The following is a 113,256-nucleotide window of genomic DNA, read 5'->3' as shown; positions in this document are numbered from 1 at the left end:
AAACTTTGGGGAAGCGACTTGAAATCTGCAGCATGATGTTGTTCTTTGAAGGAGAACTATTCTGAAAGTGATTCACAGATGGTCTCTTAACTCCGAGTGGGCTTGCTAAAATTTACAAGACAGAATCAGATACGTGCTGGAAGTGTAAAGTGGAGGGAATGTCCTTTCATACGGGATGGACATGTAAAAAAGTAAAGGAGTATTGGGAAATGATTTATAATGAATTGAAAAAAATGTTTAAAAGTACTTTCCACCCCCCAACGCTGGCGGAGGAAGAGGAGTGCGGGGGGAGCGCACCGGTAGTGCGATCCCGGCAGGGTGCCATCGTGGCTGCCCCCCCCCACGCATGCTGGGCCCCACCCCCAGGACACGCGCCAGCCCCACTCCCGCCTGCTCTCGTCCAGTGCCGGAGCATGAAGCTCCTCCACTGCCCCCCCAAAAACAGAGTCCTTTCTGTTAGGGACAACTGAATTCAGTATTCCTTCCTCAGAGATTATTGGCATCAGCAGAAAGGTGAGAGTTAAATTTCCAGACTGAAATTCCCAGGTGTCAGGAAAGGTTATTTATGTGTGCAACAACTGCAACCTGTCAGGTATCTGAAGAAGTGTGCATGCACACGAAAGCTCATACCAAGAACAAACCCAGTTGGTCTCTAAGGTGCTACTGGAAAGAATTTTCTATTTTGTTGCAACCTGTTTTGTTAGCCCCAAAATGGAAAATGAGCGAGGTCCCAACTAAAGAAAATAGGCAACTTAAGTTGACAGAATATGCACAACTTGCAAACTTAACATAGAGAATAAGAGAACAAGAAGAACATATGTTTAAAGAAGATTGGAAAATGTTAATTGAACATATGGAAAATAACTGTACAGCTGAAAACGCTGGCAGCATTAAGATAAATTCAACAGTGTAAATAATTCCAGTTACAGGTCGGTAGCCGTGCTGGTCTGCCATAGTCGAAACAAAATAGAAAATTCTTTCCAGTAGCACCGTAGAGACCAACTGAGTTTGTTCTTGGTATGAGCTTTCGTGTGCATGCACACTGTGTATCTGAAGAAGTGTGCATGCACACGAAAGCTCATACCAAGAACAAACTCAGTTGGTCTCTAAGGTGCGAGTGTAAATAATATTTGACGGATGTAATAATGGAAAACTGGTATAGTTTTTTGTAAAATACACAGGGATATAAGATATGCAAAATGAATCATGGAAAGAAGGGAAGTCACTGATACTTTTAAGTATGAAAAATGTTTATTTGAAATTGTAAAACAGAATATTTGAATACACACATACATATACATACATACACAGAAGTAAATTGCATTATAAGGTTTGTATAAGGTTTATATCCTGCCTTATTAGGGCAATGTCATAAGGCAGCATGTAAAAGTCATGCAGAAGCAATTTAAGGCAAGATTTAGCCCCCTTTAAAATAGGGAAGGGGCAGTGAAGGCACAGGGGATAAAAATGGATGAAATGTGGGTCTAATTAAAACTGATTTGGGAGTCTAAAAATTTTATTAGGGTAATGGAAGAGCGTCTCTGGCCCTCAATATCACCATGGGTCCTCCCATTTGACTTATTGACTAAATAAACCATGCCTACCTGCCCTACACTGGTATGGCTACAAAGGGGGAAAATATTTAAATCGGATACCAAAAGTGATCGTCACTGGCAAGAAGCCCCACTACTGAGGGGAGCCAGTGTACAGCTTCTGGATCATGTGGCCAGCATGACAAAGCCACTTCTGGCAAACCAGAGCAGCGCACGGAAACGCCGTTTACCTTCCCGTCGGAGCGGTACCTATTTATCTACTTGCACTTTGACGTGCTTTCGAACTGCTAGGTTGGAAGGAGCTGGGACCGAGCAACGGGAGCTCACACCGTCACGGGGATTCAAACTGCCAACCTTCTGATCAGCAAGCCCTAGGCTCTGTGGTTTAACCCACAGCGCCACCCGCGTAACTTACTATGGATCAAATCCAATCACTATTGTAACTCCTCATATTTCTGTCCAAACTACTCAAAGATCAGCATCTGCAAACTTTGGTATGTTGGAGCTTCAATCTAAAAATCCATTTTTTAAAAATTGTAATTACCTGTAAGTTTTCAATAGATGATATATGCTATTAATGTTTAATTTTTTAAAAAATGATTTTTGTCCATTTTTTTAGTTGTTCCTATTTTATCTATAAGCTGCCTTGTGTCTCTGTCGGGGGGAAAGGTGGGATATAAATAAATATAAAATAATAATAATAATTTATGCTCCATATGCCTTCGTGCAAAATATCCTTCATGCCTCACACTGGAAATACAAATTAGAAACATGTTTAGATATGCCCCAAATCCTATCACATATTAATTATTGTTATTTTAGCACTGCTGAATTCAACAAACACCATCAAGCATCCATAATGGTCCAATGCTGGCTTTGATTTTAAAAAACCCCAAACCTGTTAACATATTTGCAAAGCTAAGCAGCATCTACTATGGTTTCAAATTGGATGGGGGACCCGTATGTTGAGATTCCAGAATTTGGACCACATGACCCCCAGTGTCCTTTCTGTGATTCTATGACTGTAACAGATGACAACAGAAATATCCAGCTTGTATCTTTTTGCTGAGATGGAATAATAGCCTTGGCATTTGGAAGGCTGAAAATAAAGGGTATTTCAAACACCACCGTAGTGAGAAAAAATCACAACACACTTGGTTTTATTTTGAGAATATACTGATTATGCAATGGATTTACATGATTGGTGTGAGGACAGATAAAATGTTCTTTGTCCCATGAGAAATTCTGGGCATGTACTCAAAGGTGGGGAAGTCCCACTCATGGGCTCTATTCCAAACAGATAGGAAGGTCTGGTCCTATTTCTGACCTGTAAAGGGTTGTTCTCTCTGCATTCAAGTCTTTGTCTCCTTTCTCTTGCTTTCAACACTGGTGAGACTGAACCCCTGATGAAGAAGAAGAATGTGGATTTGATATCCCGCTTTTCACTACCCAAAGGAGTCTCAAAGCGGCTAACATTTCCTTTCCCTTCCTCCCCCACAACAAACACTCTGTGAGGTGAGTGGGGCTGAGAGACTTCAGAGAAGTGTGACTAGCCCAAGGTCACCCAGCAGCTGCATGTGGAGGAGTGGAGACACGAACCCCGTTCACCAGATAACGAGTCTACCGCTCTTAACCACTACACCAAACTGGTTCAGGTGTTATGCCTGAACAGGAAATGTTTACTCACATAAGGGCCACAGGACCTCACTCCCCACATCCCCATACCTATTTCCCAACATGCTCTGTTCTTGACCTGCCTTTGTTGTGCAGGGAGTGTCTTAAAGCAGTTATCTGACTGCATTCACATGAATATAAGTCTTTGCAGGATGGGAACCTCTGAGGAAATGTAGGGAAATCAAGCTAAAGCACAAGTTCTTCAAGATATATCCATCTGCATTATCGGAGCATGTCCGACTTAACTGTTCTGATCCCTGCTATTCTTTTAATCATATTGCACATACGGTACCTATTACATTGTACTGCCTTGTTTTTATCAGGCGTATAAAACAGCACAGTGAGTGCCTATATTTAACAAAGTATTAGCCAGTAGGCATTTGAACACGCCCCTCCATTGCTGAATTCCTTGGTTTATGATGCAGTGACGTTCTGCATACTGTAAATGCATTTTTATAGTTCACACCTAGATGGTGTTTCTACCCAAATACTGTATGCCATGAAATGCCTGAGTGACTTTTCATGCTGTTTCGCAATGTCACACAAGTGTTTCCAGTACAGATTGGTCCCAGTACTCCCCAAAGGAAGTACTGGTCCTAGCAGAGCCACCATCTGGATAGATAGATGATAGATAGATAGATAGATAGATGATAGATAGATGATAGATAGATAGATAGATAGATAGATAGATAGATAGATAGATAGATAGATAGACAGACAGAAACTTTATTTGCATTAGCCACTAACCATAGCAATAAGATGAAATATACTGGGGATAGAGCTAAATAGCTAGCTATACTAAATACATTCCAGAGGGATTACACATCAATGCAAATGATGGAAGTGATTCATGATCATTTAGCCACAGATAAAATATGTGAACCAATAGGCTTTCTGTTGGGCTTCTGTGGTTTTTTTTTTAAGCTGAGGAATGTTAGAAAGTTGTTCAAATAATAGATCTTATCCTAATTGAAGAAGAAGAAGAAGAGTTTGGATTTGATATCCCGCTTTTCACTACCCGAAGGAGTCTCAAAGCGGCTAACATTCTCCTTTCCCTTCCTCCCCCACAACAAACACTCTGTGAGGTGAGTGGGGCTGAGAGACTTCAGAGAAGTGTGACTAGCCCAAGGTCACCCAGCAGCTGCATGTGGAGGAGTGCAGACACGAACCCGGTTCCCCAGATTACAAGACTACCGCTCTTAACCACTACACCACACTGCCCCTGCTAATTGCCTCTGCAAATGTTTTGCAGCAGAAGCAAAAAGAGAAACCTTGTCGATACCCTTCAAAAGACAAGCCAGCACCTTCTCAGCTTCTCACCATTGTATCAAACCCTTTCAGGAAAGGTTTATCATCTAGAGGAAACGCCGTATCCTTGATTTCACTTGGCCCATAGGAAATCACTGTAAATTCAAATGCAGGATGTGTTACTTCTAGCCACAGTGCAGGATCAGAAGTGCTGTTGATAAGTGCAGTATTTTGGGGTTCCTTCTCTTTTCCTCTTTCAGTAGACCTCTTGTTGGCTCAATCCGCAGAGCATGAGACTCTTAATTTCAGGGCCATGGGTTCGAGCCCCACATTGGGCAACAAGTTTCCTGCATCTCAGGGGTTTGGGCTAGAATGACCCTCATGGTGCTTTCCTACTCTGTGATTCTACATTAATGGAAACTGGATCGTCAAGAAATGAAGAATGCTGAAGGAATCCTACTACTACTTGCCGAATAATCCAGGCACTCTCCCCATCCTTCTGCCACCAGCTCCCTACTGGGATCACTAGGCCTGTGCTATATTGGTTTATTCGAATAAAGAGTTATCTTCACGGACACATTATATACTTGGGATATAATGTTCACATGGACCAGTGGGAAAGATTATGGGGAATGGATACCAGGTTTACGGCATGTTATAATGTAAGAGAAAACACAATGAAGATGATGTACAGGTGGCATCATACACCTTTAAAACTTGCCAAAATGTATAAAGGAATATCACAAATATGCTGGAGATGTAAAAAAGATACAGGGTCTTATTTTCATATGTGGTGGAAATGTGAAGTGATATGTTAATTTTGGAACAACATTTACGGTGAACTTGAAAAGATATTTAAAATTACATTCAAAGAAAGACCTGAAATTTTCCTATTGGGTATATTACCAACAGAATTATATATATATATATATATATATATATATATATATATATATATATATATATATATATATATATATATAATCACCACTGTTCATGTATACAATAGCAGCTGCTAGAATATTAGTAGCCAGAAACTGGAAGAATGAAACTTTACCGCCGGTAACAGAATGGCAGATTCTTATGATAAGAGTACTGTATTTACAATTAGCCAAATTGGCTGGGAAAATCAGAGAAGTGTCAGACCAAGAGGTTTATGGAGAATGGAAAATATTTAAAACACACCTGAACTTATACTGTACAAACAAAACAATACTTGCAGAATTATATTGATACTTGTAAGCAAAAAACGAATCAGAAAATTCACAAGAGTACATAATATAATAGATCTATATTACATAATATAATAGATAATATAATATAGATTTATATAATTTATAAATCTGTGTAAAAATATTAGGATAGCATCACAGTACGTGAGAACAATTGGAAGTCATTAATTTTAAACTGTTAGAAAAATGTAGTGTATTATTAGTATTTGTCTTTTTTTTCTTTGTTATTTGTACTTATTTCTTTTATTGTAATGCTTTTGGTCTTGTATGATTTGTTAGTTCTGTTATTTATGTTATTAATGTTTGTGAGTAATAATTCCAGCTGAAACGGCCTTGTAATATCATTGTCATCATTTTATCTGTAAAATTGAGAAGACTGGGTGTACTAGTCCTTCAATTGCTGTGTCGATGTTCATAATGTGTTTGCTTTGTAATCTGAATGTATTTTATTTTATTTTATTTTATTTTACATATTTTATTCCTGATGCGGGCTTATAGCCGAATAAAGATATCTATCTATCTATCTAATGTTTGTGTGTAATATTAATAAAGATTAATTTTAAAAAAAATCCTGACCTACACCAGTCTCCAGCTACTTACACCATATAAGAAAAAATGAAGCACCTTTGTATGATTCTGCTTGATCCCAGGGCAAGGAAGAGCTGCAGGTGAGAAGGTGTCGTAATTCGCACATGTGCCCCTTGGCTTTGCACGTGCCCAAATGATGTTGTTTGGGGAACAGAGGGGAGAATCGCACTGCGACATAACAGCAGATGCGGTTATCTGGCTTGGAGTGGGAGAGAACCAAACAGGATGAGTCAGTATTGTTGCAACGTGGCTTACTTTATTGGGGGAAAGATTGTCCTTCTACGCTGCAGTATTGTTGCTGTGGGGGAAGGAACAGCCGGAACGGAACCAAAAATGACCATAGCTACTGTTCATGAGATGAAAGGCAAACGTGAACAGCAACAAGCTGTTCCTAAAAACCTATGGAGAAGAAAATTAGAAGCAGCAACGCCCCTTAACTTTTGAAGCACCTACATTCAGATATAAAATGCAGGTTAGGAGTTAGAATCTGAAACTAGGACTGAGTGCATCAATCAGCTAAAAGTTTTATATGATTAACCACAGAAGGTTTTAAATCACTGCAAACAAATTGCAGCTGTGCTGGCTAAAATGTAAGGATCAGTAATTATTTTTAAAATTATTTTTCTAATTATTGGGTTTTTTTTTTTAAATTCCCTTGCCTTCTAACAAAAGGTTGTTCTACACTACCTTCTGTGTCAGTTGGGATATTGCTGGGGGCAGGGGGGGTAAGACACCATTGTCTCTAAGGCCCAGAACAGTGCTACAGCCACCTTGAACCGCCAGCTACTTCCTGAGTGGCCTGAAAACACCATTTCGCGAAATGCCGTTTTATATCCCCCGTATGGCTTGGAGTGTCCTCAGAGTCTGTGGCCATAACTCAGTGGCGGAACACCTGCTTGGCATACAGAACGTCCCAGGTTTATTCCCTGTCATCTCCAGGTAGGGCTAGGAGATCCTGGAAAGCTGCTGTCAGTCAGTGTAGGCAGTACTGAGGCAGAGGGGTCTGTGGTCTGACTCCGCAGAATGTATTATCCATATCCGACGTTCTTATATCTGCAGCAGAGCAGAGCCCTGCCTCATTACGGTTAATATTCTGTAAAACTGAATGGTTAATGTGTACCAATCTGTTGGCAAAACTGGATGGGGGAAGGGCATTCTAAAGCCAGCTCACCTGCCCTCTGCTCTGTGCAAATCAAAGGGTCCCACGTGGAAGCTGCTTGGCAGGGCTGGCCCTGAAAGGATGCAGATAGGCTTCTTGCCAAGCACCGCAGAGGAATCCACTGTGGCCGCGTGACATCACAGAAACAGAAACTTGCAGGTTTCCGCACTTTGAATAAAGCAGCTGCTAAAGGAAACGAAACCTAGCTTTATTTGCGTTGATAGGTCTAATCCTTAAACGAAACGAAGGTATCTTAAGTATTCGTAGTATTTTCTCCTCCCACTGAAAGCGAAGGGGGGGAGAGGCCAACCCTTCAAGCTCTTGTTTACATTTGTACTCTACGTAATTTATTGTAATGCCTGGACTTGTTGCCTTTATAGAATCATAGAATGGTAAATTGGAAGGGCCCCCAAGGGTCATCTAGGACAGCCCCCCTGCAATGTCACAATCCTGCCCACAGCCTTCATTTATAAACACATTGCTCCTTCCTTCCTTCCTTCCTTCCTTCCTTCCTTTTCTTTCTTTCTTTCTTTCTTTCTTTCTTTCTTTCTTTCTTTCTTTCTTTCTTTCTTTCTTTCTTTCTTTTCTGATGATATACATATCCTCCCACCCAAGCTACCTATTTAACACAAAACAAAAAAGAGGTTAGGCTTAAAGGTCTTATTCAGAGAAGCTTCTCTGGGTTCCCCCACCAAACAAAAGAAAGAGTGCCTTTTTGGTGGTGGCACCCTCTCCTTGTAAATAATGCCCTCCTCACAGAAGCAAGCCTGACACTTGCCTGTCACTATAACATCCATACAGAGAGGGTTTCTTAAGGAGTGGTTTTACCACTGCCTCCTTCAAGCAAGCAGGGACCATCCCCTCTCATAAAGAGGTATGAACCATCTCCCTGGCCCAGCCAGCTGTCCCCTCCCTACTGGTTTTTATCAGTCAAGAGGGGCAAGGGTCTAGGGCGCAAGTGGTTGCCCTGACCGAGCTGAGCACCTTGTCCACATCCTCAAGCCTTACCAACTGAAACTCATCCAACGCAGCAGGACTAGACTGTGCTCTGGACACCCCATGAGATTCATCTGGTATCACAGGGGATTCAAGATCTTGGCGGACGCAAGCGATTTTATCCTCAAAATGCTTCGCAAACAAGTCACAGCGAGCTACCACCGATTCCACCGCCTCCTTTGGGCTAGACTGTAAAAGGCCCCGCACTCCCCGGAAGAGCTCTGCTGGACAGCATGAGGATGCAATGGAGGCAGCAAAGTATGCCTTCTTTGCTGCCGCTAGCTAGGCTCAATAATGACCCCTCACCAGCGTTCGGTTGCATTCAGTCGGATCTTTCCTCCACTTACGTTTGAGCCACCTCTCAGCTTGTTCTTGCTGTAAGCTATGGAGTATACCAGGGGGCCAAATAGGCTTCACGAAGTGGGAGAGGGTGCTCAGGGCCAGATGGGTGGGGCATTTATTATTATTATTATTATTATTATTATTATTATTATTATTATTATTATTCAAGGGCTTCAACAGGAGTGCCAATTAATTTATTCCCCAAGAACAGAGGGATTTAAAGGCTGGATGTTTTGCTGTTTGCGTAATCTACCTATTAATACAGTGGTACCTCGGGTTACAGACGCTTCAGGTTACAGACTCCGCTAACCCAGAAATAGTACCTCAGGTTAAGAACTTTGCTTTAGGATGAGAACAGAAATTGTGTGGTGGCAGCGTGGCAGCAGCAGAAGGCCCCATTAGCTAAAATGGTACCTCAGGTTAAGAACAGTTTCAGGTTAAGAACGGACCTCCAGAACGAGTTAAGTTCTTAACCCGAGGTACCACTGTATAGACAAATAGATAACAGTAAAATTCTTATACGCTATTATTTGTGGACCTTACTTTCTTTAGTTGATCTTCCTGACCAGAACAAGAAGCAAAAGTATAGAAAGAAGAGGCAATGCCTCAAAAAGGATGCTAGATGTGAATGTACATATTAGAAAATATTGTGCACCTGACCAAATACAGTTCGGCATGTCCACTTTCTTCCAGGGCAAAGAGATTATTGCAGTTGTTTATTCAAAGCCGGCTGGTCTCCCTTTGACAATGAAATTCTGCCTATGTCTTACTCAGAAGTGAGTCCCGTGAAGTTCCACGTGGCTTATTTGCCAGGCAAGTGGGTACAGTCTTGCAGCCTGAGCATCATTTTGAGGCTTTTGCTTTTGTTACACACACAGCAGCCTCACTGCGGTGAGAGGTCCCAAGGGTCCCAGGAAGGCCATCTACTGTCAGAGGAAGTGTGCCTCTAAATACCAGTTGCTGGGAATTTGCACTTAAGTCCTGCTTGAGGGCTTCCCATGGGCATCTGATCCAGCGGGGTTCTTCTTCTTTAAGCTCCATTGAACTCCATGGAATGTACTTAATCCTACTCTGTTACATGTATTTGAAAATTTATTTATTTCCATGACCCCAGAGCATTCTCAGCCTCCTCTTACACCAGTGGACAGGACTGAGAGTAGTTCATATTAGACCTAAGAGCTCCAGGTTATCATAGGGTCAGACTGAGGACAACCTCTTCCAGCTCCTTTCCTACAAAAACAGTAGGTGTGCTCACAGCCTTCCTCAGAGATGTGTTTGTGTTTCAGCTTCTCACGTGGCTCTGTCCTCCACCAGCATTTCTTCCTCTTTCACTGTGGCTTCCGTTCTTCCAGCTCCACCCTTCTGAAGTGCAACAGATCTTCATTCCAAACAGCTGGTGCAGTTGGCAGCCAAGCAATTCTACTAGCCTCACCCAAAGAACGAAACAAAACACAAAAAACAAAGGCAACAAAACTAGTCAACTGTGGGGGAAATAAACCAGTCAAATGTGTCTGGGGCTTTCATTTTCATTTGAGGAAAAATGAAACATTGATATGCTTCAAAACTGAAAGCCGAGCAGCTACTGCACGTATTACAAGATGTGTTGTGGTTGCAATTTCACAAGAAAATGGGTGATTTGTTTTTCTGACCATTTACAGGTCTTTTTAGGGTGGGGATGTTTTCACTGGTTTTACAAGTGATTGCACAACAGTTCTGATTCACATTTACAGCAAAAAGAACAGAAACACTAAACAGGGAAACAATCCTATTTTTACTGGCTCTAAAAGTAAAGGTAAAGGGACCCCTGACCATTAGGTCCAGTCATGTCCGACTCTGGGGTTGCAGCGCTCATCTCGCTTCACTGTTCAAGGGAGCCGGCGTACAGCTCCTAGGTCATCCTAACTTTGGAACCTAACACTCCACAAAGATCCATGGTCACCTTCAGTAGTTTATCTCTTTTACACAACATACAAACCAAATTCCTTCAGACTTAGCCTTCCTCACACTGTTACTCAGTTTTTCAAGGAACTTCATATTCCGGACCGAGGTTGTAGTCAAAGTCCTGCTCTGACTTCCTGTTTCTCACAACTGCTAATCTTGCTGCCGCAGAAGGAAAATTGACAAGTCTTCCTTTGGTATTGAAATATAGGAAATTTCTTATAGAAAGGAGCTTGATGTTAAAAAAAAAAAAAAAAAAAAAAAAAGCTCCTTAGGCTGTCCTAAACTTCACTCCAGGACTTTTCCGTACATGTGATTGGTGTCTAGCAATTTAAACTTGTTACAGGAAGACAGTCCCAAAACCATTTTAACTTCCAAACTGACCATAAGTTTCTCTGAAAGGAGGGAGGAAATGAAAAAAAAACCTTCCCATTGTCTGAGGAATTAAGTAATTACCATCTAAAAGGATGGCCAGACTACCAGAAAAGGCAATCAGATAAGGCATTATCAGATAACCAGGCAGACAGGAAAAACAGCAACATTCAAATTTCTGTTGTAGACCACCTTTTCTGTGATGTAGGTATGATGTTTGTTGGGGGTCGTCTTGGGCTACACCCCTTCTGTGATGTATGTATGATGTATGGAGGGGTGGTCTTGAGCTCCAGGGCAGGGAATTTCAAAATGGATATATAAGGCCTTGCGCGCCAGTGTTCAAGCTCCTCCTCCTCTCTCCTGCGTGTGGGAGGAACATCCTGTTGCAACAGTTTAATAAAGATCAGGCTTACCAGCTGCTTTGCTTCTCAATATTCTCTGGTTGGCCTCTGTTATTTTCTCCTACCAATGGAGAACCTACAAAGGACTCTATAAGGGCTCTTGTGTACCCCATAAGGGAATAAGGGCAGATTTTGTTTACAACAAAGGGCATGAGCAGAGAAGTGGAACAGTTCTGGAGATGAGTCCCTGGAGCAGATGACAAATCCAGTGTGTGCTCAGCCACCCAGGAGGTGGGGGGGGGAAAACAACACAAACACACACACACACACACACACTAATATACAAAAACTGTTGGAAAATCATAAGACACACCCACAGATTCCAGGAAAATGCGGACAGTGTCCACTACTCAAAGATTGTGTCAGTGGCGATGCCCACCAACAGTCCACACTGATGGAGTCAATGGGGGGGGGGGACATGCTGTCAGAACACACCCAAAAAACACCCAAAAGAACCAAGGTCACGACTGACGTAATGCCAAACACACAAAGTTCGTAACCGGCTGATGAATAATCACAATTCTCATCAAATGCACAAATAAACAAATGTAATATAAATCTCAAACATAATTACATTTGTTTATTTGTGCATTTGATGAGAATTGTGATTATTCATCAGCCGGTTACGACCTCTGTGTGTTTGTCAGAACACACCCTGCATCACAAACAATGCTAGTGCCCACTTGGCACAATACCTGAGCTTCCCTACAGGCAGGGATTCAGATGCCCTTTTGCTGCTCACAACTTTTTCAACCACAACACACACACACAAGGGGAGGAAGAAGAGCCCACACAACAAAGCCTGGAATTTGTTAGTGGAATATCTCTCCTGTTTTATTTTGTTTTGTTTAATTAATTTTCAATAGTTCACATACTTTACCATCAACAATACTTTTAATTTATCCATTGACTTCCCATCCCCTCTCCATGATGTTCTATGTTTATGCTTTAATGCTGCATATTTTAACTTATAACACTTCCTATATACAGTATTATATCCTAGATTATTAGCCCCAATGTCTTTCTACTGTTGCTCATATTTCAACTCCGACTTGTGTTTTCATGCAATTATAATAGTTCTTTAGATATTCTACAAAGGGTTTCCAAGCCTCAAAGAACGTTCCAATGTTTTGATCTCTAATATTTGCTGTTAGCTTTGCCAGATCGGCATACTCCATCATTTTAATAAGCAGTTCTTCCTTCATTAGAACATCATCCTCTGAATTAATCTCTCCTGTTGTCCCTGACATTTGGTCCTGCTCGCTGGGGATCATGTGAGTTGTCCTCCAACAGCATCCGGAAGGCTTGCTCATGCTCTCAAACAAACAAAAGCTATGAATGGAAACAAAACCAAGAGCAAACTGAAAAATGTGTGAAGCTTCCCTTTAACGCAAAAAATCCTGCTTTTCTTGGCATGCAGAAGGTGCAGTGAGGGCATTTTACTGCTCAAATTTCTGTCTCCCACATGCCTTGGGCAGGGGTGGGGAGCCTGTTGCAGGAATTTATGTATAGGTGGGGGGGTTGCCCCTCCAGCATATACCATGTACATGATATCCATGAGAGCCAGTGTGGTGTAGTGGTTAAGAGCGGTAGACTTGTAATCTGGTGAACCGGGTTCGCGTCTCCGCTCCTCCACAAGCAGCTGCTGGGTGACCTTGGGCTAGTCACACTTCTTTGAAGTCTCTCAGCCCCACTCACCTCACAGAGTGTTTGTTGTGGGGGAGGAAGGGAAAGGAGAATGTTAGCCGCTTTGAGACTCCTTTGGGTAGTGATAAAGAGGGATATCAAATCCAAAATCCAATCAAATCCAAACATTTACCCCACTACCAAAATCAGCACAATCACTTTTGTGACTTTTGTGATTTGTCCCCACAAAACACTTCATCACAGTTTCTTCCTATCTATTCAAAGGGCCTCTGCTGCACAATACCAAATGTAACAATTCACTGATAAATGTATCTATGTACTGGCTCACTTGGGACGCGGGTGGTGCTTGCCGATCAGAAGGTCAGTGGTTCGAATCCCCGCGATGGGGTGAGCTCCCGCTGCTCAGTCCCTGCTCCTGCCAACCTAGCAGTTCAAAAGCACATCAAAGTGCAAGTAGATAAATAGGTACCGCTCCGGCAGGAAGGTAAACAGCGTTTCCGTGTGCTGCTCTGGTTCGCCAGAAGCGACTTAGTCATGCTGGCCACATGACCCGGAAGCTGTACGCCGGCTCCCTCGGCCAATAAAGCAAAATGAGCACCGCAACCCCAGAGTCGTTCGCAACTGGACCTAATGGTCAGGGATCCCTTTACCTTTACCTTTATTGGCTCACTGGGAAAACTTCACAAGTTCATATAGACATGTGAGCTCAGCTACTCAGCAGCCCCTCTGCCTGAGTGATAATCCCTGGCATCCTGATACCTGAGTGCCAGACAGGTAGCCATTCCAGAAATAACAAACCCAGATGAAGACAAAAGGGTGTGATTAACTTGGCTGGGAAACAGGGAAATGTAAATATCTTTCTTGTTTCACTTAATGGGTGTTTGGTGGAGGGCAAGAGGAGGCATGGGGCAGGGTCCAGGATGCTCAGATTACTGCCACCAGACCTCCCCTTTCATGATGTAACCATGATGTAACCATGATGTAGTTTGGGGTAGTGTAACATGGGGATTAGCAGCTAATAAAATTTGGGTTCTCTTTTGTACGGGCTTCCATCTTGTTTCACCTTGTGGCAGGTGGGAGTCCTGTCGCAACAGTCTTCAATAAAGACCAATCCTACTGGCTGCTGTTTTGCTCTGGTATTCCTGGCTGGTGTCCTTGTTTTTTTGTACAAGGGAGCCCTCAGATTTTTTCCGTTAACAGCCTCAGACCTGGGGACCTTCTGTGGCCCCTCATGCCGCCCTATTTGGCCCTCAGGTCTCTCTCCAGATGTCAGGGTCAGGTTGGATGGAGAGGAATGGTGGGAGGAACCAGCTGGGGAACCCCAAAGGGAAGAAGGCTCAGACCCCGGGGATTGGTGGTGGGTCCACAATGAATGGTCAGAGGGAAAAGAGGGAGAAGTATGGGGAGGGGAGGTGTCAGAAGCTGAAGAGATAACAGGGCTTAGTGAGCAGGGAGACTCTGTGGCAGAGATAAGTCCAGAATCAGGGGCAGAAGATGAAGGTGGCGAGTCAGAGGACAGAGGTCAAGAGGCACAGAGTCACTACCAGCTACAGTGAAATGTTAGCTGAGGTTCAGAGTATGGCTGGTGGGGAAGCCACGTATCAACGCTTTAAGGCGTGCCTCCCTAGAAATGCAAAGATTCGTCTCAGTCCTGTAGAGTTTGTTTAACTAACAAAGCTGAGCTCCTTCATGACAGACAAGCAAAATGGTACTCGAGATAAAGGCAAGCTGTAGCTGATTACAGAGAACCCTAAATGAGCTTATGCAAACTTCCTTATCACTTTCAGCAGGGATATATATTAAGAGTCATACAAAGGTAAGCCACCTTTCACCAAGCACAGCACTGCAAGGAACCTTGTACTGAAGCCAGCTTGCTTAAAAATAAAATAACGCAAACTTTACTGGAATTTTTAAAAAAACGATTACCAAGCACAAAGTGTCTTTTTCCAGGGCAAATCCATGTACAGATGTTACGGTACGTCTCGTATGCAGTCAGCCATGGGGCATCAAAACATACTTGGAAAAATATGTTACATTACAGGTTAAGCTCAATATCCACGGACTACTTCAATCTAAAGCAGGGGTAAAGATAAAGGTGAAGGTACCCCTGACCATTAGATCCAGTCATGTCTGACTCTGGGGTTGCGGCACTCATATTGCGTTACTGGCCAAGGGAGCTGGCGTACAGCTTCTGGGTCATGTGACCAGCATGACTAAGCTGCTTCTGGGGAACCAAAGCAGCACATGGAAACGCTGTTTACCTTCCCACTGGGGCGGTACCTATTTATCTACTTGCACTTTGACGTGCTTTCGAACTTCTAGGTGGGCAGGAGCAGGGACAGAGCAACGGGAGCTCACCCCGTCACGAGGATTCGAACTGCTGACCTTCTGATCAGCAAGCCCTAGGCTCTGTGGTTTAACGCACAGCACCACCCGTGTCCCTAAAACAGCTGGGGTAGTCAACCTTTTTATACCTAATGCCCACTAATGCATCTTTCTTGATGGTAAAATTTCCTTACCGCCCACCAGTGCCGTAGAACCCCCTATCGCCCACCTAGAATCCTGAAACACCCACTAGTGGGCAGTAGGGACCAAGTTGACAACCCCTGATCTAAAGTGTTAAGATAATTCCTGCATAGTCTGCTGCTGCAGCTGAGATGGAAGGGAATATTATTGCACTGTGTTTTGCTGAAAGAGGAGGAGGAAGGGAGCAAGCTGGGGGTGGCGTCAGACTACATTTCCCAGCATGCCTTCTGCTGTGCAATCTACAGGGAATTATAGTATTCTTCGTCACTCCCTTCCTTGCCCGTAGACATATTAGAAGACAGACATATTTTAGAAGATACATAGCTTCCAACTTCCGGGAATTATTTTTAAAAGCTGTTCTTGTTTTTATCTGTAAGCCGCCTTGAGTCTCTGTTAGGGAGAAAGCTGGGATGATGATGATTATAATTAATAATAATAATAATAATAATAATAAATATAAAGCTTTACTCAGCAGACCAGTGTGCCAATGGTGATTGAGGCACCTGTATGCAATTGAGCTTCGGGTTTGAGTTGAAAGGAAGCAATTTGAGTAAATTGACCGAGGGGTGCTTTATAAAGGGAGAAGCAGGGCTGCTGCTGTTTTGTTCGAAAGAAGTGCATCTTCGGTTAATCCCCACCAAGGTATGGGGGAGGGCCCCCCACGTTTAATGTTTTGTTATGCTTTTATGTATGTTGGAAGTTGCCCAGAGTGGCTGGGGGTAGTTCAGAGTGGCTGGGGGTAACCCAGTCAGATGAGCGGGGTATAGATACTATATTAAAATTATAAACATGATGAAATAGGACGTTCCTTTTTTCATCGGAGAACATTTGGGAGGCTATGCTCCCTGCCAAAAAAAAAGGCGACAAAAGCACGCAGGAAATACATTGGTATCTGAAGAAGTGTGCATGCACACGAAAGCTCATACCAAGAACAAACTCAGTTGGTCTCTAAGGTGCTACTGGAAAGAATTTCCTATTTTGTTTCGACTATGGCAGACCAACACGGCTACCCACCTGTAACAGGAAATATATAGTTTCGTTTTGTTCTTAGTATTATTATTTCATTTTATATCGCATCTAAAACACAGAGAACAAATTATAGCAAAAACCAACATCACAAAACACTACAAAACTGGCAGGCAGAATGACAAAAGCTGCAGCCTGCAGGTGGGTTAAAATAACGACGTTCCAAGCAAAGACTTATTAGCGCCAAAGCGAGTCCCGTGGTTACACAGCGCGTGGGCCACTCTTCATTTTTTTCTCCTTTCCTTAAAAAAACAACAACAAAACTCTATATCCTTTCCCTTTCGACGGAAACGCGTCCCTATAGGCGGAAACAACTCTTCACCCCGGCAACCGGCCAACCTCGATTGACATGCTCGCGGACCAATCGGCTGCGCGCTGGAATCTTCCCGCGAGGCCGTTGAAGCGCGAGGTTGGCGGTTGAGGCGTCCGTTGCTCTGAGGGAGCGCTCGCCTCAGCACGGCTTTCCCCGGAGCTTCTTGGCAAGGGCGACCCTTCCTTTCTCCCGCCGGGCCAGCCCCGTCCCACAACCCCGGGGCAGCCGCCCTCTCTCCCGCCGTATCCCTTTCTCCGTCGTTACCCCGGCGGCCCCCGAGACCCTCCGCCGCCGCCGCCGCCGGCTGCCCACTCATGGCCTTGATGGCGGGTGTGATCCGCCGCCTGGACGAGGCTGTGGTGAACCGCATCGCGGCTGGAGAAGTCATCCAGAGACCCGCCAACGCCATCAAGGAGATGGTGGAGAACTGGTTGGTTAGATAGATAGATAGTTTTCATATTTCTATATTACCTTTACCTTACAAGGTGGTTGGTAATTAATTTATTTCATTTTTCATATTTCTATGCCACCTTTATATTCCAAGGGGCTTGGTAATTTATTTATTTCATTTTTCATATTTCTATGCCGCCTTTAATCTTCCAAGGTGGTGCACATGGTTCTCCTCCCCCCTCCTCGTTTTATCCTCACAACAACCCTGTGAGGTAGGTCAGGTTTAAGAGATGGTGACGGACCCAACGTCACCCAGGGTGCTTCGTGGCTGGCAATGCTATAAAAGCCCCAGGATATATGTATGTGTGTGTGTGTCCCATCTGCTTCGTGGCAGGACGCATCTCCCACGCTGAGTCTCTCAGGTGTCCAGGGCGGAGCTGCTAGTTGGATTCCTGCGCCTGTCATTATAGGGCTTTGCCCGATTCTGAATTGTGGCAAGAAAGTGATTAGAGTGGGTTTCCCCTTATTACAATGATATCCTACTTGGGAGTGACTCCAGACAAAGAGGAAGTGTTTATAATCTTGTAAACTGCTTAGGGGTGTTTTACAATCAAGTATTTAAATCTTGCTAGGTAAATAAAGGTATTCTCTGCTGTTCAACACATATTGTTGACTTAGCACTGCCCCCTCTCATTCTTAACTTTAAGACATGTATGAGGAACCTGCCATCCCTGACCATTGGTCATGCTGGCTTGGGCTGATGGGAGTCATAGTCCAACATTGGGAGGTCCACAAGTTACCCAACTCTGCTTTATGGTATTCCTAATAGTGCGGGTGTCAGAAGGTTGGTGGTTCGAATCCCCGCAACGGGGTGAGCTCCTGTTGCTCAGTCCCAACTCCTGCCAACCTAGCAGTTTGAAAGCATGCCAAAAAGTGCAAGTAGATAAATAGGTACCACTCTGGCGGGAAGGTAAAGGGCGTTTCTGTGCGCTGCTGTGGTTTCGGTGCTCCATTGCGGAGAAGCAGCTTAGTCATGCTGGCCACATGACCTGGAAAAACTGTCTGTGGACAAATGGCAGCTCCCTCAGCCTATAAAGCGAGATGAGCGCCGCAACCCCAGAGTTGTCTGCAACTGGACTTAACTGTCAGGGGTCCGTTACCTTTACCTTTTAATAGCGCAGACAAGAGGTGCTAGCAGCTAGTGCAATCTTAGGGAGGTTTGCTCTGGAGTTCAATGGGGCTTTCATTCAAATAAGTGTGTTTAGGGTTGTAGCCTTGTAACAGCAAACATTTGCACACACTGAGCAACAACTTCCATTATTATTATTTAAGATAAGTTTGTATTTCTCATGAAATGTTTAGTGTATTAATGGTAGGAGATTGAGAATGGGAGCCTAGAACTACACTTTGTGCACCCTAAAATTGTAGAGGAAGAATGCCTCTAAAGTCATCATAATGATCTCTAGAGTCTGATTGCTGAGAAATTTTACTTCTTTGGGGTGAAATAAAATTGCTTATGTACAGTTGTCCGCTTTGCAGAAAGCTAAGTAGGCATAAAAAGCAGGCACATAATGTGTTGCTGTCAAGGGAGTAGCTAAAACCACCCCTTAGCCTTATTCAGTAAGAAATGCAATCAAGGATTGCAGCAGCAGGACAATACCCTTTATTAACTTTACTGCAGTAAAGGACAGTTCCATAAGTGATGGGTGCTGTACTGATTGCAGATTTAAAACAGACTTCTATTTTACATACAGCTTACACATGCTAAGTACATAACTAGTTCCACATTGTCTATTCCATGTCAGCCCTGACATGACATCTTCATGTTATGGTCAGTACCTCCTTACAAGTCATCACTAGTACAACAAACAGACCTTAGATCAGAACAGATCAGAACAGCAACAGCAAACAATAAACAGATGACACACAAAGATTAATCTTTAAACTAAAACATACAGCTTCTTTATCCTTGGTTCTAGTCTGCATAGTCGTAATATTGGTGAAAGCCTCTCTCTTTACACACACACACACACACACACACGGTTGCCATATATATGGTTGCCATATTTCAAACAGTAAAATCTGGACAGAAAACTGGCAAAGTTGTTGAGCTTTTTTGGCAATATTGAATATGACTAAAGCAACAAATATTCTCAGACATTGTCCAAAGCAAGGTCAGTCAATACTTTCATTACTTCCATTTCTTGTGTTTACTATTCTAGCGACTTTATGGTAACTTGGGAAGCAATAGAAGGGGTACAAGCCATTTCCCCCTTCACATTGCTTTCCTACAGAGATAATGTTTCTGTTGGACTGATTTGGAATAGAAATAGAATTGAAATAGACTGTGTTGTCTCTGTTACTGAGATTTATTTCTTGTATCTATAGTTTGGATGCCAAAGCTACCAGCGTCCAGGTAACAGTGAAGGATGGTGGTTTGAAACTAATTCAAATCCAAGATAATGGTTGTGGAATTAGGGTAAGTAAACCTATTTGTCTTTCTAGAATATAGACCTTATTTTAAAAAAATGCAAACAATATTTGAGATAATTCTGGCTCACATCTGTCTTCCTTCTGCAGAGAGAAGACTTGGATATTGTGTGTGAGAGATTCACCACAAGTAAACTACAGACTTTTGAGGACCTAGCTAGTATTTCTACATACGGGTTTAGAGGCGAGGTATGTTTTTGACTAAGTTTTAGAATGTTTATCATGGTGCATAAGTTTTTTGCCATTTCCCCCCTTTGCTCTCCTATTCCATCCAGGTTTATCAGTTCTGTAGAACACAGCTTGTCACTATTCAATAATTATATATTTAAGTAACTTCAGGTGCGCTGAAAGTTGGTTCAAATGTAATCAATGTGACTGTAATGCAGAACCATCCAGAAGGTGGCTGCAAGGCAAGGTTTCAGTTGAGAACTGCCATTTGGACTGTATTGCACCAAGCCTCTATCATAGGGATGGAAAGCTTGGTTTTAGGTAGGCAGTAAAGACAAATTATATTTAAATTGATTTGGGATTCTTCTTTTTTGGATCCTCATGTTATGCTGTCCTCTGCAGCCCTAAATTGTTGTTTATATTGTTATAGCAACCTTGTACCAGGCATTGCTCAGGAATTCTAAGGGAAAAAAAAGTTTTAAAATCATTCCAGTTGGAAAAGGTTCAGTTTGTCATTTTGAGTCAAAATGATGTCTGATTGTGTCCAAATATAAGGATCTGTTCCTTGATCTCAGGAATCATCATGCAAAATCTCATTACATCTTATGAGGTATGCAAATGCATAGCAAACAAACAACTTTCAAAAATATATAGTAGATGAATTGGCTTTATGTTGTGGGTTTTAGCCTGTTTTCATTGTGTTGTTTTTTTGTATTTTACTTTGTTAAAGTAGGCTGAATAAATAAAACATTTTGTACACAAATTTGTATCCAGCTGCATGTAGATCATTATAGTGAGGATTACAAATACAGTACAGATAATTAGTTGGGATGTAATTAGTATGCTATTACTGTGATTACTGAATGCTTATTTGGTACCAGTAAAGAACTACCAGTATGTATCACCTTGAACTGTATGTTACTGTATGTTACTCAGTTTCTAAAACTTAATTTTTTTTCTCTTCCAGGCACTGGCAAGTATAAGCCATGTTGCCCATGTTACTATAACAACTAAGACAGCTGATGGAAAGTGTGCCTACAGGTAGGTTTATTCAAATATTTGTTTACTATATTCAGTCTACAAATATAATAAACTTTTAGAAGATAAACAATGTCTCTAAAAACATTAAAAGCTACTCTTGGGAGAGTACTTTGAGGACAAGGCACAAAGTAAACCCTATACTCACTGAAGTGTTTTGTAGAACAGAGGCAGACAGAAGACTTCTCATTGTTTAAGAACAGAAACAACAAAATCCAAGAGAGAAATCAGCATTGTGCAATACATCACTTAGCCACAGGAGGTCACTCAAACAAAACCCTTTTTTTAATGAGCATCAAGTATGAGAAGAATTTTTCTGTTGCTGTTTGTAGAAATCATTTTAAAGATTTGTTATACGCTGTGTTCTACATCCAGTGTAGATTATATGCAATTGTAGGTTATAGCCATTTGTTCTATTCCCTCTCAATAGAATGTACAGTCATACCTCGTGTTATGTTTGCGTCACGTTGTGGCTTTTCAGGTTAAGAACGCGGCAAGCCCAGAAGTGTTTACTTCTGGGTTTGCCACATGCGCAGAAGCGATCTTTGCGCATGCACAGAAGTGCTCTATCACGCACGTGCAGAAGCGGCACTCTACTTACGGACTGTTTGTAAGTAGAGGTACCACTGTACAAATGTAGCAAAATCCCTAGAAAAGTTAAAGGTACTATAAGTAACAGGAATCTGCCTTGCCTTATATTGAGACAAGATGGATGAAGCAATAATATGTTGTGCAATCTGATCCTATGTGTGTTAATTCCCACACTAGTCAACAGTACTTATTCTCAAGTAAGCTCTAAACACAGAGACTGTGTGTGTATAAATTCATCTCATTTAGAAAGGAAGTCTAATGACATTTTTTGGGGTGGCTCAAGAGCATAAATAATAAAATTTGAATACAGTATCACCACTCAGAGCTACAGAACAGTGGTAGAGGATCTGCTTTGCTTGTAGAAGGTCCCAGGTTCAAACCCTGGCATCTCTAGGTGAGGCTGGAAAGACATCCTGTCTAAAACGTTGGAGAGCCACCATCGCTCAGTGTAGACAATACTGAAATAGATGTACCAGTGACAGATTCTGTGTTCACTTCACTTTTAATGCCATAGAAATTGATGAAAACATTGCAAGTGGTGGTGATAGTTTAATGTCTCCTTCTAAAGCACTGCTGGCTTGAAATAATCCTTTGTGGACCAATCTAACAACTGATTGAAATAGTTGACCATTGGTTTTGCTTTGCTTTTAGGGCAAACTATTCTGATGGAAAATTGAAGGCTGCCCCCAAACCTTGTGCTGGAAACCAGGGAACTCAAATCACAGTGGGTTACTTGCTTTTTGAAATTTTTGCAGCACTTGAGCAGATGCATTCCTAGCTGATCCTAAACCCTGAAGCAGGAGATCTGTGTATTCTTTTGCAGAACTTTGTGGCACTAACATTATCTTGCTCAGTTGGTTAGAGTGTAGTGCTGATAATGCCAAGGTTTCAGGTTCAGTCCCCACACGGGACAGCTGCATATTCCTGCATTGCAGGGTGTTGGACTAAATGATCCTCAGGATCCCTTCCAACACTACAATTCTATGATTCTTGGAATAGCCTTATTCATAATGCATGCATATTTGATTACATTAAAAACTGGAATGTAACTTTGTATCTATCCTAGTTACACATACCTCTTGCATAAAACACTAATTTACTGCTTTTAAAGCAGAACAGTTGCTTTGTAGCATCTTGCTAGATACCACAGTGCAACCATATGCAGTTATAATAATAGTGATACTGAGGGTTCACTAATGGTACAAGTTTGAAGTGCATTTAATATAGACAACTTCAATTTGCGCATGTTTGTTGCCCATGTTGATGCTTTTTTGGGCTTCAACAATCACCTTTTAACTTTACTGATATATATTGCAGGAACTCTTCGCAAGTGGTGTTTAGAAATGTATTTGTATTTCCAGAGAATGGTACTTTTTATTGAGGGGGGGCAGGCAAGAGAGAAAGTTGTGTTTTAATTAATTAATCGATTGATTAAAATTCTTCTTTTTAAAAAATTTATTTAATCAAATTTTTGATACAAACATCAACCGCAAAAGACACATACAACAATAACAGTAATAACACAATTTGGCAATTCAGATTTGGATATACTGATATACCTATGACTACACCTTTTTAAACAATATTTCCCCACATCTCTCTCCTCCCTCTACCTCTTACCACTATCTGCCTTACCACTTAAATATTTGTTCCAGATTTCTTCATATTTATCCATTCTTATTTTGTGTTGACATGCAATTTGTTTGTATGTAGCTAATTTGTCCATATTATCAATCCATGTGCTCATGGATGAAAACATTGCAAGTGGTGGTGATAGTTTTGCGGCTCTTCCAATTCATCGAAACAAGTTTTTTTGCTTGGTATATCCATTTTTTGACCCCTTGAAATCTCCCACGTTTGCAGAATATAATTTAGAATTAAATTCAGTTCCCCTAAATAACAATTTCTTTTTATTACTCTTGCTATAAATATCCTCACCTTGCACCAAAATTATCTTATCATAGGGCAGTTAATCAACATATGTATTAAGTTCGCATTTTTACTCCCACATCTCCAGCAATTGTCTCCACTTGTTATTTTCTTCTGGTATAGTTTTGCTATACCAGTGGACTGAAAATTATTTTCTGTTAAATAAGTCTTAGTCTTAGATCCATAGAAGCTATTTCTGTTGATTTTATACTTGACTCCCATATACCATTTGTTATCTGTACCCCTAACTCTTCACTCCATTTTTGTCTATCATATTCTAAATTGTATTTCTTCCTGTTGAGTAGGGTTTTATATAGTGCAGGTGTAGAGTTTTTTGGTTTTGTTGCAGAGATTAAATCTTGTAGCAGCATGGGTGTTTCCGATGCTGCTATAGCATCAGGGTCAAACTGCCTTTCCAACATATGTTTCAATTGGATGTACTGTAATGCCATTGTGTTTCGCTGGTTAATCCGTACTTTACTTGAAAAGTCTTATATTCATCAAATTTGTAATTTTCATCAATTAATTGATTCAATGTCAAAATATCTTTTTTATCCAACTTGATTAAAATTCTCCTTTTCCTCCAAGGAGCTTAAGGTGGCTTGTGTGGTTCTCCCTCTCCCCATTTTAGCCCCATAACCTGTGAGGTAGATTAGGCTGGGAGGCACTAATTTGCTCAAAGTCACTTAGAAAGCTTCATGGCAGAGTAGGGACTTGGACCCTGATCTCACTGGTCCTAGTCCAGCACTCTTAACTAGTACACATTATGACTCCCATAATTTTGTAGTATTATAATTAAGATGGATTTGAATTTATCGTGCTTGTAAGTTGCATGGGAGAGCAATATTGACCAGAGCATTGGAATTAAAAATAGGGCTTTCCTGTTTGTTAATATTCAGGTGTTCTCCTCATTCATGATAATGTCCTGCATTGAGAAAAATTCCTACATTTAGAACTGGGCAGCTGCAGAGAACAGACTAAGGAGCAGGGAATGCAGCTTGTGAGAGCTCCTTCTCCCATCTGTCACACAGTCAAGACTGTGAGCTGACAATGGAAAACATATGTGAAGTGGTGCAAGCAAACCATGTGCACGCCCCATGTACTTGGATGCAATTTTCTTTCCTTCTGCCAGCACAAAAGGGCATTGCAGAGTGATCCATGTTTCTGTTTTGAGTTTGCTTTAAACCGCCTGTTTGCTTCTCTCTGCAGGTTGAGGATCTATTTTACAATGTAACCACTAGGAGAAAAGCTTTAAACAAGCCTAGTGAAGAATATGCAAAAATTCTGGAAGTTGTTAGCAGGTAAATCCATTTTTAAAAGGAGCAGAAGCTCCACCTCCACCTGCAAACCTTGTTTTATGTTAGATTTGGGCATTTTTCTCCTAGCCAGTAATGACATCTTTGATAAATTAGGAACTCAGAATAGCAAGAGGGATGCCCTTTTCCTGATGTCAGTATACTTACACAAATACAACTTGACAATCTTTTAGACTTGAGAAGAATCTACTGAAGTGAGTTTCACATTCACATAACATTGTGCTCTCTAACATTCACATGACAGTTACAAAAGGCCTCCAGATTTGTTTATGTGCAGATGTCTGAAAGAGACCAAAAGAAAGTGCAAATTCCATTGTACTTAGCAGCATGATGAGGTTCTTCTGCTCCCAGGGTTGTAAATCCAACAAAAGAAGAAAGCCAAGAGGGCCTTTGCCAAGATGGAAATGTGTGGCTTGGTCTTTTTGTTATGAGTCATGTAGCTGACAGCAAATGATTTAGTATTCCCAAGACAGATCTTGGTTAATTTTAGATGTTACCAGAGCTTTGCGGCTGCCTCCCAATTCCTCCTCTCCCCCCCCCCCCAGTAATGTGTGATAAAATCAAATGTTTGCTGTGACATAATCACACTCAGAGTTTCTTCACGTCATTTTCAGCTGGTTCTAGAGGCATGGAAACTGATGTCATGGTAGCCTATTTGTTTTACCACACCTTCACCAGGGGAGGGAAGAGGAGATGGTTACACAGAAAATATGGAAGCCACATGACTGCCACTGACTAACTAAAAAGGCATGTTCAGGGGTGAGAAAGCATAGTGATCAAATTTGAGTAAAAGCCCTCTCCCCCAGAGGGGTATATAGCAGACAGGGTGATGTTGCATGTGCACCCCTGCTTCTTGTCCATGGATCCAGTGTTTGTGTGTTTAGGCAGATGCTTGAACAACCTTTATGAAATCAAATGCTGGTTTCTCTTGACTTGAAATGCTAAGAAGTTCAGTTAGTTTCCATACACTTCACTATCAGTTCATAAAGTGTATGCTAAAAAATCTTTGTCATTCACAGGACAGGGTCTTGTCAGTAGCCATAGTTCTAAAACTCTGGTCAGCTCTATTCAACACCTTTCAACAGGACTTAAAGACCTGTATTTTCACTGCTCTTAATGGCTAAGGCTGTGGCTGGCCTTGTGCATGCATTTGCTCATATTAGTTCATGCTGGATTTAATTCTATTTTGTACTGTTTTGAAATGTCGTTTTAACTTGGCTTGCGAGTTGAATTGTGGTTTACAGTATTTGGGAAGATTGTAGAGTGAATTCAGCAGCTTTGCTGGAAAAGAAGTCTATAATTTTAAATAAATAAATAAAGGTGTGTGTATTTTATCTTCCCAGGTATGCTATTCACAACTCTGGCATCAGTTTTTCAGTTAAAAAGGTGAGTAAACTTTTGCTTCTTTAGTATTGCTAAATAGTGGTTATGGTAATATTACAGTTTCCAAACAATATTCCTTTCTATATTCATTTTTCATGGTCAGTTAAAGAAATAAAGAAATAAAGCTCAACCTAGTTATAGTTTTAAACATAAAGGGTGGTATTAAATGCTAAATTTACTCAGAGTAGACCTGTTGATGTTAATGGATATCACTAATTTAGGTTCATTGATTTCTATGGGTCTGCTCTGTGTAGGACTTTGTTGAATGCAACCCAAAATCTAGAAATTCAGGTACGGGCAATGACCAATTAATGCACGTCCAAAAGACACATGATCACACGTGTGCACAGCACCAGACCTGGAAGTGACCAAAAACTTCACAAAACAAGTCATTAAAAGGGCAGAATGGGGGTGTGGCAGGACATTACATGGCAGGTTGCACTTATATGTACTCCACCAACATACGCAGGGGCTGGGAACAGAACCCCCATGTGAAATGGTCATTAACTGTATTCTGTGGTGATCACAAAGTTACCCAAGGCTTTTTTTAAGCTATGAAATTCCTTATTTCAAACATATCTGTTAGAATTCTTAAGGCTACACAATTTTGCACACTTACCTGGGATTAAGCTCTGCTCAATACAGTGAGTGAGTCTGCTAAATTAATTGGCAATCAATATACAGTGGTACCTTGGTTTACAAACTTAATCCGTTCTGGAAGTCTGTTCTTAAACCAAAGTGTTCTTAAACCAAGGCGTGCTTTCCCATAGCAGCTGGGGACTCAATTTACAAATGGAACACACTCAACAGGAAGCAGAACATGTTCTGCTTCCAAGGCAAAGTTCACAAACCAAAACACCTACTTCCGTGTTTGCAGCATTCTTAATCCAAGTTGTTCATAAACTAAGCTGTTCTTAAACCAAGGTACCACTGTATATATTTTATAAACCAACAAAACAAAAATAGTAAAACACCCTAACTTTGGATTGTTTAGTTTTAAGTAGCAATGGAGATGAGATCAGAGCCTTTTCAAAGGTTGAGTTTTTTTTTTTTTTACAAAGTATAACAAATGACAATTTTATAACTGTGAAGGCTGTTTTGGAGACAAGAGGGAACAGAGTGGGGAGTGATGCTGCAGCCCCAGCTTGCTGGAGGAAATGTTTGGGCGGGGGGGGGGAGAGAATTGCAGTAAAAAATGAAAAGCTGACAAGATGGATAGTTATACCTTTCTTTCCTTTTATGAGCTATCCAAACATGAGAGGGTGCAGGAATCCTTGAGGAAAGTCCAAAATTAAGGCATGAAGAAAATTCTTTCCTTTGCTGTGACAGATTTTACAAATCAGTCCACATGGGAGTACAGAAAAAGGGCATTCAAAGCTGGAGTTTCAGACAAAATCAGGCAACATTTATCTAAGCAAGCCAGAGTGTCTGGCCGCAAAACTAACAAAGGACACACTCAGAAGACTGTGGGGAGACTTGTTGAGCTCAGTGGTTCAGAGGTAGTTATAACCTTGAATTACAAGACAAAAAGAATGCATAGTCCTGGATGGCACAAAAGAAAGTCAGTTGTCTTGTTCCTGCTTAGTAAAAGAAGTCTAGTTTTTAGGTAGTGTTGAAAGTATTACTTTTGAAGGACACTCTAAATCGTAGGCTCTCCAGAGGCTCCTTTCTCTCACTGAGGCTTCTTTCATTAGGCTGGACCGAAGGGGTGCCTGTGTCAATGCTTTTCCTTGTCCATTTCATTTGCAGTTTGGCTGGGAACTTCAAGTGTGCTATCTCTTGGTTTGTTAGATCCTTAATATCTCCCCCCCCCAAAAAAAAAACACCCCTTACCAGTTCTCCTTCCTAGACAGAATGGCCTTTTGAACCCAGGTGCTCATGAGGAGATGCACAACAAGATGGCAAAATATTGTTCACTGGAAGAACAATGCAACTGTTTTGATAAATGTAGTTTGTTTTGATAAATGTAAATTTCCACTCAACATGCCTTTTAGGTTGCCTAAATATATTCATATAATACATCAGAAACATTAGTAAATACAAATCTAAATATTCTCTTTTTAGCAAGGTGATACAGTAGCAGATGTTAGAACACTGTTGAATGCTACAACCGTTGACAATATCCGCTCCGTCTTTGGAAATGCAGTTAGCAGGTACACTGATCTCAAAATTCAATTTAACTCAAACACTTTATAATAGCAGCAGACAAAACCCCTCTGATTATGACAATTATCTTGACATTAAATGCTGTGGGATACATTTGAGAGTACATTTTAACAGGCCCAGGAAAATTTCATATGGAAACAGTTCTAGCGTACATCGATTTATCAGTATACTTCCTAAAGAAGATTGAGGAAAGCATAATCAAGAATTTGACACAGGGCAGCAGGAGGAAAGGGAAATGAAGACAGAGTAAATGGTGAAGAATATGTTGTTATTTCAGATTGGCCTACCTACTTAGAATCATAGAATCTTAGAACTGTAGAGTTGGAAGTGACTCTTGAGGGGCATCTAGTCCAACCCTCTGCTGTGCTGGAATCTCAGAGTATACATGACAAATTGCCATTCAACCTCATCTTAAAAACCTCCAAGGAAGGAGAGTCCACTACCTATCATGGGAGGTCTGTTCCACTGTTGAACAGCTCTTACTATTGCAAAGTTCTTCCTGATATATAGTCGGAATCTGCTTTCTTGTTACTTAAATCTATTGGCTCAGGTCCTAGCCTCCAGAGAGAAAAAGTTTGCTCCATGTGACAGCCCTTTAGATATTTGAAGCTGGCTATCATATATCTTCTCCTCAGTCACTTCTTTACCAGACTAAACATACCCAACCGTTTCTCATAAGGCTTGGTTTCCAGACCCTTTAGCATCCCCCCCAATTCCTTCATCCAAGTCATTAATAAAGATACTGAACAACAACGGGCCTAGGACAGAACCCTGCAGCACCCCATTTGTCACTTTTTTCCAGAACGATGAGGAACCGTTAGTGAGCATTCTTTGGGTTCAGCCAGTCAACCAGCTACAAATTCTCTTGACCGCTATCTGGTCCAGTACACATTTTATCAACTTCTCTGCAAGAATATTATAGGGGACTTTTGTCAAAAGCCTTATTGAATTCAAGGTACACTATGTTCACAGCATTCCCCTGATCCATCAAACTTGTAATTCTATCCAAAGAGAGAGAGATATTCGTGTGGCATGAGTTGTTTTTGGAGAAACCCATGCTTGTTCTTAGTAATCACAGCATCTTTAACAGTCTAGTCTCCTTAACAGTATATGTAACAGCCTAGTATTGAGGCCAGGGGGCTGTGTCAAAGACTTCATAGAAAAGACAGCCTTTTAAAGGCTTTTGAACCAAGTTGGAGAGAGTGATTTGAATAATTAAATATCTCTTAAACCACTGCTTAAACTGGCCTCTCAATGCATTTTCAGTTGTATTTGTAGAAAGAGCCTCTCTCCCATCATTACTCAGACAACACAGAGCAAATCAGCAGAACTGTTTGCTGGCTGTTCTTTAGGATTCCTGCCAACACTGGCATAAAGGTCAGTGTGAGACTTTCTAAATTTAGAAATGACAGTTACAGTAGTAGGGCTGAACAATCAATACTTCACCATGCTGGCAAAAGCAGTACTGAACATAAGCCATTGCTTTTCTAATGAAAACTATACAGAATAGCTTGTTCATTGCTGAGTTCTGTTTACACAGCTGTAAATCATACTCCCTTTTCTGTACAAAACATCTTGATATGACCTTTGGTTTCTTAAAGAATGTGGGTGAAGGCACCTGTAGTAAAAGTTAATGTTAAATCATTTCTAGGTTATGTTGGATAAAGTTGTCTTAGAAGGGAGAGAAAATCACTTGTTCAATATATTAGTGAAGCTGCACTTGAACTATTGTTCCTTCTTTGTAAACATTGTGTTTAGATGTTTAATTACAATAATAGGCCTGGTTCAGATGATAATCTATAACACCATTCCCCAACCTAGTGCTTTCCAAATGTTTGTAGGACTGCCACTTCCAAGTGCTGGCTGGTGCTGATGGGGATTAAGAGTCCAACATCTGGGGGGTACCAAATTGGCAAAGGCTGATCTACAGCACGATTTGTTTAACTGGTTTGTTAACCATGGTTAAAATAAATCACAGTTCCCTTGCTTTGTATTTAACAGTCCCCTCCCCAGTGGATATTATATGTATTTGCAAAGTAAGGGGGGGGGTAGAGCAGAGAGCTTGCTAAGCCTTATGCTTGGTTTAGACCATCATCTGAACCAGGCCATAGAATGTGTCCCTATGAAAAGGTAGGGGTGAATCTGGCCACTCTCCATAAATGGCATTACATTGCAGCAAAATGAGAAAAGTAATTCTGATGAAATGCTACTGAGGTGGGACAAATGGCCACCATTAAAGAGGCAATAAATATTTATTTTGTGTACAGTGAAATTTTACTCATTCCTGTGTTTGGGCCATTGTAATGACACAGTCTCTAATTAAGAGTAATTTGACACACTATATGATGAATTTACTTAAATACAGATATTTATCTGTGTGGAATTCTGAAATTTGAATTTGGAAAAGAGCAGGGCTTTGTACCCATAGCTGGGAGTAAATTCCAGTGAACAAAGTGGAGCTGGCTTTTGAGTCAACATGTATAGGATTGCCCTATGAAAGACATAAAATAGCTTTAAGTATATTCTATTGCTCCTTAATTTTTGGTCAGATTAGATATATGAAGTTTATGAAGATTTGATTGTGTCCTAGAGAAATGGTTTCTAAGAATACAGAAGGGGGAATTAATTACTTTTTAATTTTATCCAGAGAGTTGATTGAAGTGGGCTGTGAAGATGCAACATTGGCTTTTAAAATGAAGGGTTACGTAACCAATGCAAACTATTCAGTAAAGAAATGCATCTTTTTGCTTTTCATAAACCGTAAGTACCAAAGTACACATTTCTCTGTGTTCTAGGGCATTACAGGGGGTTGGATTAGATGATTCTTGGGGTACCTTACAGTTTTATGATTTATGAAGTTTTCTGTAGTCTTAACAAGGTAACACTTCCTCTATTAAACAGTGGTGGTGAGCGGTGCTTAACGTTGCTGATAGTGAAGTGCTGTCTAGAGAAAGAAGGGGTTGCTTTTGTCTCCTGGCTTTATTGCTTGATTTTATTATGTGTTTTAAAGGGTCAGGGATTATGCCCTAAACTCTCAGATTTTGCTGTTTTAATGCATTGTGCATATTAGTCACATTTGCTCTGCTTTGATAGTAAGGGTCATTTCAGACAGAGGAGTTTGTAAGGGTCAGCCAAGCAGAATCGGCATGCCAGGCATTTCCAAGCCACATGGAAGCTGTGCTTTTGCAGCAAGAACTGCTGCTGTTGTCCCAGTGCATCAGGTTCAGCTCAGATGGAAACAGTGAGACTGACCATTGATGCTGCCAAACTCCTGTACTAAACAATACTGTTTCTTGAGGTGGTGGTAATTCTGTTTCCCCTCTGGTGCCCAACAGCTGGGGCAAACTGCCATCTGGAAACCCACTCGCTTTCTTTGTCAGAATTTACAGTGTTTGTCCACTGTATTTGTAAGAAACTGGGACCGGCATAGCTGAGAAACAGTGGCCTGTTTCAGACAGGATGTTATAGTGGGGTAGGAAACTGGGGTGGGGGGATCACATCTGGAACAAATGCTGTCTTTTGGTTTCATATAGTTCATTAATAAGCCTAGGCTCCAAGGAAGCTTAGTTTGGTCAGAATCAAGTATATACTTCAGAGTTAATGCTAATAACTTCTGGTAAATGAGTCACCATAGTTGCTAGAGGGCCATGAAAATATGTGTCCTGGGCTTTTTAGACACATTTACCCAAGGGGTGCATTGGTTGTCAGATGTGAAATATATTGGCCTTATTTACAGTTCTCCTACCCCTGATATAATTTAATATACCATATTTGAGTCTGAGTTCACACATAACTGCAAACTGACTTGCCAAAAACAGAATTACATTCAAACAGTGCCACTGTAAGGAAGAAACAGTGAATTAAGTTGAGTATAGGACTGCTGTACTCAAGGTATTTGAAAGAAATATAAGCCCCTGTTTGACTTTCTTAACTTTCTACTTGATACAAACAAGTAGACCTAAAATACTGCACCTCTCAGTGCTCCAGCTTTGTCTTCCAATGTAGGTTAGGGCAGGGCGGTTAATCCATTCTTTACACTTTCATTAGATAATCCATTGCAGTACAGACATTAGCTGTTAATCCAGAGAAAGTGAAGTGCATTGAAGTGTCATTGAAATAATCGGTTCCAAGGCAATGTGTTTATTTGTAAAGTAAACATATGCACAGGAAGGTTATATTGGATCAGGGTGTGGCATTGCATCTGGTGGTCATGAACATGCAAAATTGCAGATATATTCTGAGGACTGTTGATGATCACATTTGCTTTTTAAATTGTTACCATATATTTCCAGTTGGTTATATAAATAAAAAAAGTGAAGGTCTAGACTGATCAGAGATGGGTGTAAAAGTTGTATTATACAGAAAGTAATGTATACTGCTTACCTGTCTCCCCTGATTTTTATGTTTTTCCTGCCTAGATCGACTGGTTGAGTCAAATGCTTTGCGAAAAGCAATAGAAACTGTATATGCGGCTTATTTACCTAAAAATACACATCCATTTTTATACATAAGGTAAAATGTTTTTTTTTTTCTTTGTAGGGTCATGTGACCAGGAAAAAGATAAAAATGCATCTAGGCTGCAATCATATGCAAACAGGGAGTAAGCCCCACTAAACACAGTGGGCCTCACTTTTGAGTAAAAATGGGTAAGATTTTGTTTAACCTCAGTTAAACAAAATTAGCCTTGCTAAGCAGTGATTGCTATCATTTGTTTTTAATTAAATAAAAACCAAGTACAAATCTAGAGTTAAGAGCAATGAAAACAGTGAAAGCAGTTTATCATTACCCTAACATGCATGTACATCAAAAATATTCCTAATGTCATTGCACTATGAGTACTAAGTCATATTTTAGTTTTTTTTAATTTCCAGGTGATACAAAAGCTAAATAATCATCAGCTCAATAATAAATAAGAGGCTTGAAATGTTATTTCTCTGCAGTTTTAAAAACTCAAAAACACTACAAACAAGCATCCAATCTCTGAGAAACACAGAGCACCCTAAACTCTGTGGCTGTGGCATCCACTCTAACAAATCTGCTGAATTGCCGTTCTTTTGGACTTCCGGCGGCTGGCGCCATTATGGACGGTCCTGGGTTGCTTCGGCTGCGAAGCACCCAGTTCATTCCGGGGGTTAGGAGCCCTGCAGCCGCATAGCGGGGCTTCGGTGGGGGCACGGGAAGAGCGTCCCGTGCCCTGGGCTCCCCGGCTGTGCCCGTTGCGCTCCGAACCCTTCCCCCGCTCCCCCTGTAAAGGGGGAGTGGGGGTGAAGGGACCACGGAGCCGGGCCTTAGGGGAAATGCCCCAACCGGGATGTTTACATGCGGCGGCAAAGTCCGTGATGAGCGTCTCTGTTCTACCTGTCATTAAGGAGTTGCTAAGAAACCAGAAGCTGTGAGTAATTAACTGACTCTTTGTATTCCGGGAAAGCTCTGGGATTAAGAAGAAGAAAGGCAGCCCGCCTCTCTCCCTTCGGGTGGTGAAAGAAATTAACTCTTTAAGTGACTGCTGTTACAACAATCAATAGAAAGTATTTGGAATTTGAGAACTGAGCCTGTTGAGATCTCCTTTTGGGGGTTAACTGAGGAAAAAATATCTCCATTTGAAGTTTTGGTCTTTATATTCCGGGATCGGAAGAAATGGCGGCGATTTGGACTTGCGTAGGAAAAAATTGAGACAAAGGAAGGAAAAGACAGGAAACGTAACTTGATACCCACCTCCCCCCCCCCCGAAGATGTTGGGCTTCGCGCTTACGTTGGCATTGAAGGATTGGGAGGAGGAGGAAAAACTCACTGTCTTTCAACTGGAACTGCTTGATCGAAAACTAAGAGCCTTGAGTGCGATTATAAATGGAAAGAATATGTTTTCCACAGAGGAGGCTTTTCGAAAGTTTTATTCAATGGAAACAGACTTCTGCAAAGAGTTGGAAGATGTGTTGGAACGATGGTTGGAGATGGCTGAGCAAATCCGAATGGAACAGGGACCGATTTCAGGGGGTGACAGTAACCCTGGAACGGAAAGATTTTTAATATCCAGACTCCGAGGTGGCAGCTCGGGGTCGAGAGACATAGAATTAAGATTTCTACAAGAAGAAGAAGCATGGCACAAAGGCACGGAGAAACTCAGAATGGAGAGGTCGAACATCTTGGAGCTCGATGCAGGGTTTGTGGTGGTTGCAACCTGGATCTGTGGATATTTAGAAGAATATAATTGGAGATCTGGTTCTGGTGAAGGACAGGAGAAGATAATGGACAGAAGGGGAGTGGGTTGAATTAATTAATGTATAATACAGATGGTCTGCCATGGTATCCGAAATCGGAGTGTGAAGTTTGTTAATTATAAGTCTATGTTAAATAAGTAAGGAGATATTGAGCTTAAGTTAAAAGCAGCATGATAAATGATAGAAGAAATAAGTTTAGCTGGAAGAATATTTGGTTAAGTTTTAGGTTATAATGTAAAGAATTAGACAAAGGTGTTTTTTCTTTTTTAAGTAAAGGTAAACTTTTATAGAGAAAAGTTGTTAAGGAAATAGTGTATTGTTTTAAAACCGAAGGTGTACAGGCGGGGGAAGTCAAGCGTCAAGATTTGGAACTAGGATTTTTTTTTTAATAAGGTATACAGATAAGAAGAAGAATCCTGACATTATGTGTATTTGTATTTGTTTTGATATTTGTAGGTGTGGGTTGGGTTTGTGTTATTTTGTGAAAATGTCAATAAATTCTGATAAAAAAAAAAATGAATTGCCGTTCTTTTGATTAACTTCGCATGGTGTTCTCAAAATGTCTTGCAGCCTAGAAATAAACCCTCAGAACGTAGATGTGAATGTGCATCCCACAAAGCATGAAGTTCATTTCCTTCATGAAGACAGCATCTTGGAGAGTGTACAGCAGCACATAGAGAGCAAATTGTTGGGCTCTAACTCATCAAGGGTATATTTTACACAGGTGAGTGAATTTCTGAGCATGCCACCAAAAAGGTAAAAGCTAACCAATCTGCTTTGTTGGTGGTTGCGAGAGTGAGTGCTCTGCATTCAGGATTTGCATTTCTTTTGTCCAATGAAATGTTTTGGATAAACTGGACTTAACAATACAAAATGTCATTTTTAAGTGTGTTATTTAATATAGATGGTTTACACAAAAAAGGGCCCAAGGACAGACCAGTGCTTCACACAAACAGATAGAGTGGCCTAGAAATCAGTTGAATCGACAGAGGTTTCATGCCAGGCAAATATGGAATATACTCATGGTGGGACATTTGAAAACCACTGATAAAGGGCATTAACATGATTCTATCTGACAGAAAGGGGATAATGGACAGGATCAATGTTAAGTAGCCAGTTGTGATTCACTTTATATGTGCAAATGGGATAAAGATTTCTGCATGCATTTGGTCTTCAGCTCGAAGGCAGTACTCATAGAATCATACAATTGTAGATTTGGAAGGGACCCCAAAGGTCATCTAGGCCAATCCCCTGCAATGCTTTTGTTAGAGCCTGATCACTTGTAAAGAGCAGGCTGTTACGTTTGGCATAATCTGTAATGTCCACTCCACACAGGTAGATTATGCTATAGTTGCAGCTATGCGATGCCCATGAATTGTGCTTTTCTGGCTCTCCAACTAGCTTAGAAGGAGACTTGTACAGTTCCAGGGATACTGAATTGCTTCTCTTTCATCTCTTCAAGACATTGCTGCCAGGTGTTACTGCCTCTTCCACCGATGTTGTTAAATCAGCAAGTTCTTCAACTAATCAAGGGGGAGATAAGGTCGGTGCCCGTCAGATGGTCCGCACTGATTCCCGGGAACAGAAACTGGATGCTTTTCTTCAGCCAGCAAATAAACCCAGGCCATCTGAACTTTCTGCAGTGACTTCCCAGGATAACAACAACAGGCAAAGTTGCAAGGGAACTGGACTACAAGATGCTGAGATGGAAGACTGCAGTGACTTGAATTCAAGAGATCTAAGAGTAGAAGCTGTGGAGATTGCAGAAGGGTCAACAGAAAGCCAACCAGCACCTCTTGAAGCTCTACCTGCTAGGTATGAGCAATCTCTGTGGAATAGCATTTCTAAGTTAACTACCGTTGATGAGAACTTGGCACCTTCTTCTCCCTCCTCTTTGCTAGGTGATGCTCCTGAATCCGAGCACTTTTCTGTCTTTTATATTCTTTTTGAAAAAAAGGGCTGCCCCTAGGCTGAATTAAGAAATGTTGTCTTTTTATTTCTCTTTAACATTTATCACCTCTTTTTTGGAAATGATAGCACTAAATAAATACCACACAAACTATTCTCTGTAAAACACTTGGAAATGTTAAATCCAATAGCAGAGTGAAACAATAAATACACCTAGTTAATAAAAAGGATCAGCATAATAGTTCACCTTGGCATCCCAGATTAAGACTGGGTCTAGAAGCACTCACTAGCATTTACCGTATTTTTCGCTCCATAAGATGCACCTGAACATAAGACGCCCTTAGTTTTTAGAGGAAGGGGGAAAGCCCTGCTTTTTTTTAGGATCAGCTGAAAGTGGTGCAGCTTCTTTTTCAAAGAGGAAAAGCCCTGTTTTTATGGGGTTCAACTCACAGTTATGCGGCTTCTAGTCCTACAGCCATTTCTACAGTTTCCAGACAGATACTCTAATCAGCCAGTCACATGTCGCCTGGGCAAGGGGGCAGGGCTGAAAAGGGAGCCTTATCTCTCTCCCGATCACTTGCTGAACAGCTCTTCAGCGGCTTCCTTTCAACATCCCCTTCTCTCTTTGTAAAAAAAAGAGCACCATCTGCTTTTGGCACCTAGGCAATTCGGCTCCAGGGACCATGCACTCGCTCCATAAGATGCACAGACATTTCCCCTTACTTTTTAGGAGGAAAAAAGTGCGTCTTATGGAGCGAAAAATACGGTATTTCTGCCTGTGGCCAAATTTTGCTGGCATAGTTTGGCTCCATAAGACTTGGGCAGATTTTCTGGTAAATGTAGCCTTTGAGTGTGAGATGTATTTTCGAATCTACTTAACCAAATAGCTGTTTAATTACTCCAGAGTTTACCACAGTACTCTGCTTTGACTTGTATACACGTCAAATAGAACAAAATGCATTTCCTTTTCATATTCCAGAAAGAGGCAGCGAACAAAAAGTGATGTGGAAATGGAAGAACAGCAAAAACAGGAAATGACTGCTGCCTGCGTTCCAAGAAGGAGAATTGTAAACCTAACTAGCATAGCAACCCTTCAAGAGGAAATTAGTAATCGGGCACATGCAAGTATGCATGTTCTGCTATTGCCATTGTGTTTCATGTGCAAATTTAGACCCACTAACATAGCATATCTTGCATTACAGGATTTATAAAAAAAAACTATCTCCTATGATAGGAATGCTCTTTTTTATTTTTACTATACTATGAAGTATTAAATTGCACTTAAGGCTAATACTCTGCTAAAAATCAGCCTGGAAAATCAAAGCTTTATATCAGGGGTCCCCAAACTAAGGCCCGGGGGCCGGATGCAGCCCAATCACTTTCTAAATGCGGCCTGCGGACAGTCCAGGAATCTGGGTTATTTGTGGGGCCTGCCTGGTGTTTTTACTTGAGTAGAATGTGTGCTTTTATTGAATATGCATCTCTGGGTTATTTGTGGGGCATAGGAATTCATACTTTTTTTCAAAATATAGTCCGGCTCCCCAAAAGGTCTGAGGGACAGTGGACCGGCCCCCTGCTGAAAAAGTTTGCTGACCCCTGCTTTATATACTTCAGCTAGAGATGTAGGGATGGGGAGAGATTCTGAACAGCAGAGAAAGGGTCAGAGTTGGACATGGAGAATAGGCTGTTAAAATTCGTTGAAGTAGTCACTCATAAAGTAGGCATTGATTGAGAACACTGTTGGCAGCTGCTCATGACCCATTACGTAAGCAGTTCAGAAGAATGGAGCCGAATTCTGCTCTCAGGTCCAGTAAATATTTATTTTGAAGGAAACAAAATAGCTTGCAAATTCTTTATGTGGGTGGCTTCCTTTCAGCTGCTGCTTGTATTGTTCAGAGCAAAATTCTTCTGTAATAGGAGCAGCTGAAGTTTAACTGGCCTTAAATTAATTAATAGTTGTATTATGAAGGGGAAGTACTATGGATCCAGTATTCTTTCCTTCATTTTAGTACCTGGATACAGGTAGTTAACACCACTAGGCTACCTATAGTCTGGCAGCAAGGTCTGGCTAAATATGAACTGGCACCAAGTGTTCTAATTTTCCAGCTTAGCTGGTTGGAGACTACTGAGTTTTAAAGAAAGCTTAAATGGATTAATACATTGGTTAAAATGAAGTTTTTGAATTTAAACAATCTTACAAGCTGCTTCAAAGTCAATTCCTGGTTTATGGAATGGGCTTCTTGAGATTTTTGGCAGAGTAGCAAGTTCATTACTCTCAGTAACTGTTAACTATTTGAAGTACTTTGGACCATATTGGCTTGAATTCCAAAAGAGGTCTGATATAACTGCTTTGTAAATTGCCAAAATATTTATTGGAGGAGACTACTAACTTCTAGCACTTGAAAATTAGTGCACACGGGAGCATGTAAGTTTGCTGGAGGAAGCATATTCCAAGGAATTTCACAGAAGGAAAATACATGCAACTTTAAGAACAGCATGGGCAGCGAATAAACCTCTTTCCAAAATGCATTTTTTTCTAAGTAAAAAGGATTAGGCTCCAATTGGATTATATGAAATTGAAGAAGAGTTAATATTTGAAGTCAATAATACTTTACATATTTTAGTAAATTGAATAGTTGAGTTCTTAAAGGGAGGGATATTCTTCTGTTGTACTAAACACAAGTGATTTGGGTTATTTCAGATCTTCAAGAGATGCTACGTGATCATTCCTTTGTTGGATGTGTTAACCCTCAGTGGGCATTGGTGCAGTATCAGACAAAACTGTATCTGCTCAGTACCACAAAACTAAGGTAACAAAACAAACTTAAATATATTTGTGTGTGTGTGTGTATGTGTGTGTGTGTGTGTGTGTGTGTGTATATATATATATATATATATATATAAACAAATAGTATTCAGTAGCTTGAGATAGGTAGAAAATAATCATCAGTGAGTGCATTATTCCAAATGGAGTGTTGTGGGCTGTGCTGTAGTTTTTAACTTTTTAGTACCTGGGTCAGTGCCCAAAAATAACAGAAACACATGAACAGCTGCAGCTGTGGAGGAACAGTGAGTGAAATCATAGGTCATTAGGACCCTGAAGATATTGTCTGGATTCTAGTCATCAGAGGAAAAAGAGTTGATGAACCTCCCAGAAAGGCTGGAGAGAGATAAACACACACACACACACACTCTCACTCACTCTCTATATATATACACACAAAATAAAAAATAATAAAAATCCTTCCAGTAGCACCTTTCAGTAGCACTTGCACACACACACACACACACACACACACACACATGCATACATATAATATATATATATATATATATATGTGTGTGTGTGTGTGTGTGTGTGTGAAGTAGAAAACAGAGAGGGTAATATGAGTAGAATCTGTTCCAAGAAGACCAAAGAGTGGTTGATGTCAGAGGGAGCTGTGGGTGCAGCTGGGTTAAGTTTGCCTCACCCTTTAGTTTGAGGTCATTGCATCTGCTGGCCTAAGAGACAGTAAGATAACTTTATAATATATATTGTGAACTGCTTTGAGTTTTATAAATGGAAATGGGTATAGAAGTTATTAAAGTGATAAACTTTCTAACCTTATTTGTAACATAATTGTGTTTGCCTTTTATGATTACTTAGAGGTATCTTGCTTCTTATACCAGCTCCCCTTTATTAATACCCGTGATGTTCTTAAGTTTCACAAGGCTTGTAGTCAGTGATGTATTCTTGCCCTTTAATTAATATTGGAATACATAGGAAACTGCCTTCTACTGAGTCATTGGTACATTGAGTTCAGTATTGCTTGCATTGAGTGGCAGCAGCACACCAGTCTTTCAGTCTTTCCCAGCTCCTGCCTGGAGATGCCAGGGATTTAACCTGAGATCTTCTGTATAAAAAGCAGCTGCTCTGCCACTGAGCTACAGCCCTTCCCCCTGCATCTCATCCACTACTGGGAAGCTTATCTGTTTTATTTGTTTTTAATGTTGGATATTTTCTCATAACTGCTGTGCTCTAGAAAAATATATATTTCCCACTCGTAGCCAAAACCCATATATTTTGGTTGCCATTGGAATTCCATATTAAGGCTTCCTATTCATTGACAGTATTACAGAGTGGACCATGAGCAAATAGCAAACTCTTTGTTTTTTCTTTCTCAAAGTCAAGAAATGTTCTATCAGATCCTTATCTATGACTTCGGAAACTTTGGAGTTTTAAGATTGTCAGTAAGTATACACTTAAGCTTAAGTTATCTATCTTATATATAACTTACTAAGATATAGAGCAGATATTGGGTAGAGTAATCCTACCCAATATCTGGTGGTGGTGCAGGGAGGTTTGTGGTGCAGCCGCCACTTCTGCATCCAGAGCCCTAATACAGTCCTTATTTTATACCAAAACATTTTAGCTGTCATTGATTTCAAAGATTATCATGGGGCAACAAAATTATTTTGATTAGCCAATGGGAAAAAAATCCTAAGTTGAATGGCTTGGCTGTTGACACGATTGCCCCTGAGCGCCCTCTCCCACTTGGTACAGCCCGCTTGGCTCCTTGGTATACTTCAGAGCTTAGGGCAAGGAAGCAAGTTGGGAGATGGTTTGAATGCAAGTGAAAGAAAACTCCAATGGAATGCAACTGAACACTGGTGAGGGCTCATCATTGCACCTACTTAGTGGCAGTGAAGGCAGCAATACTTTGCTGCTTCCATTGCATTCTCAATATGCTGTCCAGCAGAACCTTTCCAGGTAGTGCGGAGTCTTTTACAGTCTGGTCCGAAGGAGGTGACAGAACCTAAAATAGCTTGCTGTGACTTTGTTTACAAAGCATTTTGAGGATAAAATCGCTTTCATCTGCCAAGACCTTGACTTCACTGTTAAGCAGATGAATCTCAAAAGGTGTCCAGAGCACTATATAGTCCTGTTGCATTGGATGAGTTTCAGTTAGTAAGGCTTGAGGACATGGACAAGGTGCATGGATTGGTCACTTGTCCTCTGGACTCTTGCCTGCTCTTAGCTGCTAAAAGCTAGCAGGGAGGAGACAGCTGGCTGAGCCAGGGAGCTGATCATTGCTTCCATTCAAGAGGGGGTGGTTCCTGCCTGATTGAAGGAGGCAGTGGTTAAACCACTCCTTGTATTTGGAAAATTAATTACTGGCCAGTTGGCAATCTCCTCTACTTGGGCAAGGTTCTTGAGCACATGGTCACGGACCAGATCCAAGTGCTTTGTCTGAGTTACGGGTTGTTGGCTCTGCTTTGCTGTGGTTCCAGTCCTACTTGGGTAGACGTGTCCAGAGGGTGATGCTTGAGGAGCCCCGTGGAACCTTCACAGTAGAGTTCCCCATGGTTTGATTTTATCCCCTTTGCTATTTAACAATGAAACCACTGAGTGGGGTCAGTGGGCTGAATATGTTGTCAGCGATAATGCTGATGACACACGACTCTACTTCTCCTTTACATCTGCAGGCAGTGGATGTGCTGGACTGTTGTCTTGCCTCAGTAATGGACTAGATGAGAACCAACAAACTGAAGCTCAGTCCAAATAAACTAAAACACCATTAGTAGGTGGTTCCCTAGACCGGATGGATGGGAGGTGGCATCCTCTTGATAGGGTTACAGTCCTTTTAAAGAAGCAGATACTGCTCCATCCTCCAAGCTGTATGTAATTGTGAAAAAGTCAGTTGGGTGCATGAATGACAGGTAATGATTTGTGCTATTTTTTTTGGTAAATGTAGGAACCAGCTCCACTCTATGATCTAGCTATGCTAGCCTTGGAGAATGATGAAAGTGGTTGGACAGAAGATGATGGTCCAAAGGAAGGCCTTGCTGAATACATTGTTGACTTTCTAACAAAGAAGAGTGCCATGCTGAAAGACTATTTCTCTCTTGAAATTGATGAAGTAACTCTCTTTTTATCCTGGGGTGGTTTAGTCGTTAGCTGCTGTACTGTGCATTTTACAATATCCATTGAGTACAGAGCAAGATTGAATTATCAGATGATCTTAAGAAGATATGAACAAGCACTCTAATGCACCTACAAGCAACAGCTTCACTCCTCATTTCATGCAAACCAAGAAGTATTCCATTAAATATAGCTTCCTATTAATGTCTGAACCAGGAAACTATGCCTTAATGCTAGGATAACAGTGGTTTAGAGTTGGATGAATATCTTTGTTTTATTGGAAGCCCTTAACCACTGTTTCTCAGTATGGAGGTAACACAGAGCTATTGTTCTGTAAATTCTTTCAGATGTGTTCACTTGTAGCAGATTGGCTGCACATGAGAAAATAAGACTTGATCATATCTTTGATTATTCATCTGAGTAATGATCACCTGAATCCTGTCAATAAATAGGGAAGCTATATAGTAGCAGTTTTGGGCCACTGGGGAGGAGTGGGGATACAAAAGCTACAGGAAAGCAATAAATTTATTATTACCAAACAGAAAGGCAGAAAGTAATAGTATGTCACACGAGCTGAGTCGAAGTCTTTTTTCTTGTATTATGTATGAATTTATACAGATAAATAAAACGGGATACTATGCTAGTTCCAAAGAACAGAAAATACAAAAAAATGTCACAAGCGGACAACAGGTAATTTTGCCAGGTTTGTAGTTCTTGGCATAGGAACAAAATATTTATGTGTACATAGGAGAATAAGCATCAAAATAATGGGGAAACATTCTATTTACAGATGGGAAATCTTACAGGACTACCACTTCTGATAGATAATTACGTCCCTCCACTGGAAGGGCTGCCTATGTTTGTCCTTCGTTTGGCCACAGAGGTATGTCAATATTCAGCATGAATTAGTGAAGCCATATTCACATAGAATTATTTCATTTTGACTAATGCAGTTGGGTCAGTCTTAGGTACTTGCTTAGTCACATTCCTTTTTCTCACAGTTACAGGTGGGTAGCCGTGTTGGTCTGCCATAGTTGAAACAAAATAGAAAATTCTTTCCAGTAGCACCTTAGAGACCAACTGAGTTTGTTCTTGGTATGAGCTTTCGTGTGCATGCAAACTTCTTCAGATACTTCTTCAGGTATGAGCTTTTGTATGCATGCACACTTCTTCAGATACACTGAAACAGAACACTCTGTATCTGAAGAAGTGTGCATGCACACGAAAGCTCATACCAAGAACAAACTCAGTTGGTCTCTAAGGTGCTACTGGAAAGAATTTTCTTTTTCTCACAGAAACTCATTTTTTGTTCAGTCTAAAATGAAACTTAAGTGCTTATGCTAGATGCAAAAAAATTTGAGTAACAGTTCTGCATTAAGGAGATTTTCCGTCCTGATCAATTGAGCCAATACTAGTTGCCTACAGAGTGCTGCTGAAAACTTCCTCCTATGTGACTGATCTTTGCCTGCCCTGTAACATTTAGAATTAGATGTATAATATATGACCATCATATTGTGAGTCTACCCATCCATCTGCAACAGATGCCAGGAAGGTGGTACAAGAACACCACCACAAATCCTTTAAAATATTATGTGCCATGCGAGAATCCGATACCATGGTGTTCCTTTATTAGTGGTGGCTTGTCAGCTTAGGTCAGTGTTCTCTTAAAAAAAAAAAACCATCAAGAATGCTGTACTTTATAAGGTGCTAGAGATTTACAATATATTTGTATTGTGTATGATCCCTCTTCAATGTAAATATCTTAATTTTACTCTACAGAATTCATTGCAAATTCTATATATCTTTGTAAATCTTAAGACTACAGTTTGGATATTTGAGCACTTAACTTTCCCCCAGAAAGGAGAGCAACTCAGTATTTTAGCACACATAAGACACTACTTGGTTCCTGCCAGAATACAATTTTTGTTCCTTAACAAACTACTGTTAAAACTAAAAGCTGTTAAAAACATAGGATGAAATCCAATTACAGAAGCAAAACCTGTTTCTGTGTGTGTAAGTGAACACCCCCCTCCAACTCCACATTAGATTTTCATATGTAGAAATAGCTGCAATTGGATATGTAACTGCTGTAGGATTACTGTTTTTATTGAAGTTACATTTTCTTTTCCAGGTAAACTGGGATGAAGAAAAAGAATGTTTTGATACTTTGAGTAAAGAATGTGCCATGTTCTATTCCATTAGAAAACAGTATATAATGGAAGAATCTGATCTTACTACTCAACAGGTACAGTCTTCATTTGTTATTTTTCACCGTATCAAAACTACATTTAGAAATCTTGCATTTAGGGCTGGGAATGGAAAGAGTGAGTTGAAGAATACTATCTCCCTCATGAAACCAAAGCACCTTAGGCCAACTGAGTGGCACAAGTACAGCCTTAGTGGCAGCCACCTTTCCCCGTCAATGGGGGGATTATAGAAAATGTGGGTGATAGATAAATTAGTGCATCTTTTTAAATATGCTGGATCTCTCACTGCCAGTGCTGGGGTCACTTTGTATGGAGGGATATAAATGCTGCCACTGCAGCTACCAAACCTTGTTAACATTTAGGTTGGATCAGGTTAATAAAAGTAGCATCTCTAATAGGCTTTTTGGGTAGTGGCCAGCATTGACTAAACTGCTTCTGGTGCAACAGGACACCGTGACAAGTGCCAGAGCACACGGAAACACCATTTACCTTCCCACTGCAGTGGTACCTATTTATCTACTCGGGCTGCTATGCTTTCAAACTGCTAGGTTAGCAGGAGCTGGGACAGAGCAACGGGGGCTCACCCTGTCATGCAGACTTGAACTGCCGACCTTCCGATTGGCAAGCCCAAGAAGCTCAGTGGTTTGCGCCACCCGCTCTGTTTTAGAAAGTACAACAAGTACTGTGAATGCCACAGATTTCAGTCTATATTCATCCTCAGTTATAAGCCAAGTGCTACCTGAGGGGATGGAGTTCCTTCACTGAGGCAGTCATTGCTGTTAGAATGATCAAGCAAGGATTCCAAACAGAAAAGTATGGATGTCATCAGGAAGAGTGACGCTCAGAAGTGGCTTATGGAACATCCGTCTCTTGCCAGAATGGTGGCACATAAGAATGAATAATCCTTTCAGAACAATTAGGCCTCATGTTTACAGTGCATGATTCTGATCATTACTTCTTTTGGTAGAAATTTCACAAGCTCAATGAGCAGTAGATAGGGAAACAAATAAATACATAGAACTCTAAAAGGAGGTGATGCATTAGCCACAGAATTATTGAACACAACATTAGTATTTACTAAAACCTAAGTCAAACTGCTTTATTTAAACTTCTTTGCAGGCTGGAGACTCTGGAGCTGGTATGAGATCATGGAAATGGACAGTGGAACATGTGCTTTATAAAGTTCTTCGGACATACCTTTTGCCTCCTAAAAACTTCACAGAAGATGGCAGCGTTTTGCAGCTTGCTAATTTACCAGACTTGTACAAAGTGTTTGAAAGATGCTGAACACAGATATATGTAGATCAGTACCTATTTCACAGCTTTCCCTGCAGTGGTGCTGTTACCACTGAAAATTGTCGAAGTGACTGAATTGCACACCAGGAAGTGTTCAGCTTTACAAGATGCCAGAACACGCAACCTTTGTACAGGATGACTAGCAAATACCAAAAGCTTCCACCTGTGGCTGAAAAGTGGACAAGGTAGAGTTCTGTAGACAATGGTACGGAGCCCTCTTCACTTTATCTTATGAACTAATAATGAATTAGGTAGGTCCATTTGGGAATGGATTGGATAAATATAAAAATCTGACAGCAGCATCCTTAAAAGCTAGTCATCCAGGACTAGAAGAGGTTACCATATTAAAATTGAGGAACTACCATCTTCGCTTCTGAATGCAAGAAACAAGGTGAGGGGGCAGGAAATACTCAAAGCACCTAGGGGCTAGATAAGAGCAGACTAATGTTTCTGTGACTCCAGGGTCCTGGGCAAACAAACTGGTCAATTAATCTATGTGAGCCCAAGAACAGTGTAACAAACCTTAGACATTTGGCAAATCTGCAACTGTTGATTGAACACACTTAGCCTCTTATAAAAAGGTTAGCCACATCCACGGTCAATTGCAAAGTAAGGTAGCTAGCCTGTGTTACAATTTCATAATGTAGTGAAGCTGTTTAAGTTAACATAGCAACTTTTCATTGTGTTAAGTATTTGCAAACTAAAGTAAAAACATACCAGAAACATTCAATGTTCATTTTGTTAAGCAAATTGTCCATTTAATGTTTGTATCCTTCACCACATTTCTCCTACCCACCCAGTGTTCCATTCCACGCTTCAGCAGCTGCCAACACCAGGTTTACAATGTACAGCAAAACGTAAGTCACTACTCTTACATAAAGAGTAGTTACAAATAGTACTTTAGGAAGTCTAAACTCAGGTTGTGCATCACCCATGCAATAAAGCAAATTTTATACAGTCATTTCTATTTTATATAAATTTAAATATTTTACAAAAGTGTTTTCCATCAAAATGTATAAAGTTTAGCAAACATAGAACCCCCAAAGGTATCTTAAAATAAATGTTATGATTCCAAAGGTTATCTTAATCATTGAAGTCTACATTGCACCATATAGAAGGCACTTGTGCCATGTGATGTCTTCAGCACATAATTGGTTAATTTGTAATGCAGCATTCACTTGAATTCATGCAGTTGTCTCCAAGCACCAAGCATTATTAAAGCAGTGGAAGAGAGTTTCAATGAATACATTTTTCTTTCACAATTGTGAAATAACAGCATTGGGCTCCAGCTGACTAGAATTAAGCTGCAAAACTCATTCGCATAAAAATTCAAAGTTTTTTTTCCATCCAATTGTTACAAAATATTTGCCACTTAATTATGAAACTAAAACTCATTGAACAACTCAAATGTTCAAAGTTTGTGCCAAAGAAAGTCTGTATTAAAACAAGCTAGGGACAAGTTTTCAAGGAGCAGTGCAATTTTTTAAACTTTCTTTCTACTGTTGAGATAGGAGTGCAGTTCTGTTTGCCTTCATTTTCTCCAACCGTTTTACTAAGTGACTGTTGGTCATCTCCATCTCTTCTATCCTGTCCAATGCTGTTCTTAACTGAAAAGAAAAAGCCAATACCTTGTAAGTGCAACAGTTTGAGAAGAATAAAGAATTTTAAATCAAGCCGATGCAGTTTCAAAAAACAAAGGAAAAACTAAAACTTTAGTGGAGCTTTGGTGCATTTTAAAAACATGTTTACACAATGAAGGTCGCGAGGCCATGTAGTTACTTGAAAACAACCCCTTCTACAAACAGAATTTCCACTCTGCCAGTTTGACTAAATTAGGTAATTTGATTTTATTTTTTAAAAAAGGTAGGTGGATAAACTGGATCTAAAGCAATTATGTAGAACCTGAAAGGATATTGTCAGGGAGCTGCACTCCAGTGCCAGACAGAGTCTGGGTGGGTACAGGCAGCCCCAGCCCCTGATAGGTCTTCCAGCACCTCCCCTGAGGAGGAGGGGTCATCCTCAGGCAGCCAGGTGGAGCGAGGGCTCCTGGATGTTGCTCAAGGACCCAGTACCGCCCGGCAGACCCGCTCTGAAGGGGAGCTGCCACTTCCATCGCCCGAACTGCGCAGAGGGGTCAAAAGACCAGGAAGGCGGCACTTCCGGATTCATCTAGTGACTGGGCAGTCATGTTTCTCAGTAGCTCTGCACTGTAAATAGCCTTGCACAATTAAATGGTTAAAAGACAAGATGGATTTTGTCTTTACTTGTGAGCAACCACTTGAGGATCCTGACCGATATCTTAACCCCAAAGAGGGGCATAGAGGTAAGTCTTCCATTTGCCTCATCACTTCTCCAAGCTATGAATGATTATGGCATCAAAACCCTAGTAGAGAGGAAAGCTCTAAGAAGGGAAGGGGAGCACAGCCACTTTTTCTATTAACATTGGGACACATTGTCCCAATTTCTCAATTCATTAAAGCACACACAGGTTTAAAAAAGTAATCTGTTGTGATTTTTATTTTTTCTACCAGAGTACTCCCTAGCTATTGTTTGCTAACAAGCCATTGTACATGAGTAAGTATGCAGTAATGACATTCTGGTTTTAAACATAGGGAAGCATACTACAACAGAATATTGATATCTCTCTCTAGTTCCTCAGTAACCTCTAACTTTTTTTTAATGTAACAGTCCAAAAAATCCCACATGACAATCTCTGTGCTCACCATTCCCGAGACAGTCAACAGGAAGAATATTTTTAAGACTTTGATATAAGAATTTAAATATAGGAGGCAATAACATTTAAAGATGGGGTAGTGTTATTTTTATAACTTTTTCACACTGTGTGAAAGAGACAATTACCTCTCGCTGAAGTTTTCTCTTTTCTGCTTTGAGTTCATCTTCTACTTTTTCTGCATTCTCAGCAGCAGTTTTATATCTTACTACTTGTCCTTCAAGTCTTACAACCTAAAAGACCAAACAGGTTTAAAGCAATGATTCACTCATGTTCCCGTATACAAGGAATGCCCCCTTTATCTGTGACCTTCCTTTACGTAGCACTAAAAGGGCATGAAACTTATCACTTTTACTGCCTTCCTTGAGGCAGCCAACTCACATTGCTGTATTCAAACTATTATGTCTCAGCTTTATCAGCTGACTTTTGAACAAGCCTGCTTGATGTCTTCATGCGAATGAACAAGGCAGGAAGTCTTCAGTTAAACTATGGCTCCCTATTGTGTCAAACATGCCAGAATAGTAAGCCAACAGCTTACCGTATTTTTTGCTCCATAAGACGCACCTAGTTTTTAGAGGAGGAAGGTGGGAAAGCCCCCTTTTCTTGAAGATCAGCTCAAAGTTGTGCAGCTTCTTTTGCAAAGGCGGAAAAGCCCTGTTTTTATGGGGTTCAACTCACAGTTCTCTTTAGGAAAGGGAGCCGTTTCTACAGTTTCCAGACAGATAATCTAATCAGCCAGTCACTTCACAGGGCATTAATCATAAAACTTATGAAATGAGGTAGTGGTTGTCTGAATATGGCCAGTATTTGCTGAATGTAATAATGCTTCAAGAATCTTACAGGATACCAATGAATTTATGTGAACAGTGAGACTAGGTTCAACTCTATTAAGCACTTTTATAACAATAATTTTATTATTTGTACCCCACCCATCCATGTGGCTTGTCCCAGCCATTTTGAGCAGCTTCCAACAAATATAAAAGCATCAAACATTAAAAACATCACTTTTACAAGGCTGTAAAAGCATTATTTTTAAAATGTGTACCTATTCCCCACAAATTTTCACATGCACTATATAGCTGTCTTTTCATTTTGTTAGCTTAGAATACAAGTGGCTATTTTCTTGCAAAGTTCACACCCACCAACTCATTTATATACCCAATAGCTCTAGTCCTCTGAAAGGATGACACTCATGTTCAGGGACAAATTCTCTATAGGAGCATGAAGCCCTCAGGATAATTTGCCACACTGGCTCTACGTGGAGGACATCAAGTTGTTTCTGCAGTCTTATTATACAGGTGAAACTCGAAAAATTAGAACATCCTGGAAAAGTCCATTTATGTAAGCAATTGTCTTCATTAGCTACCAGAGTTTAATATATGAGATAGACTCATGACATGCAAAGTGAGATATGTCAAGCCTTTGCTTGTTAGAATTGTGATGATTATGGCGTACAGCTAATGAAAACCCCAAAGTTGAAATTGTTCTCATCAGCTGTAAACCATAATCATCACAATTATAACAAATAAAGGCTTGACATAGCTCGCTTTGCATGTCATGAGTCTATCTCATATATTACGTTTCACCTTTTAAGTTGAATTACTGAAAGAAATGAACTTTTCCACGATATTCTAAGTTTTCAAGTTTCACCTGTATAAGAGCATAATACATGTATGTGGTATCAATAAAAGTTTAGGAAATATGTATAACAAAAAGGTACCTACATTTTGTTCCAGAGTAGTTATGTCTTGCTCAGCTTTTGAAAGCTTAAACTTGAATTCACTTATTTGTCTGTTGGCATCTCCTAGACACAAGAAAATTAACCATTTAATGGCTGTCAACTGAACATTTAAAGGATAGCACATAGTACATAAAATATACTTCTTTGAGGAGTGAATTTCCTATGGGATTTTGAATACAAATAAACATTTTCAAATTCAAATGACTAGATTACACTCCAAATCTACTAAAAGTACCTAGCACTGTATAATTTCACTAGGGTCCAAAGATTACTTTATTCAACAATTCATAGAACTGGAAGGGACCACGAGGCTCATCTAGTCCAACCACCTGCAATACAGAAATCTTGTCCGTTGCCTCCTTGAGTCATGGGACTACAAGCTCTGCAAACCTCTAGACCAGGGGTTGTCAACCTGGTCCCTACTGCCCACTAGTGGGCATTTCAGGATTCTAGGTGGGCAGTAGGGGGTTCTACATCTACAGCAAAAGCTGAAACCTTCCATCGAGCACTGGTGGGTGGTAAGGAAATTTGACCATCAAGAAAGGAAGCATTAGTGGGCGGTAGGAATAAAAAGGTTGACTGCCCCTGCTCTAGATGTTTCTGAAATGCTGTTCTGTACACACAGAGATCCCATTTGTGTAACTGCAGAGAAACCACAAAGACAAACAGGGATTGAACTATGCTACAATCTAAGTGTTCCTATTCTCATTTAATTTTCTCAAAATCTGTGTAGCAGCTTAAGCAAGAAGATTAATCCAACGAATTCCAGGAATTTAAGCCAAGGTCGCCTTATGCTTCTATCTACTGCATTTTATTGTATTCTATATATTTTATGGGATGCGGGTGGCACTGTGGTCTAAACCACAGAGCCTAGGGCTTGCCGATCAGAAGGTCGGTGGTTCAAATCCCTGCAATGGGGTGAGTCCCGTTGCTCGGTCCCTGCTCCTGCCAACCTAGCAGATCGAAAGCACGTCAAAGTGCAAGTAGATAAATAGGTACTGCTCTGGTGGGAAGGTAAACGGCGTTTCTGCGCGCTGCTCTGGTTCACCAGAAGCGGCTTAGTCATGCTAGCCACATGACCCAGAAGCTGTACGCTGGCTCCCTCTGCCAGTAAAGTGAGATGAGCGCCGCAACCCCAGAGTCGTCCGTGACTGGACCTAATGGTCAGGGGTCCCTTTACCTTTAAGTATATATTTTATATTTTGCTATTTATGTGGGAAGTGGCAAAGAAAAACATTCAGGCATGAATGTTCCTACCATGTGCACTCTTCAAAAGTAGAAATGCCATACGGAATTGAAGAATGAAAATATACATACTCTGCATTTCAATAAACTGCAAATCTGAACCGTTTTCCAATCCCGTTAAATTAGTATTTGTGCCATTATTTCCAGAGGATTTCTGCCGTTCTTCCTCCAACTGTAATTTCATTTTTTTAATCTGAAATGAAAATAAGCATTCTGTGAGTAGTTCAATATTACGTCTATTTATACTGAAGGTCTGCAATAAACACGAAGCAATTCAATGTAGTTTAGTTTTTCAGTAGCGGGAAGAGGACAGACACTTTACCTGTGACAATAACTCTTCCTTTTCTCCCGCTAGCTTTCGTAGCCTAACATCTAAAAGAAACAAACAATTCAGTTAGAAAATTCTAATTCCAATTCCTTCCATTCGAAGCTTAGCAAAACAAAAAAGATTAAAAGGAAGAACTCTCTTGGATGAACAGAATTTCATTTGAAATTTCATCAAGAAACAGCAAGGTCAGTAAGAAGAACTTCAAAAAGTGTAAAATTGTGTATTAATTTTTAAACTGAATGATACTTATTTGGAACGAAGAGACTTGCTTTCAAGAATGAAAGATTGGGCATACTACGATGGAATAGCAAATAAACTAACAATTCCATATTTGGTACTTTTCACATGACTGCTGAAAGTATGGCAATGACTCTTTTTTAAGACATAGATCCTAGCACACAGTGCTGTAATGTCCACTGAACTAATATTAAATGGAGTATACTTGTTACTTTTTGCACACATTTTGAATTCAGAGATTCATTTCCACATGATACTGCTTTATTTATCTTTTTAGTAAGCTATATACCGTATTTTACGCTCCATAAGACGCACTTTTTCCCTCCTAAAAAGGAAGGGAAAATCCCTGTGCGCCTTATGGAGCGAAGGCTTCGCTCCCACTGCCTCCCCCCATCCCCCCACCGTGTTCGGCGGGAGGTGGGGGGAGCAGCGGCGATGTTGTTGGATCGTTCCAGCACCTCCGTTCGCAGACAGAATAGTTCAAGACAAGTAAAACTCATTATGACTGTGGAAGGGGGCCTAAGCTACTCATTCTTATCCATACATATTGAAAATGAAACTCAGCATTCTGAAGAAAGTGGTTCTCTGTAAATTTACCTAGTGGTCCTTCTCCTGCGGATTCCAAGACCTGAGCAGCTTCTTGCGATACAACTGTTATTGAACCAACTACTGGTTCATGGTTGACATCACCATTTGGAGTGCCATCTGGGATGATAACTAATCCATGCTTCTGGAAAAAACACAAGATCAACAGTTTTTAAGAGGAAGCTTATGTTTATTGGTGAACACTTTGCTCAATAGACACAGCAAGAAGCAGCAGCACCACTGCTCCTGTTCCTGCTTTAGCTTCAGTGGAAAGGGGGCATGCTGAAGTCATGATATGTCCCTCTCCAACACACTGACTATGGCTTCATCCAGCAGTCGACATTGCCAAGTGCTGCTACAGCTAACGTACCTCTCCTGTCTTCATTGTTTCCTTCAGGTCAGCCAGCTCATCTCTGAGCTCATCCCGCTCAATCCTAATGCAGTCAAAGTACTCTTTCTGTCTCTCTAGGGCCTGGGTGCAGGCAGGTAGCGGAAAGGAACAGCATAGAGAGAGAATGTGCGATAGGTAAGAAAGATTTCTTGCAAATAAAAGATAATTAGCTGAACAAAACGTGAGGCAAAAAGAAAAGAAAGTCGTGCACAGTCCTGTGTTTGCCACAGAAGTTCATGCTTGGCATAAATATCCACCACCACCCCGGCATTACAAAAGACCTGGGAAATGCTAAAAAATTCCATGTTATGTGCTAAACTATAAATACAATTCATGTCTATTTTAATAAAGTAACCTTAGGCTTTCTGCCTAGTGCTTGAGCCAAGCTGAATGAGTCCAACAATCCCATAGTTCCAAAAACATTTGGATTTTGAAAGATAATCAGTGATAAAGCATGTTTGATTTTTGAGATCTATTCAAGCATAACACTTTATGCAAGCAAACACAGCCAATTGTGTTGTAGGAGGATACAGTGAGCTGTACTGATTTTTTTTTTTAAAGGATCTGGGACTTTTGGTAGCAGTCCTAGAAAACCCTATCCATTACACTAGAGATGGGGCACTTGTGGTCCTCCAGCTCTTGCTGGACGCCTTAAACAGCATGCTCAGTGATCAAGGATGGAGGAAATCCAAGAACACCTAAAGGGCCGTGGGCACCCATTCCTGCAATACAATACAACTTTTTCAACAGGAAACTAGCAAGGGCTTTTTATGGGAAGATATTGATATATGAAAGAAGTGAATCTGTATTGTGCCTGCTCAGAGGTTAAGTATCCTCTAGAGAGAAAAAATGGGCATTAGGCCTTCCCTCACCATGAGAAGTTAATAACCAAATGAGAGACTTTCAGTTACTTGAAAGCAGAATTTCCTATAAATTTGGGAGATTGGATCCAAAGTAGATTACTAACAAACAGGATCCTATTTATGGAATCTCTTTTTAAAATATTTTCACATGTGGAAAAGCTAGTTCGCAAGATTTGATCTATGGAAACAATCATAGAGAGAAAATAGTGTCCAACAGACTCTAAATCTATGCCCTGGCAGCTTTCGATTATGCTAAAGGCCAGTTTTTCTACTATAGTTGTACCTTGGTTCTCAAATGCCTCGGTATTCGTATGTTTTGGATCCTGAATGCCGAAAACCTGAAAGTAAGTGTTCCGGCTTGCAAACGTTTTTCGGAAGCCGAATGTCCGATACGGCTTCCGCTTGAGTGCAGGAAGCTCCTGCAGCCAATCAGAAGCTGTGCCTTGGTTTTGGAACGGTTTCGGGAGTCTAACGGACTCCCGTAACGGATCAAGTTCAAAAACCAAGGTTCCACTGTACTAAAAGTCCCTTTTCAAATTTATAGTGTCAGTCTCAGAATCTCTAACACCACACACTCATATACACCCTTTTTGCATATTGTTTGCATAAAGGGGCATCATGGATGTCTGCAGGGAAAGGCCAAAGTGCTCAACATAGGGATGGCAGGGGAAGGACAGTAGTCATGCAGATGCACAACACCCTTTTCTGCACATGATGCCTTCTTACACGATTCATATGTGAATGGGGTACAGTTTAAATTAAATCAGTGGGTATTAAGTTACAAGTCCAATTGACTTCAATGACCTTTAACTTCTTTTGGACTAATACATACGTATGTTTGTGCCCAACCAAGCAAAATTGTTATGTCCTATCTGAATGCTTAAATTTTTAGACAGTAAAAGCTTTTGAGGCTGTCTCAAAGCCCTATTTTTAATCAGTACAGTCATACCTTGGGTTACGGCCACTACAGGTTGCGCGATTTTGGACTGCGCCCTGCGCCAAACCTGGAAGTACCGGAATGGGTTACTTCCGGGTTTTGGTGCTCACGCATGTGCAGAAGCACTAAATCGCACTTTGCAGAAGCGCCAAATCACGACCCGCACGTACGTAGAGCGGCACTGCAGGTTGCGAATGCTGCGGGTCGCAAACGTGCCTCCCGCACAGATCACGTTCGCAACCCGAGCATCCACTGTACAATGCAAGGTCTAGAACAGGCCTATCATCCAAATCCAAAATAAATGTATTAGAATCTAGCTATAACACTGGAATTAAATCACTGCAGTGCTTGAATATGTTTATCTTTATGTTCTAAATCTGCTAATTCATGAAGTTTTAGGTTCAAGCTGCATGCCGTATTTATTTACTCTCAAATATTCAGCATAAAATACTTCTATCTGGAACACCCAATTCAAACACTGGAACCATCAACAATCCCGCTGCCAACTTATACCAGTCTATTCCTAATCACTCTTCACCTCAGTATTCATCTCATACCCCAATTTTTTTATCTTTCCAATTAACTGTTTCCTGGAGGTCAAACACCTCTTTGGTTATAGATTCTATTCTCTGTTGCATGCGTTGGTTCTCCTGCAGTAAACACAGGGGAAAGAATAAAAGAAGGGAAAAGACAAGTAAAGGAAATTACAAGGAGATACAAGGAAGTAAGTAAGGCAGTTAATGAAACACAGGAGATGAAGGTTTTGTGAATAAAGGTTTGGCTAAGAGGTTCTCTCCGCTTTGTTAAATAAAACTATGAATAGCTTTAGGATAAGATCTATATTAAATCGAAGTACACCGTACAGCTGACATTGATTACATTGGAACCACAAGCTTAGGCATAAATCTGTGTTGCCATTCATCTTTAAAACTGGATTTTCGTCCCCCGATTCCGACACTACTAAGCCCAACAAACCCAAGTTAATTTTACTCAAACATATTACGGAAAGGACTTCTGCTTAAATACTAAAACTTTATATTTGCTACCAAGTTCATAACAGCATAGCATACCTAAAACAAAAATACTGTTTAAGCAACAGATGAACAGTACCAAATCATAGGGTTGAAAAGCTCACCGACAAAAGTCATTGATGAGCCGGACTCTGAATATGTGCTCCCAAACAGGGCACATGTGACACTTTGCTTTTTGTCTGATGGTGTCATGACTTCTTTTGATCCCAGCACACTGCTCTAGCTCTTTATAAACCGGCATCCAAGTGCCAGAAACAGCACGTGCTGCAGTCTTTCCTGAATGAAAGCATTTTAGACAACAGAAAAAGCAGATTTTATCTTGAATGCAAGTTATTTGCCAAGTATGAACATGTACCTCTATTAGTTCATCTCTCTGGCGAAGACCCTCTTTAAGTTCATCCATCTTATGCTGCAGAACGGTGCACATATGTTTCTGCCTTTCCAATTCCTGTATTAAGGAAATATAAATTAAGCAGCTGAAAATTAAAGTCCAAGCATATTATATATTAGTTAATGAAATAAGCATGATAGCAAATAATTATACTATTAATGTTCCTATTTAATTGGGCTGATTCACAAAAATGGAATTAGCTTATATGAGTATAGATTTGTTTTAGCTGCTCTGTCTGTTCTCCAACACTACTCTCTTAAGGGGTGGGCTGACTCCTGAAATAGGTGGGCTATTTTAAAATTTATTTATTATTGGTGAATACTCTGGATCCAGAATTTATAAAGCAAGAGTACACATTCAGAATCTCTTTGCAGTAGAATGATCCCAAGCTTAAGAACTTAAGTAGTGCCCTTCTGGCTCAGATTAAGGTTCATATAGGTCCCACAGTGGCCAGCCAGATCTCTGGAAAACCACAAATAGGACATTTGTGACCCTATTACCTACTTCTTCCCAGTAATCAGACAGATCAACTATCAATGTAGAGGTTTCATTTTGAATTATTATAGTTAATAGCCATTAACCTTTGCCTGGCATTTGTATAATCCTTTTTGAAGCCAGAGCATCATGATTTTCTAAATTCCAATTCTTAAGAGGAAACAAAGCAACTTGCCTACAGCTTTGTTCACAGGCATTCTCCATTATGCTTCCTAACCAAAGGAAAGGAAAGCAAAAGCAGTGCACAGTCAAGATAACTTATGCCTACCCTTAACTGGGAGCTTAATAACTTGCAGGAGCTAGATGGTTTACTGGCAGATCTCAGTCTACCTGAGTTGCCTCTACATTCAGGACACCACACTAAACAAAATGGCTTGGATGCCTCTTCAAGAAGATGCTCTAGTGCAGGGGTGGCCAACTCCCAAGAGACTGCAATCTACTTTCAGAATTAAAATCTGGCAGTGATCTACCCCCGTTTTTTAAGGGGGTCAGCTCAAAGTTGTTCAGCTTTTTTGGGGGGGAGGAAAGCCCCGTTTTTTGGGTGTTAAGGTGCAGGCTTTTGGGGGGAAGGCAAGGGAAGTTGGGGTTAAGTCACTCACAAAAACACCGCTATGGATGGAAACAGCCACACAGAGGGAGCTCCGTCTTCCCTTCCTCCGTTCAAACAACAATGGAGGGAGTCAGGTTTACCAATGCAGAAGAAAGGGAGCCAGAGATCGACCGTGATCTACCAAAACATTGCGGGGAGCTACCAGTAGATCACGATCAGACACCCCTGCTCTAGTGAGCCTGTGAAGTCTTCACCAACCTGTTGCCCTCAGGATGTTTTGGAACACAGCTTCCATCTAGTCTAAAACATTTGATGGGTATTTGGCTAGGGAAGTTTGAAGAAAGCATGATAATCAAGTTATGCACGTAGCTGCAAGTAAACCTCTTTACTTATGCAGTTACTACTGCCTTAAGCCTCTGCCTGCAGCTAAGGACCAGAGCAGCTTTCAACTTTGCAGACAACTGGTTGCTGCCTTTTGAAAAGAACCTCTCATTCTGAAAACTTGGTGAATGTAGCCAGTTAGTTTAAAAGAGGCCAGACTGCTGATAGTTGAAAGGGATAGAAAGTAACCAACCTAAGATTAAACAAGCAATGACCTGGATTGCCCCAGGATAAGTGATTGCATAAATAAGCCTGAAAATGGTTGAATGCAAACCAATCTACCGTATATACGCGAGTATAAGCCGACGCAAATATAAGCCGAGGCACCTAATTTGACCACAAAAAACTGGGAAAACTTATTGACTTGCGCATAAGCCGAGGGTGGGAAATGCAGCAACTACTGGTAAATTTCAAAAATAAAAATAAATAAAATTACATTAATTGAGACATCAGTAGATTAAATGTTTTTGAATATTTATTTCAAAGAAAAACAGGGGCAAGGAGTTCCATAGGCTTGACTCTGCACCACAGGAATAAGCGTTTTCTTTTATTTGCCCCCTCCCCTCTTCCAACAGTTAGGCTTTCCTTTTTATTTCTTTGGTGTATTTTATGTCCAATATTTCCATCCCCCTACAACCTCTATCAATAAATGGGACTGATTCCTGAGTGTGAGGGGGTTTATTTTCAGGCCCTTTTCTTCCCTCCCCAAAGAACCCTCCCTTCCCAAACAGCCAAGCTGTGAATGGATCCAAAGGAAGATAAGAGTTGCAGAGCTCCTGTGACCTTGCCTCCTCCTGGGCTTTGCAGAGAGGAGGGGGGCAAGAGCCTCTGTTCCTTGACTTGGGGGTCCTCCCTGCACCCTCCCCTTCATCCCAGGGACCCCCTCTTCTCCCCAATGGACCCTTTGCAAGATGAGCAGAGACTCACTGGATTCAGGAGGCGCCAGGGATGAAGCACATGCAGAAGAGAGAGACAAAGGCCCCCTCCTCCTTTTGTAGGTGGGCTTGGTATTTCCTGACCTCTCTAGGAATCCCACTCAATCCTTTTTAACCCTTGGCAAGCCAGTGCCCCCAGCTTCTCTGATCCTGTCCTGTGCCTTTTGCAGGAAAGAGCTTCTCTCCACTTCTCTCCCCCCCCCAACTGACAGAGGGGGAAGCATTGTGCAGTGCTTCTCCGATCCTCCATTCTGTGCCTTTCTGCTGGTGAGTGGAGGCAGAGGCGTCTTTACCCTTCCAGCTTGTGTCTGGAGGCGCTAGGACCTCGCAGACAGCTGCAAACGCACGGGATGGGATCCTGCGGGACCCGGAGGGATCTGAGAAGAGGCGTCTCAGATCTCCATCCTGCGCATTTCCTGGTGGGGTGGGGGGGGGAAGCGGAGAGAAACTCTTTCTCTCTGCTTTTCCTACCCAACCACCTCGCAGACAGCTGCAAACATACAGGACGGGATCGGAGAAGATGCCCCCGTCCTGCACATTTCCCGGTGGGGTGGGGGGAGGGAGAGGGAAGCGGAGAGAAGCTCTTTCTCTCTGCTTTTCCTTCCCCACCGCCCGCCTCACTTGCGCATAAGCCGGGGGCGACTTTTTCAGCCCCAAAAATGGGCTGAAAAAGTCGGCTTATGCGCAAGTATATACGGTATTTGTAAGTTGCAGAAAAACATTCAATGGTCTTAAGAATCATTACATTTTCCTACTTGTGAGCCCATCAACAAAATTAACTTTGTAAAGTTTTCATCTTCATTAAAATTACAGAGACCAAGTTATTTAACAAATTACAGGCATGCAGAAACATACACTTACGCTTCTTAACATTTAGCTAATAATGCAAATTCTTTATTAGTAATAATACAGAAAATACAAATACCTTTGTCTTATCTTCATTTTCTCTGTAATATTCTGCTAACTGCTCCTCTCTTTCCTCAATGACATCCTTTAGAGTATCCACTTGATAGATTAAGTTATTTTTCTCATTATCCAGTTGGGCATTAGAAACCATTGCTTTTTTAAATTTCTCCTCAACTTCAGCAAGTGACTCCTAGATACATAATATAAGATTTTATTAAACTTAATTTTACTCAACTTACTGTATTAAACATTAGAAATACATAATACAATTTTGCTAAAATAGCAAATAGACTTATGTTTCATATTCCACTGACTCAACTGTCTTTAATAAAACCCAATAATAAATCTGCAGAAGTCAAATAAATAGGTACCTATAGAAAAATGTTAATCACACAACTTATTTTTCTCGCAGAATGCCAGTAACCCATGCAATTTTATTTTATTTTTTTACATATAAAAGCCTGAAGAAGAGCATTTACAGAGAGGTAGTTGTGTTAATCTGTTCAGGAAAACAAAGTCTTGTGGCACTTTAGACTAACAAATGCACTTTGGTGTAAACCTTTATGGGCTAGAGTCTCAGCTTCAATTTAGTTCAGATTACACAGACCTCCCAGCACCAAACTTCCCTTCACAGATAACTAAGGACACTATAGTGTATTTCTAATACTAGATGTACTAGTTAAATAAGACTTCAGCTATTTAACCAAGTGAGTATTCAATATTATCAGAGCTTTACTGTTAGGAAACAACATTATTTGCAGGTGTTTTTCTACACTTTTCTTGTCCACATGAAAAGTTACAATCCCCTCTAAATAAGACATTCAACCAGTCTGCTATCAGTTTGGAGATGAAACAGGGTAACTTTTTTTTTTTAAAAAAAGGAGTTGCTGCTACATACTTTGGATGACCTAGTACACGGAAGTACATAAATTTGTAAATTAAAAGACAATAGTATTTAAACAACCACCTCCAAAACTACCTGTCAGGAACATGTGAATTTACAGTGTTGATGGCAGTGAAGAGGGTAAGGAGTAATGTCTAAAGATGACAGATCAGACAAACAAACTCAAGCATTTTGCCCTCCAAAGGAAAAATGGAGGCTGGGGGGGGGGGGAGTCCCGGGTAGCATGTAGTATCTTGGAGGAAGAGATTGGGAGTTAAGCTTTTCCTAACTTCAAAGCTGTATCTTTCCTGCTACATTGCTATAAAATAGTGAGTTTGGGGCTAACAGCATGGGAAGACTGGGGGGGGGCATTATTTACAACCCTGAGGCCTAAACAGCATTACAGGGCTCCTTTTGCAGGATGGTTGGAGCCCTGAACAGAAGCAACCGACTTGGGGAGTTGAGTTTGCACTTCAACATTATGCTACAGGTCTCACTGGTCATCTGACTATAAATAAGAAGTTTTTAAGGCATTAATAATGTAATTTATGGGTGAAGCACAATTATGCCCAACTGCTAGTGAAATGAAACCCAGATCTGCTTGAGGGTTCCCAATCCACTGGGGCAGATTTTGGGGACACATGTGGTGTTGGAGGAAGGAGAGAATGGAGAAGCACAATTACACTACACTGGATCTTGACTTGTACCTTTATATGAAATATTGTAAGATCCCAAAAATGCAATTCACACCAGCTTAAAAGCAGTCTCAATATAATCAGTTCATGTCTACCTTTATTCACTCTCCAAAAAATGGGGAGGGGGGAAAACTAGCATACACTTCAAAAATCAGTCAATTTTTGAAGATGGTATTTCCTTCTCAAACATACAATTATTTTATTTTTACATGCATGATTTCCTGTGAAGTACAGAACATTAAACTATATTGTGGCGCATTGCAAAGAATCAAATTCTACAGAAGTGCCAAATGTAATGCAGAATAGGGCAAGCCCTGCCCCAAAGCATTTTTGCTCTAAACAGACAAGTAGATAGTGTGGGAAAGCATGAACAATTATGGCTAAAAGCATCATGTTAGTTCTCTGAACTTTCCTCTTTTGCAAGGTGTGTACACACCATAATTATTTAATGGGTGTATCTATTCAGGGATGACATATTTTTACGTGTGGTTAGCTAAAAAGTGGATGGGAAGGTAAGAGAAGAATGCAGATGGGAGGAGAGTAAGGTAGAAAAACTTGCAAAAATACAGTGGGAGGGACTTGCCTGAGTTGGCAAATCAGTGTCATAATTTATTTCAAAACACACAACTAATCAATGCATTTATGAGGATCAAAATGTCTCAAAATTGATATTACTTTTTATACCAAGGTGGTCAATTTATAGTTTCATTTGCTATATCGCCATCTAATTATGGTGGATTTTTCAGAAGCTTGCTACAATTTTGTGACATTTTTGTTGGTCCTAATAAAGGTATTGCCAACTACATTTTCAGGGGGGTTTTCCTTACAGAGGAACATAGTTACATTTGCAATGAAGCTAGTACAGACAAGGGTAAGGTGTAAAAGAAGTTAATTATCTCAACAAGATTAAAAGATAAAAGCAAACAAGTAGATATGCTAGCTATTATATTTACACCTCTTTGGAACCCAACCATTGACTATCAGTTACTCTGCATGGGAGATCATGAAAAACCTTAAGCTGCAATAGGGTTTATATTATAGGCACAATTACCTGCACCTTTTGCTTGAAGTTTCCATAATGGTCCACTTTGCACATCACAGTAAACAACAATTAATTAATTGTGGTGAATGCAGAAATCACTCCCACTTTGCTACTCTCCTAGTGCATATAGGAACAACAAGCCATGATGCCTGGCTCAATGTTACATCCAGATGGGTGAAATGGGGGACTGTAGTTTGTTTTGCCTAGACATACCACAAAGCCCCTTCCGCCCTTAGAAAGGAGGGGGGGTTGCAGTTAGCACGAGCCCGCCACATGCACAAGGGATGGCTTCATCCCCTGGCACTATTGGCTTAGCCCTGGGTGTGGTTCCTGCCCAACCGGCCAACCGGCGCGGTTGGCAGGGGCGTGCCTACTGCATTTAACTGGGCTCGGCCTCTTCTCCTGGGCTCCCAGCTGATCCAGTTTTCACAGGGTAAGTTCCTATATCGGTGATCACAGGGTGAGTTCCTAGCTGATTTGCAGCAGCAGAGCTCTCCCATCAGTGGTTAACCCTTGCCGGACTGCCAGCACGACGTACTGGAGTCGGATATAGTCAGTTAGGTCCAATGCCTAAAGCCAATACTGCTCAACATCCGTAACCAATAAAGTTGTGGCCTTCTCTTGCCCATTTAACCTTACTTATGGTGTCTTGTGTTTTATTTATCATGGGAGGGGTCGGGATATTGACATGCAAACAGTTAGCCAAGGACAAATCCTGGCTTTACGTCATGGTATATTTTGACCTAAACTACAGTCCCTGGTTCAGATGTAATGCTAAGTCAGGATTTATGGTTGTTGCTCCTGCTAGGGAAGGAACACAGCAGAAGCCAGCAGTATGTTCATGATAAAATTGTGATATGTGACTGTTGCCGTTTATTATCAAGCCCTGCAGTAGAGAGGTTCCCATGTATAAAGTGGTAACTGGGATGATTAGTTAAAATGGAAAACAGATTTTTACACAAAGTAGTTGTTAAGGTTCACAGAACCAGGGAAAGGACTCACATTCTATACCAGCTTGTAGAAACATCTTTAACTTGAGCCAATTGGCTAGGTTACCAAAAATTCTTTGGGAGTATAGTAAGCATTCTAAGAAGACACTTAGGTTTGACCTTTGTATGTTTTCTAGTGAAAAGGAATTCCATGACTGAGAGGAGCTTCTATAAATGTTTGAATAGGAGTTGCCTCTGCAGTTTTTAATCCAAGCTGGTAATACATGTGAGGCAAAAAGATATATAGATTATACTTGTCTCAAATGGATTATACCAAAGTTTTCTGTGTTTGTTTTTAGCATGCCAAAAAATAAAATAATAAATTTTATGTTTTTACAGTCTATGAAAGTGGGAGTTTAAATAATTATTTCTTGGAATAAATTTCTGGTCCAATATTATTATTTTGAAACTCAGCTGTGCCCCCCATCCCTAATCATACTATTGGTAATATCCAGTTGCTAATTAAAAAAATAAAATGGAACTGCGAACAATACAAAAGCATCTGCTAAACTTCCTATATTAACGGAAAGTTCACTGCCCTTTTCACATACACATTAAACACTTAAACATAAGAAAAAAAATTAATTGGCAGATATATATATTAAAATATGAACCAATTTTTAGTTTGTATGTTAGGCAAGATCTTTTAAAAAGTGAGGTGTTAGTAAAGCTCTGTTAGTGAAACTGGCAAAAACTTATTTGCTGACATATTACCATAGAGAATGCATGCTTGGGAGAAACCCTGCTATACCTTTAGTTCTTTAAGTCCCTGCATGTATCTCCCTTCTACATCTTGTATCTGGTCCTTAAGATCATAGATATCCTGCAGGACATAGGAATGAACCATTGCATAAGAACATTGCAAAGAATTTACTATTGAACTCTGTGATTAAAGCCCAGGAATTTAGATTAGTGTGTTTTTCACTTGAACAAATTAAATTACTGTTGTATTCTTAATTTTCTAACTTGACTGACATATGTGGATTTTTAATTCAGTGCTTTCTATAAGGCTAAAAAAAGGGAAATAATGTATAATGTTTGTAAATTGAAATGTTTTATTACCTAAATCTCATGCCCTCAAAGTATCACACAATCTAATTTCATAAACGGCATCACAATCTTATCTTTGATACTTTACTGAAAAGATATACCCATTAATATGAACTAAAATCTTTAAAGCTAAACAATTACAGCTGGTTCTAAACAGTACAAATAATTCCTTACTTCTTTCACAGACTGCTAAGGGATGGTTAAGAATAAGAAGCCTGATCAACAGGTGATGTTTTAAATGCTAAACTGCTACATCTAGCACTAATTAGACAGATGAAATCTCCACAAGCCTGAGCAATGTGCTGGACATGCTCCTCCTTGCCTCCCCCTCTTCTTTTCCCATGAAACCAAGAGTAAGACTGCTGCGGAGTTTAGTTTCTTTTTCAAATGGCATTGGCATTGTGTTATGTAGAAACAAACTTGCCTAGTATGCTATTAATTTTATATCCCACACAGTCCCGCAGCAAGTATTTTGTAATCCAAGGAAAATTTAAAAACCCAAACCCCTGATTGCTTTTACAAAGGTGCTTTGATTCTGTCTTGTAGTCTTATTCAATGTCTATTTCTTCCTCTCCAAATGAAGGAGGATAACCTTTTATTTTTAGCCAATGAAAGTCTGCTCACCCGCAATTCACTTAAGGAGGTATCAGGATCCACTAGGCTGCTAGTATCGCCACTTCCTCGTCTAGATGAGTTTCCACTCAAAGGAGTTGCTGAATTGCGAGACGCTGGCTAAAGAAAGAAAAACATGGCATGAAAACTAGCATACATTTCAAGAGCTTTCCCCAACACACTATGAAGTTCAGATTTCAACATTCAAGTGTCTCCCCACTTATGCATGTTTGAGTTGTGTGTGACCGTGTCTATGTGTGGCACCAGGAAATAATTAAATAAATCAAATTAAACTCTGAAAAGGCGCAAAAATGGCCCCCAAAGAAGAGGAAAAATGCAAAAATGGCGTGAAAAGAGCAGGAAAAGTTAGCAATCCCAAGAGCTTTTGCAACTGCAAGCCAGATACTTTCAGGTACTGGTTTATCCCCCTTATCGTTGTTTCTACATCATCCTCCAGTAATGAGGAAGATTGAGAGCCATCACTGCCACCATTCATGCCAGTCTGAGAAGTGCTGTTCGTTTTTTCAAGGGTTTCCAGAGGTTTAGAAGGTGTTTACAGGTGTTTTAGATGGCATTCCCCACTATACACGATTTCACGTATAGGGTGCAGTACATGGGAACGTAACCCCTGTGTAAATGGGGAGATGCCTATACTAAAAACTTCCAAATAAGTTTATCAATCTTTTCAAGGAAACGTACCAGTATTTTCTAAGTTCCCATATAGTTCAATCTATCCAAATGTCCTTTTTCATCAAATAGCTCTTACAGGAGCAGAACATATTTTAAAATTATCTTCTTACAAGATACGGCAAATGGGTTATAGATCTGGCACAACATTATTTGTAATCTTCTCCAGTCTGGTGCCCTCTAGATATTTTGAACTGCAAATCCCATCAGACCCAATGATCACAGCTGATGTAGATGATCTACAACACCGTATTCTGTCAAACGAATAGTTGAAAAAATATAATGAAGACAATCAGCAACACACGGGAGGCTGGAGAATCTCCCGATATCCTACCATGCTTTTTTGAATTGGCATCAATATGCAGACTTTGATATGTTTTAAAGTTGTCCAAATCTCTTTAAACACTCACCCTTGAATACAAGTCAGAATATGGCCTGTCACTCTTTTCTTCCAGCTGAAAAAAAGAAGTGTTAATATTAAATTTGAACCATTTCTTTGAATTAGAAATCTGAATTACTGGGATCCCTTTTTCATCCATGTCAACACAAAGCTGAAACAGTATTCTACAATGAAAGTTTCCTTCTTCCTTTTCCTCCACCTGAATATTGCATTTGCATTTAACAAAACTTCAGCATCAACAGCTCCGCACAAGGTATCAGTCCTACAAATTAACACAATGCCTTATTGACAATAAGTTGCTTCTTGGGCTAGCCTTTTGTCAAGCCAAGCACAGAAAGTAAATTCAATGAAGGTAATTTCAGTAATGGTTGTGTGTTTTTTAAATGAAGTGCATTAACTACTGGAAATTCACTAAGTAATATATTTTAAACATGTAAGCTTTACTTATCTATGAACATTTTTCTCCATTTCTGCTTTCCAAAATGAAAGTTTAGTAGTAAATGGGTTGAGAAAAGTTTTTCATTATTTGCAATTGCCACCAAGACAGACAATATAAACAATGCTATTTCATTAGTAATCTGTTGTATGCATTATAAACAGGAAGCATAATTTATGAAAAACTGTTTTGTGTATATATGGTTTTAATTTGTGATCCTCTAGTTCAAGGATCACTAACTCAGCACCCAGAGGCACAATGGCACCTGCAAAAGCTTTCCTTAGTGCCCCTCAAACAGAGGCCTCAGAACTCTGAGCTTTTGTTTTTAAAAATGGTTTTAACCATCTTAGAAAGTTATGAAGCAAAACATTACGATTTAGCTCCACAAATTTTCTTCACATGTTCAAATTTTTATTATCATTATCAAAAGTTCATTTTTTCCCTGCTTTCTAAAGGAGCCCAGGGCAGCAAATACTATCAGGCAAGTTAACTGAACTATCAAGGCTAGCAGGTATTAATGGCAGGCTGCAAGAATATGTCATTTTCTTGTAATGCTGAGCTGGTCAGGTTGGAATGTTTATTTCTCCACGTCTAGCATGCTATGATGCATTTTGAATGACTGTAGTGACTGCATCTCCAGTTTCTATAGCCAACAGAATGTTAACAGCATCTCAAAGTATTTATCCAATTTCTTGAATCTCTAGGTGCTGGAAACATAGGGAACCAAGCTACTAGCTAGCAATTATAACCAACCACTCAATGTCACTTCATCTCTAAAAATGGCATTTGCAATCAAACTTTCAGTTGTGGCACAAAATCTCCAGAAGAATCAGAATGTGATTTATAGCTTTTGTAAATATCTTTCCAGTGAGCTTACACAATAGTCAGTCTAATAAAAACAAAGAAATTGGGGTTTTCTTTTTACAGTGGTGGACATCTTGGTGAGGTCATTATGGCTGAAAGAGTGGCTGAAGATAACCAACCAAATGAATTTATCCGTATATACTTATCACTAAATTTGCAGCTAATTCCCAAAATTAGATATACATTACATTCTGAACAAATGAAAATATATTTATTTGCCTTTACAAACCATCATTTAGCACAAGAGTTTGAATCATTCGCCCAAAAGCCAGTGTACCTATTATAGCTGCCTTGGATATTTTATGCAAAGACAGACCAGGATTTAAGCAGGGATGGTACTACAACTCCCATCATTCTTGACCATTGCCCTTGCTGTCTGGGAATGATGGGAGCTACAGCGTAACATTTGGGGAACCATTGTTCCACATCCGTGATCTGAAGGACCACACACACACACAAGCCCTCTTAAGCCTCCCACTTCAGTGCTTTCTAAAAACCTGTCACTGGCTAAAAACCTGGCCATTTTATGAATTTCAACTGCTACCAGAAAAGCAGGAGGAGAGGGCGAGGGAGGGAGGGGGAGAAGGATGAGAGAGATAGAAAGTGAAAGAGAATCAGAAGCACAGTACACAAAGCTCTCTTGATCCTAGCCAGGGTTTACAATTATGTATGAGCAACAGCAGATGCTAGGCCATGACTGGTGAACAATTTATCATTATCTCACTTTATCGCAGGTATCATGAATCTAACTGATTTATGTCTGTCATTTTCTTTGGGGGGAGGTGCTAGCAGACGTTCTCTTGGACCATCTGGTTTGCTATGCCAGCTTGATTAAATTAGTCAGAGGATCTGGTTTTTCACTTTCTCAGACAGTATCAGTCTTCTCCCAGCTCCTTTAAGAGGCAGTTTATAAACAAGAGGAAGAACTGGGATTCTTGAGATCAGAAGCAGATCAGAGAATGTCCTTTCCCATTCTAGTCATTCCCTTCTCATGCACAAATTTGCCCTACCAACCTAGCCTTAATCATCATTAAGGAATTAAGCACTGAGCTCAACTACAATCAATGCTAATCAGGTTTCATTAACAACAATCAGAGTTTCAAGTGCCAAAGTATGGAGTAAACATGGGAGTAAATTATCAGAGTGTTGTGTCAACATTTGCCCCATATATATTATTTTATTCATTCTAAGTACTTTTATGACACCTTTCAGAGCAAAGCCTTCCTAAGGCATCTTAGAAAAGATAACTAGTTTTAAATACGTAACAGGATAATTTAGCTTCATGTACATAGTAGGGGTTCACTGCAGTAGCTGTATCTAGGCATGATGAAGGGGTACCTAAGTGCTATTTGCCCTTCCTTTGATGGCAGTTGGTCTAGGAGGAGGAAGGCTCAGCTGAAGTCACACCTGAGAAGCATAGCTCGAACTGATGCCTTTATCAATTTTTGGCTATGATTCACTCCATTAAATAAAATGTCATGTACTTTCTTCCCTACAGAAACCTGTCAAGGGGAGGAGCATGTACCATAATAAATTAAAACCAGGATGCATAGAAGTCTGAATGTATAGAAATCTCTTTAGAGATATTTTTGTGATCCAAATGCAAATGAACTTACAAGCAGGAACCATACTCTGAACACTATAGTTCAAACTTTTTCTGTTTTTAAACCATGCAGTCATTTATAGGGTTGTAATGAATATCATGCATGTCTGTAACATAGCATCAGACAACTTGTTATTGGAATTTGAGTACATACAATTATATTCAGTGCCATTAAAAAAATTATAGCACTATTTACAAAGTCTTCAAAATGTGTGTAAATAAGACAGTCTACAATTAATAACAGTTTTGCATGCAGATTTAGACATTGGTATACAAATATTAAAGTTAAACACTCTGCAACATTGTCAAGTTAGCTGGAGGTTTCTTTTTAAAAGACTAAGACCATGCAAGTTGGATTCTATATTTTAAATAAGTCTTATATATGTAATATTCTGCACTGCTAGCAACATTTTATACTAAAACTAGCAAGCATTACTAGAATATTAATACATTTCCCAAAGAAAAAGGACAGTCATTAGTAAACCTACAGTGATGACATCAGCACATTATCAAACACTCACACTGTTCATGTCTGGAATGCTGACATCATCCAAGTCAGAAACAATGCTTCCCCTACGATTAGAGCGGCTAAAATAATCAGCTGCAGTTTCACTATGATCAGAAAAATCAGTTGACTTTGATGACAAACACAACAGATGGAGAGAGAAATGATAGAATAATACATTTCAGATACATGAAATAAAATGTGGGCATGTTAGTTAATCTTATTTGCCAAAATTGTTTTAGACGAGATTTTCCTTTGAAGAGTGAGATCTCTCTCCTTTCTGACTGGAAAAACAGCTTAATCACAATCACCAACCTTCTCACAACTCCATGCATTCAGATATATTTGTTTCACATAAGATTAACTCCTTATGCAGTTTCAAGCAGATGGCAACCTGAGGACATTTGGGACGAGAACATGATGGAATTTGATGGTACTATCACATGTAATAATTAATTTTCAATCTCATCAGCTTCAGAGTTTTAAAGAATAAAAAGAGAATGGTATCATTACTGAATCTGGACAGGGTCATAAGCCATCTTTCTCATACACCCTAATAGCTTTTATCCTTTCTTTGGCATCAAACCTATGCCCTTACAAACCTAACCAACTCACATTGGACCTATTGGTCCTCCCTACTGGTTTTCAAAACACCTTCCTAGCCCGAAAGCGTAGGGTGGAAGAAGAATATATTTCTCATTGGAGCAATACATTTAAAGCTGGTATCTCATTGTCACATTCAGCTGCATTTTAAGAATGCTGCTGAGTATCAAGCTATTGTTTTTTGTAAGTAAAATCAACAGCAAGATATTTATAAAGAGTTCATGTTGAGATATTCAGGATTCTAAATTTTATCCTTAAACTAAACATTTATTTGCCTAGGGAAATCAAGTTTTGATTTATCATGTTTGTCCGCCCTATGCCCTATTAGGTAAAGATAAAGGGACCCCTGACCATTAGGTCCAGTTATGAATGACTCTGGGGTTGCGGCGCTCATCTCGCTTTATTGGCCGAGGGAGCCAGCATACAGCTTCCAGGTCATATGGCCAGCATGACTAAGCCGCTTCTGGCAAACCAGAGCAGCGCACAGAAACGCTGTTTACCTTCCTGCCAGAGCAGTACCTATTTATCTACTTGCACTTTGCCATGCTTTCGAACTGCTAGGTTGGCAGGAGCTGGGACCGAGCAACGGGAGCTCACGCAGTCGCAGGGATTTGAACCGCCAACCTAGGCTAATACAACTCTCCAGGTTACATCTCCCTTCCCATAATAATTCTTTTTACCCTTGCTCAATGAATAATTTTTAAGCCATACACATACAAACAATAATTTAGTTTGAATTTACTATCACACTTATGTGTGCCTTGAATGGTATTTTTTCAGATTTAGCTACTGCAGACAAACTGAAGAAAAGGTACTAACTCACACATTTACCTTCACTACAAAAAGCCTCTTCTTGATGGAGAACTAATTATAAGACACATTACAAAAAATGCAGATTTTGAATCATGTGTTTCCACATTACAGGAATAGTATATTGAATCCAGTGTATCAAGAGAGTTCCAAGTTATTATGGGCAATGCCACTGCCATATCAGACACAATCAATTTTTTAGATGGATATCACTTTGGTATAGGAAGCCTCATGACCCTTTGAGTACACAGTTTTATACTCTAGCGAAAAAAGACCAGCTCGCAATTAGAAAAGCTCTCTCTCTCCAAAATATTTAAAGTGTTAGATTATGAAAAGAAAATTAAATTTAAATAAAATTGTGTGGAATATCATATTTTCTTACTAATATATTGAATAGTATAAAAATCTTAGGGAGAATAACATTAAGACTGTGTATCGGTGGGACTTGATACCTCTCATATTAAATATACAACTATTCAAGAAATATGCCAGCATTGCACAGAATTCAGTTCTGTTTGGATGGAGGCCTTGGTCACTATTTAGTAAACAATCTACTACACTCAATGATATCCAACTGAGTTATCTTCAGAGTTGACTCTTTAATATTAATAGACTTCAGTAACTAAAATCTATTAATTTCAAAGGGTCTGCTTTGAGTACAACTGTGGATATAAGCGATTATATCCAGTCATCTTTGAGACAGGATATTTAAATGACAAGAAATCTACAACTCAGCAAAACTTAACCAACTTATTGCTGTTCAAAAGAAATCATTTAAAAATGGAAGCGAATTGAGCTGCTTCTTAAAGCCTGAGTAGAGAGAATTTGGAATACTCTAGGTAAAACTGATGCCTTTAGTGAAGTTTATAGGAGGTTGTGAAGGAGTGGTCAATATTAATAATTTTTACTTCAACTTTAATCAGTTTATCCAGTACTGAGAAAGGCATCTTAACCAAAAAATTCCCTTGGGAAATTTATTACTTTAAGATATAGAAGGAAAGTAAATTCATTTATTAATGAACACAGGGGTAACTAGTGTGACACCTCAGATGTTGTGAAACTACAGTTCCCATTATCCCTGACCACAGGCATTGGTGGCTGAGGCTGTGGGATTTATAGTTAAACAGCATCTGAAGGGTAGCACATTGGCCAGCTGCAAGCTAATTATTTTCATTCATATCTCACTTCCCATAAAATATCTCAAAGTCATTTCACAATAAACCTCTTTAAGTTTTTGTAAACCACTTTTGAGGGTTTTGCTTTGTTTTTCTTGTTGAACAATTAAACAGTATATAAATTTTAATAAAAATAAAATTAAAAATCATTACAGAGATGGGGTTCCAGCCTGGGTTCAATAGGATTCTGCAGGTTCTAGAACAGTGGTGGGGAACCCCCAGCCAACAGGCCTAATTAGGGCCACCAAGTTTCCCTATTTGGCCCATGACACCTGTGACTTGGACATGCCTTGGCCCAAATAGCAGCATGCAATTCGGCCTTAAGAGATAATAAAGCAGAACATGATTACTTCCAGCTGGTATAAGCACACAACGTGAAGAATGACACCTAGCTAACTCATCTCACTCTAGGACCTGTGGTACTTCATGCAACAGAGTTCATAAAAGCAGAACAAAAAGCACAACCAGACAGCCGTGCTCACCACACTATCCCTCCTGCCTCGAACAGCACGATCAGAGGATGCAATGCTCCCTGCTTCATCATCTGTAAACTATAAAGTTCAAAGACAAGTAATTAACTAACTTACTGTTGGATAAACGTTTGTTCGGATTAAGTAACATTCAATGTTAATGACTCATATGCATACTAAAAATGTGCAAATCAATGCAACATGCTGAGGGGGAAAAAGTATTTTCATGCTGCCTTGAGGACACCGCTATGGATAGCGAAATGCTCATCTTTGGGACAAGTGGGAAGGCATGTGGAGGGTAGCATAAGGATCCAAGGGGGCAAATACATTTGGCCCCCAGCAGAATCACAGTGGGAGCTGAACTACACAATTTTCAGGTAAAGCACACATTTTGTCCATGTGCTTTTATTTTCACTGATAGGAATACAGCATATGAAAAATATTTGCTTAGAACACAAATAAAAAGTGGAAGGGTTAATTTGGGGACATGTTTTGCTAATCCTGTTCCCTACTTCTATGGCCCAAGTCACCGAGAATTAAGTACAATGTCATAAAGATTAAAACTAATTCACATTGTAAATATAAGTAATTTGTCTTTTGGATGTCAAATCCAAAGCAGGAGTCATAAAGCTCTCAGAATCATGAACTCCAAAGATCATCAAGCTTGACACAGTAATTTGAAATGACCAAAATACTGGAGGGCCCCAGTGATTCACTTCTGCCTGACAAAGTGGAAAGTCATAGATAGTGTAAATTGTTGACACTTTGGTCATGATCTTTCCCTGCACAGATGCTGCATCCAGGCATAGATAGATTCCAATTAGATATAATGGGAAGCCAGAGCATTAGAAGGATTATGAAGCCCTAACACGCTTTCCATATTCTAATCTAGTCCTCCCTACACAAGGGGTGGGGAACCACTGGCCATTGAGCCTGCTAAGATCCACCCCATTTTGGCCATGCCACAGCCACCTGTACTACACTTGACATCATATATTACATCAGTTGTGGGGCAGGTAAGTTATAAGATGGGGGGTGGTTTGCAGGCACATGCTGATTGTCAGGGCTTCAAAAGTACAGCCCAGAGCTTTCTGCAAGCATCAACAATCGGCTGTTTGTCAGTGACTGAAGACAGTTCAGCATCAGCAACTATCAGCTGATTTTTGGGGCCTTCAAAGTACAGTCTAGAAAATAAGCTTGGGTCAGATTCACTAAGCCAAACTTTGAATCCATTTCTCTGCAAAGAGTAGCATTCCCCCCTCTGTAGATTTCAGAAGGGGTGTCTCCATGTAAGTCTGATCAGTAGGTACAACAGCCGCTTCAAATTTTGACATCAATCACCTGACATTATGTCAAAGGTGGTGGTCCCACTCAACTGTCAAAGCTGGCCTACAGAGGAGAGGGCCTGGCAGGATCTAATTTCTTATTCCTGCCCTACACTGAAAAAGGGACAGTGCTGAAAAGCTGAAATGCTCTTTCTGGTCACCATAGATCTAGCAAACAGACTCAAGAACTAAGAGGATACAGGTAAGAAGAAGACATGGTAGGCTGTGTCTGCTTCAACAATTGTACTGAAACACATGCTCCCCCCCCATAGCATTATGGTAATTAAGATAGGCATCCTGCTGAGGTATATGAATTTTTCATATTCCACATTCAAAGACATAATATACAGAACTAAATAACAACATAAAATCACTGAATGACAGCCAAAAAAAAGATTATATTTCTGATTAACCTTTTAATATATTGCTTCTGTTGAGTCAGTTAAACTCCACAACCCATACATTTATGAGTAAGGTGATTCACACAAATGGTTAAAGAGAAGAGCATTAGTTAAAGTTGAAAAACTTGAATGCGTGCAGAAAACAGCTCACCACTGGACTACTTCGAGCTGAACTTGCTCTTGAAGAGTAACAACTGTATTCTGAAGGCTAAAAACAAGGTTGCAAAGGGAAGGAAAATACTTGGTTTTTCAGCTACTTATCTTCACAGAAAAGTATTTTGTAAAAACCAAAAGAAAGCCCTGCAGACTTACTGTACGATAACTATATGGGTTATAGAATCCATCACCACTTAACGATGCCTAAAGAACAGAGAAAATAGTGTTTGTATTTACAGTATTGCAGAATCATGAAGAGTATTTATGTGGCTTGTAAGCATTGCTGCTATGCAGACAAACATCACCATTAGCAGAAGTACACATGCTTCCTTCACTAAAAACTGTATTTTTCTGAAGCACAGTGTTATTAAATTCTAACCCTGCAGGCACATTTAAAATACTGCTTGGAATATTTACTATATGGTAGCAATAATATTCCCATGTTCTTTGACATATACAATGGAATAGGTTACAGTATTTCAACTTCCATTTTTCAAGGGCTCTTGCCAGCCCAAAGCTATAAAGTTCTAAGCACTGCAAACATAGGAATTGGTTGTTTTAAGCAAGAAATCTAGCCATGTGGTTGAGTTTTTATTCCAGTTATGCCACCTTCAGGGATGCAATTGTTCTAACCTAACCCACCATTGTAAAACAGCACAAATACCTAAAGCATCCACTGAAAACCTCTGAAGATTCTGCAGCCAAAAGCAGCTTTTTCTAGAAAGTTTGTGAATTTAATACACGAGCTCAAGCACTAGCAATTTGTTTATTTTCCATGCAATGCTAACAAGTTTACCAATAACCCGAAGCTTGTCTGATTTTTAAGAAGCAGAAACACTGTAGATTTCATGCCACATTGCAGAAAAATAGCAATAAGGTTTGATCTTTTCTTCTGTGGTTCCTTCACAACCGTAGGCAACTCTCAACTTACATGGAGTTAGGTTCCAGAGATAGCACATAAAGCCAAAACACATTGGGTTCAATGGCAGATAGGACTGCCAAAGTCTTTTCCCCTGGGTGCCTGTCTCCTTTCTGCCCCTTTTATTTTTATTTTTTGCCACATGCATAAAGCTAAATGTGCACAAGTTAAATGCACACAAGTTGCAAGTTACCTGTACTAGTCTTTAAATGAGAGGAATATTCCTCATTACAATCAGCGCAGCTTAATTTTCTCTATCACCTTCCTATTATCTTCAGTTTACTACTTGCCTCCAGAAAGGCAGGCAGTACAGCAGAGGTTTTATACTCCAGAATTCCATGACCAATGTCACTGCTTGTTTTAAGCAATATACTCCACGTGGTTTAGATGCAGCCACATGGAGCAAGTGGGTGTAAGTTGACAGAAGCAAATTTTCTGGCAATGATTTGCAGAAATACATTTTTCAGCATATCGCACCCACTTAAGTCAACTACCTTAGACCATACAAGATTTTTCCCAGTTGTTTGCGCCTCTCCTTTCTTCATCATCCTGTTTCTCATGTTGCACATTTTTATTACTTTCCCTACTCCTCTGGCAGCAACCAGGTACACAAGTGAAGCATTTTCCATTCATTTTCATCCCCAGGAAGCCATCACTTCTTACATTTATGAATAACAGGTTTCCTTTAGAGGCACTGGAGAGGTCCAGCTGAAAAAACTTTTGGCAATTCTGCTAGTTGTATAATATTTTTATCAGATACTTATTTTTCAGTCTATTTTCTCCTCTCTCTCTTTTTGGTTACCCTGCATTCCTAACTCTTAATCCTGAAACTTACTGGCGAGCTTTACAGTCCTCGGTCTTTTGACCTTATCCATACAGTTTCTCAAAGGCCTGTGTGAAGGATATTAACCTGACTGATCTTGAGTTTCAGCTCAAAAGCAGGATTGATGCTGACAATTATCCATAGCAGACAGAATGTTAGTAAATGCTCCACGTAACAGCAGATAATTACTAGGGAAGGGTTGTTCACTGTTTCAGCCACAATATATTTTAGTGTTTTTCCAAAACATACATTGAACCTTCTAAAATAAATTCTTGGTGGATAGAACTCTTTGCTTTGTACTTTGTAAGATACAAAATTTCACTTTGTTTTAATACAATGTCCAGGATTGATGTCTATGTCATGGTTGTCTAGAGTTAACTTTTTTGATGATCCCAAATGAACTGAAGTGGCTGGTATACAGGTGAAACTCGAAAAATTTGAATATTGTGGAAAAGTTCATTTATTTCAGTAATTCAACTGAAAAGGTGAAACTAATATTTGAGATAGACTCATGACATGCAAAGCGAGATATGTCAAGCCTTTATTTGTTATAATTGTGATGATTATGGCATACAGCTGATGAAAATCCCCAAATTCACGATCTCAGAAAATTAGAATATTAAATGAAATCAACAAAACAAGGATTGCAAATAGAACAATATTGGACCTCTGAAAAGTAGAAGCATGCATATGTACTCAGTACTTGGTTTAGGCCCCTTTTGCATCAATTACTGCCTCAATGCGGTGTGGCATGGATGCTATCAGCCTGTGGCACTACTGAGGATGCTTCAATAGCACCTTCAGCTCTTCTGCATTGCTCAGTCTCATACCTCTCATCTTTCTCTTGCCAATGCCCCATAGATTCTCTATGGGGTTCAGGTCAGGCGTGTTTGTTGGCCAATCAAGCACAGTAATCCCATGGGCATTGAACCAGGTTTTGGTACTTTTGGCAGTGTGGGTGGGTGCCAAGTCCTGCTGGAAAATGAATCCCCATAAAGCTCGTCTGTGGAAGGAAGCATGAAGTGCTCCAAAATCTCCTGGTAGACAGCTGCGTTGACCCTGGACTTAATGAAGCACAGTGAACCAACACCAGCAGATGACATGGCTCCCCAAATCAACACAGACTGTGGAAACTTCACACTGGACTTCAATCATCTGGCATTGTGTGCCTCCCCATTCTTCCTCCAGACTCTGGGTCCTTGGTTTTCAAATGAGATGCAAAAGTTGCTCTCGTCAGAAGAGGACTTGGGACCACTGAACAACAGACCAGTTGTTTTTTTCTTTAGCCCAGGTAAGATGCTTCTGACGTTGTTTCTTCTTCAGGAGCAGCTTGACAAGAGGAATATGACATTTGAAGCCCATCTCCAGGATCCGTCTGTGTGTGGTGGCCCTTGATGCACTAACTCCAGCCTCAGTCCACTCCTTGTGAAAGTCCCCAACACGTTTGAATGGTCTTTTCCTGACAATCCTCTCCAGGCTGCGGTCATCCCTGCTGCTTGTGCACCTTTTACTTCCACACTTTTCCCTTCCGCATAACTTTCCATTAATGTGCTTTGATACAGCACTTTGGGAACACCCAACTTCTTCTGCAATTACCTTTTAAGACTTTCCCTCCTTATGGAGGGTCTCAATGATGGTTTTCTGCACAACTGTCAGGTCAGCAGCCTTTCCCATGGTTGTGATTCCTACTGAAGCAGACTGAGAGACCATTTAAAGGCTCAAGATTGAGTAGCTACTGCAACCTTTTCACAATATTCTAATTTTCTGAGATTGTGAATTTGGGGTTTTTATCAGCTGTACGCCATAATCATCACAATTATAACAAAGGCTTGACATCTCGCTTTGCATGTCATGAGTCTATTTCATATATTAGTTTCACCTTTTAAGTTGAATTACTGAAATAAATGAACTTTTCCACGATTTTCTAATTTTTCCAGTTTGACCCGTATATGCACTGATCATAGCTGAGACCTCTGTGTATTTGCAGGACTACTATTATGTACAATTTGCCACTGACATAAAAGCATGATCTGAGATTTGAAAACCTACACTGCACACAAGCTTTCCCTTCCTTCAATATGATTTTCAGATATTCTCCAGATGGGTGGAGTATAAATAATAAATATTATTATTATTATTATTATTATTATTATTATTATTATTATTCTTGCATGCTTAACCTAATGTTTTCTGGAATAGAACACACAATGTTTTCTAGCCAAAGTACCCACAGAATGCAAGCTTAAGACAACCATGCAGATCTGCATACGAACCAAACTGGCACTTCTTATCAAACCAGTGTTTACATCTGGAGACACCTATAGAGGAGAGCATTGTTTTTAGATTTACAGAACCTTATAATTCCTAAATGTAGACTATTCTATCACACACTACTAACCCTGTAATTCTTAGTTGTTGCCAAAGGATCACTGTATAGAGAAGATGACTGTGACAAAAATAAGACATTGTATTACATTTAATACCATACAAATGAAACATATTGTTCATAAAATGCATGTTAGTATTTTCATAAAGTGACAACATAAAGTGAAAGGGGATTCAAAACTAGCAGGATGTCATCAGACCCAACACTCCGTTAGTCTCCACTTAATTCAACCACCTAGCATTACTTCTAACTCATAATTTGATTCTCATAGCAGTAATGTATGTAAAACAAAAGAGAGCAGTTGATTTGGAAATCACATGAGTCCTCAAAATTGAGTTGTTAATCCAAACACCAAAAATCAAGCAAGGCTTTTCTGTTAGATTAGAGCATGGCAGCTAACATTGCAATGACTCTTGTCTAAATAAGATTGTTTAGTAAAATAAAATAAAATAAGTCACACAAACCCGAGGATGGTAGGTAGAAAGTGGTTTGCTATGCCTAAGGCTGCTGTAGTTTCGTTGGTCATGGTAAAATCCACTCTGTCAAAAATATATTACAAAGTTGCAAAAAGTATTCAAACTCAAACATGCAAGGAAAGATTGATGTTTACTGTAGTATTCAAGTCATATGACAAGTTGTGGTGCTCTGAAGCACCAATATATACTGAATTTTGCATGAGCAAGCAGTTGTTTATATATCAATGTGCTCTATGTCACACAATGATCCTCATACTGTACACAGTTTTTAGGGCCAGATGCCTTTACCAAATCAAAGCAGCTAAATGTTTATATTGAACTGTTCTATTATTATTCCTTTTTTAAAAGAGTTTACAGGAATGGTATCCACTGGTCTCCCTTCCAGAAAAGTTAGGCATCTGACAGAAAAATGGAGAAGCTGGCAATTTCCCCTTCCCCTAATGCTCAATCACCATATCTCCCTAAATCTGTTCTGGAGGGGTTTGGGAACTTGTCAAAAACTGCCTCCCTCTTCATTTGCTGATGGACGTCTTATTTTTTTAAATTATTATTAAATTTCTATTCTGCCCTTCATTCAAGGATCACAGAGCAGTTTGTAACTATAGGTTTTTGTTTGTTTGTTTCTATATTGCAAACAAAAACAGTACCCAGTTTAAAAGGTCATAGACTGTTTAAATAGCCAAAGGCCTTGGGAGAAGAGGAATATTTCTGCTTTACACCTAAAGGTATGTTATAAAGGGAGCAGGAGAGCCTCCCTGAGAAGAGCATTCCATAAACAGGAAGCCACTGCAGAAAAGGCCCATTTTTGTGTTGCCATCCTCTGGACCTCTCACGATGATGATCACACTAAACCACGATTTAGTACAATGCATGAATGTAGCCGGAAAGCACTGAAAACATAATTTAATTTAGAATGAAAGTAGAACTACTTATTGCAAGGTTCTTATAAGACTAAATAGCAACTTATGCCTGCTCCATGAGAAGCCAAGCTTTATAATCAGTGACCATCCATAAAACAAGTTGTCCTAAAAGTCTACAAACGTGTTTGTCCCAAAAGTCTACAAACTTGTCCTAAAAGTCTACAAACTTAAATGCTCTCAAACTGTGTACAAAGGTTTTCTAGAAATCCAGACATTTAAACTGTTTTGCAATAATTCATTTAAGTGGTTTCATATGTTTACTTCAATTCAAATATCTAACCATATATAGGCTGTTCCTCAATGGAATCTGAAGCACTCATTACTGGGGGGCTTAACAGATTCCTGTGCCCACTGAGAACAGATACAGAACTAGAAACAAAACTTTACTTTCATGAGGGCAACATGAAGGTCAATAATTCAAAACATTTCAGAAAAACCTCAAACAGAAAAAAATCCAAGTGGAGAGAAATTAACTTAGTAGGTAAACTTCTTTACCATTCCCGATGTCAACCACCCTGTCACTTCTGACTTTTCATGCTTCCATTGCATAATGCTGGAAAAAGAGTCTGCACAGTGAGCAATATCTCTTTTTAACTTAGATGAAGTACCTTATGCAACCAATAAACCAAATATATGTGGGGGAATATTGTAGAGAGAAACCATGAAGAGGTAAAATTATAGCAATCCCTAATTGAAAACACTAACCAAAAGATCTTTATTAGAGCTAGAAGACTTCTTCGCACCATAAGAGTCTCCATGAGCATGGCTCTGTTGAGTAAAGATTTAGAAAGTTACCATCAAGGAGCGGTAGTATCCACAGAAACAATTCTAAACCACCATGTGATAGTTCAAAAACAATGTAAAATTAAACTTTATTAACCATTGATCTATCCAATGAGAAAAAAGAAAAGGAAATTGAACAAAATGGTTTGGCAGAAACAGCAGATAGATTAGACTTGTACTCTGCAACATACTGAATTTACTTATTTTACTATTTTTGCACTGCTCAGAACTTTGCTTTGACATGCATTTACATGATTCACCACAGGGTGTAAACACAGAAATCACAGATGACATTAGTTTTCATTCTTTTTAATGATATGCAGAAAGTCACTGGCAGAAGTGATACAAGTTTGAAAACAAACGCAAGAAATGAAACAAAAGAACCTCTCACAAATACAAACCATTAAGCGTAATTAAAATTAGTAGGCAGAGATAAAGATATGTTCCTACTTCTATTATCCCTCACACTCTGCTATTTTACAGATGTTCTATACATAATGCAATTTGCAATATGCCTCCAAAAATGTGGTGAAATTTAGACAAAAATATGTGGTTTTGTGTAACACTGGCTTTAAGCTAGTGGAAGTACTACTACTTGCAAAGGGCTCTCTGGAATAGTATGGGAAATGTCATGGAGGGCTGCAATTGGTAGAAGAATTGCAAAAATGGGGTGTCTTGCCCTGTACAAATGGAAGTGTTTCACCTAGCCTAAAGCCATCTTACGTTTTTGTCTCCCATTTCTCTTGCCTTCGCCCAGGGCTCACTTAAATGCTCAAGTTAAATGTCATGAACTTCAAAGTTCAAATATTTTATTAAAACTGAAATATTGAAGGGGGGGTGCTCCAACATTGTACTAGGGTTTTCCCTTCTCTGCTCCCCTCCCTTCCCCCCTGCAGTTCCCAGCAACCTCTTCATGTCATCTGGAAGGTTGGGGTCCTCCGAAAGTGATTGGGGTGAGGGCCTTCAGGGAGAGTCAAGGAAGGGGGAGATTTGTTTGTGACAACAGAAGTCCACTGCACAAATGACTGGCAACAATCAGGTAACATCCTTTGCCACCAGTATTCCTCCTCAGTATGCACAAAGTACTATGTGAACAAACCATAGCATGCTCATCAATACTACGCACCACAAGATCTCTTCGCCTGGAAGTACTTGCTCTGCTCCTGTGTGACCCAGTGGCATCCAAGGAGGTGCTCTTAAGAACCAAATTATAAAAGAAAGTTTGTGTGCAGTTTTCTTTCCTTAGCTATTAATAACTTAGTCATTTAACATTGACTGTATTAATTTTAAACTGACAAAAAGGAAACATTTGTTCAACTTTGACATTTATGTTCTAACCCTTAGAATACTAGCATTCAGTGTTCTTCTGACCAAAGGATTCAGGTTCTGTTCCCATCCAGAGTTACAAATCTATAGGGATACAGATCCAATGTTGAGTTTATGATGACAACCCAGGTAGGCACAAATGCAGATATAACACTTCACCACATTTAAAGCAAGTTACCTTGATTGAAGAATCCACTGAAATCAATGGGCTTAAGTTAGTCATGACTAATGCAAGTCCTTCCATTTCAATGGGTCTACTCAGACTATGACTTAGTAAGATACCACCAGTTATCTTTGCAGCTTTAAAATATTCTGTATCAATTCCATAAAAATTAAAATTTTGGTTGAAATGATAAATCAAATAAACAATCTGCATGAGCATAAAAAAATCCGTTATGAACTTGACTGAAGGCAAAATATGAGTACTAACCCTGTGGCTACCAGTAGTTCGAGTGGACACCAAGTCATCAGCACCCTAATTACAAAATTAAATAAAAAATGAAGTGCTACATTTAAAAATGAACAAAAATGAAAAAAGAAAGGAAGGAAGAAAAACAGATATGATAGGTTAGTACAAACCAGGTATGACCGCCGGCTGGACCTGTGTGAATCCCTAGCCTTCTCTGAATCTTCCTAAGAAAGGAAACACCAGATGATGTTACTTAAGAAAAGGAGGAAAAGAAAGAACAAAAACAACACAGCTAAAAAAAAATATCCACAAAAATTACTCAGAAATAGAAGAAAGTACTGATCTACTGTTCACATCAGACAGATACCTATTCTTTCATGTAAACATCATAGGAGCTTGTCGTAATTTTCAATGTGTTATTAGTTCACCTAAATATCTAAGATTATTGAATAAATTACAGTAACAAAACAGTTATCATTAGGGTTGCAACCAGATCTTTTTTTAATATAAAAACTATGCATGTAAATATTTATGAAGCAAAAAATTTAATTTGTTTATAGAGGGTGTACATGTAAGTCACACCAGACATCTTGGAAGAGGTATTCTTCTAAGACACAGCTTTCCAAACTGTGTGTCGCGATATGTTAGTGCGTCGGCTGCAGTGTTTAGGTGCATCACCCAAATGCTCTCTGCACTCCCAGGGCTGGAAAGAAGGGGTTAGTTTAACCTTCAGTTTGCTAGTTACAGGTAGGTAGCTGTGTTGGTCTGCCATAGTCAAAACAAAATATAAAATCAAAAATCAAAAAATCCTTCCAGTAGCACCTTAACAGACCAACTACCGTATTTTTCGCTCCATAGGACGCACTGGACCATAGGGCGCACCTCATTTTTAGAGGAGGAAACAAGAAAAAAAATATTTTTCTGGTTTTCCTCCTCTAAAAGCCCTGTTTTGTTTTGTTTTGCTTTTTTTTGAGGATCAGCTAAAAGTTTTGCAGCTTTTTTGCAAAGGGAAAAGCCCTTTTTTAAGGATCAGCTAAAAGTTTTGCAGCTTTTTTTGCAAAGGGAAAAGCCCTGGGGGGTTTTTTTGGGGGGGGGTTGAGGATCAGCTAAAGGTTTTGCAGCTTTTTTTTGCAAAGGGGGAAAAGCAAAGCTCCTTTTGCAAAGGGGGAAAAGCAAAGAGGAAAAGCCCCATTTTTATGGGGTTTAACTCACATTTCTGAAAAATCTTAAGGAAAGGGAGCCTTTCTACTGTTGCCAGACAGATAATCTAATCAGCCAGTCACATGTCCTGGGGGAAAAAACAACCTCCCTCTGCAGCACATTCAACAAAGGAGGGCGGGGCTGAAAGGGAGCCGGGACTTATCTCTCTCCCAATCTCTTGCTGATCAGCTGCTGAGCGGGGTCCTTTCAACACTCCCTTTTCTCTTTGTAAATTAAATAGCACAATCTGCTTTTGGCCCCTGGGCAATTCAGCTCCAGGGACCACCATTCGCTCCATAAGACGCACAGGTATTTCCCCTTACTTTTTAGGAGGAAAAAAGTGCGTCTTATGGAGCGAAAAATACGGTAAGTTTGTTCTTGGTACGAGCTTTTGTGTGCATGCACACTTACTGTGTCATGAAATGATGCATATCTAAAAAGTGTGTCACCAACATAAAAAGTTTGGAAAGCTCTGTTCTAAGAGAATGGAAATATTATTTAAGATTGTGTATGCCGTTTGTGTAGGCACCGGTTTTAATATTTTTTATAAAGCTTTGTTGTCCAATTCTCAATCCCATTTTTAGCCGTTAAAAAACCAATTAATCCAACTGATTTATCCATAAAGTGATTTAATCCAACTTGCATGATAGTCTTAATTGCTGGTGTGCAATAGTCACCTACGCAACTAGAAAAGGTGAACATACACTTTGCACAGGTAGGTAGCCGTGTTGGTCTGCTGTAGTCGAAAAAAAATAAAAAAAAAATCTTCAGATGAAGAAGTGTGCATGCACACGAAAGCTCATACCGATAACAAACTTAGTTGGTCTCTAAGGTGCTACTGAAAGGAATTTTTAAAATTTTGTTTCATATACTTTGCACATTTGGCAGTCTGCAGTTAACCAGGAGATGGGCCTCTCCATATGTTGTTGGATTCAATCTTCCAAGCCAACATAGTCAATGGTTGCGACTATAGTTCAAAAACATCTGGAACACTCACCATCCCTTCAGTAAGCCATTGCAAGTACTCCACCATTTCCCATAGAGAAATAACTGAAGACTGCTTTTTTGCACAATAATAATGTGTTTATTTTTTTACATTTTTATCTGGCTAATTCTCCAAAGATATTGGGGTAGTGTCCATGGTTCTCCATCCATTCACCCCCCTCCCCTTTTATCACCAACCCATTGTGATATAGGTTGCATTGACATAGTGTGACCGGCTTAAGGTCACCTGGTGAGTGAGAATTTGAACCTGGGTCTCCACAGTCCTAGTTAGTGTTAACTTAGAAGTGTAGTGCAATAGTTATTATATAAAAGTATATAATACATGCATCAACAAGATTGTATGGTTGTTCAACAGCAATAAAAGCAAGATTCACAATCACAGCAACAACATTGCTCAATTCAAAAAACTACAAATATAATGTGCCAAAAACAGATTTCTATACCACTATAACAGCAGAAGAGACACCACAAGACACATTCTATCAGTGGATTAGTTTTAAAAACCCTCTAACTGGTTATAGGGAAAATTAGACTTAAAAAAAATTAAGCCTCTAATTTTTTTCAGTGTGTATGCTTATACAGATACATACCAGCTTTCCCCCATAATAGGACAACGAAACAAGTGTCTTCTTAGTGCACTTATTACATGATAATGGTAGCGGTTCTGAACTTAATATCATTTAGCCTTTATAAAGACTTTCTCTTTCAGATTAATACTTAAATAGCTTCTGTAGATATCTATGCACTACTTTATTTTGGGACACAGGAACAGCCAAAAATGTTTGTATGTTACATATTTGCAAACACTTTTGACCAGTGAAGAGCAACAAGTATTACTGACAGATATTTGCCATCTACATGGAGAAAATAACTTACAATTAGAAGTTCAAAATGCAACACGGTACAATTTGGAAAACAATATGAATTGAGAGTGATAGTAAGGGGAAAGCTTATCTATGCCCATACTGTACTTGTTCAGGAGATTTCCCAACCCCCAACAAAGACTGTTTAGGGTGCTGGACACTGAGTGCAGGACACAGAATTTTTTTTTGCACAAGAGGTCTTTGGCCTGCACAATCTTTGGATCTAAACCATAATATCCAGACAAATGGATTTTGTATTTCAGGTACTGAGAATATGTGTTTCTCAAAAAAAAAAAAAAAAATCATTCTAAGTTTAGCTCAGTCGGTAGAGCATGAGACTCTTAATCTCATGGCCGTGGTTTTGAGCCCCTTCTTAGGCAAAAAGATTCCTGCATTGCAGAGGCTTGGACTAGCTGACCTTCGTGGTCCCTTGTAACTCTACAATTCTACTTATTGATAAATTTTGGGAAGAATCCTCAAATGAAGAAAGGCCAAGGAAATGCTGGGACCTCATTGTCTTGTATTAATTCACATGAAATAGACAGTGTTGTTAGTGATATGAAGTTATTTCCCTTAGGTTTCCATTTATTCTAAGGTTACCAGATTTTTTTCAATGAATCTGGGGACACTTTTCAACTTCAATGGATTTTGTATGGGGACTGATTTGCAAATCCAGGGACTGTCCCTGGGAAATGGGGACATCTGGTAACCTTAATTCATTCAGTACTGGAATGATAAAAATAACTAAGGACACAACCAAGCCAAAGTTAAATACCGTATATACCCGAGTATAAGCCGACCCGAATATAAACCGAGGCACCTAATTTTCCTACAAAAACCTGGGAAAGCTTATTGACTCGAGTATAAGCCGGTTCACCTTTGCCGCTGTGGAGGAGGAGGAGGAACGAGCAGCCCGAAAGCAGCCCTTTGGGCTGCTCCTTCCTCTTCTTCCTTTGCCAAGTTTGCATTTATGCAAGCAGTTCAGGAATGGAACAAACTGCCTAGGGAGAGTAAAGAACCGCCATTCTTGTACACTTAAGGAGTGGTTGACTGGGGAGAGCGGGTGGCGGCACGAGCGGAGAGAAAGGGCTTCTTTCTCGCCACCCCCACCGCGTGCCTCACTCGAGTATAAGCCGAGGGCAGCTTTTTTAGCACAAAAAATGTGCTGAAAAACTAGGCTTATACTCAAGTATATATGGTATGTGTAAATCCCACAGTTGGGAGACACGTCATTTAGATACTTGAATTTCACACACTGTACAAAATATTAGTAAATAAACACACCAATCATGTTAGTTTTCCAAGTGCAAAATACCACACAACAGGCAATCCTGGCCTACCATCCACCTTTGGATATGTCCCCATTTTCTATCATAAGAACGTCGAGAAAGCTACAAAAAGGTAAAGATCATCTTATTTCTTTGCAAGAATAAACAATTTCCAAAAAGAAAATTTGCTTTCCCGAAGAGTTTGCTTTAAAAAAAATAAAGTGTAATCAAAATTCAAATATGAAAATGCTCTCTTTAAAACGTGTGTTGCATTTTCTCATTTCACCTCTACAGCTATATCAAGTACTATTCACAAACTAATATTACTTCCATTTAAATGCACATCAGGAAAAGCCAAAGGCAGTATGATTGAATTTCTTGTCAAATACATTAGCAATGATCCATCTATAACAATTAAGGTCTCAGAACTACATACAGTGGACGCTCAGGTTGCAAACACTCGGGTTGCGATTTAGTGCTTCTGCGCATGCGCGAGTGGTGAAACCCGGAAGTAACCTGTTCCGGTACGTCCAGGTTCGGCGCATTCGTATCCCGCAGTGAGCGCAACCCGAGGTATCACTATACATCATATACGAACGTATCATTACATGTGTTTTCTTTTGTTTCTACCTTAACTGTTTATTTTATTTATATTTTGGATTTTTAAAAATATCTCTCTTTTTCGCATTTGTCTTTTACTGACAATGTTATATATATTTCTTTTTTATAGAATGCTTACAGGTTCTACTTACAATCAAGCAGAATAGAATAGAATAGAATAGAGCTTAAAAACACCAAAGAAACCCTGAATCAGGGCCTAACTTTTATTCTACCCATGGTCGTTTTGCATAGTTTCTATCTACAGGTAAATGTGATGGTAGAATAGTCACTATTTTCACCCAAGATTCTTTAAAATCACTGATGTAATTAATTATACTGTAATCAATTATCTTAAGAAACACTGCCTACACTTCACATGTTTCTTCACTCAAGTTCTGAAAGCTTATTACACAAAAGTATTTGCAACCGAGGACTCTGTTGTCTTTTTGGTGTCTACTGAATACACTCCTCTTCCAACAAGTGTTATAAGTAGAGACCTTTCTCTATAAATCACATTAGATTTACTGAAAAGTACCAGTATCTGTTGCAATAAAAGTTCCCTTTGAAATCATTTTACATTAAGTTTTTCAAGTTGAAGACAGTAAAAATGTTTAGGGGCAATATTTATTAAAGATTTTTGCATATGTGTGCAGGTTTCCCCATTTTGCCAAATTATAACTGAAATTAAAACTGTTCACTATCCATTATTCATCCAGAGTCACTTTCATTCACTAAGAATACATTTTGCAATTTATCTGAAGAAATCTGGCCTCACTCCAAGCATATGCCATGATACAGTGCTGAATACAGAAGTATAAAAATATTTTAAAATCATCTGAGGTAGGAACAAATATAGACAATTGTAGAAGTTAGCCAAACCAAACCAAAAACAAAAATTGCAGTTGATGGCCACATTCCCTTTTCTCTTTCTAACTCGGTGCCTGGAAAACTGGCAAGTGTAACAAGCTGCGTGACTGATAATTACACAACAAATTTTATTCTTAAATGTAAAGATTCTGAAACCTAAAACAGAACTCTTTAGTTTCCCACAGTATTATGAAGTCAGACATATGGCAGATGGCTGTATGATGAAAACCTGGCCAAAATAAAGGAATGCCTCTGCCTGAATTTTGCTGATTCCATATGCCCACTGCAGTACTGTATCACATCCTAGGCCCCAGCCTGCAAAATGGGGGAAAGAAGAGCCTGAACTGTCTTCTGCTCATGGAAAATTTGAGTTCAAAGCAGCTTGACTTTGCCACTTTTCTTGCTATTCTGCAACAGCATAACTCCCAAGAATTTAAGAGACTCAACATTGTTTCAGTTTTGACAGAAACACAATCCTATTTTTTGAAAGATGATCCTAGCTGCTTAGAGGCTTGTTGCAAGTCTGGTTTATGTGTTAAGTTTTCCAACTCCTAGGCAATAGTTGTCGATATTCCTAGTCCATCGAAAACCTTTCTTTGTATAAACCCAAGTAGTACTCAGACACCAAATTTCATGCTCACTGGGCATTGAGTCTGACACATATACAACATCTTATGTTTTCTTTTACAAGTGCAATACAACTTTAATATTCAAGCTGAGCTTGAGGTCTGAATGGTGTTCTACCAACTGAAAAGAAAATCACCCCAGCTTTCAGAGTGATGCTCAAGATGTGTAACAATGTCAAAGTAAGGGATTAGTTAATGTTATTTACTCTGATACACTGTTCTGAATTTAAGATTACCAGAATTTTGTTCTACATTTAACTGCTCCATTACCTCTTTCTGTTGTCGTTCCAATTCTCTCATGCGTATATCCCTTGCTTCTGCTCGTGCTGCACGTTTGGCTGCAAGCCGTGCTTCTGCCTGTTAAATTGAAAGAAATTTCATTTAAAAATGAAGTAGTCAAATTTGATTCAATAATACTTTTATTAAATGTGAGCAGACTACATTTTAAGTGACTAATGGTCCAAGATATCATTATCAAAATAATATACTTGATACAGAACTGCAAACACAGTTTAAGAAATAACTTTACAACAATGAACATAAGGTGTGCCTACTAAGCAAAATGTGAATATGTGAATTCTTGTTTTGAAGATGCTTACAGTAAGATAGCAGTTTTACTAACCTCTCTAGCAATATGACCCAAAGCCTCATCTTCTGCAGAAAACCTATCTTTCACAGGAGTTCTTTTCCTTCCTGATCCAGGAGTTCCCATGATTAAATATGCTCTCAGTAATTTTCTTGCAAGATTTGGTTAGATCCAAGTGCTCAGATCTGAAATAAAGTGAAAAGATTATAAGGATCAATGTTTAAAATACATACATACTTTCATACCTTGAAATTACTTGCCAATAATTAGTTTATTCTGCTTATTGGTAGTAATCATAGAAAAATGAGGTTGGGAGAATCACTACAATGTTTCACAATCTTATTTTCATGACAAGAACTGACTTGATTTTGTGAATGGATTGGCTGCATTCACTTTGTAATACTTAGGTTTTCTAAAATGAAGAAAAATCAAGAGATATATGGGGTGCTGTGGAAAAAAAAATCAAGAGATTTGGACAATTCTCTTCTTCACTAGCAGACACTCAATATTTTACTTATCTAGCCCAATGTCATTTCTCTGCCTGACCCAATTCCTCCTCCATAAATATTTTCTTAATTTTTGAACTTATTAATCACAATTTTCTGCCTTTTTTGCTTCGATGTCTGAGACTAAATGTTGTCACATTTAAACTGTCCTAAATCACACTGAATTCAATATTTATTTCAAGTCTGCAAGCCTAAAATATACGTGATATGGAACAAATAACATTTGCCATGTTCCAAAGAAAGCAAACAAATAGCAACATGGAAATTTCTTTGAAACAACTGTGTTCTAGGCTATGTGTTGTGCTCAGATGAGAAACTGTTCAATGATTAAAATTACCATTGCTTTTTAATTAAGCTGTAGCAGAAATTAAATAAAGCTTAACAATATTTTGTACTATAATGCTCTAGAGTTCACTGGGAAACAACAAAACTAAAAATGTTTGTTTTTGAAGCACACCTACTGATACAAGGGGGCATACCTACTGACCTACTGATGGAAGAAAAGCATTACTAGTCTTGACATCAGAACCAATATTTCCAATATATGACACATTCAGGGCAGTATCCCATCTCTCACCATGTTCTTCCATCCCCCTCATGAATACCCTGCTCCAAATGAACACTTTTGTCCCTCTGCTACCCCCTCCTGCTTAACTGCAGGAGCACATTTCTAATTTTAAAGTATTACTTAATTACTTGTTAACAACTAATTAATTAATACTTATTACCGTTATATACCACCTTTATCTACCAAGGATCTCAAGGTGGTTACATGGCTCTCCTCCTTCCCATTTCATCCTCACAACCACACTGTGAGGCAGGTTAGCCTAAGAAAGATATTAAGGACAGCTCCTAGTGAATTAGGCTGCAATCCTAATCCCATTTACCTGGGAATAAACCTCATCTTCAAGGATAGACCCACATACAGCATGCTGTAGTAATCTGGGAAACTTTACTGAGAAATGGTTACTGAAACCAAGCTAGCCTGGTTGAGAGATGGTTGTAGGTGGCAAAGGCTGTCGCTACTTGAGCCACCAGTGGCAAGTTAGACTCAAGGAACACCACTCAGAATAGGCCTACACACCTGCTCCTTCAAGAGAAGTGCTATTCCATCCAGAACAGGCCACCTCCCTAATTCCCAGACATTAGAAACTAAAGACACACAGCTTCGGTTTCCTGGCCCTCACCCAGCCCTTCACTGCCTCTGGACACCATTCCAGCATTTGCACAGCCACTCCTGACTCAGATAGATAGAGAGACTGAGCCGGGTATCATTTGCATATTGGCTGACACTGTACTCCAGATGACGTCCCCTCAGTCACGTCATACAGATGTTAATTGGTATAGGAGGCAATGCATTGAGGACAGGTGGTTTCCTTAGCCATGGTTGGCACACAGGACTCATCATAATAATCACAAAAATAATAGCATCTGACAAAGTCTGTATTTCTGGCATACAATAACAATGACATTTTTTTTATTTATATGCCACCCATCTGACTGGGTTGCCCTAGCCAAGCTGGGCAGCTCCCAACAAAATATTTATTGAAGATAAAATCAAATATCTAGGTTGCCACTTCTTCCACCTTTAATACTGCTATGACCCACAGAGTCATTACTGATGTCTTAGCTGTATGAGATCATAACACAAATGCTATCTCATAGCACAAAACAATTGTTTTATCGACTTCTTCAGACACAAAGCATCTATTATTTGTGGGAAGGGAAAGATGAGAATGAAAGTAAGAGATCAATAGCAGTCAAACTACGGTTTGCATGAAACACCAGGATCAAACTCTGCAAGCTCATGCAAAATGTATCTTAACCCAGAGGGTTTCTACTTTTTTTATTCCACAGCTCCCTTAACCAACTACATTCTTTCTGCGGCACCCTTGTGGGGCTCAGGAGCCCAGTTATGTCACCCCTTGCCAGTAGAGCCGGAAGCCTCTCACCCTTGTTTGAACACCCTCCCTAGTGGAGTGTTCCCTCAGCCTTCTCTCTGCTCCCCTCTCCTTGGGAGTCCTCTGGGCAGCCTCAACTGCCGCCCCTGATCTCTGAGCTGCCCACCCCCCGCCCCAGAGAGGTTCCTCCTCACACTGCCCCACAGAGGAAACCCCCCTTGTCCAGCCCCAGAGGCACCTGGGGAGCTTGTAGCCAGGGCTGCTGCAACGAACAGCTGTGCAAGCCTTTGGAAAGCAGAGACGCGAGAAGGCATCAGAGGAAGGGAAGAAAGGAGGAACAGTGGACAGTGCTGCCCATGGCACCCCAGGGTACCAAGACATGCTGGTTGGAAACCACCGTCTTAACCATTCAGATACTGAGGCAAATTATGCTGTCTCAAACTAGCAGCAGGACATCACTACTTGCAAGGGACAGGAGTGTGTAAGCCCAAGGCTCGTTCACATCTGAACACATGGCTTCTACAAATTAGCACATAAATCAAATATATCAACTCAGTTTCGTGTTTTTCCTCAACTTCAGCTTCCAAACATGCTTCCTTTGTGAAGATCTTCTAATCACCCACAGGCAGAGAGCAATACTTTAGGACACATCACTCTCAACCTCATCTAGTACCATCTGCTCTGATGCCTGAGCCTGTGCCAACAGAATGTGTATCAAGTGCATGCAACACATTGAAGTATCTTGGTTAAGAATGTACTATAAATATACAAGACATAACTTTGCTTTTTTTAAAGCCACACATGGTCTTTAAAATCCACCTAGACAGGAATAAAGTGATATAGTACGTGCAGCTTCTCCTTCAAAGAAGCTTGGGACCAAATTATGTTACCATACAGCTACACGTAACACTAATTCAACACAGTCCTGTCCTTTGAAAAGTTTCCTCTGCCAAAGGGCCAGAACTGAACCAATGTTGCATGCCACTGTAAATGCAGTTTGGGCTTTAAACAGCATAACCAAAATATGATGATTGCAATGTTAGAAACAGTTTTTAAAATAAATTACTACAACAAGAATAGGGTCGATCCTAAAAATATGCCTCCTGAGTGTCAAATGTCAGGGTAAAGAGATGCATCTTCAGCCTATGACTAAAACTGTCTAATGATGGTGCTAGTCACACCTCTGCGGGAAGGGAATTCCACAACATAGAATGTCCTTTCCCAAGCTACCATGTCCCATCTTTTGAAGATGGTGGAACTTCAAAAAGCCCTCTACTTATTATCTCAATACCTGAGAGGGTCTGTACAGAAGGTGGCCTTTTAGGTATTTGAGGCCTAAGTGGTTTAGGGCTGTAAACACTAATGTGAGCACCTTAAACTGGGTCCAAATTCACTTGCAATGACGGATTTCTATGTAAGATCATGAGATCAGCTGCCTTTGGCCCTCCCTCAACTGTCATTTACCTGATGACTGTTATAAAAACTAGCCTGCTTTGTTCCTTCTTCCCCTTTTTAGATTATAAACTGAGAGCTAGGACTGTCTCGTTGCTGACCTTGTAAGTCATGCTGGAAACCTTTTTTTGAATAAAGACTGGGGCAGAAAATAAAAAGGTAAAAGAAATAAACAGGCACTACCCAGAATAGTATCAGCCAGCAGGGAACAGCCACTCAGCTTCCAATTTTAAAAAAAGATATATAATATCTGGGTCCTCAGGCAGGTGGCTTTAGGGAAGAAAAGTCTAACTAAAAACATTATTTACACAACAGATTTTCACAGCAGTGAGATATATCAACAAGTGAGTCAGACCACTAGTCCATCTAGTCAAGAGGGGGGGAACCTTTTCCAACCAAAGAATCACATTCCATCAGAGATAACCTTTTAGGGGCTGCATGCCAAGGGTGGGCTGTGCTAGAGGCAAAAGCAGATGAGACAATTAATGTGGCTCTTTTTTCTATAGGCTACATTCCAGCCATACAAAAGCAGTTTCTACATCTCCACCCCAATCGCTCCAACCCCCAAGCTTTATCACAATTCAAGAACACATTCCAGTCAGGCAAACACACTCAAGGAGGGCGTGTAATGGGACTGGTGAGAGTTGTAGGGGGGAATCCCAAGGGCCATATAGAGGTGGGCTGCATTTGGGGCCCAGCCTGAGCATCCCTATCCCCAATACAGCTCAATATTATCTGCTCTGTTTAGCAGTGACTCTCCAAATCCTGGTATTTCCCAACCCTGGTACTTTTTAAGAGGAGATGACAGGAGCTGTACTTGGGACGTTAAGTTTGCAATGCATACTGTCTACCACTGAAATAAGAATGCTGCAAAATGTTTGGAAATTCAGAAAGATTACTGAATAATAAAAAAATCTGATGTTTGGCTGATTAACATTCTTTGGCTTTTTAAATATATTTATGGGAGGGTTATTGATTTGCTTTTGTTTTGTTTTGTATTTTCATTTTATATTCTTCTGCTGTGAACCATCCTGAGATCTTTGGATGAAGAGCGGTATACAAATTTAAATTAAATAATTAATGATAATGATGATAATGGAAAGAAAAAGGGGGGAAAACACAAAAGCACCTCTGTATTGATACCAATAATATATAAATAGGCTATAAACTTGTTGCCTATATCTGGTTTCGCCTGCCTCCAATGTTTCCCTCTGCCAGAATGGATGAATGCTGAGATGTTTGTGAAACATCTAGTTTCTCTAGATAAATTAGAATGTTGATGTAACTTACATAAGGGAAAGATCAATAGATATGGAGATAGCTTTAGAGAGCAAGTATTTCCACTGCTGTAGCATTTTCATTCTTGTAACATTTATTTCCTTTCTTGGTGCAATGTAATGAGCTGTTAATTAATTTTAAACTCCTAGAAGTGGAACAGCTAAACCTTTTTGGCCTTAGGACCACACTGATGGTTGACTAACTCTCTAAAGACTGCATGTCAGTGATGGGCATATTCAGAATGATCAATGCACACTTCCCATCCCACACTCACATACACAGACAGGTAGGTACACATTCAGAGTGCAGTAACATACAGAGGAAAGAGCATTTCCCCGCTTTCCATCACAACACTGAACTAAGAGAGGAAGTTCTCTTTCCTCCACATACCTTGTAAAGGAGTGCCTTCTCTCTCTGGTGCAGTGTCACTGCAACAAGGACTTCGAGCTCAGAGCTCAGAAAACAGGAAGCTGAGCTCCAAAGGATTCTTGCAACAGCACAGCACCAGAGGGAGAAAAAGCTCCTTTGCAAAGCAGATTGAAGCAGAAGCATCCAATATTTTTAGGGCTGGAAGCCCCACTGTATACCAGTGAAATAGGAGCAGAAAGGGGCACAGAGCTGAAGGAAGAAGGGAACAAAGGGAAAGTCCTCACAATACTTGAGAAAAGGGGAGAAAACTCAATGGCACTTCAGAGGGAGGAGGCATAGGCCAATAAGCCTGAAAAGGCAATGGGACAGAATGAATTTTATGTACCAATTTTACTAACCAGTCAAATCTTTGGTTAGTTACAATTGATTACAGAACCATATATATTCCTAATCCAAAGTGTTGCACCACATCTCTTCTTCTACCCAACTGAACAAAGTTTGATTGGCATATAATGGGGGGGGCTATTGTTATGCCAATTATGAACAATATGGCTAGTTGGCAAATGAACGGCCATGAGCTCAATGGCTAGTGCTCCAGGCTGCCTTTTCACCAGGCCAAGGTCTAGGCCAGCTGCAATTCTCCCACCCCCAAGGACACAATCTAAAGCAGGCATGTCCAAAGTCCGTTTTGGGGGCCTAATCCGGCCTGCTGGTCAATTTAATCTGGCCCCTGTGGCAGTGTATGTCCTGGGGTAAAATCCTAAAAAAATCTCAACAACTTGGGGGTAAAATTGTAAAGCTCAATAACTTCAATCCTAAAATAAGCTCAATGACTTTGGTCAGCTCTCACGCATGTTCACTTCATCAAATCTGGCCCTCTTTGAAAAAAGTTTGGACACCCCGATCTAAAGTCACTGTAGTACTTATAGTAATGGAAGGTAGTCTCTACATTACCAGAGGCCAGGTCTCTATATTCTGCTCCACCCTCCCAGCTGCAGGGCTGTAAATTTTAATTCTAAACTTTCACTAGGCCTTTTAACTCTCTCCTGCAGCATCTATGAAGGCCATTAATAATACAACTTTAAAGCTCCAACATTTCTAGCTATTGGTCTTACATGCCACTGACACAATGCAGGGGTGGCCTTAAGCTTTAACCAAGTTCTCATCTGGGTCACTGCTGTTGCACCCGGCTCTGCCCACTCTGCCTAACATTAAAAAGGCATGCAGGTAGAGGTGAGAAATAATAAGTAAGAAGTGCACAGCCAGATGAACTTTCATCCAAGTGCAAAAAGTCAGGGGTGTGAGAAGGGATTAAATAGCCACAATGGCCCAATGAGAACTGGTGAACTGGCTGCCCCAAAGCAATATTTTGTGCCATAGGAATGGAATCAGCAACTGAATTGTCTATTATAAGATAACTTGGGCATCCTTCTATGTAATAAGATGGGTTAGAAATCAATTAAGTGACAAAATAGCCACATAATACAAGTTAAAATGCCAAACCTTTAGAGTTTGGCAGAAAAACGTAACTTCTATGCCTCCTGATTATTAGTATTATTTTTTTACCATATAACAAAAATGAACATATACATCTTGCATTCTGTGGTACATTAAATGAATATTCTCAAAGTCTAGTCATAGTCCACCATTACAGACATTGCTTTTCATTCTATAACTTACTGAAATATTTTTAAATAACCATAGCACCAAGATTAGTTTCTTGGGCTTCTTCCTGAATCATAGGCATGTAACAGTAGCATAGCATCCTGTTACAGTACTTTGTATACACTAACTAGAGAAAAAGTCATAATGAAAATCAAATCATTTGCTTGCAGTGCTGCCAAAGATTGTTCTACAACTGGAAACTACCACAACTCCAGTCATCTTGCATGACTCACAATGAGCTGACTCAATATGCTCAGAAGTTCTTGACTTTAGAACACTCTGTGACTTAAAGAGAAAAAAATTCAGTCTCCGTGTTATCTCAAGTCTCATTAGATAAGAAAAATACCACCACCTATTTCAGTAAGTTTGTATTTACATCATGAATTTCATTTAAATATCATACAGCTGAAGTTACTGGAACTATCTGTGGAATTATTCTGAACCAGACAGAAAGTATTGCTCCTGAGGAAAACTTCCCAAGCATTTTTTCAAAAAGTGGAACTATAATTAATACACAGACTGAGAACCAGAAGAGTGATGTATTTGGTATCTGAAGTGTTTTTGATTGTTGGAAACGCTTCAAACCAATTTCTGCACACTAACGGAGCCCGGCACACTTCCTCTGCGCGTACCTGCTGAAGCGCTTTTCCTTGATGCCGTCTCCTGTGCTATTCAGCAGAGTTATCTTCTCTTATCTTCTCTCACGCAACGGGGTGTGTGCATGCCAGCATATTACAGACAACAGAGTCCGGCTTCTTTCTAATCTAGAAGTTTTATTTTACAAGGCATAAATCTACATTCCTGGAGAGACGCAAGCCATGTTGGTGGCTTCTCCCTTCTCTCCGTTCTCCGGACAACAGAAACAGAAAGTATCACATTACACAGTACAACAGTACACAGAGCATCCGGTGACGCTCTTCCTCCTGTGGGTGGGACAATCTGGTTGAGCTTGTTAACTCTAAAAGCTCCAAACCTCTACACCCCCTCTTGTCCCGCACACAGGGGCGTTGTAAGCTTGCAGCTTACCTCACACAAACCCTCACAGAACTCCCCATGACATTGGAAGCTCAGGGGCGTCGTGAACCCAACCTTTGGTTCACCTGACCAGGACAGTACTTCAGCTTCTCCAAGCCGGTCTGAACGCACACGTCTCGAAAGAGAACGTCTAGGTGTTTGGGTCTGGCCTTGACTTGTCCAGACTCTGCCGCCAACAAACAGAGTTGGTTGTCCTCCCAAACCATCACGGGCAGGCAACTCTGAACGCAGATCACTTGGACCAAACACCTATTGAACTCCAGTTCCCTGCAAAGCACTGACAACGCACTGTACCTGGCTTCTGCGCGAGAACGAGCAATGATGCTCTGGCACCGGGACTTCAGCCCGCCTAGAGCTCCTCCACACTGTACAACCATTTCAGACACAGATTTCCTGTCCTCGGAATTTGCCCAACCGCCGTCGCACCAGCGCGTGAGCTGGGGCTCACCGGTAGCTGACAACTCCGGGCAAAACTCCTTAGTCTCCTGCAAACTCTGGAGCACTCTCACCATGCCATTCCAGGCATGCACGCTGGGATTTGCAGCCACCTTGCTGAACAGATCCACAGCAACTGCTATGTCAGGTTTGCTCAACCATGGAGGAAACAACAGCCTCCCAGGAGCTGACCTAAACACCTCGGGGCTCTCGAACTCAGAGCGTTCCCCGGTCTGACTGTCCTCACCTAGACACGTCTCCATGGGTGTTCTGACACTAGCACATTCAGACACTCTGCACTTCTTCAACAACTGCACTACCTTGCCAGTCTGATTGAGCAAGACACTACCGTCTTCGACTCTGTCTACCTGCACACCTAGGTAAACACCAACAGGGCTTAGGTTCCTGAGCTGGAAAGACTGACCAAGCTCCTCTGCGAACCGTTGCACCTGTCCCCTGGACTCCACCAGGTAAAGCATGTCCGCACTGGACTGCAGAACTAGCTCCTGTTCTGGGCTTACTCCTGCCAGAAACAGGCAGCTATCAGCACAACTCTGGCTGACACCTAGCTTTCTCAAAGCTTCTTGCACGCCTGAGGACCAATCTCTGGCTGACTCCTTCAAGCCAGTGATTGCCTCGTGCAAACTCCACACCTGATTTGGCCCGTTGTCCTCGAACCCTGGCGGAGGTACCTCGTACCTCTCCTCATCCAGGTCGGAATCCAAACAGGCATCCAAACCAAAGTGGCTTGCCTCAAAGCTGCTTTGAGTTGCGACCGCTAACAGCATGCACGTGGTTTCGCTTCTGAGAGAGGGCGCGTCCAGTACCTCGTAACAATGGACCCCCTCCTCCCGAGTGAAACCTCTGGCTACTGACCTAGCCTCGCACTGCAACTCGCCAGTTGCTGCCGTCTTGAGTCTGCACACCCAACGACCTTCTGACAGCGTCGTGGTTGTGCACACACCCAAAGACCTCATTGAGCTTACCTGCTCTACCATGGCATCCTGCCATTTCTGGGCCTCACCTTGAGATACCCATTGAACCTTCACAAGGCTCTCCGGTTCACACTGAACCAAACAAGCACTCACGCTAGTGGCCGTGAACCTTTCGGGCAGAATCCCTTCAGTGGATCGTGCAGACTGCTGTGATACCACTTCAGGTTCTCCCTCTGCTCCAGTTGCACTGGACTCCACCTGCACGTCCGTGACGTCAGGCATCTCACCTACAGACTTGCTGCGCCTGTGCATCCTAACTGAACCACCCAAGGATGACGTTGGCGCGCCTTTGGGCTCCTGCTTCACTGCCAAAGAACCCTGCTCTTGCTCCGGGATGAGACCTGCGCCAGGCTCTCCTGGAGAAGAGTTACCACACAAAGAGTCGCCAAACGTAGCCTGCCTCCTAGTCCGTGACATAGGAGTTGCGGGTGCACTCCCAGACTGCTGCCTTGGAGTCACCCCTAGCTGTGCTGCACCCTGGTGATGACTGGGAACTCGGCCCAAGCCACCAGCAGGTGCCAAAGCCACAGCAATACCCCCTCTTGGGGCTGATCCACCTGGACCACTGCCACCAGCAGGTGGCGCATTGGCCTGTCCAGCACTGACAGGACCATCCAGAACATCAGGGCTTCTAGGGATGTGTTCCAATCCATTCTGCTCACAAAATTCAGCACTCCTGCTGACTAGAACCTGGGTCTGGTCACTATCTGGGTTAACTAACCTCCAGCTATGCAAGCTGGGTTCGTACCCACAGAAAGACACTTTCAGAACCTTGGTACCACCCAGTTCCACCCGGAACCCTTGTGGAAGCTCTGCATCCAAGAGCATGTCTTCAGTGGCAGCATGCAGCATCCTTTGCTGCCTCTCTGCAAGACCACATACCTGTGAAGAAAACAGGTTAGTCACACTGTGCTTACTCCCCCTCTCACTGAGGACTTGGGAACAGCCTACTCCAGTAGAAACCTGCTGTTCCACTGCAACCAGTGGTGCTGCCTCAGTTGCCTCCTTGAGCAACGCAGACCACATGTGGTGAGAGAAAGCATCAGCCAAACACACAGAACAACACGCTCCCCCCAGGTTAGCTTCTGGCATCCCTTCAGAAACAGCCACATGAACCAGGGAAAAGGGACGCGTGGTTTCCCTTTCAGACGCGGGGTAGCTAGATGTCGACTCCTTGACCTTGCAAACCCTGCAATCAAGAAAGCTGTTACATGCCCTTAACTTGCACCCTTCAGAGAACTCAGGCTGCTTCAGCACACTGTCCCAGTGGCGATTTGCCAGCCTTTGGTACCACTGACACAAACATAAGTGGTGCACGGGCACACTGGTGCGCTGAGCAAACATTCCATCAGCGCCACCTCCCCCTGTTCTGGATTGAGGCTTCTTAACAGCAAACAGCCCGTCCTGGCTGCATTCCATGCGTAGAAGCATCTTCTGGCCCCTGCAAGCAGAACAGGTGATTATCACAACACAAACAGCAAAAACATTGGACAGAAGGTTTGACAACCAATACACAGTTATGTCAACAATCACAGAAAACGCCAGTTCTGTCCCTTGGATCTGTCCCTTGACTGTTAGCAAAAAGTCAAGCCTTTTCTTGCCTCCAACAGTCAGTTCTCCAAACTGCTCTATAGGAGACTCGCAGTTCCTCACAAGTCCACCAGGAGGAACGATGACGATGACGACGGCAACCATCACACGCAGCCCACCAGGGTTGGCCTTCGTTGCCACGGCAACTGCACGACAACAGTAGGCATCCTCTTCCGCCTGGGCTGTGGTAGAGCTGTTGCGATTCTCATGGCCAGTACCACACGTCATGTCCTTGGCCTTATCTTCAGCCATGCACGTCAACAAAAGACCAGGTGCAGGCTACGTGCCAAAACACAGCTCCACAGTCAAAACTTTTACGCTGGCTTCAGACTTGGAAACAGCCCCTCCCTTTCTGGGAGCAAAGCCCACGGCGATCTGGCCCCCCTCCTGCTTTCCATGGCACTGTTGCTGCACAACAGCCATAAGCCGAGCTGGGGGCGAGCTTTCCAAAGCCACTTCAGCCAGTCCCTCCGCCCCGTGAAACTGGGCTAGGGTCTTCTTCCAGGCTTCACAAGCACTGGCCAGACCTTCCTCCTCACAGGCGTTGGCCAAAACATCAACGCTCTCAGGGAACAGCCCTCTGCATTGAAGCTGTGAGGCTGGAGGTGCTTGCAAACAAAAGCTTCCCTCCTCCTTGCTGGGAATGCTATGGCTCCCTCCATCTTGCCCAGGGGTAGCGTACTTACGAATCTGTAGCTTCTTACCCGGCTCCACAGATGGGGGTTTCACCAGAGAGGGCACACTGCTTTTGCAGCCCTCGATCTGGGCTTCCCTGCTGCCTTCCAACCTCTGGCAGCAGGTTTTAGGCTCCTGAGCCATTCAGCAGACTGCTGAATGCTCCTGCTGGCAAAGCAAACTTCCCTGGATGCTCCATCACAGTCCAAACCAGGGAGGCACTTCTCAGCTTGGCACACACGTTCTGGATCCTTGGAACTGCTCCAGAATCAGTCCAGAATCGGGAAAAGCTTGGATCCATAACCTGAAGTGTTTTTGATTGTTGGAAACGCTTCAAACCAATTTCTGCACACTAACGGAGCCCGGCACACTTCCTCTGCGCGTACCTGCTGAAGCGCTTTTCCTTGATGCCGTCTCCTGTGCTATTCAGCAGAGTTATCTTCTCTTATCTTCTCTCACGCAACGGGGTGTGTGCATGCCAGCATATTACAGACAACAGAGTCCGGCTTCTTTCTAATCTAGAAGTTTTATTTTACAAGGCATAAATCTACATTCCTGGAGAGACGCAAGCCATGTTGGTGGCTTCTCCCTTCTCTCCGTTCTCCGGACAACAGAAACAGAAAGTATCACATTACACAGTACAACAGTACACAGAGCATCCGGTGACGCTCTTCCTCCTGTGGGTGGGACAATCTGGTTGAGCTTGTTAACTCTAAAAGCTCCAAACCTCTACATGTACCATGATCCGCACAACAATTCTTAAACCACAGGTAGACACATTTTTATAAAAGTTAACTCTTCAGTCATATTATAAGGCTCAAGATACAGCATGGTGAAAATTACGGAAATTTGCAGTTTTAGCAAGACAGGAATTTAATTTCCAGGATAAAAATTAGCATCTAATTAAATTAATATGGAAGTTCACAGTGCTGAACATAATTATGTGCTGGACATCTACTTTGTTGGCTGTATGTGTGGTAACAAGTGCTTTTCTGCGTAACCTTGAGTACCTCCAGAAAAAAAGCACTGCTGGTAACCATGAAGCACTTTGGATCATTGATAAACATACCACAAATAATTCAATTTCAACTAAATAGTTATAGCTGACTATTTCCCCTCTTATTATACAAATTCATATATCACTTAATATAAAACTACTAAAGTAATATACAGCTTAAGAATACAATATATCATAAAAGCAATGTACAAATAAAAGAAATAAATATTGATCAATGGAACATATAGCTGGAGTCACACTTTAGAAAAGCCTATGTGAACAAAAAGACCTCTTTGACCAATAGCACTAATTTTCCCAAGGAAAGGGGTACTTGACTCTTTCTCCCCATAGCATAAGAATAATGTAGAAAAAGAAGACAACAGTAGACAGTGCCTTCCTCACACTCTTGAGGAAAATAATTTTTATCTACAGTTGCATAGCATGTAGAACACTACACTGTAGTCCAAAGAGATTTATGTCAGAATAAACACAACTGAAAACATTTAATGCTTCTCCACTTTCCCTTCTTTAATAGCAGGCCTCCATAAACAGAGAAACAAGAGAGATAAGACTACAGTACATACAATGTAAGGAGTAGGATAAACACACAATGTGAGGGCAGGAGACACCTCTGCCCAGCTCTTTACAAGAGTTTCAGGGCACTTGAGGCCATTCTGACGTCACACAAGCACACTCTTGATAGTCCCAACTCATTAATCTGAAAGAAATACTCAGTTCTCTACTCACTGTCACTATTACAGAATGCAGCTCCCATTTCAGCTATCAGCACATCCATCTTACTGAAATCTTGTATTTGTACAACATGCATGTATACCTAGTGTATAAACTGTAGGCCCTGTGTTACAACAAAACCCATCTACTCAAAGGGTGGAAAAATCCCAGTCCCTTTCCCACCACAACAGAGTAGAACTGGGGATTAAAAACAATTGAAGGGTAATTAATCTTCGTTAAGTGATCTTGAATATACGCCCTGACAAGGTATTTAAACAATGCACAAAAGGGTAATGAACATGGATTAACTGACAAGTCCATACTTCAATATTATCACTGTGCCAGCACACTTAAAGTACTTTCTAAAATGTTAAGAGACAGAATCAAGTCCTACAGTGTGAAACTTTAGCTGGGACGTAAGCGCAACTAACCTACTCTGCATCCAACCCACTGAGATTATCGGGATTTGCCTCTGGATAACCAGTTTAAGATCGCAAAAGCAAGGAAATTTCCCTTTGTAAAGCTGCGTTCACAGATCTCAAGAACTCTTACAGCGCAATCATAGACATCTGTACCGAGTGTAATTTAGATGCTATACTCAGCAGGAGCTGGGATCTATTTTTTGCCTATGGAAGGTTGCAAATGATAAATCTCAATAGTTACTCAGCACTACTTACTCCCCAGCCCCTTCCTGCCCCAGGCTTCAGTGGATCTAATTTGCAAGTGCAAGATGTTGAGGGTTGCAGCCCTGAAGTTGGCAAGATTCCTCTCGGGATACAGAACTGGCAACCCAACCCTTTAAATGATCTGCAGCAGAGACCCAGAAATTTCATTCACCACGATGGAGGGGGAAGCTCCTCCTTTGCCTGCAGGGCCACAAACAGCTGAGGCTGTACCACCTGGAAGGTACACCCAGGTTCATCTAGTCTAACCCCCTACAATGCAGGAACCTTTCGCCCAACGTGGGGCTCGAACCTGCCACAATAAGATTAAGAGTCTCATCCAGTGCTTCTCAAACCTGGGTTGTTGGCTGTTGTTGGACTACAGCTCCCATCATCCCTAGGTAGCAGCACCAGCGGTCAGGGGTGATGCGAATTGTAGTCCAACCATAGCCAGGAGACCCATGGGTGAGACGCTTAGGGCGGGTTCGAGGTCCACGTTGGGCTAAAGGTCGCTGCGTAAGGGGGTCGGACTAGATGACCCTGGGTGTGCCTTTCCAACCGGAGCCCGCAACAAATCCACCTCACGGCCTCGCCTAGTCAGAAACGCCGGGAGTTCCCTGCGCAGCGGCGAGCCTTCTTCCCTTCCCCGCCCCGCCGCCTTCCGGCATGCCCAGGGCCACCGTCAGGATCCCCACCCATCCCCTCGGGCAACGGAGACCGTCCGGCCGCCCCCAAAGCTCCCGGATTCCCTCACCAGAAGTCGTCCGGAAGGGAAAGCGAGGGCGACGACGGGCCGCCAAGCCAAGCCAAGCCGGCAAGGGCGGGGCAGCCAAGGAGGGCCCGCAGCTACCGAAAGCGGAGAGGCACGGGACGGGACGCCCGCCGGAGCCCAGCTCAGCCTGAGGGAACCCTTGGGCGCGCGACGCCGACTCGGAACGGCGGTTGCTGGGCGGCGGTTGGGCTCCTTCGCCTCGCGCCGGCGGTTGGGTTCGAATGGCCCTCAGGATTCCGAGGAGGGCGCGAGCGGCCGCTCTCTTAAGCCCCGCCCCCTCGCGGCTGTTTCTTCTTCTTCTTCTTCCTCCTATTGGTTTTGTTTTTTGTTACGGCCGCCGTCGCCGCGCGCTCTGAGTGTCACCGCCGGCGATCCGACAGCTCGGGCAGCTGCAAGCGCGGAGGGCTTTCGCCACACACAGGCGGCGACGCGCATGCGTTACTCCCTGAGCCGATCAGGAGGAGGAGCTTCAGGAGGCAAAGGCATGCGCAGAAGTGGCGGCGGCGAGAGGCGTGGCTTGCTGCTGCTTTGTAGAGATTGATTGCGACTCCGCGGGAGGGAGGGAGTCAAGGTCTCTGCTGGCCGCTGGTTACTGCGAGCCTTACGGCAGGGGCACGCGCAGCAGCTGACACACCATCATTATTCTTACTGTTACATGTTTTTTATACCCCGTCTTTTATCCTGGTGGGGAATCAAGGCGGCTTACAGATAATATAAGAACAGCTAAAATCATGGGTGGGATCATAAAAAAAATAATTAAACATTTATAGCAGTGTGTGTCTGTGGCTTTAATTCTATTGAAACCCAGCCAGATGGGTGGGATATAAACAATCATAATAAAATTATTATGATTAATACATGTGTGTACATGTATATGTAAAGTGTTAATTCTTGACTACATGTTATATACTGATATATACCTATCAGTACATACATGTACGTACTACATATATATACTGATATAATAGCAATATATAAGTAAATAAAAGTATATATGATCATAATATCTAGTAAAAACATACTGACTGTCGCAATAAAATCAGCTTTGCCAATCATGTTGTTAGAAAAAAAATTAGGATATGGGGGGGGGGGACCTATTAGAAAACAAAACACCAGGGTGGTTATCCCCAATAGAAGCGGAGACAATGAAAAATATTAATATGAGGGATGATTGGGGTACTTGTAGAAGTGTTAGACTTCTCAGAAGGAGAACAAAAAATGATTTTTTGAAGAGATTAAAGAATATGTATTGGACTAGCTAAATTATCAAATCAATTCAAAATTTAAGGAAGACAAGAAATTGGGATTTGCAGAAAAACCATCACAATTCGAAAAAGAAATATTAAGATCTAGAGTTAAAAATTTATCCAAAATGTATAGAATACTACTTGATTGGGAAACAAAGAACTTGTGAAATCATCTATGATTAAATGGGCACAAGATGTGGGTCATAATATTGATTTGAACCTGTGGGAACAATTGTGGAAAATAAACTTAAAATTCACAGTTATGCCCTAAAAGATAATTACTTAAAAATGATCCACAGGTGGTAGTTGACACCAAGCAAACTAGCCAAAATGTCTAAAGATGACCTATGCTGGAAGTGCAAAGAAACAACTGGCACATTTTATCATTCATGGTGGTCTTGTAGAATAATACTGTAAAAGAATTTTGGGAGATGGTATATAACAAACTTAAGAAAACATTTAGTAGTAGAACGTCTCCCAAAAAACCCAGAAGCCTTCCTTCTGGGAATAATAACAACAGAAATCCCCCCAAAATGTACATGACCACAGCTGCCTGTGAGGAAACCAAAGTGAGAGAAGGGACTCATTCAAGAATGGATCAAACATATTCAGCCAGCCAGCATTTAATTAGGAATGCTGTCTTGCAAATAATTATTAGCATTTAAGCCACGGGTGGGGAACCTCAGGCTCCAGGGCCAAGCGCTGTCCTGCACTGCTCTTCAAGCACACCTCTCCCCAGACCATGTTCTTCCATGGCCCCCGTCTTGTACCCTCTGTGAATGTTTTGCCTGCCTGGTACAAAGTACTAAGCAACCGTACAAGTGTAACATTTAAAATATGTTGCTTATGTCATTGTCATTAGAGCCAGTCTCACACATCAGATCACCCAAGGTGAGAGATGGAACCAGAGTGGGGGAAAGTATAATAAGCAGTGCTTTTTTCTGGGGGTACACATACCCATAAACATTTTGTGAATCTTTGTACTTTTGTCCATTTACTGTGTTTAGTTTTCCCAATTTGAACTATAAAATGGTGAATTTCTTGAGTCAAAATGAGAGTGCCCCTAAACATTTTTCCAAGGGGGAAAAAAAGCATGCATAATTTAAGTTGGTCTGTGACCGTAAAAATAAATTCATTCATTCATTCAGCATGGATAATAAGGCAGGGGTGGAATAAATACTTCAACCTGAGGGGAAGCTACCAGGGGCCAAAGCGGGTGAAACAACTGGTACAACTCTTACCTTTGCACAATCACAGTCCACTCAAAAGTCAAGAGCTTTAAGCAATGAGAGACAGTTCACAGCTCAAGGAGGCACTCCAACCACAAGGAGTGAGGCTGGTGAGGGGAGAAGGGGTGTGGCCGAGGGAGAATTCCTAGGGTCAGATCCAGAGGCTGGGAGGGGTGCATTCAGCCCCAAGCTTCAGGTTCCTCACTACTGGTATGTCTCAGAATCATTTTGGTGGAAATGTATGGCAGTGTTTGGCACAGGAGGATGTGTGCAAAAGGAAGGCCATTGGGGGCTTGGACTGGAAACCCAGCAAGCAGATTGTACAGTAAATCATTTGTAAGCGCGATGTACCTGTTTTGTATTTTAATCTTATTATGTCTATGAAACTAATGGTCTTTTGCAAGGTGGCATAAGAGCATATAAATAAATATGCTCTCACCAGCAGAAACTGAGCCAATAAATGGCATCACTCAGCCAATATGTGTCTTTGCCAGAAACGTGATATTTGAAGCCGGCAGCCAGCCTGTCAGTGTGTCATCTTCACAATTTGGTGATATGATATTTCTTCCAATTCCCTGGAAGTGAATAAAGATCCAAGAACATAGGATTACCCTGTTAAACTCCAGGTGACCTGGGAAATACCAGGACAAATCGCCAAGCTGTATCATTTGCTCATCTATACCACAAGATGGACGGAGTCAAAACAGCTGGACAGAAAAGCAGGTCTGTAAGTGCTTCTGTTTATAGAAACTTATCTATGTTTAACAGAGTGGTCTGATTATGAAAGTATTTGGCCCAGGCATTATAACTCCTGCATCTTTCTCATTGACTTTATTTTTCCCATTTGATGGTGGTGAGTGGTGTTGTGAGATGGCACTCATTGTCCCCTCCTTCCTGGATCCCTTTATGGAGGGCAGTTGGTGGCAGATGGCCTGGTGGCAGTGGTAAAATGTTTAGACACAGACAACCACAGTTTGAAAGCACACCAGTGCAAGTAGATAAATAGGCACCGCTGTGGCGGGAAGGTAAATGGCGTTTCTGTGCGCTCTGGCACTCGTCACGGTCCTCCATGCGCCAGTAGCGGTTTAGTCATGCTGGCCACATGACCCGGAAAACTGTCTGTGGACAAACACTGGCTCGCTGTGTGGAGCCAGTGTGGTGTAGTGATCAAGAGCGGTGGACTCATAATCTGGTGAACCGGGTTCGCGTCCCCGCTCCTCCACATGCAGCTGGTGGGTGACCTTGGGCTAGTCACACTTCTCTGAAGTCTCTCAGCCCCACTCACCTCACAGAGTGTTTGTTGTGGGGGAGGAAGGGAAAGGAGAATGTTAGCCGCTTTGAGACTCCTTCGGGTAGTGATAAAGCGGGATCTCAAATCCAAACTCTTCTTCTTCTTCTCCCTTGGCCTGAAAGCGAGATGAGTGCTGCAACACCATAGTTGCCTTTGACTGGACTTACCGTATTTTTCCATGTATAAGACTAGGTTTTATAATATATAAAATAAATGTAAAAAATTAGGGTGCATCTTATACTCTGGGCCATCTCCCCCCATTTTCTTAAATCTGAGCCCCCCAAAATAGGGGGCATCTTATACATGGGGGCGTCTTATAGACGGAAAAATAGAGTAATCGTCCAGGGGTCCTTTACCTTACCCTTTTTTATATTGGATACTGCATGCAACTTTCTGAAAGCAAGACTTTACTGTGCAATCTACAGAAAATTATGCTGCCAGACCCTAGTTAGCAGGGCCTTTAATGAGCAGAGGGAAGTTGGGAGATAACAGCAAATTTTCTTCAATGCTGGGAGCATGAACCATTCAAAGAAAATAGGCAGTCACTGTTTGCAAAGAGCTCTGTTTTTTTAACATCAAAGTCTAATAGAACTATTGGCCGCCTGTTTTAATACTATAAGCTGCCTAGATATTTTTTGTTGCTATGGGGCGCTGTACATTTTCTTGTTTGTTATTTTTTATACAATTTAAACCCCGTTTTTCAGCCAAAAAAGGCTAAGAGTGTCTTGCAGATCACTACAGGCAAGACTGTTCCTGCCCTCAGGCTTACAATTTAAAAGATGTTACACAAAAGGAAGATTGATTGGGAGGAAGGAGTGAACTCAAGTGCCAGCTCTTAGTTACAAGGTCTTCCAATGATCACTTGGAAAGGAAACAGCTAAAGGAGAGTCAGAACCAAAAGGTGCTGAAGGGCTGCTCATATTGTAAACATGATGGCATTTTGAGCTTCTGTTAGGCATTTCACAACCATTTTTACTTGTGGTAAAGGAAAGAGCAAGCTGCTACTCTGCTCATTGTGCAATATTATCAGTGCACATTGTTTACAACACCCAGAGGTGTAGGAAGGTCAGGTGGTACCCCGTGCAGAAAATTTCTTGCCACCCCCCATTGATTCCCCCTCCTGCAAAAATGGTTTTACGTTATTTCATATTTTCTTACAAAGGAATAATAACTAATAATAATAATAATAATAATAATAATAATAATAATAAACTTTTATTTATATCCCGCCCTCCCCGGCCGAAGTCGGGCTCAGGGTGGTTAACATCAGATACATAACATTGGTATAAAATCAAACAATAATTAAATTACCTCCTAAAAACATCTCAAAATCAAATTAAAGACTAATTAGATGGCTTTCCACAGGGTTAGGGTTGGGAACAGTAAGTGCTCCACTGAACTGAAATTTCAGCCTTCACGACATAGGAAAACAGCCAAGTAAACAGCTATTTTGGTGGAGGAGGGTCAAGATATTAACCGATATGCAGAAATTTCATATATAGCTATATAATCCCTAGTATAGTGAGATAAGACCTTTGGAGCAGGCATTTTAAAAAAAAGTTTTTTTTATGAACTGCCCTAGTAGGGCAGTAATTGTTCCTTGATAATTTGTCACCCCCTCCATTATGGAACATGGGGCGGTCTGCCCCCTATGCCCCCCTTGCTACGCCCCTGACAACACCATTTGCTTTTCTGTGGAAAGAGACTAGAATGAATGACTCATTCACAGTATTAAGCAAGAGGAACAGCTGCATCACAAAACCAAAGAGCCCTTTCAAGTTTAAGTGGTTAAAGCAAGAGAATCTGCACCAAAAATTTGGTTATTCTTTATGTTTCAGATATACTTCAGAGAGATGTAAAGACCAGTCCAGAAAACTTTGAGGCTTTGATTATTGCTGAGAAGGTCTCTCTTTCTTTCTGAGTTGGCTTAAAGCAGGCATGGCCAAACTTGGCCCTCCAGATGTTTTGGGAATACAATTCCCATCATCCCTGACCTCTGGTCCTGTTATTTAGGGATGATGGGAGTTGTAGTCCCAAAACATCTGGAGGGCCAAGTTTAAAGCATGACTTCTTCAAGGATGCAAAGTATGGTATCTCTGGGGACTTACAACAAAATCACAGAGGAAATGTTTTTAGTTACCGTATATACTCGAGTATAAGTCGACCCAAATATAAGCCGAGGCACCTAATTTCCCTACAAAAATGTGGGAAAGCTTATTGACTCAAGTATAAGCCGGTTCACCTTTGCCACTGTGGTAGAGGAGGAACGAGCAGCCCAAAGTAGCCCTTTGGGCTGCTCCTTCCTCTTCCTCCTTTGCTGCTGTGGAGCTCACCCCGTTGCAGGGTTTCGAACCGCCATTCTTCTGATCAGCAAGCCCTAGGGCTCTGTGGTTTAACCCACAGCGCAATGTTCCCTTGTGTTATACAGAGAAGACTGGGATCCTGTCCTGTTTAAGCAGGAGCCAGGGAAAGTGAGCACCTGTGGGGTTTTAATACTTCCTTAACTGATAGGCTTTCTGCCTTCTGGGGTCTAATGTTTGCATTTATGTGAGCAGTTCAGGAATGGAACAAGCTGCCTGGGGAGAGTAAAGAACCACCGTTCTTGTACACTTCTTAAGGAATGGTTGACTTGAGTATAAGCCGAGGGCAGCTTTTAAAGCACAAAAAGTGTGCTGAAAAACTAGGCTTATACTCAAGTATATACGGTAAGTTTGTACCTATCTCCAATGAAGTGGCACAGCTTGCCAAATTGTGTTTGTCCCATATTATATGTGGCAATGTTCTTTTTTAATGATACAGCAAAAATGTTCCTCAATTCAGAGCACACAGGAGGAGTGTTTGTGTGTGTGTGTAAGTAAGAATTAAAAGAACACTTGTTTAAGTCCCTGGGAAGCAATACACAGTAACTTAAGAATCCCTAATACAGTGATATTGTCTTATGCAATATATTAAAGCTGTTTAGTTGAGATGTGTGTGGGATTTTTAATGCTGTCTAGACAATATGGGAATATTGAGGCTGGAAATTTAAGCAAATTAAGAAGGGTTTATTAAATCAGAGAAATGTAAAGAAAACATAAAGGTGTTTTCATTTGCTTTGGTTGATTTAATTAGGTGGTACTCAACTGAGTCATACTCTGAGTAGAGACACTCAAATCAGTGGACTACCAATGAGTATGACTAATGTTGGATGATGACTAATGTTGGAAATGATCCATTGGGATTTTAATTTGCTGTAAGGCACCCTTAAGAATGTGCGTACATTAGAAGAACAGGGTAAGAACGTATAAACAAAGAAACTTGCACAATACAAATATGTTTGGAAATCAAAATTACAATTAAAACGACAGTGTGACTGTGTAATCTTATGGGCACAATTCAAAAGTTGCAAACACATTTGGGAAGTGGGAAGTACAGTTAGGAAATGCCCGTGAGGCTGTAAAGTCTATGGGCATAGTTCAAAGTTCAAATATCAGAGGGATTTCTCTGTTCACTGAAGAGAGATAGGAATGTCCCTCAAATGCAGAGTGCTTCACAGATGCGTTGAAAGCACACCTACACCATACATTTAAAGCACATGGTTTCAACCAGATAATTCTGGGAACTGTAGTTTATGTTTTGCAGTACTATAACTCCCAGCACCCTTGACAAGCTATAGTTTCCAGAATTCTTTGGGGGAAGTCATGTGCTTTAAATGTATTGTGTGGATGTTACTATGGAAACCTAACTTATTTTGTTTTACATTACAGCCAGAGGGAAGCAATTGTTTTAGACCAGGGTTTCCCAAACTTGTGTCTCCAGCTGCTTTGGGACTACAATTCCCATCATCCCTGACAGCTACGGATGATGGGAGTTGTAGTCCAAAAACAGCTAGAGACCCAAGTTTGGGAAACCCTGTTTTAGACTGTAAGTTATTCAGGACAGGAACTTGCCACTGTATTTTCACCTTACACAGCATACAAATGCACCATAGACATATGTGGTGTTATAGGCCGGGATCTTAAAAAAAAGCAACTGATTCTGCAGGCCAAGACATGAACAGCATAGATCCCATGCCACACAGCAAGTTATTTCTGAAAATGACAGAAGTTTCAAAAGCAATTTTAATAGGGCATGGGACTTTGCTCAAAGAAAACAAAGGAAGGAAGGGGGAACCCCACTTGGTGTGAACAACCCTTGTGGTGTTCCCAAATAATCTAGATTGGATCCAATTCAAATTTGTTTTCTATTCATACATTTACAGGTAAAATATTATTCCCGGTTACATTTTACAGGGTTGGGCATCATTTGTTTTTATCCTCAAGAGCAACAGTGGTTGTATCACTACTATAAGTTGTTTACAACTGCTGCTATTATTTTTGAAGGGTAAGCAAATCGTTTTATTTCCTTCTCTACCTAAAGTATAGCTGCAGCTCTTCACATTCTGATTTTCTATAGGCAAATTGTAAGTCATTGGGTTTGTATGTTTCTTTGTGTGTGTGGGGGGGGGTTATTTGGGATGGAATATTTACAGTGGTGCATATATTTTCAAAAAGCTGATTCATAAATGCTAGGGCTATCCCGAGCAAGCCTGCCTGCCTACCTGCCTTCCTCTCTCTCTCTCTCTCTCATGTGCAGCTTGGCTGCATTTGGCAATGGAGTGCATTCATTCTGATGATTTTATGGAAGCTTGCTCAATGTGGCTCACAACAGGGCCGGCTCTGATGAATCCTACTTTGTTGAGATACCTGTGTCCTTTACAATCAGTAACAATCTGGCTTAACTTTTAATGGACTTTTGAATGAAATCCTAAATCCACTAAACAGGGAATAAGCCCATGGGACAAACGAAGACCAACTTTCGAATAAACATGAATTGTATCTGAAGAAGTGTGCATGCACACGAAAGCTCATACCAAGAAC

At 40.8% G+C, this 113,256-nt stretch overlaps 2 protein-coding genes across 42 annotated transcripts; one reads left to right on the top strand and one right to left on the bottom strand.

Moving 5' to 3' along the window:
* Positions 1-17,282: 17,282 nt before the first annotated feature.
* Positions 17,283-47,093, top strand: MLH1 (mutL homolog 1). Of its 3 annotated transcripts, XM_033165323.1 has the most exons (19): positions 17,283-17,445; positions 19,794-19,884; positions 19,986-20,084; positions 21,031-21,104; positions 22,344-22,416; positions 24,831-24,922; positions 26,281-26,323; positions 28,385-28,473; positions 31,134-31,246; positions 32,905-32,998; positions 35,275-35,428; positions 36,167-36,519; positions 37,592-37,737; positions 39,314-39,422; positions 40,779-40,842; positions 42,348-42,512; positions 43,305-43,397; positions 44,646-44,759; positions 45,841-47,093. In XM_033165323.1, exons 1-19 carry the CDS (start codon positions 17,330-17,332, stop codon positions 46,006-46,008), a joined length of 2,250 nt encoding a protein of 749 aa, XP_033021214.1. In that variant the 5' UTR covers positions 17,283-17,329; the 3' UTR covers positions 46,009-47,093. The 3 variants fall into 3 exon arrangements, with proteins under 3 accessions (XP_033021214.1, XP_033021215.1, XP_033021216.1); XM_033165324.1 differs by lacking the exons at positions 17,283-17,445; positions 19,794-19,884; positions 19,986-20,084; positions 21,031-21,104; positions 28,385-28,473; XM_033165325.1 differs by lacking the exons at positions 17,283-17,445; positions 19,794-19,884; positions 19,986-20,084; ... (3 more) ...; positions 26,281-26,323; positions 28,385-28,473 and adding an exon at positions 29,774-29,863.
* Positions 46,750-89,744, bottom strand: LRRFIP2 (LRR binding FLII interacting protein 2). 39 transcript variants are annotated; one of them, XM_033165282.1, is made up of 27 exons: positions 89,564-89,744; positions 89,212-89,298; positions 86,921-86,971; positions 82,683-82,736; positions 82,534-82,578; positions 81,904-81,972; positions 80,700-80,762; positions 79,063-79,137; positions 78,611-78,658; positions 78,486-78,530; positions 74,627-74,674; positions 74,466-74,522; positions 72,601-72,669; positions 69,547-69,660; positions 66,133-66,177; positions 65,048-65,155; positions 64,125-64,196; positions 59,784-59,954; positions 56,462-56,554; positions 55,633-55,725; positions 53,255-53,356; positions 52,897-53,026; positions 52,057-52,106; positions 51,807-51,927; positions 50,473-50,552; positions 48,877-48,981; positions 46,750-47,624 (listed from the first exon to the last, which is right to left on the bottom strand). In XM_033165282.1, exons 1-27 carry the CDS (start codon positions 89,651-89,653, stop codon positions 47,514-47,516), a joined length of 2,196 nt encoding a protein of 731 aa, XP_033021173.1. In that variant the 5' UTR covers positions 89,654-89,744; the 3' UTR covers positions 46,750-47,513. The 39 variants fall into 39 exon arrangements, with proteins under 39 accessions (XP_033021173.1, XP_033021172.1, XP_033021195.1 ...); XM_033165281.1 differs by having other exon boundaries at positions 52,897-53,029; positions 89,564-89,743; XM_033165304.1 differs by having other exon boundaries at positions 52,897-53,029; positions 86,928-86,971; positions 89,564-89,580.
* Positions 89,745-113,256: the final 23,512 nt, after the last annotated feature.

This window comes from Lacerta agilis, chromosome 12, assembly GCF_009819535.1.
Source record: "Lacerta agilis isolate rLacAgi1 chromosome 12, rLacAgi1.pri, whole genome shotgun sequence".
Classification (NCBI taxonomy): Eukaryota; Metazoa; Chordata; class Lepidosauria; order Squamata; family Lacertidae; genus Lacerta; species Lacerta agilis.
This window is presented reverse-complemented; position numbering and strand designations above follow the sequence as displayed.

What these genes read in the sequence shown, in the direction of transcription:
- MLH1 (XM_033165323.1), top strand. Translation starts at nt 17,330, where the DNA reads ATGGCCTTGATGGCGGGTGTGATCCGCCGCCTGGACGAGGCTGTGGTG. An exon ending in CATACGGGTTTAGAGGCGAG is followed by an intron (nt 20,085 to 21,030) that starts GTATGTTTTTGA and finishes TTTCTCTTCCAG; the next exon opens with GCACTGGCAAGTATAAGCCA. An exon ending in TCAGTTTTTCAGTTAAAAAG is followed by an intron (nt 26,324 to 28,384) that starts GTGAGTAAACTT and finishes TTCTCTTTTTAG; the next exon opens with CAAGGTGATACAGTAGCAGA.
- LRRFIP2 (XM_033165281.1), bottom strand. Translation starts at nt 89,653, where the DNA reads ATGGGAACTCCTGGATCAGGAAGGAAAAGAACTCCTGTGAAAGATAGG. An exon ending in AAACAATGAAGACAGGAGAG is followed by an intron (nt 53,030 to 53,254) that starts GTACGTTAGCTG and finishes TGTTTTTTCCAG; the next exon opens with AAGCATGGATTAGTTATCAT. An exon ending in TAACTACTCTGGAACAAAAT is followed by an intron (nt 48,982 to 50,472) that starts GTAGGTACCTTT and finishes TTGGTCTTTTAG; the next exon opens with GTTGTAAGACTTGAAGGACA.